This window comes from Camelus dromedarius, chromosome 34 (assembly GCF_036321535.1).
Source record: "Camelus dromedarius isolate mCamDro1 chromosome 34, mCamDro1.pat, whole genome shotgun sequence".
Taxonomy (NCBI): domain Eukaryota; kingdom Metazoa; phylum Chordata; class Mammalia; order Artiodactyla; family Camelidae; genus Camelus; species Camelus dromedarius.
The window spans coordinates 6,243,867-6,388,045 of NC_087469.1; the positions used below are offsets into that span (position 1 = coordinate 6,243,867).

General features: G+C 40.9%; 2 protein-coding genes and 1 non-coding gene across 7 annotated transcripts; 2 read left to right on the forward strand and 1 right to left on the reverse strand.

The window, feature by feature from the left end:
• Positions 1–6,701: 6,701 nt before the first annotated feature.
• NXPE4 (neurexophilin and PC-esterase domain family member 4) lies at positions 6,702–86,224 on the reverse strand. 5 transcript variants are annotated; one of them, XM_031443654.2, is made up of 7 exons: positions 86,065–86,218; positions 73,765–73,865; positions 22,788–22,892; positions 14,835–15,565; positions 14,053–14,114; positions 12,463–12,672; positions 6,702–10,740 (listed from the first exon to the last, which is right to left on the reverse strand). In XM_031443654.2, exons 3-7 carry the CDS (start codon positions 22,815–22,817, stop codon positions 10,205–10,207), a joined length of 1,569 nt encoding a protein of 522 aa, XP_031299514.1. In that variant the 5' UTR covers positions 22,818–22,892; positions 73,765–73,865; positions 86,065–86,218; the 3' UTR covers positions 6,702–10,204. The 5 variants fall into 5 exon arrangements, with proteins under 5 accessions (XP_031299514.1, XP_031299504.1, XP_010981617.1 ...); XM_031443644.2 differs by lacking the exons at positions 22,788–22,892; positions 73,765–73,865; positions 86,065–86,218 and adding exons at positions 21,657–21,762; positions 21,939–22,022; XM_010983315.3 differs by lacking the exons at positions 22,788–22,892; positions 73,765–73,865 and having other exon boundaries at positions 86,065–86,224.
• Positions 27,443–27,549, forward strand: LOC116150263 (U6 spliceosomal RNA). Its single transcript, XR_004133979.1, has one exon. It is a non-coding gene; the product is annotated as a U6 spliceosomal RNA (small nuclear RNA).
• On the forward strand, positions 47,785–63,219 carry LOC105091734 (NXPE family member 2). Its single transcript, XM_064482069.1, has 5 exons — positions 47,785–48,475; positions 51,768–52,501; positions 58,067–58,128; positions 59,830–60,045; positions 60,442–63,219. Exons 1-5 carry the CDS (start codon positions 48,317–48,319, stop codon positions 60,975–60,977), a joined length of 1,707 nt encoding a protein of 568 aa, XP_064338139.1. The 5' UTR covers positions 47,785–48,316; the 3' UTR covers positions 60,978–63,219.
• Positions 86,225–144,179: the final 57,955 nt, after the last annotated feature.

A 144,179-nucleotide genomic window follows, 5' to 3' on the forward strand; every position in this document is an offset into this window, starting at 1 on the left:
CCTGGATGCCTAAACCGTGTGCCAATTTCTAAGATGTGGTTTCAAAGATCACAAGTGACACGTATTCAGCAAACAGCCCTGGTGCAAAGCCTCTCAAACTTGTTTGTGGTGAAAGACTATTTATTTATTTATTTCCAAACCATCACCCACCATGACTTTGGAAAACATAATGAAAATCTGCATGAATGTCATGGCAACGTGAACCTGTCTAGAAAGTTTCAAACGCTTACTCTCAACTTCCGTGCGTTATCTTGATGAGGACCAGTAGCAAGCAGTCCATGAACTGGCACATGGACTGTACGTAAGTGTCTGTGGACCATTCCTTGAGAAGCACGGCTGCTGAGGAAGGGCTGTGTAAGAAAAGAGGGTGGTAGAAATACACTTCAGGATGGAGATTACAGTGAAAGGCAGGAAGCATGGGAAAGTGGGGAGCACGAGAAGCCAGAGCAGGACTTTTCCGGGTATTCTGATATCTTTACATTCCCTTTGCCCATCACAAGCCTTGGGCGTGGAGTACAGCAGTATTTGCCATATTGATGAATTTGATAATGATAATCAAGAGTTAAGTCATTACACTGCACTATGTGCATATATTAATTCACTCATTTATTCATCCAACATGTACTTAGTACCTATGATGTTTAGGTACTAGTGAATCAAACATGGATAAGTAAACATTCTTGCTCTTAAGAATCTCATAGTCTTGTGATCCCAAGGTTGTAATCTTTACGGCATTAATGAGCTGGTCCGAGGACATCTCATTTTACCTAGAGCTTCACCTGCCTCCCAGGTGCTGTATTCTTTTTTTTTTCTTTCATTTTTTTAAAAATTGAAGTATAGTCAGTTTACAATGTTGTGTCAATTTCTGATATACAGCATCATGTTTCAGTCATACACGTACATACATACATTCCTTTTCATATTCTTTTTCATGATAGGTTACTACACGATATTGAATATAGTTCCCTGTGCTATACGGTATAAACTTTTTGTTTGTCTATTTTATATATAATAGTTAGTATCTGCAAATCTCAAACTCCCAATTTATCCCTTCCCACCTCCTTTACCCCCTGGTAACCATAAATTTGTTTTCTGTCTGTGAATCTGCTCCTATTTTGTAAATAAGTTCACTTGTCTTTTTTTTTAGGTTCCCCATATAAATGATATAATATAGTATCTTTCTTTCTCTTTCGGCTTATTTCACTTAGAATGACATTCTCCAGGTCCATCCATGTTGCTGCAAATGGCATTATTTTATTCTTTTATGGCTGTGTAATATTCCATTGTATAAATATACTACCATTTCTTTATCTAGTCATCTGTCGATAGGCATTTAGGTTGCTTCCATGTCTTGGCTATAGTAAATAGTGCTGCTGTGAACACTGGGGTGCATGTATATTTTCAAATTAGTGTTTTCTCTGGATATATGCCCAGGAGTGGGATTGCTGGATCATATGGTAAGTCTATTTTTAGTTTTTTGAGGAATCTCCATACTGTTTTCCATAGTGGCTGCACCAAACTACATTCCCACCAGCAGTGTAGGAGGGTTCCCTTTTCTCCACACCCTCTCCAGCATTTATTGTTTGTGGACTCTTGAATGATGGCCATTCTGACTGGTATGAGGTGATACCTCACTGTAGTTTTGATTTGCATTTCTCTGATAATTGGTGATACTGAACGTTTTTTCATGCCAGGCACTGTATTCCTGGATTCTTGTGTCTAGATATTTCCTGAGGACAATATACCCTTCTGGTGACTCACCTTTCAGGTGCCAGATCCAGAGTGGAAATGTCCCAGTCTTGATTCTTGATCCAGGACTATGATCTGAGTAGAAGAATTTGTTAGAGGATAGCAAGATTAATTAGTCATTATGCTCTCCCAAGATTGTTTTATGTTAAAATAGACATTTCAGCATCCCATTTATTTATGTTTACTATTTTCCCATTCCTTGGCTTTCAACCTTTTTGTGTCATTATGTTTTAGATATATTCTTTGAACAACTTAAAGAAGCATTTTACTTTTTTAATTCTAATTTATAAATCACTGACATTTAGCATGAGAATTTAGACCATTTAAAGTTTGAATTGATTTCCACCATCTTCTTTTTCTTCATATTTACCATACTCGTTTTCTCCCCTCTTTTCTGTCCTCCTACTGGAATGATTACTTTTAAAAACAGACTTTATTTTTTAGACCAGTTTTACATTCACAAAACTGAGCACAAAGTACAGAGAATTTCCATATGCCTAATACCCCCACACATGCATGACTTCCCCTACTATCAACATCATGTTCCAGAGTGGTACATCTTATATCTGTAGACTTTTCCTTTTATAATTTTGATCTCATTTTTGTTTCATTCTGTATTCTAGAGGAATTCTTGAATTATTATTTCATCTCACCAGTTTATTGTTTTCATTTTGATTTTTAGTGTGTCCCTCAAGTTTTCCTTTATTTCATCTATCACGTTTAGTTTAATGGACATCTAGTTAACTCTATGGCTGCAACATCTCATGTCACTGTAGAAATTAATTATGTTTATTTTAAATTTCTATACAACTTGCTCTGTTTGTAAATTTCTTCTGATTGTTGTGCTTATGATTGTTTAATTTTGATTATGTGTCCATCTTTGACTTTGAGATTCCCTACTAGCCTCCCTGTAAGTTTTAATCTGTTTCTTACAGTTTGTTTCTGGGATAATTTGTTTCTGGTGCTGTGTGCCAACACCTAATCTTTCAAGAATCCAGGCTGCCCTTTTTTCCTAGATGTTGTGTATCATGCTGCTTTGTTTTACCAACTCAAGCACATACCTTCAATGCTTTCATGTGAAGTGTAGAGGGGTCATACCTCCTGGCTTCTTTGTCAATCATCCCAAGGCTCCCTCCTGATCCTGGTGTATGAAATTTCTGTGGCAGTAGGGTCCTGGATTCATCTTGGACTGTAGTTGCATATTTTAATCTCTTCAGATTTTAGTCTTTTAGGATTTTCTTACATTATTGAAGGGAATTCTTTTCTACCATCACAATGAAATTTTTATAAATCTCCTTCCAGACATTTCTGTGGACTTATTTGAGAGGGAAGGTTGCAGCATATGCCAACTCCACCATTTTGAATAAATTCCACAGTTTTTTCTGTTTATCCTCAGCTTCCTACTTTATACGGTTAATCTCTTGTTATCTCTTTGCACTGTTAATCACTTGCTTATCAGAGCCTGTTTAATATTGGTACCCAATAGCTGATAAACAAAGGTTCTCAATAGACTGGCTGTGGAATCTTGGACAAATTCTTAACTTTCTAAGGCAGAACTTACTCATCCATAAAGGAGGGTATTTTAACAATACTAACTTCTTAGGGTTTGTGAGGATTAAGTGTAAAAACATAAGTGGGTGCTTAGTAGCTCCTTGAATCTGTTTCTTTCACTCTTTGTTTCAAAAGAAATCTGCAAGACAAAATCACTCAGCCTCCTTTTGAACTTTGTGTCCACCTTTATTCACCTCAGGAAGATTCATAGCAAAAGATAGAAATACTCTCATCTCAGTTACTTCCCACATGTAGAAAGTTCTCTTTGGTATCAAACATAAATCCTGGCACTGTTTAATTCTGCTAATGTCCTGTGGTTATAATGACTTTTACAACTGCATCTGCGATGTCTCATATTTATTACTATCCAGAGGCAAGTTGACTTCACAGAGATGTGTTATCCAGGACTCTTCCTGTTGTAGTTTCCAGTTCATGCTAGTAGTTTCCATGCCAACTAAAGGAAGAAAAACATTTAATGACTCATCTAGGGGTTCAAATAAGGATAATCAAGCTCTCTAAGCCTCTGGGCTCTACTGTTCTCTTTTCTTGGCTCTATTCTCAGGCTGCTCCTTTTCAAATTCTAGTTCCAAGAAGCTTAAGCCATACAAGGTCTTCAGTGTTCAAGATCTCACAGTGAGAGAGGCCCATATCTCTTCAGAATTTATATTAAGTCACAGAAAAAACAAACAAACAAAACTCCAACAATTCCAATAGATTCTGCTAGGACCAATCACTTATGCAGGGAGTAGAGTCTTTTGATGGATGGGTAGGAACCAAATGGCGGCAGAATCACACGGTTGACAGCTCCACTAATATGATCTAAAGTGGGGAAGGTGCAGTTCTCCAAGAAAAGAGGAGCTCTGTTGGGAGAAGTAGGAGTGTTGTCTAGGACAGAAACAATATATGTTCAATACAAGAGGCAGATCAGAGAGGGAGTCGTATTTTCTACCATTAATCTGTTGTCTCTCTATCTCAAAGGAAGCTTGATCTGAAAATTTGCTTTCTCTCCATATGCGTCTAATAGGGTGCTTAGTTATTAACTCATTTTTCAGTTTATTTAGTCCCAGTCATTTATTGCATGCCTGTAGTTGCAAACTTGCAAATAACTGGGAATCCATGTATAGTCTCTGAGCTTGGAAGGTCTGGAGTTGTTTGTAAGTGAGAAAGATATATTCCCTGCCTGCATGAAATATACACTTTAGTTTTAGTGTTGTCTATGTTATCCGACACCTACAGAATTATTTCTAACACAAAAGAACATGTGTTCTATGTGCTATGAGTGTACAGATGGGGAAGTGGTTGAGTGTAACTGTGGATCTGGGACTTGAAGGATGACTGAAATCTCTTTAACTGGAGAAAGCTATGAAGGATGTTCCTTCCACTAAAGAGGAGCAGTTTGCATGATGGATTGAAGGCAGGAATTTACAGTCAGTATGCTCCTTACCTAGCTCTGGAAGTAGGAAATCCATTAAAAAGGGCCAATTTTAGAGCCTAATTTAGTCTGAGATATGGCAATGTAGCTTATGCGGCAGACCTTGGTTTCATTTGTAAGTTATTTCTGTGCAAGTTTGTCTCTTGAGCTGGATTATGAGTACTTTCTGGGCAGGGATCAAATCTTAGTCCTTCTTGTTTTTTTAGTGTGTCTTTTCCAGGAACCACTTGTATCAGTATCATAGTTTATGTTCCAAAGGAGCAAATCTTTTCTGGCAACACAAAGAGCACAACTCATGTATCCATGTTCTCTTTTGCCTTTTAAAGCTGCAGTCATCCATAAAGACGAAAAATACAATCTCTGTCCCTAAATTCTTCATTTCTCAGTCACAACATCAAAATATTTTGTGATAACACATCTCATGGGCTTTTGCAGATCTGATAAATCTTGGAGGCACTCTGTCATATCATGGATATAGTGCCCTAAATCTCTTTATTTCATTATTACATGCTATGTCATTTTATACATAAACATCTTCTTAATTCTAGATAGGTGGTTATTAGCTATCGCATCCAGCTTCCTCCCTGGCAAATGTAAAAAGAATCTTCATTTTATTGAGCACATACAGACTGAACTAGTAATATATTCTAGGCATTGTTCTAGATGCTATGGGCAAAGCATCTAGTGAACAACACAAAGCCCTGACAGTTAGCTCCGAATCTAGCATTGAGTAGAATAGGAAAAATAACATACACAACCGAACTTAATGACAGCACTTTGGCTGGTGATACAGATTCGTGTGCAGAGAAGGCATAGTCAAGTAATTAACAAATGGAGATACAGGGAGACCTATTTCTAGGTTGTGTAGTCAGGAAGAACTGTCTCCCAGGAGAGAGTTGACCTGAGACTGGATTAACAAGAAAGACAGGCTTGTGAGTCATTGGAAGGGAATTGAGAAGCCACTGAAAGCCACCTAAAGATATGAAATAATTTGATTTATGTTTTACAAGATCAACGTGGAGAATGACTTGTAGAAGTTTCAAGATTATAAGCAGAAAGACCTGTCAACCTGTCATTGCCTAAGTCCAGGAAGGAGGTGGTATAGCTTGGGTGACTATGGTAGCAATGGGAGTAGAGAAGAGACAGATTTTCTAGATATATTTGAAGAAAATATGGCAGGGGCTTTGGAATGACTGGGAGAAATAGATGAATCAAGGACAGCTTCTGATTACTGTATGGATCTTGCTAACATTTTTTTGAATTGGAGAAGACTGAGAACAAATGTGTTTCAGAATATAAATCATTGCATTTTGGTCATGTTGGGTTTGAGATGCCTCCTAGGTAGGTAAATAGAGAGTTAAGTAGGTAATGGGATAGGTAAGTCCTAAACTCAGTGGAGAGATCAGAGCTGGAGACAGATATTTAGGAGTCATTGAATAGAGGTGAGATTTAAACCAGAGAGCGGATGTCACCCATAACGAGACCACAGATAGAACAGAGCAGGTGGTAGGACTGAACCCCAGCGTATCCCAGATTTAGAGCCCAGAGGTGGAACTGGCAAAAGGGAGTGGAAGGAGTCTCCAGGGAGGCAGAGGGAAAGCACAGAGTCAGGTCCCACAGACAAAGGAAAGTGAGGGTTTGAATAAAGAGTGTGTAATCAGTTTGGTTAAAAGCTACTGAGAGGCTGCATTGGATGAAGATAGGTAAGTGGCCACCGGGATGGACAATACGAAGGTGACCTTACCTGGGGCAGCGTGGAACACAAGTCCAACTGGAGCATGTTGTAACAGAGATGTGGAGGTAGTGAGGGCATTTTCAAGAAGGTTTTTGGCAAAGGGGAGAAGCTGTGTGACAGTATCTGAAGAGAAGGGTAGTATATGTATATAAAACTTTTTTTAAAGATGCAAATTATTACTGAAGCATGATCTTATTTTTTTCCAAAGGAAATGACACAGTAAATAGGAGTGGGTTGAGACATACAAATTTATTGCCTCTCAGCTCTGAATTCACCCTTCAATATATTCTCTGCTGTAAAGCACAGAATTCTTTTAAGCATCTCTCCTTATAGGCAGCATGTTGTTGAGCTTTGTCAGTAGAGGACTTTAGAGGAACATTACAGGAGGAAGGAGCTGGAAACACCCCATGGAGCTCTTCCTTATCTTGTCCGCAGAACCGGATAATTCCTTGGTGACCTTGCATTCTTGTCCTGGCCTAGCAATAATTTTCCCTGGCCTTTGCTACACAGAAAACAGTGCCTCAAGGCTTCGCACTTGCAGGAGCACAGATTTCCTCTGCAGGTCCCCTGGGCAGCTTGCCTGTCCTGGCCCCAACCTGCTCTGCATGTGCACACCCCTTTTGCTGATCACCTGCACCCGCCTTGCCCTACGAACTTTCTGAAGGCCACCTGTGGCCTGGGCAGACCAGCAAACTTCTCTGCTACCCAGTGCGCTGAACTACACCTTCTCCAGTAAGGTCTGAACCCCAGCCTTGGGGAGGGCCCCCTTCCAGGTGGCCTCTTCCTTGGATAACTTCCTTTTTTCTCCTTCAGGTACCGTATAGAGTTTCTTTATATCTTACAGTCACTTGTTTATCAGAGTGTAATACTTTTTTATATCAGACTTCTTCTGTTTAGCCCACTGTGTGGTTTCCACCTCCTAACTGGATCCAGACCATACAATGATGAGAGAGACTAAAACTGCAGGAATTCAGCACCAACTGGTATTTAGAATATACCACTTTTTGAAACAATCTGCTTGGAAATTTACATGTAATTCTTAATCTCAGTTTCCTCTCAGTATACTCTTTAACATCCTTGCCTCGGGATAATCATTTCCCTTGGAAGTATTACCTCTCTGTTTCCTTTAGGAGTATTTATCCATCTTGTCTAAGAATCCATTCTGTCCAAAAGGCTGTGTCCCACTTTTACTTTTGGAAGTAAACTTGGTATTTGCTATATACATACTGGGTTACCACCTCAGACAGGAAATGGCCCATCAAACATCAAGCAGACATGGTAACAGTCACCTCTGCGTTTATAACTGTTCATTTTTGGAAGAATTGATAACTCTTCATGGATTCCCCTAGAAAGTACTAAGTTCTGAGGGCTATCATTCAGAATATATTTTCCAGTCTGAGCTTACACTCCCTCTTTGGGTTCACACATTACAAACAAGCATTTCTTTCTTCTTTTCTTTAAAAAGAAAATCTCTGGGTCACATTCTAATTTTAGTCCCTGTTCTAAAATTATAGTCCTCTTGTGTTCTTTATAAAAAACAAAACAAAAAACAAACAAAACAAAACACCAACTGCCCCTTTAGCAAGAACTTCCATGCCCCTTATCCATCCTTACCCAGTTGGAGAGTGGTAATGGAAAGTCACTTTACTTTATTAATAGAAAGAAACAGATGCTGTTCCAAGGTTCCATGGTTTCACAAGTCTTGTTCCTTCTGACCTTAATAACTCTAGCAGCTTATGGTGATGACTGAGTTATGGCTACCAGTAATTCCCTGCGTCCCTTCTAAACTCTTTCTCTCTCCCTCTCTCCCTCCCTACTCTTTTCCTTCCTTTCTTTTCTTCCTTCTCTTTCTTTTTTCCTTTTCTTCCTTCCTCCTTCTCTCTTTCCCATCCTCGATCTTATTTTCCTTCCTTCCTTTTCTCCCTCCCTCAGCTGCCTTCCCATTATCTTTGGGACAGGATCCAAACTCCTTGCGATGGGCAACAAAGGCCGGATGTGACCTGGCCCCTGCCTTTCTCTCCAACTTCGTCTCCCTCCATATTTCTTGCACTGACAATTCTCCAGGCATAATGGGCTCCTGTTCTTGAAATAAACCAAGCACCATCCTGTCTCAGGGGGTTTGCACTTGTCATTCTTTATTTAGGATCTTTGTCTCCGCTTTTTTCATGGACACCTCCTTTCCATTATTTTTTTCTCACTTGAAATGCCTTCTCCTCTGAGATGCCTTTTCTAACTGCTCTAACTAGCCACCTCCATGCCGTCACTCTCCATCATGTTACCCTGTTACGTACTTTGTTCATTCTACTTTAGTAGTGGGGGATTGCTTTATATCATTTTTGTTATTTATCTTTTTCCTTTATTACAATATGAAGTGTTCAATGGCAGAGGATTCATGTGCCCTTTTGACCATCAAATCCCTAAAGACTAGAAAAGTTCCTGGAACATGCTAGGGGATTTAATAAATACTTTTGACCATCTGAGTGTTTACCGGGCCCTGAACTGTGAATTTTGGTGCATGAGCAAATACATAGAAAAATGATTATCCCCTGCCTGGAGGAAACTGGAGAAATAGATTTAAGATGTTCCTACTATAATTGTTTTTACCTCGATGCAGCAAGGGTAGGTGAGGGGCCCAGTGATATCTGGGGTATGGTTTAGAGGGAAAAATTAAGGAAGAATATGATACCAAGTTGCTTTATAATGGTTATATCACTCTATTCAACTGAAATTCTCATATCTTTCGTTTTGGGAAGGCCTATTAAAGCGCAAGTGGGAGCGATGAAAATATTAACTAATCTGTATGTGTAGATTAGAAAAACCAGTTGTTGATTATCTACGTAATGGTTTTCAAACATGTTTTAAGCAGTGGAACTTTTTTCAGCTCAAAAGCCCACCCAGAAGCCCAATACACACACAGGTAAAAACGGCTGACATCCTGGCTGCGGTGGTGTGGCCGGACTTGGACCCCGCCCACCAGGCACTTCTCCGACCTCCTGTCCCTCCAGTCGGTACCTGAAGTACCGCCTAGAGCACCCAGAGCTGCATAGAGCAAGGTCCGGAAGTCACACATCTCAGAATAACCCCTTCATTTGAGAAACTGGGGCCCAGAGAGTTGAAGGGGCTCACCCAAAGTTATGCAATTACTGTCAACCAAAAGACTGAAGCCGAGCTTCCCGAATCCTAGAGCACTGTGCTGTCAACTTTTTTATCCTTTGTCCCTGGAGGATAAATTCTATAGAATAAATGAGCTTCGAGGACTGAGAGTCCCTCTAGAGAGAGAAAAGTCAGAGGTTTTCAATATCTAGCAGTTCTTGCTTCAAATTCTGCTGCTCCTCCAGGACTGTGGACATGGAGAGTTGCATCATAAGACTTTTCTTTTCACTTGGAAATCATCTTGAGCTTCTCTTAGAAATAAGGAGATGGGACTGCTTTCTCCAAATATGTATTTTATAATGATTTAATTGCTCTGAATTTCCACGCATCAGAGAGAACTTTCAACTGTTAGGTGTCTTGACTTCCTGTTTGTGAAAAGTGGCATGACTCTGACCAAGAAGGGTAGCTCTTTTTATGTTTATTTTTAAGCCCAAATTAGAAATAACTGACTTGGCTGAATTGCTAGTTAATAGATCAGCCATGGTATAGATTTTCCATTGCTAATTGAGGGATCAGAGCCAAAAACATTTGGCATGATAGCAAACACATCTATTAAATGAATTCATTTCAGAGATATGTGCTATCTAGCAAATAAAGTTTAACATTATATTAATCTGATTTTTAACTACAGATTGAGGCGGGTGGACATCATTTGTACCATATGCAATTGTTATGTCCCAGGCATCAATAATGCCCACGTTGAGATCCTGGAAGATGTCCTTGATGGCAAGATACTGGATGTAACCATGGAAGTCACTAAACCTTTCTGCATCATTGTGCATCTCCCTGATGTTTTCTGCCTTGATGATAACCATAGTGTCTGGGCTTCTCAGAAGAAGACGCTGAACTGCATCATGGACGTTGAGGGCCCTTTGGATAAAAACATCAATGGGAAAGGGTCTAAAATGCTGGCCCAGAGAAATAACAATGATAGTATTCTTTTCTCCTCCAATTCTGTCAATGACCCGGGCGAGGTACTCAATCTCTTTGACTGAAAAGTTCAGTGATCCAACCAAGGGGTAACCATGTTTTTGCCACTGGATTTTGATATTCTTATCCAAGTCCACACCAAATTGGTGTTGAAACTTTCCAGTTTCATGTAGATCCACTGACTTCAGTGCTGACGACAAGCAGGCAATCCCAAAATGAAAGGAGAATAAAGTTACAAAGATCATAAAAATAGAAGAAAAGATTTGGTGTTTATGATGAAAAAGTTAATCATGGCTAATTTACAATAGGTTTAAATGAAAGAATAGTTTGCAAATTACTGAGCAACCAGAAGTGCTATACAGAGAAGAAATTATATATGCCCCCTTGTAGAACCATGTAGAACCAAGTGGACTGGGTGGTAGGCAATGGGGTAACTTCATTAGATGATGACGTAGTCACTTTTGTAGGTATTATTTTATACATTTTGTTAGCTATAGAAAAGAAAACCAAGAGCTGAAATGAAATGCTCAAGATTACACAGCTAGTAAGTAACAGAACCTGTGCTTAAACTTGAAGTTCCTCCCAATTCTTGTGGGAGGTCTGCCCAATCTTAAAACTTTTGAAAATGAATTTAATGTAAATAGAATAAAATGAAGTCCCTCTATTTTTCATCATATTAATTAGACCTTTATCAGACGATCAAGGTCAGCTGCTTTGTAGCTAGAACTTCCAAGGAAAATTATGTAGAAAAGGATTATTAATGCTTTGTAATATAAGCCATCTTAGAAGTAAAAGGCTACATTTAAAGCATTAACCCAGTGAGGGTTGAAAATGGAGATGCTGGAGGGTTGGTTGGAGGAAAATGGCAGCATTTTTTTCTTCATTCTGTTTCTAACATGTTTCAATCTCCTTTTCCAAAGCACACTATGGCTGTACACTTTGACTTTGAACAAAATGCGCAACAGATGTTTTGCTACCACCACTTAAAAGGTCAGTCAAGAGGGTTGGTAATTCAATAATTCAGTGCTTTCTGTAAACTAAGAGACCCACTGTTACAGAACGTGATGCTAAGTTATCATCAGACCCTTAGCTTTATAGATGAGGAAACTGAGGTCTGGAGGAGTTTAGTCATTTACCAGAGGTCACAATTTAAAACTCTCCCCTTCTGTTGGGGGCGGGGGGCCGGTGCTACTGACTTGCCGTTTTCACTGGGAAAGTCAGCTTACTCTCTGAGTTGGAGATCACAGGAACGGTATCATGGCAGGAAGGCCAGAGGAGAGCCACACCAGCTGCACCGTCCCAGATAAGAGCCAGGGCCCACGACACAGAGGGCAGGAAGTGACAGCTGTCCAGGTAAGAGTGCTAAGATCTGCTAGTGGATTCTGAGCTATCGCTGATGAATTCTTGGTTTAGTGAAAGGAACAAGTGGGACTAGGATTCTAGCAGTTGGATTCCAGCCCCAACTCTGACATCAACTAATGATAATAATTGCAATAGCTTTTGTTTACAAGGCACTTTCTAAGTGCCCGTGTGCCTTGCAGTGAGTGTGTTAAATATTTTATAACCATCACCTCATTTAATCCCCATAATGACCAGATACTGTTATTATTTCTAGTTCATCGATGAGGAAAAGGAAGGAAGAAAAAATAAGTACTATGAAGAAGAGGGGGAAGGGATAGCTCCGCGGCAGAGTATGTGCCTAACATGCACAGGGTCCTGGGGTCAATCCCCAGTACTTCCATTAAAAGATAAATAAATTAATAAAAACCTAATTACCCCCCCCCAAATAAAAACAATTAAAAAAAAAAAGAAATATGAAGAAGAAGAGGCATTTCCCGTATTCCTTTCTCCCCTGGAAATGAAAAAGAAGTTTCTGAACGGGGAAGGAATGACAGCTTAGACAGAGGCATACTGTTGATACTGCTTTTGAAGTATTCCATCCACTGGCGGATCGTGGAATCGCCCAAGAGGTACACGAATTTTCCTTTCAGGCATTCTTTCATTTCAATCGGAGCCAAACTGCAAGAGACGGGATTCCAGGTGTCTTTCCAGACATGTCCACTGGGGACTGTCGATGTCATTCCAAACTTGCATTTCTTTGGCACTGGAGCTGTCTTTTCTGCTAAAGAATCAACAGGGTAAGACCTTCTGAAATATCATTTTACCCATCAGTATTTAAGAACCTACCATCTTTTCTAAGTATCCTTTTAACAGGGCATGAGGGTGGTGGAAAAGTCTTCTTGAAGCATCATCATCTTAATGGGATAGTTATTTTTCAGTAAAATTTTTCTCTGATATGAATTTTCTAAATGACACCCATTAATGTACATTAGAGAGAACATATTTTCTTCCAAGAAAAAAAAAGGCCTTCTCGGTAACATTTAAGTATTTGTTTGCCTTCTTATGAAAGGAAGATCATCAAGTCTTGCTTAGTAATAAAAACTGAATTATGTTGTCATTTTATCCCACTTTACTCTCGTTTGTCACACACTGTCATAGTGTTTTAAATGCCACCATCAAACCATAAATCCTTTAAGTGCAGGGTGATATAAAAAAATTAGCAACTAATTTGGTTTGGGACTTGGACAGTCCACGAAGATATGGCTGTAGGCTGGAGCAGAGTCCTGTGGGTCTACGGCTGGACAGGTATTAACCTGTTAATCACTGGTTTGTGAAGAGTCTGGGAGTCTGAGGGACTGAAGTATCTAACCTTGGTGGGCGTGGGGCAGTGATTATTCACCAAAGGAGGTAGTTTAGTATTTTAATAACCAGTATGAGCATGCTTGTATATCCTGGGTGAAAATGCCATTTCTACCTCTAGGTACCTATGTACACTTCTGTGTAAACGAGTTTAGCAGCAGTTAGCAAGCTCTTAATGCTGAACTTAAAGAGACAGAAATGTTCTTGCCTTAAATCGTTTTAGGTAGGATTTCCTAGGACGTTTTGAGCCAAAGGAATTGAAGAGCAAGTAATAAATATAAGTGTGGGAATACAATTTTTTATGTTAAAATGGTTTGAAAAGTGGCAGAGACAAAGAGGGGGAAATTGTAATGAATTGATTTATAGATGGCAGGTTAGAAACTTCTAGATGGTGATTCTTGGGCTCTTAGTATGTGAGAAGTGCTAATGGTGGTGGTTTGGGGAGATAAAGACCTAAGTATAAATTGGGAGAGGGTTTTTTTTTTTTTTTTTAAAGTAACATTTTATTATAGTTTAGTCCCAGGGAGGGAGTTTTGACATTTGAAGATTGTTGTGGCTGATGGGCAGGTAATCTGTTGCCTAATAAGTAGGTAGATGATGAAAGTTACAGTGATTTGTTAAAACTGGTTTATGATCCCAATCATTTATGCACTTAGGGGTCTGGTATTTTGGCCCACCATAGACAAGCCTGATGAGCAGTGTAACAATAGGACTGGTAACAGTGAACAAGTCCCTTGAAAGAAGAAACCCTTTAAATGGGACTAGGACCAAGGACCACCCATCAAACACGGGGAGAACTTACTGTTGCAGTTGGAGACAGTAATGGCGTCAAACTTTTCCATAATCTCTACACCCACATTTGACCTTAAAGAAACAAATTTAGAAATTAATCTGCAAGTGGCCCCAAGATCAGGAAACGCAAGAAGCCATAGTACCTGATGCTTTAGTTATTTCTCGTGATAATAATTGTCTACTGTGCTCACGGTTTCAGGCCATTTATATGAATTTCCATTTCTTTGCATATTAGTCCAGGGAATACAGATCCCCAGAAAGTGTACAAGGTAATTTACTGAGACGCAGAAGGAATATATTACATCCCATACATATTCACATGTGTATATTTCTCATCCTCTTTTAATTTTTATTCTGTTTGTATTTTTCATTTCAATGATGTGTTAAAATTCCAAAATATTTAGGGACTACTGGTGAGTGGGCACTGTCCCCAATGAATTCACAGATCTTTTCTAAAATGGCTCTTCACAGAGTCCCAAAGTTGTTTTTTTTTAAATTGAAGTATGATTGATTTACAATGCTGTGTTAGTTTCAGGTGCACAGCAAATTAATTCAGTTATATATACATATATCTCTATATATACATGTCCGTATGTATATCTATTCTTTTTCAGATTCTTTTCCATTATAGGTTATTACAAGATATTGAATATATTTCCCTGTGCTGTACAGTAGGTCCTTGTTTACGTACAGTCCCAAAGTTGATATACTCACAGCAGTTTCCTTTGGATCAACATATACGGCAAATCATTAGTATATTCGCCCAGCTAGTCTCCAGAAGTAATAATTTACCTTTCAAAGAGGCTCCTTTCTTGTTTGCTAAGGTAAGAAACATTCTTGTTCTTGGAACGCATGTGGGTGAGTGCAGCACAGGGTACGTGTTGAGGCTTCACACAGTAGAAGGCTTCTTGGTCTCGAGTATCCAGGTACTCGCAGAGTTCAGTACTTGAATTTAAAAACAGGGCACAATCACTATTGACCTGGGAGGTGCCATTGGCAAACTGGCCTGTGAAGATCACCCTGTCGTAGCCTTGTTTCCTTGCCCTCCAGAGAGCCGACACCCCTTCACTGGGGTGGATGAGCAGGAGAGACAGAGAGACCTTGCCCGCCCAGAACAGAGTGAAGCTGACCAGGTAGGTGCCATTGTTGAAGTCTGTCACCTTTCCTGAAGCGCCTGCCTTCAGGGCTGGGGAGGACATCCTGGCCCTCAGGAAATCCCCGCCATATTGTTTCCTGCGTCCCAAGTGGTCCTTCACTTCCAGCAGGACATCTAGCTGGTCCCCCCTGCAGTATGTGTCTTGAGGGTTGAGGATGGTGGCTCTGCTCTGTTTGGCGCTGGTTGTGGAGGTCACGTGGGTGAAGGGTCTGTTGGGGATCAGCTGGTCTAGTTTCTCCATGATTTTCTTTATTCTCAGCTCAGTCTTTCTTGGTGAAACTACTGGATTCAGTGGTGCTTCAGGACATGATTTCATGAAGAAATTCCAGTGAGGGAGGGAGATGGGCAACTTGAATGCAGTCCATAACTGAAATGACAAGGAATACAATGGAGAACATAGAAAATGTACGTATTTAATGTAATAATTTTGGTAGGTTAGCCAACTCCTATCTTTTATAAAATCATGGGAGGTACAAAAATGAAAATGCTATTGATATTTCATCATCATATATGTTTCATAGGAAAAGTGATTTTCCTTAGATCTGGTGGTGGGACTCCAGTTCTCACCAGCTAATCTATTTTGAATGAGCCACTCAAACCCAAAGAGCCCTGGGATCTTCTTCCTTAACGTGGTGATCACAGAATATACTTTTAAATGGAAAAGAATCTGAAAAAAAATAATGTATGTATATGTATAACTGAATTGCTTTGCTGTACACCTGAAACTAACATTGTAAGCTGACTACACTTCAATAAAAAATAAGAATAAAAAATATATACTTTTACTGGACATATGTGAAAACTAAATGAGAAAAAATTTTTTTAACTATATAGCAGAAAACAAATGTTTATTATTATATTATTTTTTGTCTTAAAACTAGAATTCAGTCATTTAAATAAATCCTTAAGAAAATGTTTAAGATGAATGATGCTTTTATGAAAATTATAATTATCTATTTTTTTAATTTCTTTTTTTACAACTTTGTTTAAAAATTCTACAATATTTATTGATATTTTTCAGCTTGTTTTAGCTAACAGGACATAAGAAACATAGGCTTATAAAAATCTATATTTTCTAATCATAAAATAACATTGATTTGTTATTTAAAGTTAAAAAAAGCCAAAACTCTCTAGGAAATAAGATCAGTCACAATCATGACAACCAGTGACAACTGCTGTTAACATTTTGGAGATTTTTCTCTCATCATCTGTATACATTTCATATGATTGTGAACAAGTTGAATATTTACCAGCGAATTTTGATTTTTTTAAAAAAATAGTGTCATTAAAAACTTTTCCACCTTATGTCAAAGGCCCACATAATATTCCAGCCTGTGAATATAGCTTAATGTTTTACCTATTCCTATCTTTTTAGATATTTATTCAATTCAGCTTTTCTCAAAATATTACTTATAATTTTGAAAAGAACCCTTTTTAGTATAAATCTTTCATAGTAATATCCCCAAATTTCCAATAAAGGCAGAGGAGCTCGTATGGACTAGGTTACTATGATTAACATTATTACTGTTTTATTATTTGACATGTTGAGCTTTTTTAAAAATAAAAACTTTTTTATTTATCAAATTATAGAGATAGAATAGAAAACACTTAGTATTTGCCTGGTGCCATTCTAAATGCTTTTCATATGTTAAAACATTCTAAATATTTTCATATGTTTCATATGTTAGCCCATTAATCCTCACAATAACACATAAGGTGTTAATTTTTATGAGCCAATTTTTAGATAATGAAACTGGTTCACAGAGAAGTTAAGTAACTTACTTAAAAAAGCTTGCATAGCTGGTCAGCAACAGAGTTAGGTTTTAATCCCAGGCAAATGTCTCTAAAAATGAGCTACCCAGTGTTGTGAGCATGAAGTTAATGGCTAGAATTCTCTTTTACTGCTGGTTCAGGTGCAAACTGACACCAAGTCTCTGGAAAACAATTCTGTAGCATGTACTAACACCTTTGACAGTGGTCACTATCTTTGACCAGTAATTCTATTTACTGAGAGCTTGGTGAATCATAGCAATATCTCTGAACAATAAAGTTGGAGTAGCTTGTATTAGACTACAGGAGAGCTCCTATAAGTAATAGCAAAAAGCTGCAGATCAAAAAGAAACTTCTCTGGAGAGCACTGGAGAGCGACCACAAGCAGACAGACACTGGAGGAGAGTTGAAACTTGGAAGAAGGGACAACACTGGACTTACATTATAAAAAGTGCTAATTAAAGTTCTCCAAGCTAAAGTCAGATTACCCCAAAAAGAAACACAGATCTTCAGGAAGAAATGAACAATCACCAGAAATGGTAAGTATATGGATGAATATAAAATACTATGTGTTTATCTCCCAATTTCTTTAAAATGCATGTAATTATTTAAAAACTGTAATTTTATAATAATATGACAATGATAGCATAAAGAATGGGGTGGGGAATAAATGGAAATAAATGATTGAAAGGTTATTACAGATTAAGTGAATTAGCACAATATTAACTCTAAAAGTTAAGAATATGCATTGTAATCTCTAGAAAGATCACTTCAAAAAACAACTTAGAACTATAAAAATTATTGAGAAACTAAAAGGAAATAGTAAAAACAAAGCAAAACAAAACAAAATAAACCCTCAACCCCAAATAAGGCAGGAAAGGGGGAACAGAGGAATAAAACCAGAATGGCAAAACAGAAAACAAATGGCAAAATGATGGTCCTAAATCCACTTATATCAATAATTCCATTAAAAGTAAATAAACTAAATACTCCATCAAAAGGCAGAGATAAAACTCTTCCTAGGATTACATTAATGTTACCAAATGCAAAAGAAAATACTATTTTGAAAGAGTAGAGTTTGCATATTTTTAAGGATAGTATGTATAAATAAAATAATGTTTTACTATCAATGCATTCACTGGCATATCTTAATATTTTTGAAATAGTTAAAATATTTTGATATTAAAAGTTATGGTTTGGCATTAAAACTTACAGTTTTATCAAATTTTGGAAGAATTTTACTAAGTGAGTTTTCAATCAATGAATATTTGAGATAATTCATTTATAAAAAGGCAAAGCTGTTATATTTCCAGCTATGTAATACAGTCTAGGAAAAAAGTGTTTTATTAGAATGATATCTAATAAATGGATTTTTTAAAATTGAAGTATAGTCAGTTACAATGTGTCAGTTTCTGGGATACAGCCTCATGTCCCAATTATGCATATATATATATATATTCATTTTCATATTCTTTTTCATTAAGGTTATTACAAGATATTGAATATAGTTCCCTGCATTATACAGAAGAAATCTGTTTTTTAAATGGAGTGTTAAACAAAACTTTTTAAAAAGGCAGAGATAAAACAGCAAGAACCAACTATTTGCTATCTACAAGGAACGTAGTTTAAGTATAAAGATACTTGTAGGTTGAAAGTACATGGATAGAGAGCTGTGTACCACGTAAGAATAAAAAAGCTAATATTAATGTTAAAGTAGACTTCAAGCCAAAGAGTATCACCAGACATAAAGATGGACATTCCACAGAGATAAAAGGGTCAGTTTGTCTGAAGACATAGCAACCTTAACTGTATGTGCCTACACATACATCTATTTATATGTGAAACAAAAATTGACAGAACTAAAGGGAGAAACAGAAAAACCCACAATCATAATTAGAAACTGAAATCTCTCAGTAGTTGCTACAGGAACTAAATTAAAAAAATGAGGAAGGGCCTAGAGGATCTGAAAAATATTATCTCAGGAACATCTTTTAATCATTACAGTATGTTGTCAGATATTTTTATTGACTGATAGAAGAGGTACTAGGGATTCAGATATTTTTAAATTGCTACAACTTCACCTGAAAATTGTAAGTGACTTTCAGTATGGTAGAATATTATTCTGTGCACAGAATTTTTTGGTAGAAAAAAAACTGGAACATTCTGATTCAAGAAGGAGGACTAGGTATATTTTAGCTTTGCTTTCCCACCATAATAAAATCCTATAAAAGAAAGAAAAGAACTTTAAAAAATTTTTCTAATTATTCTGGGAAATAGGAAGAGATGCTTAAAGTAGACCAGGACTTATAAGCAATCTCCTGAAAAATGAAAGGCAGGTGAGATTAGATCAAGCAAGGAAATCATAGCTCTAAATGCATGTAGATGAGGATTCTGCAATCTATGGAAATCTCTCGAAGGACATCACCAATGTGGAGGGGGTTGATGAGAGGTGGTGAAGGGGAGCCCACGGGAGGACAAACCAGGAAGGTTGACACCTTCCCATTTCCCATCTGTGCCTGGGCCAGGCAGGAACCAGGACTTTTTACTCTGGTGTGAGTAAAAACTATGTATATTTAAGTGAGAGAGGTCAATAGGCCCTTTGTTCCTGGCAATGCCTAGACAAATAGGGAACATATATTGCCCCGCATCTTTTTGCATCTCTGCCACGAATGTGCTGGAGAAAACAGGCAATGGTGCTCCAGACTGGCCACCACAGAATCTCAAGTATAAGAGTGTACACAAAACCAAGAACTAGCAAATGTTTTCACGAAAGCCAACTCATGAGAGAGATGCATCAAGTTCAATAAAGAGAAGACACCGAAGGGAACAGAATTACTAGAAAAATCAAAACAGAATTTTAGAACCAGTATACTTTCTGTCCTCAGAAAGATGCTAGATGAGATTGTATCTATGAACTAATGAATCTTCAGAGATCTTGGAAAGTAAACTCTTACTGTTCAATATGTAAAAGTCAGCTACATTAACATGGATAGACCTAGAGATCATTATATTAAGTGAAGTTAAGTCAGACAGAGAAAGACAAATGTCATATGATGTCACTTATATGTGGAATCTCAAAAAAAAAAGATACAAATTTTATTTACAAACCAGAAATAGACTCACAGACATAGAAGACAAACTGTGGTTACCAGGGAGGAATGGCAGGGAGTGAGGGGAGGGAGAGGGGTAGATTAGGAGTTTGAGATTAATCGATACACATTACTATATATAAAATAGATAAACAACAAGGACCTACCATATAGCACAGGGAACTAGATTCAATTTCTTGTAATGAGCTGTAATGGAAAAGAATCTGAACTATATATATCATATAAATAACGTATAACTTATGTATAACCAAATATGTTTTATATATATACATATGTATACATATATATGTATAACCAAATCACATTGCTATATACCTGAAACTAACATTGTAAATAGACCATGCTTCAATAAAAAATAAGAATTATAAAAAAGTCAATTGCATTCCTCTATGCTGCAGTAAGCAATTAGGAAATTTATTTAAAAGGACACTATTTACAGTAGCAATCAAAAAATTATAAAGTACCTGGGTATCAATCTACCAAAAGATGTATAAGACCTGAATGCAAAAATTATACAATTTAGTGAAGCGTCTTGAAGAAGACCTATAAATGGACAGCTATTACATGTTGATAGACAGCAAAATAATACTATAAACATCAGTTTTCCTGATTCGATCTATATGGCTAATATAGATCTATATGGCATATAATTTAAGTAGAACTTTTCGTTACATTTGACAGGCTGAGTCTAAAACATGTAAGATAGTGAAGGTCCAAGATGGCTGAAAACCTGCTGAAGTAGATTAAGTAAGGGTAACTTGACCTACAAGTTTTCAAGACTAATTATGAAGCTCTGTTAATTATAGCCATGGGGCATTGATACAGGGAAGACAAATTGATCAATGGAATAGAACAAAGAGCCCAGGAAGGGACCTGTACTTATTAGAAGTTTTGATACACAACCAAAATGACATGATAATCAGCTTGGAAAGAAAGGGCTATAAAATAAAAAGAGCTGAGGAAGGTAGGGTATAGCTCAGTGGTAGAGCACGTGCCTAGCATGCATGAGGTCCTGGGTTCAATCCCCAGTAGCTCCATTAAATAAGTAAATAAATAAGTAAACCTAATTACCTTCCACCACCACCACCAAAAAGTAAAATAAAATAAAATAAAAGCTGAAAAAGTGGTTATCCATCTGGAAATAGAAGAAAGAGAGAGCAACAAAAATCCAGGTGTATCTCAGGGTGAAATGTCTAAAGCAACCTTTGAAACTTTAAGTAGAATATTTAGATAAATAATTGGATGTTGGAGTAGACAAGGGTTTATTAGTACTCAAAAAGCATTAACAGTAAAAAAAAAAATACACAGGTAAACATTATTACATAAACGTGAAAATATTCTGTTGTTCAGAAGTTCCTTATACAAAAGAAGAATGTATGTGTTCACACACACACACACAATATTATCCCCTCCCATGTTGCACAATGATGGCTATCAATTATGTTGGCTCTCAAAGTTTGCATAAGCTGTAGAAACTCTCCTAGCACAATCTATAGGTCTGTTTGGAATTTGCTAGAACAGGTAAAGGGTCAAATAAAAATAGACTTGTGTAAAACATAGGGAGCAAGCAATTCCTACCTCTGTGGAGTTTCGGAAAACTGTAAAAGTGATCCAGGAGGCTAATATAAGCAACAGTACCAACAGTGACTTATGATTTGTCATTCTCATTGTCATGATTAGGATCCTATAAGAGACAACACAAAAACAAGCACAAACACAAAACAAAACCAGAAAAGGAACGCAGAAATACTTGAAAAGTTTATCCTTCCTGATTCTTTTTGCCCTTAGATGAGTTACTCTGATAAACATTTGCCCATCCCTCCTCTTGTCTCCCCGCTGCCTTTGGTTATCAGCTCGTACCTTCAAGAGAAGCACTGTTTCCAGACACGCAGCCTTCCGTGGACTCTTAAATTGAGCAGCTAAGGGCCTGAAGGATGCAAGGTTGCTCCTGCTTTGTTGAAATTTCCAGGTTATATGCCAACTAACAGGTTTCCTGTTTTCTTTCCTTAAACACAAAGAGCTGTCGATACTGATCCTGATAAGCACATTATTCCGGGATCCTTTTGGGTTTTTTTTTCAGAGTTATCTTTTTTTTTTAATTGAGTTATAGTCAGTTTACAATGTTGTGTCAAATTCCAGTGTAGAGCACAATTTTTCAGTTATACATGAACATACACATATTCATTGTCTTATTCTTTTTCGCAGTGAGCTACCACCAGATCTTGTATATATTTCCCTGTGCTGTACAGTATAATCTTGTTTATCTATTCTACATATGCCTGTCAGTATCTACAAATTCCGAGACCCTTTTAATGTGACTTGATTTTACCAATTTCCTTTTTACTAATCTGTTCAAATGTCCCCCTTCCTTGTCTTACCAGCCTTCCTCGTACCTGTCAAGCTTGAAAAGATTTATTTTAAAATTCAGATTTCTTTCTTTCTTTAAACAATCTTTTTGGCTTTATCAGTGTTTTTCTTTGGTTACATTTTAATTTCTGTCTTGGTCCTGGAATTTCAAGGTTACCTTTTAACATCAGATTGCTTAAACGCTACCCTTCTAAAATTTTCCATCTCTCAAAATTTACTCTCCCTTAGAAGTACTTCCTACTCTAGATTCCCAGTTTACTCATGGACATTAGCAGTTTCTGCACCCAAGAATAAATGTTACCCTTTTCCCTGAGATGCCCAATTTTGTAGATATGTTCATACCTTTAGTGTATAGACATTGTTCAATCCCATACACAGGAACTACGGTGAGCTGGATGTTAAGGCTTTGCTCTGAAGCCACCAGTGTATTGCTGGAGTGTGTCTCCTCTGTGTCAAAACAAGCCACAAGTGTAAGTGTAAGTTACAGTCTGCACGCTTAAAGCTTAGATCCCCAACCTGCTTGTTTCAGGTAAGGTGAGTGTCAGGCCTGCTGGCTCCACCTTAGGGAGGTGCCTGGATTACAGGCAAAGTTGTCATTTCATGCAGCGGTGGAGAGGAGAAAATAAGTTCTTAGTGGATTAGATAATTTTAATGTTCTGAGACTTTTTAGTCTAATTTTAGTAAGTGTGCATTAAATACCTGACAAGACAAAGAGTGGATGAAGCTGGAAGTTTGAGTGAATAGCCACCCATAGGAAACTGAGCCGCCTAGTTTCCATCTGAGCCTTGTCATTAAGACCTAATTGCCAGGATTCAACTGCATATTCTATCGCATGTACTAAGCACTCAATAAAATTCGCTGAGTGAAACTGAAAGAACCTCAAATACCATGTAGGCAAGACAGCGCTACTGATTCGCTCTCAGACCAACAGAGTGACAGCTTGCAGTCATGGGTTGGAATCCAGCTGGGATTTGTATTCTTGACATGATAGAAATGATGCCAGAAAGAACAGGTCCCCAGGATGAAGGCACCGGCACCGACAGGAAGCGGTATCTGCCTACACTGTGGGTCCTGCCACGTTTCCACTTGTGTCGTCCAACCCAGGAAGTTGAATATCCTCAGACGTCACCTTCAATCCTTCCATTCATATGTATAAGCAAGAATGAAGACCTGTTTCACAAGGGTCTTTGTGTATTTTGATAATCCTTCCAATATCCCCGGTCATGCCCCAACTGGCCTTAACAATACTTCTTTATGTCTTTCCAACATGACTGTTGGAAAAGCTGCTGGAGGTGTGGTTTGGCTCCTCCTTGGACACTGGTACCAGCAACCATCCAAGTTCACAGCCGACTCTGAGACACATAGATTGATGGATTTTAATTTCCTTTGGTTATATCAGTATTGATATTTAATGTTACCCTTGGGTAGGCATAATAGATGTGCTTGACTTAAAGAACTGGGATTACAGAGGAGAGTTTAAATGATTTTTCCCGGTCATCTAATGAGCTCTGAAACAGAGCTGAGACCAGGGTGCTTGCTCAGAATCCTGGTGTGAGCACATATATGTGCTGTCTTTGCAGTTACTGTGCGCTTTCCTTATCATCTTGGCCTGAGTAGTTAGTTTCCTCTCCCCTACATTTATGGGTCTAAATGAGGGATCGGAACATGAGAGCTCAGTCAGAGGTGGGAGCATGGAGCCATGAGTTTACACAATAAAGTATAACTAAAGTATAACCCAGGAGATCATCAGTTCTTTGTGGGAGTTGCTGAGGGGCGGTGAGTAGAGTAAAAGCGTCTTACCTTGGCCCATGTCTAAACGAGCCCAAGCGAAACGGGCAGACTGTCAGCATGAGGCAAAGCAAAGCGGTTACCCAGGGAGCGCACAGTGGGGACTGAGCCACAAGCTCGGGAAATGGCGGCCGTGGCCTCAGGGATCAAACAAGAAGCACCCCATTGCCGAGAAGGCGGCACTGCGCGGTAGGAAGTCTTGTGTCCACGGGCTCTGAGTACAAGGAGAGGGTCCTTGTGCCTGCAAGGATGGGGGAAGAGGCAATAGCAAAAAGTCTCAAGGTTCCAGCAGTGGGAACTTGGCATGAGACCCTATGTCACTAATATAACGAAGACGGACACTGGCCGTTGCAGCTCAGCCATGCTGATGGAGGAAGAAGGTCAAGGCTGAGGCAGGCACATGGGTAGACGGCTCACCATGGGCTCAGATTGACGAGTAACAGCCTCTGTGCCATTTTCAGGTATACTATGGGGAAGCACATGAAGTTTACAATGACTGCCATGTCTACAGCCCTCTTTGGAAAAGGTGGTGAAACTGGTATAAAGCTGCTTCGGGTGGGGCAGGGGTGTAGCTCAGAATGGTAGAGTGCGTGCTTAGCATGCACGAGGTCCTGGGTTCAATCCCTAGTACCTCCATTAAAAAATAAAATAACAATAATAAATAATAATAAATAAATAAGTAGACCTAATGACTCCCCCCCACCACCAAAAAAGTTGCTTCATCATGTCTAAGTCATTTTTAACAGGGATGGGCACCTCTTTCAAAGGCAATAGGTTGGGAACCTGACAGGAGAACACTGCCAAATATGGGTGCTCCCTTTCAATGGTGACTGGCTACCACTCAGATCTCCTATTTGTTGGAGTTTGAAAGAGATGCATGCACGTGGAGAGGTGAGGGACCCCCAGATCGAATAACAACGGCTAATATTTATTGAGGACTTGTTATAGGCCAGGTGCTGTCCCTGTGTGTTTACGCACTCAACCCCACTGAACCCTCCGAACTACACTGTGAGGTCGTCACCATTTTCAGATGAGGATGACGAGGCACCAGACATTTAAATATAAACTGAGTTCACAAAATCAGTACATAGAAGAGGCAGGCCAGAAGCCACATTTCCAGAGGCACAGTTTTATCCACTCCAAGGTACTGCCAGCAGGCTTGAGACAGGAGAGGACAGGCAGTGGCTGGAGCCCAAAGCAGAGAGTCAGAGGGTAGAGACAGCAGAAGTAGGAGGAGCAGAGACAGAAGGTCACTCACTGGTGGTGCACAGCCAAAACCCAGCCTGCCGCGGAGGTGGGACCAAGCCCACTCCCAGGGCCGCATCCTGTTCTAAAGGCCCCTCCAGTTAAGTTCTCAGCAACGCTTTCAGTCCCTGTGAGGCACTGGGGCCCGTTGGGGGTCTGGGAGGAAGACTTTTATCTCACCCTTAAAATTCTTAGGCAGGATTCGATTACTAAAATGTGAGAAAAATGTTAAAATTACATGAAACAAGCTACACATACTGCAAACACAAGTCATTCCCATTTTATTCACTGGCGGCAGAAAACAGCACGTTTTCCATAATGAAAAATAAAACACAGGAAAGCCGTGAGCTTCTTTCTCAAAAGCCCTTGACTTTGATACTTCAGTGTCCAGGGATCGTCGGGCTTAAGTAAATGAACATGTTTGTTTCCAACAGTTACGTGTTTCGTTTCCTGAACAATTTTGTTGGATTTGCACAGCCCGAACAGGAGACAGTGCACATCTGCCATCTAGTCAATTTTTGACCAAATGTTGAGTAACAGGTTTGCCTGGCTAAGACTTTACTTCCCAGATAGGTGAGGAGAAACTTACGTTAAAAATCTGCAATCAGTCTTGCCCTTCAGGGGTGGCCGGAACTCTTCCACTACCCATGACCCTTTTAGTTATATGATTGTAAAGCAAGTGTATGCCTAGTTTTTTCTTATTAAAAAAAATGTGAAGGAAGTGGAGCAGCTTAAATACAGACATCTCAGATTCCATTTCTTAATATAAATAGACCCACTGTCAAGGTACATCACTTCTCTGCATTACAACACTGCAGGAATAATTGTAATACTCAAGATCTGCTGGTGAATCCCAAAATCCCTGGGTGAAAGTTTGAGGAGGAACCAGGATATCCTTCCACCAATACGTTTGTTCATTTCAAAGTGAAAAATAGTAACTTTACAGTGGAGAAAATCAGCAGGCACCAGCTTACCCATGTGGTCAAGGTTATTATCAGCAGCAATAAGATACATCTCTTTTCGTGATGTTGTGCTGAGGAGGGCATGCACTTCCGTGGTATTCTTGACAAAAATGCACGACCCTAATCTAATTATAAGAAAAGATTGCATAGGACAAGATTAGTGAGGACAATAACTCACTAATATTCGTCAAAAGTAGCATGATCATGAAAATGCACGACTAAAGCAGCTCTCAGAGACTGGATGAGATGAAGGAGACGTGATGGCTAAAGGCGATGTGGGGTCCTTAAACTGGGTTCTGGAACAGAAAAGGGCATTTGTGGAAATGCTGATTAAACTCAAACTCTGTAGTTTGGTTACAAGCCCCTAATATACCAATGCTAACTTCCTGCATTGTGAGCATTGTACAGTGGTTACAGCAGGTATTATCATCCAGTGAAGCTGGCTGAAAGGTATATGAGAACTCTTTGTGCTATTTCTGAAACTTTTCTGTAGCCCTAAAATTATTTCAAAATAAAAAGTTAAAAGCCTTTCTCAAGTGGAGAAAATAACCTCTCTCTCCACGAGAGGATTCATTTTCCCCCATATTATTTACTATATAAATTACCAAATAGTCCATCATGTTACGTGTTAGATGGCTGCTGGCACTTCTGTCATTTCATGTTGCCATCAATACCTGGTATATTTCTGGGCTCTTCATCCTCATTGGTCTATTTTTTATCTTTAAGTGTTACACTTTTTTTTGGTTTTATTTTCCTTTTTTAAACACAGCTTTGTATATCTACTTAACTGCTGGTGTAAATTTCCTTTGGTTGCTCTGATTTTTCAAAATTAGCTTTCCATGTCCCCCTTTCCCCCATATATTGTCAATAATCAGTGTTCCCATGAGGTGGCAAGATAGGATACTAACAGGGGATGCTGATTCCCTCACTTGAGCCAATCCTGGAGGCGCCACAGGAGTGAGAAGAGGTGGAGTCGTTCAAGTATTAATAAAAACTGTGAGAGTGCTCACTTGGGCAGCACAGATACTAAAATTGGAATGATACAGAGAAGATTAGCACGGCCCCTGCGCAAGGATGACACACAAATTTGTGAAGGATTCTTTATTTTTTGTGAACTGACTATACTTCAATAAAAAATATATATGAAAATTAAATTACATTTAAAAACTGTGAGAAATCCCTAGGAAGTCCAAGATGATTGGGTTCTGATATGCCTGATGGAGGTGAGGGTTTAGGAAGAGGGAGCCAACCTAGGGCAGGAAGCCATGGACAGGATAAAGACTGAAACAAGCATTCTGAGTCCTGTCAATCTCCTTACAATGCCCTGGTTAGAACCCTAGTTGCCCCCTTGCTACTGTAGGGTGGGGAAATAGGAGCATCTTCCAGCTCCTAACTGCAGGCACTATGGTAGCATCTGACACCACTAGAAGACCCTGGCGGTAGAGAGGAGAAACCTACTTGTGCAAATAAATAACCAAGTCCTAAACTTTAGCCTCTCCCCTATCATTGCCCCTAGGGGCACTGCTGTCATTTTGTTTGGGACATTACTTCATCATGTGGGATTTTTCTATGCTTTATAGCATGCTTGTTGTCCCCAGCCCCTTGCCCTGAGTGCCCTGAGTGTCATTAGAGCAACCCCCAAATTTCCCTCATGTATTTCCAAATCCCTCCTCTGGTTGAGCACCTCTGGTTCAGATGACTAGATCACAAGAGGTTGACAGCTCTGGGGGAAGCTGTGCTTGGGTGGAGGTACAGAAAAGTCACTCAGAAATAGGTATATGAGTAACAGAATAGGCTGTTGAGGACACATCAAAACAGGCTCTTAGCACTAAAGAACCCGTCTAAGAATCTCTGTAAATTCACTACCAAGGGCACAAGCTGGCTTGGAATTTGGCCTATTCTCCTAGGAAGACATTGCCATTGATAGCTGGTAACCCCAGGACATATGACCTCACATGAAAAATTAATGGGACCCTGAAGAATTGCAGTCACTATATAAAAAAGGAAAAAAGGAATGGGCCACATAGAGCAAGAATTAGAATTAAGCATAATAAATACCATTAGAGAGAGAAAGAAGAGATACTGATTGCCTGATTGTAAGGCAGAAACGAGCGGTCAAAAGGGAGAACTAGTTGAAGATTCTTGGCCTAAAATATATAATAACTGAAATAAATGATAGTTGAGTGCAAGAGTAGAATGTATACAAAAACCAGATTAGTAAACTGAACGATCAGATTGAGGAACTCTCCAGAAATCATCAAGAAGGAGTTGGAATAACGTGGAAGATAAGTTAAAAGATTTGGAGGGAAGAAATTAAATGTCAGTATCTACATTTAACAAGAATCCCAGAAAAATAGGGTAGAAACCAAGGGAACAAGCAGAGATACTACATTATTTTCAAATATGTGTGAATGTGAAAAACAGATCATATACTGGGTCACAAGGGGAAATCTCAACAACTTTTAATTCATCACCTAGATGTAAAACGCAGAATATCTATTTAAGATTAGTTCAAAAATGTTTTCTCATCAGTTATGTGATAAATAATTTGAAATGCTGATATTTTTCCTCCAACAAGCTCTCTGACAGAATGTTATGGTTGTACGCTCATCACGTCTTGATGGTCTGTTCACAAAAAAGGGAATGGCCTGAACTTGTTCAAAGTTTAAAAATTTTATGGGGCAGAGTAATGATGTTTATCTTATCGGTAGTCATACTTAACTGGGGATTTTATCAGTACTTAATATATCAATTCTAAAAATAAAGGGGTTTGTAAGTCTGAAGATTCAAAGCATGGAAAGACACATGTACATTTTAAAGTGTTTTGTCAACTTCTCTGAAGCCCACATACTTAACATCGAGTGTTAGGAGGATAGGACATGGAGAACCAGAACTGATTGATATGAGTCAGGGTAGGTGGGAAGTTGTTTGGCATGTTAGAAAGAATTTATAATTCTGCGTGTGTAGGTGGCAAAGTCAAAGTTAGGATCCAGGGACTCAGGAGGGCTGAATATCAAATTTAGAAGCTCCTCCTTGGAATGTCTCCTCCTAACTAAAGCTACCATTTACTGGACATGGACAATGCACTAGGACCTTTACTTGCACCAAAACATATATCTTCATGACAAACCTCTGTGAGGTTATTATTATTCTCATTTTACAGGAAAAGGGACTAAGATAGTGGCAGAGGCAGGAATTGAATTTACATCTTTCTGATTCCAGTGTTGCTAGTCTGTTCCACACTATCCTGCATCTTGTGAGTAACTGCTCAGTGTTCAGTCTTTTTAGCCTTACTGCACAGTCCCTGAAGATTCTTTCCACAGCTTTGAACAACGATGCTGTTCTTTGCACTGGCCCTATCTCTTTTCTTTGTGATTTGTGCTATCTTCTAGACATCAGAGAGGACTGGCTCTCTCTCTAAAACCTGTCTGACAAGTTCTTTGCTTTTTTGAAAGGTATACACTTTTCTCCCCTGTAGTTGATTCATTCCTCTTTACAAGATCATCTCCCTGATACACATCACCATTTTTAGTTTTAAAACATTTTTTGCTGGCCTAAAGCTGATGTCAGGGTCTTCTTCTGTACATTGAAAACCCCATGTTTCCATAATTATCCTTAATTGGGGGATGAGGACTTTTCTCCCTAAAAAAAAAATTTGATTATTATTATCAAGATTTAAAAGGTGTATCCCCAGATCAGTTCTGATTTGTTTTAAAATGTATTCTATGGACTCTCAAACAAAAATAGTATTTTTTTCCCAGAAATGGTAATATGCTGTAAGTGAAATTCGCTGGACTGGAGTTTAAAAGATCTGTTCTATCCAAAGTCCATCGCTTAAACAACTATATAGCCTTCAGTAAATCATATAACTTTCATTTCTTCATCTGAAGAATCAGAGACAGTTTGGCCAAATGGCTTCTAAAGAGGTCTTCAAGACCCAAGTCTCACTCTAGATTGGGACAGAATGAATGCATATGAGAAATTTTCATTAGCCACAATGCCAACTTGTCTTGGAATGCTTTCTTAATGTATCTGTGGTTTTTTTGTATTTACAGCCTTTGTTTGAACTGAACTTGTGTTCAGTCATGATGAACAAAATTATCAAAGGAAAAACAAACACCACCCCCCATTTACAATATACCTCCCTCTATAAAAAATATATAAAACACATACTATCACACATATCACACCCACCCTGTAATGTAAATCCTGCCAATTTTTTTTTCTTTCTGATAACGCAAGTTCCTGATTTAAGTTTTGATCCCCAGGGTAACCACTTCAAAGATGGCTATCTCGAATAAACACATCGCTAGCCACAGGGCTAGACAAAGAACCAGGTGGCTTCCCCCTACAGAGGCACCTTTGTTTTTGAGATCTTGGGTGATTTTGATTACTGACTATTTGGGTCACTTGTTTTTTTTCTCTTTTTGTGCTTCAAATTCCTGCTCTTACGTTTTAAATTTACCAATAATGCAGCCACTATGGAGAACACTATGGAGGTTTCTTAAAAAACTAAAAAAAGAGCTACCATATGATCTAGCAATCCACTCCTGGGCATATATCTGGAGAAAACTCCAATTTGAAAAGATTCATGCACCCCAAATGTTCACAGCAGCACTATTTACAATAGCCAAGACATGGAAGCAACCTAAGTGTCTGTTGACAGATGAGTGGATAAAGAAGATGCAGTATATACATATAATGGGATACTACTCAGCCATAAAAACAGATGAAATAATGTTATTTGCAGCAACATGGATGGACCTAGAATGATCATACTAAGTGAAGTAAATCAGACAAAGAAACACAAATATCATACGATATCACTTTTATGTGGAATCTTAAACAAAATGACACAAATGAACTTATTTACGAAATAGAAAGAGACTCACAGACATAGAAAACAAACTTACAGTTATTAGGGGGGGAAGGGGGAGGGAGGGATAAATTGGGAGTTTGGGATTGGCAGATACAAACTACTATGTACAGGATAGATAAACATCAAGGTCCTACTGTATAGCACAGGGAACTGTATTCAATGGCTCTCAGTAACCTATAATAAAAAAGAATATATATATAAAACTGAATCACTGTGCTGTACACCAGAAACTAATGCAATCACCTGTATATCAATTAAAAAATGGGGAAAATTTTACTTATAAAGGGTGGACCTATGAAGCACTAGGCCCACACCCTCAACCTCAATAAAAGCAGAAACTCAGCCCTCCCTACTCCTCCTGTGACCTCATGGCCCTAGGTTTGCCATATAATTTCCAGGTCCTACAAGGTATTAACCTTTATTTTTTCAAAGTTTCCTGGTGTTTATTGCTGAAGGGTGTCTTGCAATTATAATAAGAACCACTAGGGCCCGTCCACAACGTTGGCTGTTGATAGGCTGAGACAGACACAAAAGACACCCATATGTACATCCCTCAGACGCACAAATGCAGTGTTGGACATTAAAGAACATCTGAGCTCCCCACCGCTAAAGTCTGTACATGTTTGTCTTAGTCCACTTGAGTTGCTATAACAAATCACCATGGACTGGGCAGCTTATAAAGAACATATTTTAATTCTACATTTCTGGAGTCTGGAAATCTAATATCGAGGTGCCAGCATGGTTGGGTTCTGATGGGCTGCAGACTGCTGACTCTGGCTGAGTCCTCACATGGCAGAAAGAGGGCAAGACAGCTCTCTGGGGTCCCTTTCATGAGGGCACTAATCTCATCATGAGGGTTCCACTTTCACGACCTAATCTCCTTTCAAAGGCCCCATCTCTTAATATATTCACACTGAGGGTTAGAACTTCAACATATGGATTTAGGAGGGGAGACACACATTCAGTCCATAACAAGAGTCATTCTTTCATTAATTCAACAAAATTTTATTGAGAATCTACTATATGCTGGGTGCTGTTCGACCTGTGCTTTGAGAACCCTATGGTCCATTGAGTCATCTAAGTACCCACAGCTATTTTCATGAAGGTCCAGATTCTAACATTTTTTTTTTAATGGAGATACTGGGGATTGAACCCAGGACCTCATGCATGCTAAGCATGTGTTCTACCACTGAGCTATTACCCACCCCCTCAGATTCTGATTGACAGAGAGTAATGGAACTAGTTTTGCTCTTCTAAAACCTGAAAAAAAATCTTTCTGAATTTTTCTAATTTCATTCTATTCACTTTACAAGTCAGAAGACCTAGAAACAGAGCAGCAGAGTGAAGGTAAAAGGAGAAAGTGTTTTTTAATTAACCTAATTATAATTAATAACTAGACAAGCTTCTCCTAAAACATTGATTTGAAGCATCACTTTGAAGTGACAGATTTTTAAGTATTTATTCAGTTGGAAGCCATTCATTCATTAATTAAAACAAGCTACATCTCACTCACTATGCTGGATTTAAAGTACTGTCTATAAATTCTTTGATATGCTTCTCTTCGAGAAGTGGAGACTACCTGATTCTCCACCTCTTGAGTGGGGCTGAACTTGACTTCTTTGTAACAAATATAACTTGGTGGAAGTGATAGTATGATTAGATCATACAAAACATCATGGTTTCCACCTTGCTTTCTCTCTTGGATTCCTTGCTTTGTGGGGAGCCAGCTGCCATGTCATGAGGACACTCAAGCAGTTTCACATGGTGAGGACCCAAGGCCTCTTGCTAACAGAAAGTGAAGAATTGAGGCCTCCTGACAGGAGCCATATGAATAAACCATCTTAGGAGTAGATCTAACCCCAGTCAAGCCTTCAGATGATGATTGCATCTCCAGCTGCCATCTTGACAGCAACCTCACAAGAGACCTTGAGCTAGAACCACTCTAAGTCACTCCTGAATTCTTAACCGCACAAACCAAGATAATAAACGTTTATGGATTTAAGCCACTAAATTACACAGCAATGGATAACTAAAGCACAGAGGCCATGGGAATGAAAGACACAGTTCCTGACTTTAGGTCATAAACAAAAAGAGGTAAATGCACACATTGTGATAAGTTCTATGACAGAAGTGAGATTGATGTCCTATGGGGACACAAAGAATGGGCTCCAGCCTTGACTAGGGAGAAGGGTATCCAGGAAGTCTTCTTAGAAATGACATTTGAGGTAAATTTAGGCAGATGGACAGTGTGCCTGTTACTACACTATTGTCCCCAACTCCAAACCAACTTTCTATATTCTGCTTTGTGATGCTAGGGCTGGGACTTCGCAAACCCCAGTGGGGTGGGTCCCTGCTAGGACACTAGAGAGAGACTTCAAGACTGAAAGAAGACAGGGACTGTTCCTTCCTGTCTGCTTCCTGTTCCTGCCAGTGAAGACCCATAAACTGCCTTTCATTCTGGCAATGGTATTTAGTTTCTTTTGGCTCTTCAAGAGTTATTCTTTACTGTCCTCTCCTCAGACTTTCAACATCCACTGGGGTAGTACCCACTTCTTAGTTTCTCTTACTTCCCTGAGCCCCTCCTTAAAGCTTGTGGGTTTTGATAACCCCACCTCCTCCTTCTGCTCCCCCTGCCCTGGGGTGGTGGCTGCTTCTGGCGGTTACTGTCTCACGTAGCTCACTGTTCTTCCCCTCTGGCTCTTTGAAATATCTGTTTAACTTATTCTCCAATGTAACTTCTCTCTGTTGAAATATCTAGTGTATGGTTTCTGTTTTCTTGAGTGGACCCTGATTGATATAGGTAGGAATTAAGCAAGTGAAAGAGAGTGAAGGGTACCCCAGAGGGAAGAATGAGGAAGGGCACAGCCATGAAGGCATGAATGAACACGAGGTAATTTAGAGCCTGGTCAGACACAGAAGACAAGTGGGGAAAGGAGCAAGTTAGAAAGATAACGGGTGTGGATAGGGACTGTGACTATATATTTTTCTTTATAAAATATCCATAAGTACTTTGTTAATCTTTAATGGAAATAACAAGGTCCTACTGTATAGAACAGGATACCTTGTAATATCCTAGAGTGAAAAAGAATATGAAAAGGACTATATACATTTATAACTGAATCACTGTGCTGTACACCAGAAACTAACACAACATTGTAAATCAACAATACTTCAGTTAAAAAAATAAAACTGCTATTAACATCTATGTGAAAAAAATCCTTTAATGGACACTGTAAGTATAAAAACAGACTACTAGTGCATGACTTGTGGAATGGGAGAATTTGAACCTTGGCAAATCCTTCCGCCTAAAACCAACTGAACTAAATTATCCAAAACAACCATTTCAGAACTCTGGAAGTTAACCAAATGCATACAACAAATAGAAAAGAATTTGTCTGAGAAAAACTTCTGAACCTTGATAAGAAGAGTGGCATCTCTGACGTTTTAGCTCATCCGATTCCCAGCTCCACGAAGCAGCAGCTGGAAGGGCTGGGCTCGTTTAAAGCTGCACAGAAAAGCTCAGGGCTGACTTTGAAAACAGTAATAATCCAGAGACAAGTTTCAGAACAGTGGTTTGAGGAGCAACATGGTCCCTCTTTCCAGTGAAACAACCAGAACTGGTGAAAATTCTAAAATAAACAAAGATTTAAAGTCTCCAGACATTATACTAACTTATCCTAAGAGCATACAGCAAATTAACAAACATGTTTAAAAGAAAATCTACTAGCTCTCAGTAAGAACAGCAATAGTTCATAGCATTTGAGACATGAAGTGCTTCCTTCCTGCACCTACCCTCCCCACTCCCCCCACTGAGAATGACAGAAACTCCATGCTGGTGGGTGTGACCAAGGACACAGGGCATCCCCTTTCCCTAGCTTCCAGTGGAGGGTATCTCTCCAAAAGGGCCAAGCCACCAGCATTTCTCACCTCTCCAGCTCCTTGCTGCAGAAGCTCTAGTCCAGGCAAGAATGGTTGAGAAATCAGGGACTCTCTTCCTCCTTCTAGTCTCTGCTTATAGGGAAGAAACTCTATTCCAGATGTGGTAGGCTAATAATACTGGGCCCTAATCACCCCCCACTCCAGCTTACTTGCTGGAAGAGACAAGCTGAGAAGATCTGTGTACAAAGCTAGTGTGTCCCTCTGAAGACAGTGGGCTACTGTCCCAGTCCTCAGGTCTGGAGCAATAGCAGAGGTTTTAGAAAGGCAGGATACAGAACAGAATACTCCAAAGATCTCCCCAATCGAATCGACTTTATCTGGGAAGTTCAAGCCTTAGGACACTCTCAAAAGCAGTACAGATACTGCTGGTAGGCAATTAAGATGAGGCTGGTAGTTACTTGAGAGCAATAAGCTAAACCATAGACTGACTAGTTTATCAGAGAGAGCCATGGAAAGAGGCAGCTAAGAGCCCTCTGGAGTTGAAACAAACCTCAACTTCTAATTTCAAAGATTGCCCTTGCAGAGGGGCCCACATTTAATCAGATTGGTCAAAAATAATGGAGCCATCAATCCGCAATTACTGGAGCCTAACAGCTGGGTGTTATACCAACAGATGCAGACAGCTTAACAGAGAGCACAGAATAAGAGATAGTCAAAGAGAGCCTGATAAAACCACTGTTACCTCGGGGATTGTGTGCATTCCCAGGGTTACACCTTCTAAGGAGCAACGTCAGAGACTACATACTCCAGCTTCTGCAAACAGACTTTACTAAAACAGTCCAGCCAAGTCACTAAACAAATTAACAACAATAAATAAGCAAACAACAGCAATACCCTGCTCCAGAGGGGGAGAGCAGTGTAGAGAGTTACTTCAATACGTTATTTGAAATGTTTAGTTTTCAACAAAAAATATGAGACATGCAAAGAAACAGGAAAGATTGACCTCAACACAGGGGGAAGAAAAGCAAACAACAGAAACTGCCCCAGCGAGGACCAAGGTGTCAGATCTAGTAGACAAAATCTTCAAAACAACCATTATAAATGCAGGCATACCTTGGAGATATGATAGATTCAGTTCCAGACCACGAAATAAAGTATCACAATAAAGCAAGTCAAATGAGTCCTTTGGTCCCCAAGATATAAAGATTATGTTTATACCATAGTGTAACCTATTAAGTGGGCAATAGCATTATGTTTAACAGATGTACATACCTTAGTTAAAAATACGTTATTGCTAAGAAACACTATCATCTAAGTCTTCAGTGAGTAGTAATCTTTTTGCTGGTGAAGCATCTTGCCTGGATAGATATTGACTGATCAGGGTTGCTGAAGGTGGGAATGGCTGTGACAACTTCTAAAATAAGACAACAATGAAGTTTGCCACATCGATTGACTCTTCCTTTTGTGTATGGTTTCTTTGTAGTATGCGATGCTGTTTGATAGCATTTTACCCACAGTGGAATTTCTTTCAAAATTGGAGTCAATCCTCTCAAACTTTGCTGCTGCTTTTCAACTAAGTTCATGTAATATTCTAAACCCTTTGTTGCCATTTCAACAATCTTCAAGCCTATTCATCAGCAGTGGATTCCATCTCAAGAAGCCACTTTTTTTGCTCATCCATAAGAAGCAACTCTTCATGTATGAATGTTTTGCTATTAGATTACAGCAATTCAGTCACATCTTCAGGCTCCACTTCTAATTCTAGGTCTCTTGCAATTTTCACCACATTGGCAGTGACTTCCTCCACTGAAGTCTTGAACCCCTCAAAGTCATCCATGAGAATTGGAATCAATTTCTTCTAAACTCCTGTTAATGTTGATATTTTGACTTCTTCCCACGAATCATGAATGTTTTTAATGGCAGCTCGAATGGTGAATCCTTTCCAGAGATTTTTAATTTCCTTTCCCCAGATCCATTAGAGGAATCACTATCTATGGCAGCTATAGCCTTACACAATGTATTTCTTAAACAATAAGATTTGAAAATTGAGATTACTCCTTGATCCATGTGTTGCAGAATGGGTGTTATGTTAGCAGACATGAAAACATTAATCTTGTTGTTCAGTTGCATCAGAGCTCTTGGGTGACCAGGCACATTGTCAATAAGCAGTAATATTTTGAAAGGAATCTTTTTTTTTTTTTTTTCCTGAGCAGTAGGTCTCAGACAGTGAGCTTAAAATATTCGGTAAACCATGCTGTAAATAGATGAGCTATCATCCAGACTTTGTTGTGTCATTTATAAAACACAGGCAAAGCAGACATAACAAAATTCTTAAAGACCTCAGGGTTTTTGGAATGGTAAATGAGCACTGGCTTCAGCTTAAAGTCACCAGCTGCATTAGCCCCTAACAGGAAAGTCAGCCTGTCTTTTGAAGCTAGACCTTAACTTCTCCTTTCTGGCTATGAAAGTCCTGGATGGCTTCTTCCTCCAATATAAGGCCATTTTGCCTCCACCAAAAACCTTTTGTTTAGTATAGCATCCATCGTTAATTATCTTAGCTAGATCATCTGGATAACTTGCTGCTTCACCTTGTACTTTCGTGTTATGCAGATGGCTTCTTTCTTTAAACCTTATGAACCAACCTCTTCTAACTTCAAACTTTTCTTCTATAGCTTCCTTATCTCTCTTAGCATTCATAGAATTAAAGAGAGTTAGAGCTTCTCCCCGGATTAGGCTTTGGCTTAAGGCAATGTGGTGGCTATTTGATCTTCTATCCAGACAAATAAAATGCCATATGCCATATCAGCAATAAGGCTGTTTGGCTTTCTTATCATTTGTGTGTTCATTGGAGTAGCACTTTTAATTCCCTTCAAGAACTTTCCCTTTGTATTCAGTTTGACTAACTGTGGTGCAAGAAGCCAAGCTTTTTGCCTGTCTTAGCTTTTGGCATGCCTTCCTCACTAAACTTAATCATTTCCAGCTTTTGATTTAAAATGAGAGACATAAGAATCTTCCTTTCACTTAGAAGCCACTGTAGAGTTACTCATTTGCCTAATTTCAGTATTGTTGCATCTCAGGGAATAAGGAGGCCCGAGGAGAGGAGGAGAAAATGCAGTTTGGTGGAGGAGTCAGAACACACATACTTATCAATGAAGTTCACTGTCTTAAGTGAGTGTAGTTCATTGTGCCTCAAAACAATAATAATAACATCAAAGGTCAATGATCACAGATCACCATAACAAAGATAATAATAGAAATAAGAAGAAAGTTCGAAATATTGCAGTTATCAAAATGTGACACAGAGACATGAAGTGAGCAAATACTGTTGGAAAAATGGTGCCAATAAACTTGCTTGAGGGAGGGTTGCCACAAACCCTCAATTTGTAAAAAACGCAGTATCTGCAAAATGCAATAAAGCAAAGTGCAATAAACTGAGTATGCCTGTATATTCAAAGAACTAAAGGAAATTCTACTCAAAGACATTAAAGAAAGGTATTATGATGATATCTCATCAAAGAGAGATCAATAAAGAGACACTATTTAAAAAATAAAGAAACAACTAGCAAAGTGGAAATTTTAGAGTTGAAAAGTAACTGAAAAGGAACGTTCAATAGTAGATCTGAATTGGTAAATTACTATGTTTGAAGATAAATTGATAGAGATTTATATTATGAGCAATAGAATGATAATGAGACAAATAAATAGATCCCCATAGATAATGTGGCACAACTTTAAGCACACCAACATATGCATAATGGGAGAAACACAGAAGAGGAGAGCAAAAAAAGAGTAGAAAAAATATTTGAAGAAATAGTTGTTGAAAACTTCTCAAATTCAATTAAAAAACACTAATCTACATATCCATGAAGCTCAACCAGATTCAACTAGGGTAGTATAAAGAGATCCACATTTAGATACATCAGTGAAAATGTTGAAAAACAAAGTGAAAACATGTAAATCAGAAAGATAAAAATGAAAAGAAAAAAGTGAAGGCAATTAAGAGGTACAAAACTTCAGCTGCAAAATAAACAAATCACAGGTATGCAATGTATGGTGTTGAGAATATAGTCAATAACTATCCAATATCATATGTTGACATATCATGACTAGACTTACTGCGGTGATCATTTTGAAATCTATAGAAATAAGAACTATCAAATCACTATGTTGTGCAATGGAAACTGGGTGGTAGCATCTGTCCTGACCCAGAAGCATAAATATAACTATAAGACATAGCTATCATGAATAATGATAATCTACTGTATACAACAAGTGCTAGAAGAACCATTAAAAATTCTAAAAGTAGTCAAAATATAATTAAAGGAATTAAGAACTACACTAGAAAATATTCATTTAATACAAAGAAAAGAGTAAAGAAGAAATAGAGGAACAAAAAGACATGGGACATATTGAAAACACAAAATAAAGCAACTATCTCAATGATAACATTAAATGTGAATGGATTAAACAGTCCAATCAAAAGGCAGAGATTACCAGATTGGTTAATAAGACAAGATCCAGCTATGCACTGACAAAGGAGATACACTACACTTAATGATATAAACAGACTGAAAGTAAAATGATGACAAAAGACATGTTATTCATATAGTGATCATAAGGAAGCTGGGATAGCTATACTAATATCAGACCAAATAGATTTTAAAACAAATAATGTTAAAAGAAATAAAGGGGAATATTTTCTAATGATAAAAGGGTTAATTTGTCATGGGTATATAGTAATTAGAAAAATATGTGTCTAACAATAGAGCTCCAAAACACATGAAGCAAAAACTGACAGAATTAAAGGGAGAAATAGACAATTCAACAATAATGGAAACATTTTGCAATGCATGTAAATGTCACTCACTATGCAGTACAACTAAAACTAGCGTAATATTATATGTCAATTATATTTCGATTAAAATGTATAATAAACAAAAAAACCTAATAATGGGGACTTCAATATCCCATTTCCAACAAGGTTAGAACAGCTAGGTAGAAGATTAACAAGGAAATAGAAGACTTCAACATTATAAACCAACTATGAAAGGGTAGGAAGTGAGCTAGCTTTCCTTATGCTAAAACTGTCTCCTGATTCTTTCTAAGAAATCCTGCAATTTGGTTTCTCTTCTTTACTGCTTTTATGCTAAACAATGCCCCTCCTTGCCAGCTTTTCATTTACATTCAATAGCTTTAACCAGAAAGGAGGTAATGGACTGATAATCTCAGAAGAATGAACAGACCCTCTGAAGTTCCTCTGTGATGGCAGGGAGGTTAAAAGGAATGTAGCATCCTGTAAAATGCCCTTACTGCTATCGCCTTTTTTGTTCTGTCCAGTTTTTCTATAAAAGCTCAACACCCCAACCCTGAGATGGATTCACAGTCTCTAAAGCATTAACCCGATGTGACTCCCCTTTGCCTGGCAAAGCAATAAGGCTGTTCTTTTCGGATTCTCCCAAAACTCTGCCTCCGAGTCTCAATATGTCTTTTGGGATATAGAGGCTGGTTTTGTGGCAACAACTAGACCTCACAGACATCTATAGAACGCTTCATCCAAAAACACCAGACTACGCATTCTTATCAAGTGCATGAGGAATATTTTCCAGGATAGAACACATTCTATGCCATAAAACAAACATATGTAATATATAATTATATGTATATGTAATGCAAAGTTTGTTCTCTGACCATATAGAAAGAAATCAGGAGTTGGTAATGGCAACAAACTTGGAAAGTTCACAAATATGTAAAAATTAAATAAAACACTACTGAATAATCGGTGTGTCAAAGAAGAAACCTTGAAGAAAGTTAGGAAATACTTTGAGAGGAGTGAAAATGAAGGCACAACATACCAAAACTTACAGCATGCAGCTAAAGTAGAGTTTTGAGGGATATTTATAACTTTACACACCTATATTTAAAAAGAATAAAGATCTCAATAAATAATCTTCCATCATGAGACAACGGAAGAAGAAGAGCAAAGTAAACCTAAAGCAGGAAAAAGGAAGGAATTACAAAGATCAGAAAAGAAATTAATAAAATAGGGACTAGAACGGCAATAGAGAAAATCAATGAAACCGAAAGGGGATTTCTTTGAAAAGATCAACAAAATTGACAAAGCTCTAACTGGACTAGTCAAGAAGAAAAGGGAAGTCTCAAATTACTAAAATCAGGCATCCAAGGGGAAATCACTAACGGTACTGCAGAAATTTAAAAAAAAAAAAGGAATATAAGCGAATGTTAAGAACAATTGTAAGCCAACAAATTCAATACACATGAAATAGGTACATTCCTAGAAAGACATAAACTACCAAAACTGACTAAAGAAGAAACAGAAAATCTTAATGACCTATATAACAAGTAAAGAGACTGAATTCATAATTTTTAAACTTCTTATAAAAAGAAGCCCAAACCCCCATGATTTTATTGCTGAATTCTAACATTTAAAAAAGAATTAATACCAGTTACTTACAAGCTCTTTCAAAAATGGAAGAGGGATCACTTCCCAACTCATTCTGTGAAGCCTTTATTACCCCGACACCCAAACAAGATAAAGACAGTACAAGAAGACTACAGATAAACTCTTATGAATAGAGACGCAAAAATCCTCAATAAAATATTAGCAAACCAAATCCATTAACTCATAAAAAGGATTACACAACATGACTAAGTAAGCTTTATCCCAGAAATGCAAGGTGAGTTTATTTAGCATGTGAAAATCAATGCAACTTATCGATAGAACAGAGAACAAAATCCACAAGATTATCTTGATACCAAAAAAGCATTTGACAAAATTTAACACCCTTTCATGACTGAAACAGCAACACACTAGTAGGGAACTTCTCCAATCTGATAAAGGGCATCTATTAAAAACCCACAGCTAACATCATACAGTTGGCCATGGGTTCATATACAGAGACATGGAAGGCTGCCTGTAAGGGACTTGAGTATCCATGGATTTTAGTATCTGCAGGGGTTTGGGGGAGGATCCTGAAACCAATCCCCTATGGATACTGGAGGATGACTATACTTAATTGTTTAAGACTGAAGGCTTCCCCTAAATCAGGAAAAAGTCAAGGATGCCTGCTTTCACCACAGCTATTCAGCATCTCGGTGTCTTCTGCTAACACCCATCATCACCCTCATTTTTTTGCCACCTATCAATCTTTCCCTTATAGAAGAGTTTACTATTGAGTTCATGACCCTCTTCCCCACCCCAAATCCCACTCTCGTTCTGTGTGTTTTTAACAGTCATGTGGGTGGCATCTCTGATACCTAAATCCTCATAGTTTTCTTGTCTCTCCTCAATCCAGTGACTTTCCTCTTTACATCACGTTAGAAAATCAGACTGACGGGTGTACGTTACACCTTGTCATTAGCCATCATTCCTCTGCTGCTCCACTCGGAAAACCTTTCCTTCCTGCAGCCCACTCACTTTTCCACTCTTGCTAATCTAATAAGTTATTAGATTGCTTATACCAGGGGTCATAGGCAAACTTTTCCTGTCGAGGGCCAGATGATAAATATTTCAGGCTGTTGGGTCATATGATCTTTGTCACAGAGACTCAGCTCTGCTGTTTTAGAGAAAAAGCAGTCCTAGACAATTTGTAAGCAAATGAGCATGGCTGTCTTCCAAGAAAAACTTCATTTACAAAAACAGGCCACGGATCAGATTTTGGTCCAGGGCTTTCTAAAGGGGTTCTGACACAATCTGCTTTCTTGTAGGCTGAGTTCTGAATGAGCTGAGAAATTAGAAAAGAAGAAGCCAATGGAGAGCTACCCCCCAACACCCCCCATCTCAAATTCACAGTTACTTATAAGAAAGCTGTAGTTGGAGAAGGTAGTTTATATCTGTAGGCAAGTCGCCTTTCTAATACTGAACTCCCAAATCAGAGACGCTTACTTATCCTGTCCAGTCAGCACCAGACCAAGCGAGGCCTTCTCGAACAGGAAAAAGCCGAGGAGACTGGGTACCTTCTTATGAAAACTCACTAAGGTCCATCCAAATGCATGGGAATGTCAGCAGTGGGTTCTTAATGTTCTGCCTAGAGCAAATATTCACCCCCTTCCCCCACTGTTCCCAGACTGGGTGCTAGTGTTCATAAGGTCAGGGACACCTTTCCTACAGGGCTGCTAGCAACACACATTTCCTCATGTTTCTCGAGCGTGTGCCGGGGGGAGGGGGTGTTTTCCTGGGTTAGCTCACACTTCTCTGTGAACGCATTCCAAAAGCAGGCAGGAATGGAGTTTAAACCTCAGGAGCCTTTGGATATTGCAAAAAAAAAAAAAAAAAAAAAAGATCCTGCTAAGGGGGAAAGATCCTTTGGCAGTCTTTTATCTTAAAAATGTGTACTAATGTTGCATTTGCCCAAGGGTATGTTGAAGTTTAAATTGGCAAAGTTGTCTACTTATTTCCCGATTCAATAGCTTTAATTCCACCCCCCATCACTGATAAAATTAACACTATATATATATATATACTTTATATATAGATATTTATTTATATATATATGTTTTCCTTCTTCTCCCTCCTCCATTCCTTTTTTTAATTTATGTATTTATTTTACAATACCATATTTTTAAATTGAAGTATAGTTGATGTACAATATTGTATGTTACAGGTATATAATATAGTGATTCACAATTTTTAAAGGTTATACTCCATTTATAGTTATTATAAAATATTGGCTGTATTCCCCGTGTTGTATAATACATCCTTGTAGCTTATTTTATACCTGAGAGTTTGTAACTCTTAATCGTCCATCTCCATCTTGCCCCTCCCTCTTCCCTCTCCCCACTGGTAACCACTAGCTCCTTCTCTACACCTGTGAGTCTGTTTCTTTTCTGTTATATTCACTAGTTTCTTCTATTTTTTTAGATTCCACATGTAAATAATATCTTACAGTATTTGTCTGTCTCTGACTTATTTCACTCAGCATAATGCTCTCTAAGACCATCCATGCTGTACACCAGAGAAATTAATACAACATTTTAAATAAACTGTAGTTCAATTAAAAAGCAAACAAACAGCCCATTTAAAATATGTGCAGAAGAACTGAACAGACATTCTTCCAAAAGAGGAAATGCAGATGGCCCACAGGAACACAAAAAGCTGCTCAAAAATTAACACTATAGAAAAGTGTACTGTTTACAACCTGGGACCCCCCTCCCCCGCACATGTGGCCTCCTACTCCCCACACCACTGGCTAAAATAATTTTAATTTGAGAAGCAAAAGTCAAGACTGTGTCACTTCAACCAAAAACCAGCTCCTCTTCGTGACATTGATTTCCTCTCAAATCAGTCTCAAAGCTGGGGAGCCACAACCCTGAGCCCACCTGGCCCATTCCTGGGGGCTGCAGGCCCACACAAGTCAAGGGCCGGGAGCTCTGGCCTCCGCCCAGCCCCTGACGACATCATGGCCTCAGGCCAGCTTTGTGGCCCCTCTCTGTGCCCCGGGCTCTTGGTTACATGGGGGTGGTAGCAGCGGTCCCGACTGACTCAGCAACTCTTATGAAAACAAAGTGTGTTAATTATACGTTTTGGGGGAACAAAGCATTTGTTTACTGGGCTGTTGTCTACACGGCTGTGGTAATTATGCTGTGGCTCAGACACACATCAATCAGCAAGGATTTAGGGAGCCAAGTGTCTTCATTTAGTTCCACGCAAGAGAGGAGCCTTTCAGGGTTTAGTTGAAGAATCCTGGACCCACTAGCATAACTGTCACAATCCCGTAGTACAAGGCAGTAGAGAAGAATGTGCCTTCTAAAGGGCGGGGAAGGCTCGGTGGGAGCGACGTCTCTTTTCTTTCAATACATTCTTTTAGTTATTATAGTTATTACCTACTAAATCTCTGCACCAATTCCTGCATGCTGTGACTACAGCCCTGATAGCCATACAGTTATACAGCTATGTGCCTGGGCAGATTGGTACAGATACAAGCAAATGCTACATGTACACGCATATATCATGTACATGAAATACACACGTGTGTATCTATATACGTATCTCTGTGGATGTCTCCGTGCAGAGCAATGCAAATTTGAGTATGGCTGGTGGTGACAGGCCACCTGCTGGGTAGTTGCACCGCGATCCTTTAACCACCTTTATTTATTTTATTCTTTTTTGTTATTGAGTTATAGTCAGTTTACAATGTTGTGTCAATTTCCAGTGTAGAGCACAATTTTTCAGTCATACATGAACATACATATATTCATTGTTGCCTTCTTTTTCACTGTGAGCTACCACAAGATCTTGTACCTTTAAGTGATGGTGTGACCCCCACGTCCACATAGTTTGGACTCTCTCTTACCCTGCTATGGGCGCATGTTGCAGCAGGATTCAGACCGATGGGTCCTCCTCTTATGACCTGAGATTTAATTTAAAATATCTTTGTTGGAGCGCTTAATGGATGCTGCTGGGTAGACCAAGGGAAAGAGTTGTCAAAGAAGGCACGCCAAATATTGAGAGGAACGAGTCAAATAGAATCTCAGTCATTGAGGAACTGTGGACAAGGGCTTCTGACAAGGCTCTCCTTCCTTCCAGTTTTCGAGATCCTTCTCCGGTTACAGTGGACGTGACTAATCCCACATGACAGCGACATGAGGGCATGAGTAAGGGAAGTCCACTACATACATAAGTATGTTTGGCCTCAAGCAAAGGTGACCTCGGGCTGTTATTAGATGTGTCCATTCTCTGAAGTGAACTTCCTCTTGGCTTCTTTCTCTGGCTCTGTGGAGTGAGCAGTGGGCAGGTCACCACCAGGAAGGGCTGTGTTTACAACTGGCGCGCCCTGGCCACAAACGAAATTTAAGCTTTTGATCAGTGAAGCTGATAGGGAAATTCCAGCCCCAAAATAAATGCAAAGGCTGATTTGACCAAAGAAAGTCTGGACAGCTGCTATACTGGCTAGAAAACAAGGAATATGATGGAGGAGATACTTATCCAGAGGTGCGGTACCATCCAACTCTTATTTGCAGGTTTCGCGGTGGGGCAGGAGGCAGAACCACAGACTAATCAGTTCTTTTCAAATGGTGCATTGCTACCCTTTAGGGGATAGTAAAATTATTTCATCCGAGCATGAAAAATGCTTTAAAATTGAAACAGAGCAGCACAGAGAAAAACAGAATAACTAGAGAATATCATAGTACCTTGCATGCAGTAAAGGTAAGTATTGTTTTATGAAACTCGTGTGTGTTTCGTGTTTGTGTGTGTGTGCGTGTGTGTGTGCACAACCTGAAATGAGATTTGATATGATTTTCTTACGATGGGTCCTGGGCAAAAGAAGTTTGGGAAACTGCCATAATTTAGCTCTTTGCCACATACTTTTGGGATTCTGGGTTTGCAAAACTAAAACAAAAATTCTGGCCACTCAACAATGACCTTCTTTAAAAAATACACCCTTGTGCTTGACGGCAATGTTTCTCAACTACTTTAGCATGAGGCGATTAAAAACCTGAGGTGGAGAGCAGGGATATGTCCACATCCTGGGTGGACCCCCAATTTTAAAAACAATACTCAGCACAAATCAGACTCTCCTTTAAATATGTGTTAAAATAATAAGTAATACATATGAATTCTTACTCATAAAATTGTCATTTTCTCACTATCAACTAAATAATATCTAATTTCTCCAGAAATACGGACACGTGCTAACACATTTAAGTAGTTTATCTGTTTTCATTCCCACAGCAATGACCATTCCCATGTGTAATTTTAGAGCTGTTTTTATCAAAGGTCTGTAGCACGCCATTCCCAAGGGGCTTCTAGTAATTTAGTACGTCATGTTTTTCTCAAAAACCGGTATTAACCACAGGAAATCTTTAACTATATTCTTCAAACCTAAACTAGATTTAGGATTTAATCCACATGAAATTACTTTAAAATTTTTCAGGCTGCATCTGAACGCTAAAATAATGTGAAATCTCAGCCCCGCTCCCTAAACTCCCTACCCATCCTCAGGAAGCCAGTGTTTGACACCAAATGCTTTGTACCTAGAAGTCACCCAAAACCAATTTCAAAATGTTAAAACTGGAAAAACAAAGTTTCAAATAGCCAGGAAATTCGCAGCATTCCTAGAACCACCTGGAAAACCTGGAGAAGGCCGACAGTAGTGTAAAACACATGAACAAAATAAGTCTTTCTTTGCACAAATGAACTTATTTACAAAACACTGGATGGACCTGGAGATTGTCATTCTAAGTGAAGTAAGTCAGAAAGAGAAAGAAAAATACCATACTATGTCACTTATATGTGGAATCTAAAGAAAGAAAGAAAGAAAGAAAGAAAGAAAGAAAGAAAGAAAGAAAGAAAGAAAGAAAGGGAGAAAAAAGAAAGACACTAATGAACTTATCCACAAAACAGAAACAGACTCACAGACATAGAAAAAAAACTTTGGGTACCAGGTGGGTAAAGGGGTGGGAAGGGATAAATTGGGAGTTCGAGATTTGCAGAAACTAACTACTATATATAAAATAGGTGTACAACAAGTTTTTTCTGTATAGCGCAGAGAACTATATTCAAGATCTTGTAGTAACCTATAATGAAAAAATATGAAAACAAATATAGCATGTATGTGTATGACCGAGACATGACGCTGTACACCAGAAACTGACACAACATTGGAAACTGACCAGACTTCAATTAAAAAGAAACCTGAGGTGGGAACAGGCTGCCTAAGAAAACAAAAGGGAGCCTTCGAAGGCAGCTACCGGGGCAGGTGAGACCAGGGAAAGAGGACACCAGGTAACACATGTGTGTGTGTGCATGTGTGTGAGTCTGCGTGAGTGTGTGTGTGTATGTGTGTGTTCGGGAGAGATTTAGAGACCAGGATTCATTAGAGGACACCAGAAAAAAAAAGATGTTTTTGAGGGTAAACAGTTGCTAAGAAAAGTCTCCGAGCCCCAATGTGACTGCAAACAGAAGAGTTTATCTGAGAGTCAGGACCCAGGAGCTCTTATCTGCTTTACCCAGTTCAGCTCCCTGCTTCTGGGAGGACAGCTGTTTCTGATTCCTCATAGCACATATAAAGGAACGTCCTGAGCAACCAGCAGATAGCAGCTGTAGAGAACGTAACCGTCTTCTGGAAAAGTACTGAGGAGGAACCTAGACGTGCAGGGCAATGTCACGGTTATTTGTCTTAAAGTGTGATGATCCCTCCTGTTTCTCTCTTAGGACCCTCGCTTTGTTTCCAAATGCCCGAGCTCGTAGATTACTATTGATGCTGACGTCTGTCTTAGCTTTCTGGGTCATTTACTTCTCTGCGAAGGACCACACAAAGGTAGGAATTGTCTTCTTTTTCAAAATTTCAGAAAAGGTCACAGTAACTTCGAATGCTCACCTTGACCAATGTGAGGATTAAAAGTTAACAGTGCCTTATCTTAGCAACAGATGCGGATGAGAGACTCCTTTGTTCAGCGTTAATTCCTTTGACATTATATACTCTATGGTCTTTTTGTTTTTGTTTTTGTTTTTATTTTTAGCAGCAGGTAGATTTGCAGCCATCTCTGTAGCATTTGGCATAGCTAACCATCCTACCTAAACATTCTTTTCGACGTTAGCCTCTGAGACTCCAATCCAATTAAATCTCAGATTCAGTTCTCTACCGTCCTCACAGGAGTTTTCTTATTCTTTGCATAGTTCAGTTAGCGTTTTTTGATTTTTCCCTTTCTGCAGTCTTTTTTTTTTTAAGAACAGATCTTCTTTAACTTTCTCCTCTTCTTGACCATTTAGTACAAAACTAATCTTTCAGAAATTCTGCTTTCATCATCTTCTTGTCCTGATCAAAAACTTTCACCAACGGCTTTTTACAGATGGCAGCCCAGATCATCTCCTTGGTTAGCCATTCAAGCTTCTCATCTTGGTCTGATATAAACTCCCAGCTCCAAACAAGAAGGACCACAAGTCTAGGATGTTCAGACTATGCTGTGAACTGATAAATGGTAGTACTCTCAAACCACAGCTCAGAAGGTTTCTCTCTGTGAGTCCTCTCCATAAATATACATTCTCTAGATTTCTTCCTTCCATCCTCTTGTTCGTGCATGTGTGCTTTAATTCATATGCTCAGGTCCCATCCACCACTGATATTTCTGTTTCTTACAGTGAGGTCTGGACACTCTATGCCCCAGAACACCCATGTTTATGCATGTATAAAATGCAGGTTCCCGGACCTGACTCCAGAGTTACTAAAATAGAAATCTCTGGGCTTGAGCCTGAAGTGATGAAGGAGTAACAAGCGCCCCAGCTGATTCTTACGTCCACTCAGGTTTGAGAATGTCTGCTTACTTACTCCCAGAGCCAAGACCCTATTCTGTGTCCCCTCTTGAATGTGCCCTGTTTATGAGTTAACTCTGCCTCCGTTCCACCAGTTTTATCAACAAAAGAAAAGCACACTGAGTTCTTCCTCTTCCTCAGCATCCTCTGTGGCAAAAACAAAACAAAATCATGTAGAAACAAATTCCCTGTCTTCCTCCTGTCTCTCCTGCATGGTGGTTGTGGCATCACCCACAAGTCAGCCAAGCCAGAACGCTCTGCACAAGCAGTCGGCCACTAAGTCTCATCAGTTCTACCTCCTAAATGCCTCTCAGATCTCTCCTTTTATCTCCATCCCTGTAGTCTTGCTTTAGTCTAGTTCTTTGTCATTTCTCATCTACCATGTTGAAACAGTTTTCTAATTAATTTCCCTGCCTCCAGTCTCAGCCTGCTCTCATTCATTCTGCTAAACGTTTGTTGGCTACAGATTGTGGGGCTGAACTCAGGTATAGGACATCATCTTTGTGCTCAAGAGTGTGAGATTATATTTCTAAAATAAAAATGTGGGTATGTCCCTTGTCAGTGGCAGCATGGCAGGGCCCAGACTCCCTGGCACGGTGTCTCGGTCAGGCTCATTTACTAGAGGGCACAGAAACCCTGGCCCACGGCATTCTTGCACTGGCCCTTCCCTCTGCCTGTTGTTCCTCAAGGTTTTCACATGGCGAATACTCTTCTTCAGGTCTTTGCCCAGATGTCATCTTCTTGATTTAACACTAGAAACAGCTCCATCCCTGCCTCTTAGCATTTCCCTTAGTCTGTTTAACTTTTGTTTTTTTTAAGGAGGTACTGGGGATTGAACACAGGACCTTGTGTATGCTAAGCAGACGCTCTACCACTGAGCTGTTTCCCTTCCCTCGACTTTTTAAAAATAATACTAGTTTTCACTTTCTAAAATATTATACAATTTACTTATTATGTTCCTTTAGTATTGTCTATCTTGACCTGCTACAAGGTGACTTTCATAAGAGCAAGGATTTTTATCTATATTTATTTGTTGGTATATCCTAAGTTGAATATACAACTTTGAAGCTGAGAAAGACTTGGTTTAGAAAAATGGTTTTAGGAAACGTCAGAATATAAATGGCAGCTCATAATCACTGGTGTCTGTGACAGTTCCTTGGGTGAGCTATATATAGAGTGAGAAGAAAAAGTTACTAATGATACTGCCCCAAGGAACAATGAAAGCGCTGGTCTGAGAAGTGAGTGGTAGAAAAGAAAGTGATTGAAGAGAACTCTCGGGAAACTCAGCTGGGTAGGACTAGGGAATAAGCAAAAGTTAAGACAGCAGTTTTTTTTGTTTTGTTTTTAATATCGAGATACTTGAATACATCTAAATTCTTATGGAAACAAGTTAACAGAAGCAAATAGGAAGTAGGAAAAAAGGTGTGATTACAATTGAGTGACAGAAAGTTGAATTGCCATCTGACTGATTTTTTAGGTCTCCAAAGCTGAGAAGGTTAAGGAACAAAGAAACTTAGGTATTGGAGGAGTTGCCTCCTGGACATTGAGGTCTGCTAGGAGGATATAAGGATTTTAATGATGAAGAAGACTAGAAGCCAAGTTCTCCAAAATCTTCAGTCAATGAGTAGAAGGTACCAATGACTACAAAATTATTGAAAAGAGGAGGATTATGTAGTAATTAGTGATATTTGGTCAGATGTATCACAGAGAACAGAAAATCTTAGAATTTACTGAAAAATACTGTATATGTTTTTAGTATGATTACAGCTCGATAAAATATATGCATGGAAGGAAAAAGAAAGAGTGAATGTAATAATTTAAAAATACCATTAAGACAGCAAAGCTTAGGTAGGATCACACTAAAAACAATATGTTGTTTTCCATATTGCCTATAACATGGCTATTTGATTTTTAGAAAGAAAAAAATAAGTCAAGTGAGGAGATGGTAAAGGGAAACACTTAAAAATCCAATCATTTGCTAATCCCGAACTCCCAAATTTATTCTCGAACTCCCAAATTTATCCTTCCCATCCCCTTACTATATTTCAATAAAAAATCCAATCATTAAATAATATGTAATTATTGTATATGATTAATTTTTAAGCCCAAAGACTTCTAAAAGAAATCAGCAGCTGTTAACAGAGGCCATCACATCTCATGGGAATCAATTCTGTGATTCCAAAACTGGAAATTAGTTAGAATCCATTTCTGTTATGTGATTACATGAACTAAAGTGTGTGTAAACTAAAGCAAGCCATAGTATCTGCTGATAATATATCCCTTTTCCTTCAATACTTCAGTTCATATTCAGCTTGAGAAACCCTCTCTATCTGAATCATTGGAATATCTTCAGAAAGTCCTTCTTCCCAGAAACTCTACTGGATCTAGAAGCTTCACCAACAGAGACTGAGCTGAGAATAAAAGGAATCATGGAGAAACTAGACCAGTTGATGCCACCCAGACCCTTCACCAACATCACCACCACCACCAGTGCCAAACAGAGCAGAGCCACCATCCTCAGCCCTCAAGACACATACTGCAGGGGGGACCAGCTAGACGTCCTGCTGGAAGTGAGGGACCACTTGGGACGCAGGAAGCAATATGGCGGGGATTTCCTGAGGGCCAGGATGTCCTCCCCAGCCCTGAAGGCAGGCGCTTCAGGGAAGGTGACAGACTTCAACAATGGCACCTACCTGGTCAGCTTCACTCTGTTCTGGGCGGGCAAGGTCTCTCTGTCTCTCCTGCTCATCCACCCCAGTGAAGGGGTGTCGGCTCTCTGGAGGGCAAGGAACCAAGGCTATGACAAGGTGATCTTCACAGGCCAGTTTGCCAATGGCACCTCCCAGGTCTTCTCTCAGTGCGGCCTGACCCCACACTCCAATGCTGAGCTGTGTGAGTACCTGGACTATCGTGACCAGGAAGCCTTCTACTGCGTGAGGCCTCCACATGTTCCCTGTGAGGCACTGACCCACATGACCACCAGGAATGCAAACATTTCCTATCTTAGCAAGAAAGAATGGAGCCTTTTCCACAGGTAAACAGACCTTCAAACACAAGCACTGATACAAAGAGGGAGACTTGGGTTTGAACCAACTCTGCCTGATAACTTTTCTTAATCAAGCTCCCTTATCACGTCAGTGAATATTGATTAGATTATAATCAGACCTGTCACTCGGAGTCAGTGCAGATGGTAGCGTATTAACAGGGCCCCATACAGATTACCTCTACAACTGTGGTTTTATTCATAGTTGCTACACTTGTTGCTAAAAGAAGTATAACCAGTGAAGGAATCCATGGTCTGTAATGCTTCCAGATTCAGTCATTTCTTTAGAGGTCAGTATTTTCAAGAGTGTACTCCATGGAATACCAGTCCTACAGAGTGCTAATAGATGCTAGGCAAAACAACACAAACAAACAAGCAAACAAAAAACCCAAGGAAGGGGAGGTGAATATCATTACTGAGTCTACTTCACCCTTCATAACAAATGAGTCACCAAACCCTGTGAATTTTACCTCCCAAATATCTTCTGAACCCAGCCATTTCACCCTATTTCTGTTGCCTCTATCCTTGTATAAATTATCATCATACCTCAGGTAGGTTATTGCAACAATCTCCGGAGATGGTTTCCTTGCTCACAGCCTCGTTTCCTTCAATCTGCTCTCCACACTGCACCCGGACTAAAGTTTGTGAAATGTAGATGACTTTTACTTTTCCTTGCTGAAAACCTATTGCTCTAAGGAGGGAATCCAAGCTCTTCAGTATGTTTACAAGGGCTTGCCTAGCAGGGAAGCCTTATTTCACCTTTATGCTGCCTTGCTCTCTGTCCGTTGAACTGAACTTCTATCTCACAAACATCATGCTCTCTCTCTACTCTGGCATTTCACAAGGCTTCACGTAAACATCATTCCCCCTATGTTTAGGTAAAATGCTAGTCTCATATTCTTCTATCGCATTCTAGTCTTCCCCAATCATAACATTTATTACACTATTAATTTTCAAATATGTATATTGTATCCCTTGCTAAATTGGAAGCTCTCTGAGATAGTAACTAACCATTCTTCATCATTCATTCATTCAATTTATAAGTAGTTAGCCCTTTCTGTATTCCAGGTACAGCTCTAGGTGTTAAGAATTCAGTAGTCTAGTAGGGTAGAAAGACAACAAACAAATAAACAAATAGATTTGTAGCAGAAAGTCATCAGAATAAGAGATTTGACTGTGAAGGTGGATGCTCTTTTAAAAGAGTGGTCAGGTAAGGCCTGTCTTGAGCACCAACCTGAGGGTGGGTCGTTTGAACAGCCACATAAATGAAGCAAGGAAGTGAGCCTCTTGAGTTTTGGGGGGATATCATTTCTAGGAAAGGGAATAGGACCTGAAGCAAGAGCATTCTGGAATGTTCCAGGAACCATGAGGGGGACCAATGAGGCTGGAATGCAATGAGTGAGGGAGAAAGAAGGGCAGTGGGTAAGTAGAGCCTGAGAGGCCATCTATGTATGATAGGAAGCCATTGAGGGCCACCATTTTGTCTCACAAGACTAGCACAATGGCTAACATGTAGAAGGTTCTTAGCTGTTGAAGAATAAGTGTTATACAATCTGGGGAAATAATTGAGTAGGTTTCTTTGCACCAAACCTTCTCATTAACTTTAATATTTCTTCTTTCAAGAGGGATAGAGCACAAAACATCCCCCCAAATTATTTAACGATGGAACATTATTTAATGGATCATGTTAAGAGATTTTGGTTCCATAATTTGGTAAATGCTGCTGTAGATGGGCCTTAGTTTTCCAATGTGGGTTCAGAAGGGCAAGCTGGATAGCATAATATCCTGGAACTCAAGTTCAAATCCAATTCAAACATTATGATGACACAAGGGCAGGAGGCAGGATACAATGGACCCTACTTGGCTACAAGATTTCCCTTCCACTCCTTTGTCACCTTTATGTCTTGTTTTCCTGATCAAGGTATAAAAAAAAATCAATTTATCCTATGGCTCAGCCAAAGGAAGCTGGACTTTTTCAAATGATATTTTACTGATAACTAAAAGAGACATAATCATAGAGACAGAGACCTTCCCATCTTGAAGGTCTCAGAACCACATCTTAATGCTATGGGCAATGACTACCTGTTCGGAGTCCATATTCCCTGTTGGCCACACTGGCTCCCTCTTGAGATGGTTCTCATTGCAGCATGGGTTGGAGGAGCTCTCTTGCACACTCTCCTGATTGCTCTCAAGAAATGCTAAGTCCCTGGTCTGGCAGAGCTGCAGATCTGTATTTTGGGTCTAAATTGTGCTTCTCAAGTGGACTATATTCACGACAATAATCTACCTAACCCTGTTTTACTTCCTAAATGACACATTTACTTCCTGGATGCTCTGCTCTATTCAAACTGTCTGTTTTTACCCCCACTGCATGGAAGTAGAGATCTGAATCTTCTCAAGGGTGATTTAGTGCATACACAAGGAATAGTTGACTTAGTAAGTGATTCAAGATCCAAGAACTCTCACAGATCATTTTATCACTGAGTTCTAGGGCCCCTTCTTAGGCCCAGGCCAGGTTCTGTGACATCTGTTTTTCCCACAAGTCCAGGGACTAAGCCTGTTTCTCTTTCATTTGTAATGTAGTAAACCAGAGTTCTCTCTCCCAGCCTTGGCTGCAGAATCAGATGCTACCTCCTCAGATACTTCTTCAAAGTTAAAATCTTTTTCTTTTTTAATTTAAGAGTTTTATTGATAATCACAATGGGAAAATAAACAAGGAATTATCACATGACAAGACATCATGCGGGCAACACAGTTGTTGACAATTTTTTTTCTGTTTCTGTTAAGTTTCTAATCTTCTGAAATGTAATAACACAGACACACTCAATACTAAGACACACTGAAATGAATGCCTTTAAACCATGAGCATATGTTTTTAATCCTAATTTTAATGTCCTATCACAGTTTGGCTTTGGTAACCAAATTTACCAGGTAGCCAGGTATTGGTCTCTTTTGTCATCTTCAACCTTACCTGGAATAAATATGGGAGAATAAATGTTTCAAGTTTCAAAAGTTCAAATTTTCTACTGAGACAAATTTTAATTTGTACCAAAGAGGATCCTCAGTAAGATACTCTGGAGTGACTATTACCCTGCCCATTTTACTTTTGTGGAATTTAAGCATAGACATATTAAATAGCTTGGCCAATGTAGGGTGCATCTAGTAAGCTGCAGAGTCAGAATTGGAATCCCAACATACCTTCATCTAAAGCCAGTGGGCTATAGCACTGTCTTCCATGATCCCAACACTCTATGCAGCCATCACTGTCCAGACACCCTAGCCTCCACCCCTCTGGTGCCCTTGATAAAGGAAATATTATTCTCTTGACCTAAAAGAAGTGCTTTCCAGAGATTCAGGCAATCCTTCTCAATTTTGGAAAATACATTTCTTTGTCCCTCTTAGACGTCTCTATGACTATGGCCCTGGAAGTCCTTCCTTCCCCCAGATGGACTTCATTCTGAGGGAATGAATTGGATTGAGCAGTAAAGTGACCATCTTCATTGGTAAGATCTATACCTTCAGGTGGAGCTCATTTTGATAGGCCCTTGAAACACTGTAGTGAATTAAGATTGACCTAAGTTTTACTCTCAAGGAGGTAACAGGGTACAAAAAATAGACCCCTCGGGGATCTGGGAAGGAAGAGAGTGCATGGAGATGAGGCTCGGGGAGCAGACACTTACAGGTTTTATGCCAGTTAAGGAGCTTGGTCCTTATCCTGTAGGTTGGCAATGGGAAGTCATGGAAAGATTTTGTGTAAGGGAATAAAACAGGCAGAACGGAGGATGTATTTAGGTGGGATAAACCAAAGGGGCAGCAATATAACATTATAACAAACTAGGATATGATTCTTGAATTAATGCCCTTGGATCAGCAGCCTCAGCATCACCTGAGAGTTTGTTAGAAATCCAAATTTGTGGACCCCATCCCAGAACTAATTTTTTCCAGCTTGAGGTATGATTGACAAATAAAAACTGTATATATTTAAGGTGCATAAGATGATATTCTGATACACATACATGCTATAAAATGATTATGATAATCAAGCTGATCAACATAGCGACCACCTCACATAGTTTGCATTTTTGTGTGTGTGGTGAGGACACTTAATATCTATTTTCTTAGCAAATTTCAAGTATACAGTACATTATTAACTCTACTCACCATGCTGAACATTAGCTCCCCAGAACTTAGCCATGTTCTAACTGAAGGTTTGAACCCTTTAACCAATGTCTCTCCATTTCCCCAAGCCCCAACTCTTGGCAACCACCATTCTTTTTCTATGAGTTCAACTTTTTTAGATTCTACATAAAATGGAGATCATGCAGTATGTGTCTTTCTGTATCAGGTTTATTTCAGTTAGTAAAACATCCTCCAGTTCCATCCACGTTGTCACAAATAGCAATATTTTCTGTTTCTTAAGGTTGAATAATAGTCTACTGTGTGTATAAACCACATTTTTCTTTATCCATGTATCCATCAATGAGCACTTAGGTTGTTTCTATATCATGGCTAGTATGAATAATGCTGCTATGAACGTGAAAGTACAGATATCTCTTTAAGTTCCCCATGTTGCAGCAAAGTGTGTTACAGCTCAGTATTACAGTTCAGTGTTACAGCTCAGTTGTGACATCAACCTGGATCCGGGCGAGAGACCAAGCAGCACTTAGAGAGTTGGAGAACTCAGGTTTATTATGCCAGTGGGCCCAGAGGAGTTAACACTCCAAGCTCTTGACCCCGTCTGTAGGTTTACACAGGCTTTTATAGACTGCCAGTCTAGACTTTGCAACATCATATGCAAATCAGATGTAACAAAAGTTGACTAATTAGGAATGAGCTTTGTAGAAATGGACCAATCAGGGGTGGTAGAAATGGACCAATCAGGAGTGGTAGAAATGGACCAATCAGGAGTGATAGAAATGGACCAATCAGGAGTTAGCTCAGGGAACCAATAGAATCTTAGGGGTAAGTTCTGCTTTCCTAGAAGCAAGCCCTTTCAGAGTTAAAAAGTGAGATAATGCTGCTAGCCCAGGGAAACAAATGGTGTTGGCAGGAGAGTAGTGGCCCTGCCTGGGGGTCCTGCAGTCTTTTTTATGGGCCTTCCCACCTCACCCAGAACTATTGAATCAGAAGCTCTGGAAACGAAGCCCAGCATTCTGAGTTGTAACACACACGCCAAATAATTCTGATGCATGTTTAAGTTAGAAAAGTACTGGCTAGGAAAATACTGATGAAGGCCTGGATTACTGTGAGTGGTAAAGGTGAAGAAGATGGCTTGTAGTAGAAAATCACTCAGAAGGTAAAATCAAAGATATATATTTGATTAATTGCACAGGGAGGGTGAGTGACTCCCTCTGGATCCCTGTCAATAGTAGGGGAACAGTTTCCTAGAATCCTGGCCCATTAACATCCCTAGAATATCTAAAATATATCAAAATAAAGGGGGAAAAAGCATTTGAAGAGTTAGGAGTGGTTAATTCCTTCCAAGTCCCCTGTGATTCATTCTTACTTTAATGTCTAGACAGATATCAGGCTAATTCATTTTCCTATTTCTTGAAGGTCCAACATGGGGGTTGAAATAATGAAGAACTTTAACCCCATCGAGGTCTTACGATGTAACAGTAAGTCTGTCATGTTCACAGTTGATCCATTTAAAGGACATTCTTACTTTAAGAGATATTTCTTTAATATTAACCATTTCAGTTTTTCATTTCCTGGGACAAATAGTATTAATCATCTTGGGTTTTGCAGATGGGGTTTTATTCTTGGAAATTATTTTCATATCAATTTAAACCAATTTTCATCTTGAGTCAGATATGAAAGGCTAGGTAACCCTTCATTTCAGCTGCCTGTTCTCAAAATGTACAGGTTATTTGGACTTCCACTTGAGATTTATTCCTGAAAGGCCAATAATTAGGTACTGGTGAAAATGTCTCAGTTAAACTACAGAGCTAGGAAATTTCTTTGGTGGTTTCTAATCGTTTTCAGCCAAATCATCTCAGTTAAACTTCTATGCACTAGACATTTCTGTGGATTTTTTTTTTTCAGTTTTATCACACAAACTTCAGTGGTCAATACAAAGCCATCTCACTCATATAAGTGATGTTTTGTCTAGAATGGAATTAAAGTGAATTTCAGAAAAGCAAATTACTTCTGTTTTAATGGAATACATTTATGGGGTATATGGTTACCCGTTGCCATTTTTCTTGCATTCAGCCAATATTTATGGAGGATCTACTGTAGGCAAAGAACTTTGCTAAACCCTATGGGGAACCCTATGGGGATCTAAATCATAAGCCCAGACCTAAAACTCAGAGTCTATGGGAAAGACAGAACCCTTCTCTGCCAAGGCAGTCACCTTCCACACCCAACTTTTACATCAAAGAAAGTTCTTTGACTCTTGAGGCAACTTCCTCTTAACACCTCTGTGGTCTCCCTCTTTCCTGGACAGTAATTTCTAGCAAAGTCAGGCAGTTTCTCAGAAGATAGTGCCAGACTTATCTTTGGGAGCCATTTATAAACCTGATATAATTCGATATGGATAAACCTAAGTCCTGAAGCACATACCCCAAGTCCCAACAATATCAGTAGATGACAAAAAGATGTGTTTTTTAAGTGGAAAAAAGTACAAAAATGGCCCGAGTCACATAAGAAGGAAAGCTTGATATGAGTCAGTGAGTACAGCTTAGACCACTTTCAAAGTGGAGTATTCGGAATACTCAGGTAACGGTCCTCCCTTTTTCTGCGATAATCAGACCACCCAGAATATTACATTCAGGTCTGGGCACAACAAAGAAACACTAAAGAGTTTTTCCTATCAACTTGAGACCATGATTCTGGTACATACAAAATACACAATGTGTCTAACACTTGTTTCATAAACGTGTTCTAGCTTTCTTCATGGATAAATAGTTTGAGGAAGAGATTTACAGTTCTGCCCGGCCAGAGTCATGGGTATGATTTTTAGCTGGACTATCGAGTCCTGCCCTTTCTCTGCCACATATCTCCTCCTGATTTGGCTAGCTGTCTCACAACTGAGTGGCCTTAAGGACAAGGTGAAGTCCAGGGAAAACACTGCAAATGCACAAGGAAATACCCATCCCGACTTCGGGAAAAAAACATTCATTAGTGAGATTATTTGAAAATGAGAACTTTTCACTCATCCCTTCAACATGATCTTATTACATAGACACCTGTGGACGAGAGGAGGGCAGAAGTAGAGAAGGGTGGAGGGAAAAAAAAGGAAAAGGATGAAGAAAATGAAGAAAATGTTCCTGAAATAATGTGACAAAATTGCTTACTGTGGGAATTTTTATTGCCAGAGAGTGAGAACATAGAAACAAAATGTCAGCTTGGAATGAAGACTCCGTTCCCCAGTGGTTATACTGTGGAAAGAAGGTGGATTACAGTATTTTGCAAACAGATGGAGTTAAATGAAAGAAAAAATACAAATGACTGCTTAAAGAGGAAACTTATTTACCTCATGGGAGATTCAACATTGCGTCAGTGGATTTACTACTTACAAAATGCGGTGAAAAGTATGCATTTTATACTTTATTTTAAAACTGTAGTTGCCTTCAGAGGTTTTTTTTTTTTTTTAATGATAATTAGAATTCTTTGCTTTCCTTTTCTGATACCTGTTTTATTATTTTTAAAAATTTGCCAAATATTTGGATTTGGGCTTTTAATAAAAAGTTAAATTTTATTTTTTCATTCACAAATATTAATGTTTCTTCCTCTTTCTATCTGCTGATAAGAAGTTCAGAATTTTGTTAAGATTTTTAATGCACCTGGCAATGTTCTTTTCCTCCCATAGGCAGCAATTCCCTTATAGTTAGAAGTGATCTTGGTTAGAGTTTTACAAATGTGTGTATTTAAAAATTGTATCATTATTTTTCTTTTGTTAAAAGGTTTATTGATTTGTTTTGTTTCAGCCTTAAAAGTTTTTGATCATCATGGAGTTGGGGTCTTTAAAACACATGTGCTTCTGGATGCTGAAAGACATACTTTGATTCAGTGGAAAAAGCATAGTCATCCATTTGTTACCCAACAGCTATTCTCAGTGAAAGATGAAAGTTATATCCCACGGGAAATCGACCAGATAGCAGGAGACGATGGCACAGTCATTGTCATTACCCTCGGTCAGCATTTCAGACCCTTTCCCATCAAAATTTTTATCCGTAGGGCCATCAATATTCAAAAGGCCATTGAACGTCTGTTCTTGCGAAGCCCAAAGACCAAGGTAATCCTTAAAACTGAAAACACCAGGGAGATGTATCTAAATGCAGAGCTGTTCAGTGACTTTCATGGTCATATTCAGAATCTTATCATGAGGGGTATTTTTGAGGGTCTCAATGTGGGTGTTATTGATGCCTGGGACATGACTATTGCATATGACACTAGAAATGTCCATCCACCTGATTACGTGATTGGGAATCAGATTAACATGTTCTTAAACTACATTTGCTAGAGGATAAATACAGAAAAGCGGTACCAGCCATTCTCTCTAAATGACCTCACTTATACTACAAGGATAGTTTAATGCAGTCCAAAGTAGGAGGAAACAAAAAAATTTTTAAATTGTTGTTAAAATATACATAATAAGATTTACCATTTAAACCACTTTTAAGTGTACAATTCAGTAGTCCAGTTAACTACATTCACAACATTATGCAACTACCAACATGATCTATCCCTATAATTTTTCATCACCCCAAACAGAAACATTGTACCCATTAAACAATAATTCTCCATTTCCCTTACCCCTAGCCCCTGGCAACCATCATTCTACTTTCTGTCTCTATGAATTAGACCATTCCAGGTAATTCATATAAGTGGGATTATGTAGTGTGTGTCTTTTGTACTGGCTTATTTCACTATTTCTTTATTTCATCACATAATGTCTTTAAGGTTCATTCATGTTGTAGCATATGTCAGAATTTCCTTCCTTTTTAAAAGGCTGAATAATATTCCGTTGTATGTATATATCACATTTTGTTATCCATTCATCTGTTGATGGGTACTTGGGTTTTTTCCATCTTTTGGATATTGTGAGTAATGCTGCTATGAAGAGGAAATCAAATTTAAAGAGAATAAAGGGAATTATGGAGAAACTAGACCAGCTGATCCCTAACAGACCCTTCACCCATGTGACCTCCACCACCAGCACCAAACAGAGCAGAGCCACCATCCTCAACCCTCAAGACACATACTGCAGGGGGGACCAGTTAGACGTCCTGCTAGAGGTGAGGGACCACTTGGGACGCAGGAAGCAATATGGCGGGGATTTCCTGAGGGCCAGGATGTCCTCCCCAGCCCTGAAGGCAGGCGCTTCGGGAAAGGTGAGTATGATGACAGTACAGGAAAACATCATCATTCATAGTTTAATTTTAAGAAATGTATGTCCTGGAAAGGAGGAATCTAAATGATTCAAGTATAGAGAAAATGGGAAGTGTAGGAGAAAACCTAGCGGAATCATAATAGCAAACTTTTTTGCTTAAGGGAATTCTTTGGAATGTGGAAACCAGTTGTTCTCTCGACTGCAGTAAGAAGCAGGGATCACAGCCCCACATCCACAAACTCATTGAGAGAAACAAGCTAAACATTCTGTCAAGTTCCAGGTCCTATAACCTCAGTTCTTGCTGACCCTAGGAGTATGAGGTGAGGTCCCCTCCAGAGGAACTCAAATGACTTTATATGCTTTGTCTCTAAATTGTCCTCTCAGAATAAAAGTACCCTCCCTTTGCATTAATATAGTTGAGGTCCCAAGAGTGGAAATATGGTTGATTAAGGATGATTTCTTTGTTTGGAATATGTTTCTTAGGGAGAGGAAGTGAGGTACAGAGCTCAAGGCACACAGCTTAAGACCAGGCTCTTCTAAATAAAGGAACACACATTAGAAATCTTTTCCTTTTATGAAGCTACAAATTGGTTCTAATTCTTTGCATAGCAATCTTTCAAAATAAATCTCATTATTCTTTCAATCATTGCACTCTTAAATGCTCACATGAGTTATCATTTTCCCACCAAAGTTAACTTAGTTTCCTTTAACCTAATTCTAAGATGATAAAGTTTCTAGTTTTCTTACCATTACTCTTCTCTGATTGCACTGAAGTGTGTCTGTATCATTCTGCAGCATGACTTCTACCCCAACTCTCACCTCAACAAATTGAATGTCCTAATTTAAATGTGATCAATCAGCATAGAAAAATGAAGTTCTATTACATCTCTTGTTCTAAGGCTGCATATGTACAATATTATAGCCATTAGTCACATGTGGCTGTTTAAATTAAAATTAAATTAAAATCAGTTCCTTGGTTATACTAATCACATTTCAAGCATTCAGTAGCCACATGTGGCTAGTGGCACTGTACTGACGGTACAATATTTGCTTTCATTTGCTTCTGGAGAGTATTTTTTAAAAATGTTTTGTTGTAATATTTTAATGTTTTTAAAAATAAGTCTAATGATATTTTATAATTTTTATGGTAAGTAAAAAAAAATCGTTGAATGTTGCTAAGTGTCAGACTCGACTTTTAAGCCATTTTCTATTGGTCAGTCTTTTAAAGAAATCCTGGTATCTCTATATTTAATAACGTCCTGGTCTTCATGTGATAGCCTCAGGTTACTGCAGATACTGATTATGTTGCTAATATATAAGACTTGAACAAGCCATTTGAAACGGTAAAGATGCTCTTTACTGGTATTATCAAGCCTCTTTCAAAAATCTTTGTGTGCACAGTGGAATGAAACTAGCAATCAGTAACAAAAGGAAAACCAGAAAGTTTACAAATATGTGGAAATTAAACAATTAGTCTTAAACAATCAATGGATCAAAGAAGAAGTCACAACAGAATTTAGAAAATATTTGGAGGCAAATGAAAATGAAAATAACATATCGAAACTTATGAGACAGAACAGAGCAGTGCTAAAGGGAAGTGGAAAATGCTTACGCTAAAACAGAAGAAAGTTCTTAAATCAGCAAACTAAATCCAAAGTCAAACTAAAGAACAACTAAATCCAAAGTCAGTAGAAGAAAGAAAAGCATAAAGATTAGAGCAAAGATAAATGAAAGAGGAAAAGGAAAACAATAGAAAAAAATCAACAAAAGCAAGAGTTGATTTTTTCGAAAAGGTAAAAAAATTGACAAATACTTAGCTAGACTAACTAAGGAAGAAAAGAATAAAATAGGAGAATTAGAAAGGAAGGAGGAAACATTACAACTGATGTCACAGAAATAAATAGAATTATAAGAGACTGCTATGAAACATTATTCACCAACAAGTTGGACAACCTAGAGGAAGTGAATAAAGTCCAAGAAACATGCAACCTACCAAGACTGAATCATGAGGAAATAATAAATCTGAATAGAGCTATAACTATACTGAATACAAAGAGACTCTGAAAGTAGTAATCAAAAAACCTCCCAGCAAAGAAAAGCCTAGGATGAGATGGCTTTAGTAGAGAATTCTACCAGACATTTAAAGAAAAATTAATACCAATCCTTCTCAGATTGTTCCAAAGAATAGAAGAGGATGGAACTTCCCTGAGTGTTCTATGAAGCTAGCATTACCAGATACCAAAACCAGACAAAGACACAAGAAAGAAAAATCTACAGATCAATATCCCTGATGTATATGATGCAAAAATCCTAAACATAATAGCAGCAAAACAAATTCAACAGCACATTGAAAAGATTATACATCATGATCATACATCATTTATATCTGGAAACAAGAATAGTTCAACATACAAAAATCAATCAATGTAATGCAGCACACATAAAATGAAGGACAGAAACCACATTATTATCTCAATTAATGCAGAAAAACATTTAACATAATTCAACACCATTCATGATAAAAAAAACATCCAACAAACTAAGAATGGAAGGAAACTATTTCAACATAATAAAAGCCACATTTGAAAAGCCCACAGCTAACATTATATTCAATATGGAAAGGTTGAAAGTGTTTCCTGTAGTATCAGGACCAAGGCAAGGATTCAACACAGTATTGGACATTCTAGCCAGAGCAATTAGATAAGAAATAGAAATAAAAGGCGTACAAATTGGAAAAGAAATAAAAATTTCCTCATTTCCAGATGACATGATCTTATTTTTAGAAAACACTAAAGTTTCTACAAAAGTACCTGTTAAGAACGAATAAACAAATTCAGCAAAGTTGCAGAATACAAAATCAATACTCAAAAATCAGTTGTATTTTAAAATCAAAACCACAATGAGGTATTACCTCACACTGGTCAGAATAGCTGTCATAAAAAGTCTACAAATACTAAATGCTCTAGAAGTTGTGGAGAAAAGGGAACCTTTGTATAGTCTTGGTGGGAATGTAAATTGGTGCAACTACTATGGAAAACAGCATGGAGGTTCTCTGAAAAACTAAAAATATCATATGATCCAGCAATTCCACTCTTGGGTATATACCTAGAAAAAATGAAAACTCTAATTCAAAAAGATACATACACCGAAATGTTCATAACAGCACTATTTATAATAGCCAAGACATGGAAACAACCCAAGTATTCATCAACAGATGATTGAGAGGACAGAGAAGTTCAGAGATGTTGCTCCCAGATGCTTATGTTTCTCTGTTGGTTTCATTTTCAGGCAGGATTTTTACATGTGACAGCTGAGTTCCCATGATCCTTTGTGACTTGTGATCCCAGAGGAATAGAACCCCCTCCTAGTGCCTGTACATAGATAAAAAACATAGAGAAGACTTTGGTTGTCTCAGTTTGGATCACATGTCCACGATGGATCCAAGGACAGTGGCCTGGGGTATAAATGATTTTGATTATCAAGCCTAGACTATCTGCTTACTCCTGTAGCCAGATTCTATTGCTAGAAGTAAATGAAAGAAAATAGACACAAAATATTTTTCTTCTACTGCAGATGATTTGACAAAGTCTCACAAAAATAATACCCAAGGGGCAAACAGATGACTGATTCCATAAAATTTAATTATCAAAGATTTGTGGTTGTATATCTCTTTTATACTTTCTCTTTTACCTAATTGCATAAAAGCACCACATTCAGATATTTGAAAAGAAGCTCTTCACTTTAGGTCTAAAATTATTTTGAGTTGAAATTATTTTTCACTAATTTTACCACTACATTTAATTTTAATAATTCACTCTTAAGCCTTCGAGTTCCTTGTTTTTGTAGTGAGAATATAAAATTGTATAAAAGAACCAGTAAAGTGTAAATTTAACATAAACAAACAAAACCCTGAAATGATACAAAAAAAAATGTTTAGGAAGACCAAACTGCTGCTTGTTAACTGAACACTAGTCAAGATTAACTGACCAAACAGAACTTAGGATTCATGCACCACCTTTGAGTAAGCAGTTTTTATTAAGGACATGGAGAGATTTGGGGGAAAATCATAACATTGCCTGATAATTGTATCAAGTCTTTCGTGACTTTAGTCCTCTGTATTAGACAAGATTTTTTTTTTATGCATGATAGAAATCCACCTCAAATTAGCCTAAGGATTGTGGGATGGAATGTATTTCATTCCAAATTTATAAAATAGAAGTAAACAAAATATTTAAGTGGGTTTTTTTTTTTTTTTTTGAGAACTACCAAAACACTTCCTGATGCCTTGATAAACTGCCACAGGCCACACTCAGAATTGGTACTTTTCCCTACATGGGTATTTTCAAAATCAGCTCCCCCGTGAGCCTGGACTCCACAGCTCCCTGGGAAGCTTTTAAAATACATTGACTGACAGACCTAACTTCTGACCAACCTAATAAGGTTTTTCCTGAAGGATGCTCAGGAAATCTGTCTTTTTTTTTTTTAATATATAGTCTTCCAATATGATTCTAACACATCCATCCTGGCATCTGGCAATGGGATCAATTTAGGAATCACACCCTCAAGTATCCTCTCTCCATTCAGTAAGTACCTCAAGGTCAAACAGCTGGCCCTTGCCCATTTGTCCAGTCCATGTCTCTCCTCAGTTCTCAGCTAAACATATCACCCAGCTGAGTCCTCACCACAGGATGCTCTGGGAAGCACCCTTTTGGTGGAAGGGTACACGTAAATGTCAAAATGTAGCTTAAAAACAACTGCATCAAAATTTCATCTACATGGTAAAAACAGTCCTGAGGTTGTGTTTGCTTTTCATTTGCTTATATCTAAGACTTGTCCATCCCTGCAGCATCTGATATTTCTTAACAGTTTTTTTTTTTTTCCCTAGTCCCCTACCTTCCATATTCACATACTTTTCTTTTTACATTGGAAGGTAATTCTGGGTTCACTTCTCTCCCGATTTTTTTCAGGCTCTAGCAGCTGTGGATAAAGTTTCACATGTGATGCTTAACTCTTTTTATAAATAGAAATTGTGGAATAAAAGCTGAGGTCTCCTTCCACTTAGGGGTCTGAAAAGGAACTCTCACTAGTCAAATACGGGGCAGTTTGAACACCAAAAAGAATGATCGCAATTGTTTGAAACATTGAATATATAAGTCTTTAAGCTTATGGGAGCGCGAGGGAATGAGAGAGAGAGAAGAAATCTCATTTATCATGATTGGAGGTAGGAAGTGCAAAAACACTTTATACTAAACGTTGATAATTAAAGCTAAAGAGTTAGCATCCAATTTGCTTTTCCTGTGTGAATTATATTCAGGGAAACCAAAGAGCTCCAACTGATGAAAAGTTCTTAACAGAATTATTCCAGGGAATAAAAGTGGAAAGCATCAGAAAATGAACAGTTTTTAAACTCCTAATGAATTCGTCTATCTAGATAATAATCATTAATAGACGCTAAAGTAATTACAGATATTCACAAGGTGCCCAAACATCGCCCCAAAGATTACTTCCTGGCTATTAAGAGGAAAGTGCTTCTACACAATGAGGAAGTCAGCCTGCCACCACCCAAGCCCACTCAGCATCACTATACGCGGGACAGTTGACCACTGTACCTTCTGACATGATGCAGCGTGAAGCGTTTTTGTCCAAAATCTTGAACTAGAATCTGATTGAGTTTCAGATCTATTTCTAGTTTATAGGAAACCTAGAGGCATAAAGGAACAAATTAGATGGCACCTTGAGGAAGGAATAAGAAAATCCAGAAGAAGATATTCTGCAGAACAGCTGCCTCATTTCTCAACAAGTCAATGTTAAGAAAATAGAGAGTTGTGAGATGACTCTTCTAGTCTAAAAGAGATTTAAGAAGTGAATGGTGGTTGCCAGGGGCCAGGGGTTGTTTGTGGGTACAAAGTTTCTGCTATACTACATGAATAAATTCTAGAGAACTTCTGTACTATAATGTGCAATTAAAAATTGTCAAGAGAATAGATCTCACATTGAGTGTTTGTAACACACACACACAACCCAAACAAAAATAACCAAGTTGCACAAGGAAACTTTTAGAGGTGATGGATATGCTTATTACCCTGATTGTGCTGGCTTCATGGATGTCACACATATGTCCAAGCTGACCAAACTGTACACATTAAATATGTACGGTTTTTTTGGTATATCAATTACACCTTAATAAAGCTGTTTAAAAAGAGAGTGACGTAAGAACTATATCGTTCAATTATTAAAATGTATGACCATTTATTGAATCCTGGTTTGAACCCATAAAAGATGTTTTGGAGACAACTGGGGAATTTTAATATGAACAGGATATTTGATGAAATTAAGATGTTACTGGAAATTTTGCTAAGAATGAAAACAGCACTGTTCTTAAGTAAGAAATGTCATGACCCATTTGGAGATAAAGTGTCATTTGTCTGACATTTACTTTAAAATCCTTCTGCCAACACAAAACAAAATGGAAAAAATACAGTAAAGCATGAGTCATTGTTAAAACCAGATGATAGGGATCTGAGGATTAATTAGTCCATTCTCCCTACCTACATAAATGTTTGAAAACGCTCAATAAGTGAAAAAGATGTGAGGGTCCAGAATTCCTGCATTACAAGGAAATGAATGAAGTCATGTCCATCATTGCTACTTTTTGCATAGTCAGTTGAAGTCCACAATAAGGGTAGTAAATCTGGTAGAATTTCCAGTGAAACCGCTGTGATTAAAGGTACCTATGATCATTAGTGTAACTGATAAGTTCAAGCTTCCTTTATCTGTGATAAAAATCAAATGTCACAAACCCTATTTTAAAAAAAATTTTAAATAAAAATAATATACACACAAGTTAAAAGCAAGGCCAAGTACAATAGAATGGTATTACGTGGAATACCACTCCCTCCAAAGAGTTAAAGATTTCTGTTTTAGGTTGGCAGGTGGTACACCATAACTTAAAGTTCATGCTTCTATTTGTTGATTTTACTGACATGAGATGGAATTCATTGAGTCATCACTGGGAAAGATGAGGAACCTAGATCACTTCCGGCTTCTCTCCACCACTGTGAGATTTGTTTCTTACATTACCGCTTTTAGTACTTCTGTTGATTGTCTTTTTATGACTGTAGACAATATAGTCAAGCCTCTATTTCATATTAGATCACCTGTAGTCAATATGTCTTCACTGCCAGCACGTACAATAAAAAACAGTACTCTTCCATTTCTTCCTCCTTCCTTTTACCTCCCTCCCAACCAGCCAAGGAAATGGCAGAAATAATGAATAAATTAACAACAATGTTAGGAAACAAGGAACAGTACCAACAGCAGATGAAACATATTGAGAGTCAGAAAACCATGTCGATCCTTGGGGGTATGGGAAGCAGTAGCTGAGTGCAGTAGAAGGTGGGTGCCATGGACCCCTGGGGGTGGGAGATCTTTGCTCTCCTCCACGTTGCTCTGGGTGGACTGTTGCCCATCCGCTTGTCACTATGGGCCCCTGGTATGAATCAGAGGTGGCAGCGACCATCAGAACCATTGAATCCATTTGGTCAGGGAGAGTGTTTAGAACAGTTACACACACCCTCAGCTTCCCCAGGCCTGGTGGAGGGACTGCAGAAGCAACTGTGGCAGCCTCACGCCCCCATTTGACCCAGGGGCTCTGGTGGCTGTGGTTGCTGTGGGTCCTGGGCCACAGTGTTAAGTGTCACGTGTCTCCCGTCAAGCAGTTTCCTGGCCTCTTTCCTCTGCTGGGAACCTTTCAAGGCAAGTAAGCTGTGGCCCCTGCCCTCTCCTGTGCCATCCCCCTTCCTGGGTTCTGCTGGTAGTGCTGTACCCCTCACTGGTACCTGAGTGGCTGTCCCCTAATGAAGGGGACACATTGGGAGACAGCCTGGCTGTGACAGCTGTGAGTGAGCCGTGTCCGGTGTCTGACCCCTCATAGCTTTGCACCACTCCTTGCAATGGAGGAGGCCTGCAAGGTCCAGTGGGCACCCAGGATGCTGAGGGTGAATTCAGGCTATAGGTGGCCAGCGCCTGCTCTCCCATTTCCCTCCTCCTGTCAACCTACCTGTGTCTTCTTAGAGGTTCCTTCCTTTCTTGAAAACCTCAAATGTCCCCCATTCCTGAGCATGTCAGGTACTTTGGTGTTCAGAGCCCTGCAGACCCGGTCATGATTCCCCTCACTCACTGTTACACCTCCCACCTCCTCATACTTGCTTGGTCCCAGGCGCATGCTCCTCCCTCCTTAAAACCCAGTTCATGCATGTTCTGTCTCCTGCCTGGGCTCTAAGGTCCCTGGCTGTGTGTGTCTCAGCCTGCAGGGGAATGTGGGGTGTGTCAGTCCTACAGGCCAGGGCATGGTTGGGGTCATCACCTAGCTCCACAAAGATCCGTTTCCAGTCCTTTCCCTACCTACCAGCAGAATTGGAGAGTTGGACACTCTCTCCTCCTTAAAATCCCTTAACTAACTTGTCTTCTGTGGAGGCTCCCTCTCTGGGTGTTCTGCTTTTAAAAACCCCTCCCAGGAAATGGGGCTGGAGCAGAGCAAGTAAAATAAATGGTTTCTTGCAAAGAGACTCCCCAGCTCCCTCAATCCACAGGACACCGAGCGGATGGATCCCTGAGTGCATGGACCCTGCTGCGGGGCTCCATGTAAAGAGCGGAGAGACTCAGCTGGGAAAAGACCTACTGGGGGAGTCTGAGCCACGTCTCCTGCCACCCTTCTGCATCTGTTGATGAAGGCCTATTTATCCATAGAACAAACGCTTTTCTCTGAAATCAAGATGCTTTGCTGTTTCTGCTCTTCATATGGGTCAGGGAATCTGTCACATTTCATGCAGAAGACATTGTAGGTTTCTTGAACTGTAAGTTTCTTGAAACCTATGGTGTCCAATTCTGTAGCCACCAGCCACATGTGGCTCTGAAGCCCTTGAAATGTGGTGGGTCCAAATGGAGGTGTGCTGTCAGTATAAACGTGCTCCAGATTGCAAAGTCTATACTAAAACAAACAAACAAAACCCAGTATGTAACATATTTCAATTTTTACATTGATTCCATGTTAAAATAAGATGTTGTTAAATACAATATATTATTATAATTAATTTCATCCACTTCTTCTGACTTTAATACAGCTACTAGAAAAATTGAAATTATAGAGATGGCTCACATATTCCTATTTTTCATGCACCCAGTTAAACTTGTTATTTTGTACTGAAACCACACTCAGGATTTGGGGAGGATGTGGCAAAGGGTTTCTTGTCCTCTAGGGAGAAGACACCCCTTCCTTTCTCTGGGGTGGTGATGGAACCCTCTCTGAGCCAGGTGAGCTGGACAAGGGTGGGCCTACTGGGGAAGTTGGTCACCCTTCCTGAAGCACCTGCCCTCAGGTCCTGGCCTGAAAAAGAATCCCCATCATGCTTTGTCCTTTTCCCAAGTGTTCTCTCACCCCTAGAAGGAGGTTGGATGACTCCTCTGAGGCCCATCCTGAGGCTGAGGATTGTGTGACCACTGAGAGCTGAGTCGGCAATTGTGGGCTCGTGAGATCGTCTGGTTTAGCTTACTTTTAAACATTGTCAAATTAGTCATCGCTGTTCTGTGGGCTTCAGGGCACAATAAGTGATTCTTCAGAGCAGAACCATAATGGAACAATGAGGGACATGCTTGAGTGCTTTGTGCAAGTCACAGAGCTTTTCTCTGCGGTATTATCTCTGTTGGCGGGCTTGGAACTCTGCTTCTATAATCTGCTGCTGTCTCCTGTCTGGATTCTGTCCCATGTCTAGATCCCCATTGTTGGAGAAAGATAGCATGGGACACATGCAGTAGACTTCAGGGGAGTCAGGGGAAGTGAGGTGAATAAAAACAAGTGAAAATTAACTGACAAAATTAACTGACAAGAAGAGAATGGAAAATGCAGAGTCAAAAGATGATGATGATATTTAATAGCTTTGGGGATTTGACTATGTTTTCACCATATATGAAAGGTTTTTAATATTTATATTATTTCTCTTGCTCCCCATAATAACCCCTGAGGAAGGTGCTAAAAGCATCCCATTTCACAGATGAGAAAACTGACACAGAGGGAGGTTAAATAATCTTCCAAAATCACCCCAGTGGTCAGCAGCTGGACCAGAATATGAACCCAGGGCTGACTCTACAGTGTTAGCCTTTTAAGACTGAGGTTTCTTGTCCCTGAGTAGAATTAGGAGAGGAAACTGAGTAGCAAAGAGGAAAGCACGTCAAAGGCAAAAGAAAACAGAGGGAACAAAATTAAGGCACCCTAGAAATGTGAGCAGCATGGAAGAAGAGAGACGTGGAAAAGTTTGACTAGAAGGAGATGGTTTTAAAAAGAGGGTAGGAAGGAAGTGGAAAGAAAAATATTCATTTCAACCCTTGTTTGTACACCTGGAAGATCTTTGTTCTCACGTTTACCAGCCAAAGTTCTATTTAAGCTTAATTGCCCTATATAGCTTAAGGAGTTCTGTTTATGAGACAATTTGTGTGGGAGCCACTTTTCCCAGTGCAGAACCTTGTGAAGAGGGAGACTTTGTCAGACGGGACAACACAGATGTTACAATGAGGTATTCTGGGGAAGTGGGGAAGATACCTTTTGAGAGTATGAGGGTTTTTCCCATGGAGACAGTGGACACAGCCTGCATAAAGACAAAAGTAGCTTTGAGGTTAACTGCAAGCCAGGGGCCTTAGATGCTATCTTGCATTTCTTGCCTAGGGTTCCTCACAGATCCTTGAGAGGGGACATAACCTCTGAGATACTATGAGCAGAGATGCATGTAAGCATGGCTGGACCACTCCCTGTTCTCAGCTTGGGACCACATTTATGTCAGTCCAGGGGAAAACAGGAAAGCAAAACCAATGCAGTACCTCACATAAAGATACATGTAACCTAATTTAACAAAGGATTTTGAGATTATTTCTAATTTGGAGCACTTAAGTGTTACCCTTATCAAACCAAAAATTGAAAATTATGTCTCAAAAGCAAAATGTTGAGAAAAAAAGTTGCAAGATGTAAGTCATATGAAATGATACATATAAAGTTTTAAAACCCACAAAACAGTACCCTATATATGTATGGTTATATTCACATGTGGTAAAATTCTAACATCATGCATGTGAATGATAAACACCAAGTTCAGGGTAGTGGATGCCTCTGGAAGTGTGAGAGAAGAGGAGATGGATTGGGGATGGTCTACAGGGACCTTTATTTTAATTTCATTTCTTAAACTGGGCAGGGAGTACCTGGGTATTCAACACAGATTCCTTAACTTTACAGGAAATTTGCAATGTGTTAAAAAAAAAAAACTGCAAGGGGGAAAGGGAGGAAGAGAGAAGTTAGAAAAGAAAGAGAGGGAGGAAGAGAGAAAGTAGAGGAAGGACAACAGGGAAGGAAGGGGAGAGGGAGGGAAGGATTATGAATTTTTGAAATGCCAAGCATAGTTAGAAAAGTGTTGTCAAAAACACAGTAACAAGTGATCCCATTTGGGCGGGAAGAGGGAGAAAAACTCAAGGTTATGTCATATGGCCGGGATTCCTGGGGACTTTGGAAGGAAAGACCCTTATGATAGGCTTTGTATTTGTGTGCAGTTATGAATTCCTCTAGGCAGGCACCAGCTGTGTCCCCAAATCTGAGTTACCTTCAAAAGGAGACAGATTTACTTTGACCTGCCCAGAGAGACAGATTTTTATGAAATCACTCCCTTATCTAATGTAGTGAGTGAGCAAATATTTCCTAGTTTTACAGTCTTCTGGGGAGTGGCAGGGTGGGGGCCATAAAAATGATCCAGGCAACTAGTGCAAACGTTGCTGTGGAAAATAATGTATGTTTTTCCTTCCAGTATAAAATACATGGTATGAATCCTATTATAGGTAAATATGAAAGAAATTTCACGCACAATCACAAGCAACATGGTACCTTTGGCGCTAACACTGCTTTTCTCCACTAGGTCTCTTGTGCTCAGAATTCTCTCCCAACTGAGGTTCCAAGCTCTTTCCAGAATTTATCAACAATGCTTCCTACAGATGGGGAAAATCAGAAAAGAACTTTCCTAAACTTCCTGTAGAAAAAAGATTGTCAAACTGATTGGAAAGAACAAAAGACAATCATAAGGGTGAGAGATCATTATTATCTCCATCTGACAGATGAGGAACCTGGAATTCAAAGGGGATAAATAAAATATTCAAGGTCATGTGAAGGGGAAACCTATAATCTGAGATTTAATGCCAGATATGTACAATTCCTAACCCAGGTCCTAACCACAAAGCCATACTGTGTCTCATGCCATCATGGCAGCCCACCGCCCGATTAGATTCTCATCTCTCAGTCCTGGGTGAACTGCAGAGTAGAAGGATTTTTGCCCTTTTCCCACCAGAGTGAGTGACGCCACAGAGTTTCAACATGTTGACATTGAATGTATTACATTCACTTCTGCTCATAATGTTACAGCCAACAGCTAGCGTCTCAGCCTTTGCATTCTTTTTCCACCATCTTTTTTTTCTACACTTGACCAATCCTTTGCCATATATAGATCTTTGAAATCCAAATATTACCTGGCCATGCCAAATAAAGACTTTTGCATACTCTGTTGCCGTAATTTAAGTGCCTCTGATCCTCCTAGCAGCCCAAGCAGGAACTTCACGATCCTCCATTGCACTCCCTCTGAGCCCAAAGTCTTCCCAGCTGTTTTTCTGCATCCTCAGATGGGTGTCTCATATGTGCCTATGAACTGTCTGCTGACCTTACTGTGTTTGCTTCTTCTACCCCTCTCTGCTTTGGTGCATGCCTACTGACAAGCAAAGCTTGCAAAGCTGCTTGAGGTATCACTGTGACTTCTATGGCTTTATTTTACACTCTAGGTAATGTTACCTTCAGAAACTGCCTACTCCTAATGCTAATAAAGCTAGTGATCCCTGTAGTGCCACGATAGTGATTTCAGGTAGAGGTCAGGAGACTACTCGCTCTAAAACTCCATGCTACACTTTTGCACTGGAGTCTTGTAGTAGCATTGTTTGTGCCATAGTTCACTAAAGTATATTGCCCAAACTAACAACATCTGAGGTCTAGTTCAGCCAGCCAAAAACTCCTTACTGCATGTTATTAAATCATGCAATCATGGGACTTAGAGTTAAAGGGGATGGTGAAGATCTATGTTAACCTCGTATGTGGTGCCAAATTCTCATTTAAATCCATGGTTTTCACAGTTGATGATAAAAAAAAAGAATGAAATAATGCCATTTGCAGCAACATGCATGGACATAGATTATCATACTTAGTGAAGTAAGTCAAAGGCAAACATCATATTGATATTCCTTATATGTGGAATCTAAAAAAATAGTACAAGTGAACTTATTTACAAGACAGAAACAGACTCACAGACATGGAAAACAAACTTACGGTTACCAAGGGGGAATTGGGTGGGGAGAAGGATAAATTAGGAGTTTGGGATTAGCAGATACAAACTACTATACATAAAATAGATAAACAACAAGGTCCTACTGTATAGCACAGGGAACTATATTCAATATCTCGTAATAACGTATAATGAAAAAGAATATGTATGTATGTATAACTGAATCACTATGCTGTACAGCAGAAACTAACACAACATTGTAAATCAACTAGACTTCAATAATAATTAATAAATCAGTGGTTTTTCAAACTGAACATGTTTCAGAATCACCTGGAAGGCTTGTTGAGTCACAGGTGTTTCTTGTAGTGTGTATCATTGACAAAAAATTTTTCTTAGCCTATTTTATCCAAATATGCTCTATTTTACCTTCATTCCTGAAGGGTATTTTTTGCTGGATATAGAATTCCATGTTGAGAGTTGTTTTTCATAAGCATTTTAAAGATGCCATCCCTCTGTTTATTGTCTTCTATTATTTCCAGTGTTATTATTTCCAATAAGAAGTCAGCTGTCATTTAAGTCATTGTTCACTTTTTATGTATTGTGTCAGTTTCCTCTACTTTCAAGATGTTCTCTTTAATTTTCAGCAATTTGACTATAATGTGCTTAGGAGTAGTTCTCTTAAAATCTATCCTGCCTGTGGCTCTAGGAAATATTTGAATCTGTAAATTTATTTCTTCTCCAAGCTTAGGACATTTTGGGCTGTGATTTTTTAAATCCTTATTTCCCCCTTCATTCTCTTTCTCCTCTCCTTCTGGAATTTGTTAAAATCAAAATCAAATAAAGACCAGCCTTGAAAACTCCCTGAACAGACAAAACTAGTGTAGTCACATAAGCAGAGCTTAATCTAGCTTACTTTGCAAGATTAATTTGACCTGGATCATTTCTTGTTTGTTTCTCTGGAAATCATAAGCAAAACTTAAACTGTTGATATGAGGTAACCACTGACCAATTTCCTATCATTTAAATTCTAATAGTATAACTAATCACTGTGAAGAATAAATAATCACTGTCTCTTCACCCCGGAGCCTCATTCCATGTTTGATTTGAGTGCTGCAGATTTACAAACTGACTTTTTGGTGTGTACCTAATCAACTTTTACTAATTACTACTTTCATGACTCATTGGTTTTACTTTGGCTATTTCTGAACTTTTGACAGATTCATTTGCATGTATGTTAAACTTTTTTATGTTGTCCCTGAGTCTTGGTTTATCTAAAACATTTTTTTAATGTATTGGATAATTTCTATTGATTTATTCTTCAGTTTACTGACTCTCCTATATTATCTTTGTTCTGCTGTTGAGCACATCCAGTGACTTTAAACAAATCTTAGTTATAAAATTTACATTAAAAATATTAGTATCTATTTCTCAGCTGGTATTTCCTATATTTTTGTGTATTGCAAGCACATTTTCCTTTATGTTATTGAGAATAGTTTAAAACATGCTAATTCCAACATCTGAGTCATCTTGGAGTTAGTCTCTATTGAATGCTTTTTCTCTGGAAAATGGGTCACATTTTCCTGTTATTTCATAAATAGAAAATTTGGGATTGAATTCTAGATATTGTAAATGTTATGGTGCAAAGGCTATGGATTCTGTTATATTCCTCTGATAAGGATTGTTTAAGCACTCAGTTTCCTCGATTGGACTCAAACTGCAAGCCTTGTTCCTTGGGAAGCAGTTCAAATCTCAGTTCAGTTCTTTAGCCTTTGCTAACCAGCTTGAAATCTGCCTTGCATATGCATGGTCTGGGGACAGCCAGAGATTTGATTAAAGATTGTATATAGCATTTGGGAATACCTAGCTTTATCTCTCATTTCTAGGATTCTCCTCCCACTCTCCAGTAACTTTCTACTGGCTATCTTTTCTGGCTTTTCAAGTCAGAAAAATGGAAGATTTGCTATATTAATTTTAGATACCCTGCATAGCACAATCTAAGGATTTTCCTTAGGCTCAAACTGTGAAAACAGGAAACACATCACTACTATTCTCTTTTTCCAAATGTTAACTCCTCTCCAGAATCTGCCTACTTTTGGTTTTGCTCCTTCCCACCCCAGATTTTATGAGTTTTTTTGCGGAAAGATTTGCTCCATAGAAGCTTATTTAGCATACTAGAAGCAGAACCTCCTCTAGTGATTTGAAAGATATACATTCTATTCCTTGTTTTAGTAGTAACCATAAAAATGTTAATAGATACCTTTAATTTTTATTTAGGCATTAATACCTAGAGTTAATTAGTATCCATAGCTTACCAAAGCCCAAACATCAGGAATCTTAGCAGGACTTATTTCTCTTATTTCCTTCACCATTATCTATGTTGAGATCATCTGGGATTCTAGTTTCAAGGTATTAACTCTTTTACATTTAGGCTTCTTTAGTTTCTTTGCTTGCCCTTGCTTCTTATGACCTGTTTCTTCTCTGAATTCATTTATTTCTCCTTTTGAAGTATATTCTCTAATAATTCTTTCAGAGTATGAAGTTGGTAACCTTTTTGATTTAGTTTTAATTTTTAATTAAAATTATATATGCACATACATAGATTAATGGCATATTTTCTGACAAAGCTTGTAATGAATAAGAGCAATCCTCTAATCCTTACTCTATAAATTCTGCTTTTTAGATCTATTAGCTATTTTTTGTTATGTTCATTGGCTTATTATTCAGGAGATAACTGTTCATTTCCCTTACCCTACTCTCCAACCATATGTACACACACACACACACACACACATCTTTTTCCTTCTCTTCCTCTCAAAAGATAACTTTGATTTAACTACTCAGGATTTTATATTACTGGTGTATTACTTTCCTATTACTGTTGTTAACAGAATACCACAAACTACTGGTTTAAATGAACATAAATTTATTACCTTACATTCTGTAGGTCAGAAGTAAAAAATAATCAGTCTCATTGGAGTAAAGTCAAGGTGTTAGCAGGGCTGGTTCCTTCCTGAGGCTATAGGAGAGAATCTGTTTCCTTGTGTTTTCCAGCTTCTCAAGACCACCTGCATTCCTTAGCTAATGGCCCCTTCCTCCATTTTCCAAACCATCAGCATAACATCTTTAAATCGCTCTGACTCTTTGACCTTTTATTTTAGTTGCCTATCTCTTTCTCTCAGGCCAACCCTCCTACCTCTCCTATAAGGATCTTTTTGATTACATTGGGCTCACTTGGAAAATCTTCCATTTTAAGAGCCTTAACTTAATCACATCTACAAATACCTGTGCCATGGAGGTTAATGTATTCGCAGGTTCTGGAGATTAAGATGTGAAATCTGGGGGAGGGGCTTGGCACCATTCTGCCTATCACACTAGGACTATATAAATATTTCTCATAGATGAGGCAAATGGTATACTATGATTAAATTTTCATTATAAATCAATAGTTTCTGTTAAAGCAGATTGCCCTTCATCATGTGGGTGGGCCTCATGCAGATATTTGAAGGCCTTAATAGGAAAAGACTGACCTTCCCTCAAGAAGTGGGAATTCTCCCCGCAGACTGCCTTTGAGCTTGAACTGCAACTCTTCCCTGGGTCTCCAGCCTGACAGCCTACCCTGCAGATATTGGGTGTTCCAAGCCTCCACAATCTCATGAGCCAATAAACTTCTCCCTCTCTCTTTCTCTCTGTCTCTCTGTCTCTCTCTGGCTATATACACATCCTGTTGGTTCTGTTTCTTGGAGAACCCTGACTAATACAGATTTTGGTACTGAGACTGGCTCTGGGGGAAAAGAGTTTTAAGGATGAGTTTTCTGAATTGGTTCTGGGGTTTCTGGAATATCAGTTCTTTGGTTTGATTAAAGACACTAATGACTCTATGTCCAGTCATAAAGAATGGTGTCTTTATAAGAGGAGTCTAGGACACAGGTATGCATGCAGGTAAAACCATCTGAAGAGTCAGAGAGGATATGACCAACCACAAGCCAAGCAGAGAGGACTCAGAGGAAACCAACTCTGCCAACATTTTGACCTTGGACTTCTGGCCTCTAGAAGTTTGAGAAAATAAATGTCTGCTATTTAGGTTACCCATCAATAGGTCTTTACAGCAATTCTATAATATAATTTCTTAGTTCCTCATTTTTAAGCATGTTCTTATTTAATTGATATAATATTCTATCTTATCCCTCTGAAGATATGACTTGACTCAAAAAAAAAAGAAAAAGATTCTGTGTTGTTCCTTTAATTACATTCTTGAGTACTGTACACTATGCTGTACACCAGAAACTAATACAACATTGTAAATCAAGTATACTTCAATAAAAATAAATAAATTTAAAAAAGAAACTCTCTGGACCTGAATTAGTGGCAGAGTTCTGACTACCTGTAACAATTCTTCTATGAATATTAGACTTTGCAGGTTTTCTTTATCTTGGTCCATTTTGATCATCTGTGTTTTGCTTAAAAACCTATTTTTTTTTACATAGATCTTTTAATCTGATACAAATTTGATGCAGTAGATTCTTATAATTTTAAAACTCTTCTGTGTATCTACAAATATGAGTTCCAGATAATGCTTATTTTGTGTAATGGGCAACTCTTAGGGAAAAGCTAATTCATCTTGTTTTCTCCACAGTGTGTGAGCACAGTACTTTATATATTTGTTTAGTTTTCTTTTTAATCCTTTTCAAAGTGCTCATTGTACTGACATTGGTCATGGTTCAGGGGACCAAGCCTTTTGCCAGCACCAGGTGTGTGGCTAATAATTCACTTTTCTATATATACACTGTTCATCTTTAAAGCTATGGCTATCACTAGGAAGTAATGAAAGTTAACATGACCTTCAATTTACTTTGCTTCACGATCACATCATCTCTTAAACATGTTATTTGTACACCCTTGTAGGGTTGGTAAGCTTGGTAGACTCTCCATCTTCTCCTGGATACACGCTCTGGGAAAAATAAACAAGTGCCCCTATGTGATTCAGTGGTCACTTCTCTGAATTACAGCAGGGGGTCATTAATAACCTTTGCATGTCCCTTCCTCCTGCAGGGTTTGGGAACTTTTCTTGTTTTCTTGGCATTTCTGAAAGCATGCTATAGTTTTACTTTTTTATTTTTTTAAAAAAGCATATTCAGAATAATCTTCTACAAAAGAGCCTCAACTCTAATCTATATTGCTGAGGGCATAAAAGTTTTTTCTCTTCTTTACCTCTGCTGTTGGGATCTTTCAAAAGCCACTTCGAACACAGGCAAACCCACCTAATTTCTCTGAACAGTTTCCTTGTTAGAAAAATGGAGGAGTTAAAATTATTTCCCATCTCGTAGGGTTGGTGTGAAGATGAGATGAGATAATGAATGCACATTGCTTAGCTTGGCACACAGGACTCAATTAACATTAGACAGCGTTGTCAGTCATCACCTAGTCACCATCGTTGACAGCATTTATGTGCCAATTTCTTTCCTCTGATATCATGCAAAAACTGCAGCTTAAACTTGCAGGAGGTATTTGGGGTGATCACTCACAACAGGAAAATAACCGTGGCACCCTGCCCTATAGGTCTTTGTTACAGATATCTGTCTCTCTATATTTGATCTTTAGCTAGTCAGTCCAATGGGTGCACCATCTATATCTGTTTGTAGTGTTCCTGGAAAGCGTGCTTCTAAAACCTGCTTCTTCCCTTCTCTCTCTAGAAGTGATAACCCACCAACCTCTGAGAGCTACCAATTTGCAAAGTATTGATTTACCTGACTCTTGCACTCCCTCCTAGAACACACACTGCATGCGTGCACGCATGCACACACACACAGTAAAACTTGTTTCTTCCATTATACAATTGGATTTCTTTTATTTTCTATGTTCTGACAATAGTCTGACTTCGATCTTTGCCCCAGAATTTTAGTGCTGTGTTTTCCTTTTAAACCAGTTCTTTCACCACTGATCAGCTAATGCCTCAAACTCTTCTCTCTCTGCTGATATCAGTAATACCCCAATCCCACTGCCACCGACATCTGTTAATGCTCATATCTATCTTCACCAATAACAGCTAATGCCTCAATTTCCTCTCCACATAGATAGGATGGAGATGGGCTTGGGGCATTAGCCATTACCAGTGCTGAACAAACATATTTAAAAGGAAACAGAGCAATAGATTTCTGCAGCAAAGATCAAAATTACGATAATAAAGTATGAAAATGAATTTAAAATGTTAAATTATAAATATAATAGGCAAAATTTCTTGAGTACTTAAAATGTGCCAGTCACTCAGCTAAACCCTTTTCTTGGGTTATAACCTGTCATCCTGCCAAATAATCTTTGGGGTAGTTTCTGCTATTATCCCCATTTTATGGATGAGAAAACAGAGATGTGGATGGATTAAATCACTAACTCGTGATCACACACATCTGTTGAGCAATGAATCCTGGACACAAGTCTGGGGTTTGAGGGACTGTAATAAATTATACTTCTATGCTACCCTCTTAAATTCTAAACTGACTGAGAGAAACAAAATAGTCAGAAGGCTGGAGATCAAAAGATTGGCTCTTTTACTGATATAAGTTGTACTGGAGGGCATGGCTTACACAGCAAAAATTGGCCTCCCAATTCTCAGTGTCCCTCAAGCAAGATCATGGGGAAGTCTGATTCCGCAGGGCAGACACCCCTAACCAGCTTACTGCCTTATATCACTCTAGGATGGAGATGGAAAAAATAGAGATCATCTTTATCACTAAAGTTTGATCTTGTCAGTAAATTATGTGTCTTATGATGTTTCCTACCTACATAATCCTAGCTCTATGCCTCAGTTTCCTTATCTGGAAAATGGGAATGATGGTAATATTTTCTAATATTTTTCTTTTTAATATATTTTTATTGAAGTATGGTCAGCTTACAATGTTGTGTCAATTTCTGGTGTACAACACTTCAGTCATATAGGAACATACATATATTCGTTTTCATATTTTTTTTCACCATAAGTTACCATAAGATATTGAATATGGTTCCCTATGTAATATAGTATAAACTTTTTGTTTATCTATTTTATATACATTAGTTAGTATCTGCAAATCTCAAATTCACAATTTATCCCTTCACACTCCCTTCCCCTTGGTAACCATAAGTTTATTTTCTGTCTATGAGTCTGTTTCTGTTTTATAAATAAGTTTGTCTTTCTTTTTTTTAAGATTCCACATATAAGTGATATATGATATATTTCTTTCTCTTTCTGGCTTACTTCACTTAGAATGACATTCTCCAGTTTCATCCATGTTGTTGCAAATAGCATTATTTTATTATTTTTTTATGGCTGAGTAGTATTTCATTGTATAAATATACAGCTTCTTTCTCCCGTCATCTGTCAATGGACATTTAGTTTGCTCTCATGTCTTGGCTATTGTATACAGTGCTGCTATGAACATTGGGTGCATGGGTCTTTTTGAATTAAGGTTCCCTCTGGATATATGCCCAGGAGTGGATTGCTGGATCATATGGTAACTATATTTTTAGTTTTTTGAGTAATCTCCATACTGTTTTCCATTACGGCTGTACCAAACTACATTCCCACCAACAGTACAGGAGGGTTCCTTTTTCTCTACACCCTCACCAGCATTTTTAATGATGGCCACTCTGACTTGTCCATTTCTTCTAAGTTGTCTAATTTATTGCCATATAGTTGTTTACAGTATTCTCTTATGATTTTGTTTCATTTCTGTTGTGTTGTTGTAATCACTCCATTTTCATTACTTATTTTATTTGTGTGCTCTCTCTTTTCTTCTTGGTGAGCCTGGCCAGAGATTTGTCAATTTTGTTTACTCTTTCAAAAATCAGCTCTTGATTTGATTGATTTTTTTCTATGATCTTTAAAAATCTCTATTTATTTATTTCCTCCTTGATCTTTGTTTCTTTATTTCTTTCCTTCTCTGACTTTGAGTTTTGTTTGTTCTTCTTGTTCTAATTCTTTTAGGTGGTAGTTTAGGTTGTTTATTTGAGATTGTTCTTCTTTTTTGAGGAAGGCCTATATTGCTATGAACATCCCTCTTAGGACTGCTTATGCTAAATCCCATAGATTTTGTGTGATTGTGTTTTCATTGTCATTTGTCTCAAGGTGTTTTAAAATTCCTTTGATTTCATCACCGACCCATTGGTTTTTCAGTAGCATGTTGTTTAGCCTCCATGCTGTCATTTTTTTCTCATTTGTTTTTCTGTGTTTGATTCCTAGTTTCATGTCATTGTGGTCGGAGAAGATGTGTGGAATAATTTCTATCCTCTTAAATTTGTTTAGGCTTCTTTTGTGACTGAGTATGTGGTCTATCCTAGAGAATGTTCCATGAGCACTTGAAAAGAACGTATATTCTGTTTTGGGGGGGTGTAGTGTCCTAAAAATATCAACAAAGTCCAGGTGTTCTATTGTGTCATTTAGTATTTCTGTTGCCTAATTGATTTTCTGTCTGATTATGTTAGTGGGGTGTCAAAGTCTCCTACTACTGTTGTATTCTCATAAATTTCTCCCTTTATGTCTGTTAGTATTTGTTTTATATATTTAGGTGCTCCTATATTGGATACATATATGTTAAGGAATGTAATATCTTCATCTCATATTGCTCCTTTGATCATTATAAAGTGTCCTTCTTTATCTCTCTTTATGGACTTTGTTTTAAAGTCTATTTTGTCCGATATTAGTATTGCTACTCCTGTTTTCTTGTCATTTCCACTTACATGAAATATTTTTTCCATCCTCTCACTTTTAATCTATGTGTGTCTTTCACTCTAAAGTGGGTCTCTTGTAGGCAGCATATTGTAGGCTTTTGTTTTATTATCCAATGTCTTTCAATTGGAGCATTTAGTCCATTGACATTTATAGTAATTATTGATAGATGTATATTTATAGCCATTTTTAACTTTGTTTTTCATTTGATTTGGTATTTCTTCTTCTTTCTTTTCCTTTTTGTTTTTCTTTTTGTGGCTTGATAATTTTCTTTTGTATTAGCTTGGCTTCTTTTTGTTTTTTTGTGACTCTATTATATGCTTTTGATTTGTGGTTACCTTGTTTTTCAAGTATGTTAACCCCTTACTATATCTGTTTGCTTTAGACTGATGGCCATGTAGGCTCAGACACATCCTAAAAAGAATGAAAAAAAAAAATAGAGAGAGAAAAAGATCTATATTTTCTTGCTCCCCTCTCTGACCTTTTATGATTTTGAAATACTTTATTTATTTATTTTTACATCTTCATGTTTATTCTCTTGCAATTCACTGTAGTTATTGCATTTCCAATTATGGTTTTCTCATTTCTATAGCTTACTGTTTCTTTTCTATTTAGAGTAGACCTTTCAATATTTCTTTTAGCATAGGTTTATTATTGCTGAATTCTTTTAGTTTTTGCTTGTGTTTGAAATTCTATATCTCTCTTTCTACTCTAAAGGATAGTCTTGCTGGATAGAGTATCCTAGGTTGCAGCTTTTTCTCATTCAGGACTTTGAATATATCTTATCACTCCCTTCTGGCAAGCAGTGTTTGTTTAGAGAAATCAGCTGAAAGCCTTATGGGGGTTCCCTTGTAATTAACTCTGTTTTTCTCTTGCTGTCTTTAGAATTCTTCTTTTCTTTAACTTTGGCCATCTCATTTATAATATGTCTTGGTATAGATCTGTTTGGGTTCTTCTTGTTTGGGACTTTCTGTGCCTCCTGTATTTGGATATCTATTTCCTTCTTTAGGTTTGGAAAGTTTTCAGCCATGATTTCTTCAAATACTTTTTCAATCCCCTTTTCTTCTTTCTTCTCCTTCTGGGACCCCTATTATGTGTAGGTTGGCACACTTTATATTATTTCATAGGTCCCTTATGTTGCTTTCATTGGTTTTTATTTGCTTTTCTGTCTGCTGTTCTGATTGGGTGACTTCTGTTATCTAGCCTGCTTTTGACTGCCTTTAGCTCAGCTCTTATCTCAGCCATTGAGTTTTCTGTTTTTAATTGGCTCTTCTTTATAGTTTCAATTTCCTTTTTAAAGTATTCTCTGTCTCTCTTGATAGTCTCTTTTAGTTCCTTCATTGTATTGATCATTCCCTTTTTGAAGTCATGATCTGGTAGACTATCGAGGTCTATCTCTAGCATTATGGATTTAGGAGTATCATTTATCTACTATGGTCTTGAAGGCCTGTTTGTGGTGTTGTCTGTCATTTGTTATGCGGGCTTACAAAGTATTCTTTGTTGATGCTTCCTTTGTCCCAGCCTTAGCTGCAGGAATGTCAGCCACCTACTCTGGTGTCCCCCAGGCTCTGAGCCCCAGGAACCACCAGTGCAGATCTGCCAATGTCATTTGCTAGGACCCACCATAGCAAGCATGCAGTCACACATCTGAATCTGTGGTGTGCCACAGGGTTGGTGCAGACCCCAGGCCAGCCTCCACATACAGTATGGTATGCAGGCCTGTTGTAAATACCTGTACTCGCCCTCACTGTGAGCCCAAACTCTGCTCACTGCCTGTTTGTTCCACAGGCACAGATCCACAAAGGGTCCAGAGAGAGCAAATCCGCCCTCTCTGCTGGGGCTGTAAATAAATCTCAGTCCCTCCCCAAGAAATTGCAGGGCTGCAGGGTATGGATTCAGCCTTCAGTCCTGCCTCAGCACAGCAGTGATGGCTATGATGGAGCCCCACCTCTCTTCTCACGAGAACACATCAACAATGGAGACAAGCAGAGAAAGCAGCTATGGCACCCACCCCTCCCACCTATACCAACAGTGGTTTTTTTTCATAGAGGGTCCTAGGCTGCTCTGTTCCACACACACTCCCAGCCAGAGCTCACACTGCCCTCCAGTCCCCTGAGGCTGCCTCTGTGCAGTGGGCCCCTGCCCTCTGCTTGGGCTCCTCACTTACCACCAGCAGCTTGTCCCAGCTTGTCCCTGCTGGCTTGCATCTAGGGCTGGGGATTGCAGGGACCCTCTGTGGCATCCTTCCTTAGTTCTATCTGTCAAGTGGTTGTCACTTTCTCCTCTGAGCCTCGGAAGCTCCCCTTATGTCCCTGCTGACCTGCCGGATGGAGAGGGGGTGGCCCAGCCTTTCTTCCTATGCTACTTCCTCTCTGCAGGACCAATCCTGCACCAGTTTTTTATTTTTCCTTTTTTTCTTACTGGATTTTGTGAGAATCCTCCTGTATTTTGAAATGAGAGACACTCTGCCAGAGTTCAGTAGTGTTCTGCACAATTCAGTGGGTTTGTAGATGTAACTCCTGGTGTATTTGTGGGAGAGGGCAAGATGTGAGTCTCTCTACTCTGCCATCTTGGCCCTGCCCCTAATATTTTTTTATAATGTAACCTGTGCGCATGATCAAAATAGTACCAATCAAACTGGAGACGTGAGAGAGTAAGCAGAATAGAATAAAATTTCTTAGTGAAGAGCTTACTCGGAAGTTTAAAATCCACTTATTTTATGTAGAGCTTTAGAATTCTGACTAAAAATGTCAGGAGCCAACAGTTTTTCACAATCTTTCAAAAACACAGAAAGCTTCTTGCCATTTGATTCCAGTCATCTTCATGGACTAGAAACCACACCCATATTCATAATTCTATTTTTGGCTTATTATTTTGAAACAATCTCAAACACATTAGAAAAGCTGCAAGTGTGGCAAAAAGAACTTCCCTTTCTCTGAGCCATCTGGTAGCAAGTTGCTGATCTGATGCCTCATTGTCCCCTTGTGTGTGCATTTCCCACTAACAAGGATGTTCTGCATAACCAAACTATGATCATCAAAGTCAGGAAATCAATATCGATATGTTACTATCATTTAATCCTTAGATATGTTCAAATTTTTCCTAATATTTTAAAAATGTCTCTTATAGCAAAAGAATTCAGAAGCATGAGTTATTTCTATTTTCATATCTTTTTTGTGTCCCTCACAGTGGCCCAGTTTCTCAGTCTTCCCTTCTCTTTCATTACCTTGACACCATCCAAGATTATAGACCAGTTACCTTGCACTGTGTCCCTCGATTTGCATTTGTTTTATGTCTCCTCATTATCAGACTCCAAGTGTACATTTTGTCAGGACTATTGCAGAGATGATGCTGTGTTCATGCCATTGGGTGACAGAGTTTGATTTTTTTTCACTTTGATCACTTGAATGAGATGATGTCTTCCATGCTTCTCCACTGTAAAGTTATTCTTTTTTGCATTTGTAACTCATAACTATTGTGGGAGGATACTTAGGAACTATGTGTAAATCCCATTTGTCATCAAACTTTCAATTATTCATTTATTAATTTGTATTTAGAATACATATGTTTTCCATTTTATTTAACCAGTTATAGTCCATTCTCATCACTATTTATTTTGATAATCAAATTATCCTAGATTTGATCAGCAGGTGCCCCTTCAAGTAGGCATCTATATCCTTTAACATGTCTTTATCATTCTTTGAGCTATTCTTTGTCTTCTAGGAAAAGAAGATATTCCAAGCTTATTTTATACTTTTCTTGCCCTAGCTCTGGAATCAGCCATTTCTCCAGGGAGCTCTGGTTCCTTTCAGTAGAGAAGGGGTATATAGAAGGTATGATCTAGTCACTGGTGTGCCCATTGTTATTTGCGTGTCATTTTCCCTAGGGTCTCTTAGAGGATAGAGTTATTATATCAGTGTATGTATGTATATACATACACACATATATATAAATATACACGTTTATAGCTACCTATCTACCTACCTACCTATCTTATATAACACACACACACACAAATATATATGAGTTCATATGATACATCACAGGACTCATTTTAATTTTCTCCATTTTTGTATTTGAAGTGCCCTTCTCTGACAATGAGACACCCATCTTCCATTATCCTTATTTCATCAATCCCTTGGCAATCCTCCACAGCTGCTGCTGCCCACTTCTCTGCACAAATGCCCTCCTTCCTGTGCTCAGGCTCTGACAGCCTGTCCCAATCTGCTCTTCTGGTGTGAATGGCCCCTCAACCTACTCAAGATCTGATACCCATGCTAGGTTTCTACCCAACAAAGACCCATTTTCACCCTGCTGGGTCTCTAATTCCCATAAGTGGAATACCCTTTCACTCTGGCTCTGAAACCCCATGACAAGCCACCCTCCAAGTGAACGTCTTCTTCACCCAGCTCTGGCTTTGCCACCATATGCCTGATGTGCCAACCCTCCCCTCCCATCACTATGGATGGTTTCCTCAGCTCACATGGGGCTCTGACTCTCCATGCCAGTGTGAGCTTCTCACGTGGATGCCCTCTGACATCCAATACCAGGGCACTCCTCCATCAAGACTCTTTCTTCAGCCTCCCAAGACTCTGACACTCCTTGCCAGGATTCTCCCCTCCACAGGGATGCCCTCCTCACCCTTCTGAGGTGTTGACCCCTACACTCCCTCCTCCAGATGGACACCTTCTTTGCCCCAGTCAGGCTCAGAACTGGGCATCTGACCTATGCAGATGTCCTCCTTATTCAGCTCAGACTCCAGGACCCCTCTCTGAGTTGCTGGGGCTGCCCGCACCCCTGCACCAGGTATGGAGGTTCACCTTCCTCTGCCCACCTAATGGCTTTAGGGCTAAATTCTTTAAAAATAAAAGGAAGAGAAGAGAAAGATTCTATAATTCACTGGGGACAGATTTCTCATATCTGATATGTTTCTTTGCATTTTCACTCCCAAAGCTTTCTTTCCCTATCTCACTTCTGTGGGCAAGTATTACCCTTAATATTTGACATGAGTAATTTTATACAGTTGAAAAAGATTTACTGAGCAATATACCCTTAATCTGATCCTTGCCCTTAGGTAATATAATCTGCTGAAAGATTTTATTAGCATCTCCCTTAAAATTGCTTTCTGACTCGTATATTTTACTATCTGGAATCTAGGAGAATTTGGGGCTTTTTTTTCTTTAACCCTGCAAAGGCCCAGTTCCTAAATCTCTCAGTTTCCTTTCATTTTTGCTTTCAAATTAGGCAACTTTCTCCTGGGCTTACGTCTTATAATACCTAGCCAAATACAACAAGTATCACTAAACAAACATTCTAACGTATTTTCCCCTGGAGCTGCACTTTTACTCAGATCATGATCTATTTCTTGTGTTACATGAATGACAGTTCTACTGAATATTTGGTCACTACAAAACATGGATCAGAGCCTTTCTAGCCTCTGTTATCAGTTTCCTTGCCAATGACATCTGTCAAGCCAGTGCCACATATTTTGGGTTATTTTTCACAAGGGCACCAAATTTCTGGTAGGAAATTCTGTATTCATCAGCATGGATTAAGTTATGTTTTGATAACCAACAATCCAAGGTTTCAGCGTCTTAATACAACAACAGTTGATTTCTTAATCACATTGTATGTCCTATTCTGGTTGGTAGAGATAAAAGGAAGGCTCTGTTTTGCATAGCCACCCAGAAACCCAGGCTGTCAGAGGGTCTGCCATCTGTAGCTACATCATCTGAAATAACTAGCTCCCTAGCTGCCTCTGCAGGGGAACAGGAGCTGGTGAAGAGTGCATGGACTTTCCATTGCCTTACATCAGAGATGACATGCATCACTTATGGTCACATTCCAATGGCCAGAATTAGTCACATGGTCCCAGCCAGTTGCAAAGAAGCTGAAAGTGGTCTTCCATGTGCCAACAAGGGCAGAACTAGGTATTCAGCAAACACTATCTTCTGTATGTACATTTTATCAACAGATTCCAGTGGTGAGTCTCGTTCCAACATGAGTTATTATTTAGGAAGTGTCTTTCACACTCATTCTGCAGACATTTATTGAGTGCCTGTTACATTCTAGGCACTCCTCTAGCACAGGTAATATAACAGTGAACAGAAGAGACAAAGCCCACCTACTCTCATCCTAGATATAAAAAAATTAAGGTTTTCTTTCGGGGTGGGGGTGGGGGGAAGGTAACTAGGTTTATTTTATTTAAAAATTATTTCTTCTTGATGGAGGTACTGGGGATTGAACCCAGGACCTCGTGCATGCTAAGCATGCACTCTACCACTGAGCTTTACCCTGTCGCCCTGACAAGTTTTAGATATACAGTGTGTCAGGTGCTGATAAGAGCTGTGAAGAAAAATTAAGCAGGAAAAAAATCTAGAGCTTTGTGGTGGGGGAAATGAGATCTGTAAGCTTAAAAATTTCAGTTGAAGGAAGTCTAGTAAGATCACAGTGGTTGGCTGAATAATAGCACCCAAAGGTGTCTACGACCTAATCCCCAGAACCTGTGAATAGGTTACCTTTTATAGCAAAAGGGACTTTGCAGAGGTGATTAAGTTAAGGATCATGAGATGGAGGGATTATCCAGGATTAAGTTGGTTGGACCAAAGATCACAAAGGTCTTTACAAGAGCATGGTAGGAGGGTCACAGTCAGAAAAGGCAACGTGACAATGGAAGCAGAGGTCAGAGGAAGGGAGATTTGAAGATGCTATGCAGCTGGCTTTGAAGGAGCCAGGAGCCAAGGAGTGCAGGTACAGTCTAAGGTTTGACGATCAGAGAGATGAAGAATAATCAACAAAGAAAATGGAGAACTTTCCATGGTGAGCTAGAAGGAAAACAAGACTATGTTACATTTAAGTCAATTGGAAACATGTTTTAAGAAGGGAGTGTCAAATGTTAGTGAAATATGACATGATGCTCAAAATCTTTAACAATCAGCTTGATAACACAAATTGATGCAAAAAGTGTATATATTAACAACCAAAAGGAAATCCCCCTTTATCCTTGAAAAAGCTAAGCTAAATATAATTCCATCACATGACATTGCCATAGTATAAATTGTTCATCAAATCATTGTGATAAATTCCAAATCATTTGTTAATGTTTAGAAATTGTCAGTGTGACCTTTCATTTGAAGAGACTGTCACTAGCTAAATGATGCCCTGCCTATGATAAAGGAGACTGCATCAAACACATAAAAACTTCTCTGCTAAATTAATTATCATTGGTGACTTAGGGTGTCAAATTAACATCAATAATATAGATCATGATGCCAGATGCTCTCAGCTTCTATTGAAAAGCAATTATATTAAAAATGTTCTACCTTCTCAAGAGTTTTATCTCTTATATTACTGAGATTTTGTGAATTAAAAATCTTTATTATCAACTAAATCAAGGAAGTCATTTTAGAATGTCATATTTAATTGGGAAGAGTATCATCCTTCGGGCCAAACAAGAGGCAAAGTACAGTAGCAGCTAAGATCATTGGCTGTGTGCCAGACTAAGTTTGAATCTTAGTTCTACCATTTAAGTTTTAAATAACCTCTCTGTGTCTCAGTTATCTTATCTGGGAAAAAGGAGATGATATAAGCATTAAATACTTAAATGAGTTGATATTTACAAGACAGCAAATACTGTAAGTGATTGCTCTCATTTTTTATTAATAAAATTATTTCTGCTAATTCTTGTGATAGATGAGTGTTTGGTGGGTTTTAATGGGCTGATTCAATTAGATGGAGGTGAAATTCAATAGTGATCCACACTCTGGGTATCCTTGACCTCAAGCTGTCCCAAGTGTCCCATCCATTTCTTCCTGCCCACCTGTTATCCTTGCATATCCCAGATCCTTCCTTAGGCAAAGTCCTGTGGAGGCTACAGTCCCATGTGGCCATGTGAAAGTGACACCAGGATGAGTACCAGCAGCACCAGGCCACGGTTTGGGGGGCCAGATGGATCTTGGGCATTAGCTCGCATGAATACTGTGCCACCAGGGACACTTCCTACTAATGTCTGGGCCTCCTAGAGTCAGGATCTAAGGTTGGCTCATGGGAGCCATGGTGGGTGGGCTGGCATTCTGGAAGCCTCCCAAGCATTGTCACTCACAGATCCTCAGGGATGTGCGCAGTGTGGGCAAGGCGTGGTCTACTTTGCTGGGGGATGGGGGAAATGGCCATGCCAAGGACCCTTGGGAAATATAACTGGCCCTTCCACTATTGATCAATGGGAAAAGAATCTGGCCTTAGTGCTGGAGCAGGGACCTGGATCAACCCTTTAATTTCTGGATTTTGAGAAGGTAAAGAATGGGTTACAGGGAGTAGCAACGGTTGGCAGGGCCAATCAGAGGGCTTAGAAATGTGGCTATTCATCAAGGGTGTGGGAATATTTTAGTATTTTAACAACGAGAATGGCTATAGCTGTGTATATAGTTGGATGTTTGCTTTGCTGTTCATTCAAGTAAGCTGAAAACTATTGGATTTTTACAACATGGAGGTCATTGATATTTTGGTGAATCAATAAAGGTGTGAGTTAGACTGAGTAGGTATCAGGGGAAATGGAAGGAAAACTGGTGACTCTTAAGGGGCTCTGCTATAAAGAAGAGTAGAGAAATGGGGTTGGAGATGGAGGGGCTCAAAAGAGGGTTTTCTTAAAATGGGAGAATTAATAGTATGTTTGGATGCTGATGAGAAAGCTTTTGCAGAGACACGATGCCTCCCTTTGTTTATTGCCCAGGAGCTGTGTGTGGGATGTACTAAGGCTACACATTTTTTTTTTTCAGCATTACTTTCAGCTTTTCTTCCCATTATTTCCATTATGAAATATCAGGCATCTCTCTCACTTTTATTTTTTCTTCTCTTGTTGTAGATGCTGCCCTGATTCATTTATCGGAATTTTTCTTTCTCTGCCTCTGTTTTTAGGGTAAAGTCAGCTTGATAAATCAATAAGCACCCAGGTAGCCTGCATATACTGGATGTGTGCTCTTTTCTCTGCCAAGAGACCAACATTTCAGTTTCTTAAACCACAGCCCAGAAAACCAAAACCAAATGTCATCCTGTAATACTAGCTTTGCCAACAGGTAGCTTGCATCTATTTACCTACCTACCTACCCGTCTGTCTGTCTGTCTACCTATCTGTCTGTCTGTCTGTCTATCTATCTATCTATCTATCTAATCTGTCTGTCTGTCTGTCTATCTATCTAATCTATCTGTCTGCCTGTTTATCTATCTATCTATCTATCTATCTATCTATCTATCTATCTATCTATCTAATCTGTCTGTCTGTCTGTCTGTCTGTCTGTCTATCTATCTATCTATCTATCTATCTATCTATCTATCTATCTATTATCTGCCATTTACCTATCTACTATCTATCATCTATCCATCATCTATCATCTAGTTCTAGAAAGAAATTAAACCATTTGGCTATCTGTTGAACTGATTTCTCTCCCCAAGCACCAATCTTAGTCAAAATGAAAAATAGGACCTACTTGAAACCCAAGTTTTATAGTTTACTGATAAGACATATTTCTCTAGAGTGTTTCCCCATTCCCCGCATCTCCATCCCTCCAGGAATGAGTTGAAATGGTTGGGGATGAAAAGAGTGATAACATTCTGTCTAGTGTCCATCACATCCTGGATTCTTCTGCTCCAGAGACAGCCAGCCCCCCTTGTGACTTCTCACATCTACCATTTAGTGTTTCTCCATCTTCTCCAGTTGATGATTTCCTTTTTCCTGGCCTCAGTAAGTGGGTTTCTCATACTTTGTAGCACTTGTGAATTCTCTTTATTATTCTACAGACGAAGAGATGCTGCCTCTTTTCCAAAGGTCACAGAAGGAGGCAATAACAGGGGAGTTAAGAGCCCAAACCATTGAATAAGACAAGCCTGCATACAAACCCCAGGCCTGTGCTGAGTAGCTCTTTGCAGCATGCTCTTTGTAAAAGGGGATGAAATCATAATGCGTTATTAAGGTTGTGGACCAAATGAGGAAAAAAAGTAAAGTTCTTAGCCTTAAAACAAGTCCTTGTTTCTATCTATAGTAAAAGATTTCTACTTCACTATGAGTAGCACACTGAGTTTTGAGTTTCTAAAATGTGATTTCTTCCCATATTTCTAAATCCTTTAGTATAATTCTCTCAACAGCCAATAATTTTTCTCCATAAAGAAAGCCTTCTTTATGGCTATAATGGATGTCAACAGAAAAACATAACATTCTGCCATCTTTCTTTTGTAGTGACCCTCTCACTACACCCTCTGTTTTATTTTATATGACAAAATGACCCTATTTGCAGAAAGATGTGTTTAAAAACCTGGACCTTAAATATATAATAAGTAAATCACTTCTCCTATGTTTAGTTTCCTTATTCATAAAATGAGAAGTGAGATGCAGGGGATTTCTAAGATCTCTTTTAAATATATGCAACCAACAATATCAGTTTCACATTTCCATGAGGAAGGAGATTTAAGGGTTGAATAAAATAAAAGGTGGGGCCTTGGTGAATGTTTACTACCCACACTTCTCATCCTCATAACAGTATTGGGTGGACTAATGAAAACACCAGTGCAGGGTTAACAGGTACTTGGGAGTTGTGGCATTCCTTTTTTCTCTCTATGATAGACCTAGACCTTGGTAATGTGTCACAGCTCTTCCCAGCTCTGTTGATGAGCTCTCAGAATCCTTCTCAACACAGTGCTGCAGCAAGCTGTTACCCATCCCTTGGCATTGGCTTGCACATGGAAACCAGGTTTTCCATTTGTCCCAGAGAATGTCTTCACAATATACAGGAAGCACTCAGTAGAGTTTAATTTTCTTTTTCCTTCCAAGACGATATCAACTACAGTGAAAACCACCATCTCCCTCTGGAGCAGATTCTTCCTGTACCAACTGTGCAACCCTTCCTCCCACATTCCTGCCGTCCTCCACCGAGGGTGGGCAAGATGTGTTTAACACCAGCCATGTGATGACATTTTGGTTTTAGTCACTGGAGTGAAAACTCTGTTTTGGTAACATTTCTATTGGTGACAAACTTTTTCTCTCAGTAACCTCTCATTCCTGAAGTTTCCAGGACTCCCATGCCCTTTCTCTTCTCAGACCCCAGAATACTAATGAAAAATGAAAAAAAAATTGTTACCCTTCTAAAGAAGGGACTTGGAAAGGGCTATGCTTAGTCGACAACAATAATTTTCTTTGATAGGATTTCAGACAGTAAGACCAAATAGGAGATATATCAGAAAGGGCGGTTTTCCTGATGGACCTCAGATTTGTACAATTTGGTTTTTATGACAAAAAGGGACAAATGGGGTACACAGTGGGAAACTCGTGTCCTTTGAGAAAGAGTTGGAGTTCTTAGATTAGGGCTCTATGGAAGGTGTCAGAGATAAGATAAAAGCAAATATTCACACTCAGGAGCAGTGGCATTTAATAAAGTGATTAAGCAGTGACATTCAATGAGTTCTCAGGCCATTTTGATGTGATTAATGTGGGTGGATGGAGGCCAGGATTCACTGGGGAGGGAATACAGGGATGTTTTCCTTGATTAAAAATTGCAAGCAATGGTGGTCGAAATCTCATGGGAAGTTTTGTTTGATTGTCCTTGGCATTAAATGACATTGCTTATTAAAAAGCCTTCTCCTCTTCTCTGTCACAGTGGGGAGAGGGTAAGCCTATGGAGGAATGGAAACACTAGTGAGCAGATTCTGGGCTGGTGTTGGAGTTGTTTGCAGACACTTTTGGTTCATCTCCATCCCATTAACCTCTCCCATTTCCTAGGTGAATTTCACTGACCCAAGAGTATTGTTGCCATTTGCTAGAAGGGCACTGCTTCCATGATTGCATAGTGGTTAACTACCTACCTTTAGGGTCATTGAGGGTGATTCGATGAGATACATTGTGTAAAGTGAACAAGGTATATGGCCAGTTTCAAAAATGTAAGATGCTACATCTGTTATCATTACTATGTTCTATCTTTGCCACCAGCCCTGATGGAAGGAGTCCTGTAGAGTCTTTATCCAACACCTTATACCCACAGGGCTCTGTCTCTATGATCCATCCTCATGGTAAAGTCTTAGAAGCACACTTGAGTTCACCATCAACCATACTCATCTTATTCACTATTATATCAAGTATATGATAGATACCTATTGAATGAATCTGATGTGTACAGACTTTACAAGTGAATGAAAATTAGATGTACGAATTCCACTCAGGCAGAATCCTTGCTGCTGGAGAAGGTAGAGGAAAGTGGAATGACTCTGTTGGAAGACAATACGGGATTATTTGGTCCAGCTTCCTACTTAAGCAGGAATCACAGTCTTTCAAATGTTCATCTGCTTCTCCAGTAACATGGGATTGGGAGTTATGGTTCAATGTTCAAATGTTCTTGAGCGAGAGGCAGGATATGTTCTTGGATGAGTAGGAGTGAACTTACTGAGGTACATTGACGTACTAGTTGGATCAAAGTGGAAGTCTGGGATATATAGTTATTTAAACAGGGCAGAGAGCACATGTATTTGAGTCATTCCTTAATTCTGGTTCTGACTCTCTCACTGAAGAGGCAGTAGTGTGGTCAAGAGGGCTTTAGAGACAAACCTGGGCTGGAATCAGAGGAGAAAACTTAAGTCCTTCATTTCAGTGGGCTTCTTCCAAGGCCCTGGGAACAGCCCTAGAAATATTTTAGTAAAAAAAAATTCTTTATATTATGTATGTATTTATATATTTACATATATAAATAAACATACATAGGCATAAACATATGTTTTATAAAAATATATTTTTATTATTTATATATATAAATAAAACTGCAATTACTTAAGACTAAGGGCTCTTTCCACCCCTATTTTATCTGAAGAGGCAATCAAAGAGTAAATAAGCACTAAAATAATAAACATTGATTAAGTGGTTATTATATATTTTAAATTTTTATTGAAGTATGGTTAACACACAATATTATGTTAGTTTCAGGTGTACAACATAGTGACCCAACAATCAAATATGTTACATTACAAAATGTTCACCACAAGTCCAGTGACCGTCTGTGACCATACAAAATTAATTACAGTACAATTGACTGTAATCCTTATGCTATGTATTACATCCCTGTGACTTATTTATTAGCGGAAATTTGTATCTCTTAATTCTCTTCACCCATTTTGCCCAAACCCCAGCCCTCCTCCCCTCTGGCAGCTACCAGTTTGCTCTCTGTATCTGTAAGTCTACTGCTGTTTTGTTTCTTCCTTTGTTTTGTTTTCTAGACTCTTACATATAAGTGAGACCACTATTTTATAATTTTATTGGAAATACTTTGAAATGTACAGCAAAAGGAGGTAGAAAAAATACAAATATAGTGAGAGAACTCAGCACCCCTCTCTCAGAAATTGTTACAACATGGAGACAGATAATCAGTGTTACTATAAAGCAGTTAACACTATCAACCAACTAGACACATTTGACATTTGTTAAACATCTAACCAACACCAGCAGAGAACATGACACCTCTTTGTTATGTATCAACTGGAATAGGCTGAAATATACCTCCCAGAATGTTCACCCTTGTATATTTCTGACTATTCTGACAGGGAGACTCTTGTGGAAGATCTGCAAGGTGGCAGTGAAGCAGCAGCCTTTTTGTAGCACATGCATGTTGTTGATCTGCAGAGTCAGCCTGATGTCTGAGGCAGGCGGACCGCCATCACTCCACTGTCCCCTGGATCTGCCAGCTTCCACAACCCCTGGGGGCAGGTATGCATAATAGACCCCAAGATGAAAAAGCTTAATTCTGCCAGACCTCCAGGACACTCTGTCAGGGGAGACAAGAATGAACATGATTTTCTGCCCATCTCGAGGGATTTCAACTCCTGATATTGGCTCCAGTTTCTCCTGGATCCTCTCTTTATATCCATAGTCCCTTCCCAACTGCCTCCCCAGTGGCCTGGAATTTCCAGCAGATGTGAAGAATGAACCTTACAAAACACTTAGTCAGCTCTCAAAAATGTGTAACATCAAATTCCTGTTAGAGGTTCATATATACGTGTTGTTCTTCTTTGAATGAACCCTCTTGGGTACAATTAAACACACACAAAGTAAAACTCCAAAGATAAAGAGTGAATAACCAAAAAAAAAAAAAAAAAAAAGAGGAAGGAAAAGACAGAGATGTGTCAGAGTTAATTAATACAAATAAGTTATTTTTCTGAATTTTGTAATGTTTGGTAGGTATCAGCTTTTAAAAATGTGTAAATTTGTTAGGATTTCTTTTCTTGTTGTAAGTAAGTCTTTACTTTGACACCTAATATTGTCTTTTTTATTTATTTTTTATTCTTTTTCTTCCAGACAGTGCTGGCAGATTCAGACCCCAAGGAATTCATATCCATCTCTGATTGGAATCCTAGCACCATTCACCAGCTCTGTGACCCTGGGCAGCTCACCCCTCTGAGTCCCAGTTCAATCTGTAAGACAGCACTAATCAGTGTAATAATCTTATAAAACTACTTTGGTTATTGTGAGGACTAAAACTGATGGATGTGAAAGTGCTAACAAATATTAGCTATTACAATTATTAATAATAATATTCTATGTTCCTGCAGATTTCCCCATCTTAAAATGGATGTAATAAAATATACTGTCATTTGCAAGAGGTTTTGAAGACTCAACTGAGATAACATTTACATTGCTATGAAGATGTAGTTTTTCTTTTAGTCACCCTAAGAACGTGATTACACACACTCTCATACACACACACACACACACACACTCACTCCTCTTTCTAATTCCAACCTAGGATTCACACTGAATGGGGGGCTTCACCCACACATGTTGTTTCACTTTCAGCCAGGTGACCCCCAGGGATGCTCTAAGCCTCCTCCAGACGGCCTGGGTTTGAATTCTGGCTCCACCAAGCCCTGCTGTAAGACTTGGGCAAGTTACTTAATGTCTCTACTTCTCTTTCTTCTCTGTGAAATGATGGTAAAAATAGTAGTCACTTCTAGGGGATGTTGTAAAGATGAAATGAATTAATACGTGTAAAAATCCATGTAAAACAAATCACGGTAAGTTTTATTACTTCCGTTTTACCAACACCTAGTGGGTGCTCATGGAGGGTCAGCGCGGGCTCGTCTGTGCATCACGTCAGTTTCCGCTGCTGTTATCAGAGACTGCGTTTATGCTAAGCCTTCTCCTGGTCATGTGGGTATTTGGTTGGTCAGAAAGTAAGCTACAAAATGAGGAAAATTAGGGCAAAGAGTAAGTTTTTCACAAAGCAAGTTGTGTTACATTTAATTTCCTTTAATCATTTTGATTGTGTTCTTCCTAACCTTTCTATGTTACGTAATTTTGTTAGTGGTGAATGGTAATTTATTTGTTATGGCTTTGTTTGGCGATACAAAGAATTGATGTTCCTTTTTGTTAAAAAAAATTTTTACTGGCCCATGAAATCCAAAATATTTGCTGGTTCACAAAATCCCAAATCCTGAGAATCACTGGTCTCCTATTAATTATGAAGTTCGGTGATGTTAGTACTTTTCTAAGAGTCGCTGCTTTCAAAAATGTATCAGAGTCGATGCTTAACAAAACTTCTATCCATCTGTCTTTGTCTGCCTTGATTTTTTTTTCACGGCGCTCCTAAACCATAGAGAGAATGAAAACTCAGGCCTCTTTTCCCCACTCCCACCGGCATGGGGTTACAGACAGGGACTCAAATGCGAAGCTTCAGTGATTCTCAGGACTGTCCATCCACTGGTAGTGAAAAGGAAGATACAGGAATTTAGAAGCTCCTAATTGAGCCAAGACGAGGAAATGTCAGTGGATACTGAAGAGTCCAAAATGCCTGCAAACCACAAAGTGTCTGATTCCAACAAAGGACTCTTGGCACCGGCACCTTCCTTCTGTCTCTCACACGAAACTCCTCCCTCCCACTCACTCTACTGCTGTGAAGACAGAGCTGTTTAATAGTCAAGACCATCTTAAGGCCAAGGTCAACCAATTAATAACAACACTTCCCTGAAATTTCCCCCCCTCCAAAAAACACACCCTTTTGAATCTTTTAATCAAAAGAACAGCCCTCCACATCCCACCCCTAATAGATTCTGGCCTCTGTGCCCCCACATTAATCACCCCAAAATGGCCTGAGAACTTATTTAATGTCACCGACTAATCACTTTATTAAATGTCATTGCTCCTGGCTGTGAAGACTTGTTTTGTTTCTCGTCCCCTAGACACCTCTTCTCTTGAAAGGTGGAATTAGAGACCCTACTGTGCGCTGCTTCTCTGCACACCCCGCCAAGATCTCAGACATTTTGAAATGCGATGCTTTTCTGCAGAGGTGCCGTACCGTCAATGGAAGTCCTCAGAAAGCAGGGAAATTCAGCTCCTGGCTCCTAGTGCTTCTCCCACTTTCCTTGGCAGAAGTCAGAACTATGGAAACTGAGCTATTTTCAAGCTGACATTTTGGGGAAGCACCCAATTTTGTGATCTTTGTTAGGAGAGCAGTGTGTTCAGCTATGGCTTGAGGGAGAAATCAGAGCTCAGCTACTTTTCCCAATTACCATGATAACCAACATCTACCATGATCTTCTATCATTTGTCCCATCAAGCCTAAATTTCTCTGCCTGACATCCAGAGCACCCCACAAGGCAGTCTCATGCGGCCTCCTCAGTGTCATGTCCCACTAAGTCTCTGGAAGGACCTCAGCCCAAGCCAGGACCCTCTTGTGATTTCCCTTTACGTCAAAGGACTTCGTTGTTTGTATATATCCTTGCCTTCTCCCTTGTCCCTCCAGATACAGTAACTAATAGTCTTCAGACTTAATCATTCACTTATCTAGCCCAAAACGGATTTTTTTTCTTTTTTTTTTGACAAAGTGAACAGCCACTTTATTGCTCAGAAGGGGAAATGGAAGGAAAGTGCTCGAGCAGAAAGAAGGAAGGAAAGGCGCTCATGCTGGGAGCAGTCAGCCAAGATGGGCAGTAGAGAGACCTCTGGCTCAGGAGGGGCTGCGGGGTCTTTGGTTAGAAGGCTCTGCCATCAGTGTCTTCATTCTGGTGGTGGTGGTAATTATTTTCTGTCCTAGTCTCCTTCCTCCCTCAGAACTCCGCCCTCTTAAGGAGCTGTTCCACTGATGCTAGGAGAATCTTGCTCTTTGTGGTTGAGCCGGTCTTTCTGCCCGTGGAGGGGGTTTGGTCGATGCCTAACGTAGATACACAGGGCACAGTGGAGGGAGAGAGGAGCCCAAAGGGCAGAAAATAAATCCTTATGTTTACATTGTTCTTGTCTTGCCATAAAATCTGAATTTTATTTCGCACTAAATTTACAAAAAGCACAGTAAGTTCAAGTAATCTCTATCACAAAATTAGTAAGAAAAATAGCTTGAGATGATGGCTGACTTTATCCAGTCACATGACGTAGCCTGACATGGGTGACACGGGTAGCCGGACATAATTGTTAAGAGCAAGTCAATTAAACAGATGTTAAGTAGGATAAGTGGTTTTTAGGTGAAAGTTTCAAGCAGTTTCTGTTGGGGGACAAGGTGGGCCGGCGTCATGGGCATTAAACGAGTTTACCAAAGGCAAAGGATGAGAATAGAAAAGGGGTTTATTAGGGTATGCTGCCATAGGCACCAGCAGCCCACAGAGGAGAGGTGCCCGTGTGAGCCCCCAGACTGATTTATAAAGCTTTTCCGTGTGCCAAGCACTGGGGGCTGGTAACCCAGAGAGTAAGGCCTTCGCCTTCAGGGTATGTAAGATCTTATAGCTAAAGACTGACTTGTAAACAAAGAAGTAGATGAAAGTTCCCCAGGTGAAAAATGTCTGCTCGGGGAACATGGCGGCCTAAAGAATGGAGTAGCCAGATCTCTTTGTGGGGGCAGGATGGGGGCTTCTCAGAGCCAAGGTGGCTCTCCAGGTGGATTTGGGGAGAGGACTGGGCGCTCTCCAGGTGGCCGGGCAGGGGTTATGTTATGCACCTCTGGGAGCTGTGCCCGGGGTGGGGCTGGGCTGGGGGGCTCCATCGGGGGCGCCCGTCGTGCTGTCCCAGAGCGAGTCTGTGTCATGTGAGTGTGATGTACATTCCTGGCCTGACGTCTAGGAGCCTCGGTGCATGTATCCAAGGCAGGATGTGAGGCAACGAGGCTTACTTAACATTCACTGGGGGAAAAACAAGAGAAAATTAAAAGAGCAATTTTAGGAGGGAATAATTGTTTTCCATACACCATAATTACAGCTGCTTGTAAATGCTGCTATCATAAACGAATCTGCCTTTTAGAGTTCTCTTAAATTCTCTTGGTAATGAACAGACGCTAAAGGAAGGGGACTAATGGCTCCACAGAGAAGCTGGGGTTGCACTGCCCCCTGGTGTCTGCCTTGAGCAGAGGCCTCCCACTGCTGGCGCAGAACTAGGTTCCGGGCCTTGGACAGACTCAACAACCCCTTTAGGACCGGAAGTGAATCTTAGAATCTCAGCCTTCCGAGGTCTTCTGAGGTCATTTCCTAATGTTTATCTTCAACTGTATTTCCCCTCTTGTGCTCTTTCCCGACAACATCCAAAACTGCCATTTAGAATCTGAGTGTCATTTTTAAATATATATTTTTACTGAAGTACAGTCGGTTTCAATGTTGTGTCAATTTCTGGAGTAAATACAGCACAATACTTCAGTCGTGTAGGAACATACGTATATTCGTTTTCATATTCTTTTTCATCATAGGTTACTACAAGATATTGAATATGATTTCCTGTGCTATACAATATAAACTTGTTGTTTATTTTATGTATATTAGTCAGTATCTGCAAATCTAGAACGTCTAGAACATTCTAGATTCACAGATACTGAATGTCATTTTTGATGCCTCCCTTCCTACCCCCACCACGCTCAAGTTCCCAAGCATTGAGTGACCCAGTCACGGAGACTGATTGCCTGTCCCTCTACCTAATGCCCCAGTCCATCCACTGCTGGGAATCAGGACGCCGTCACCCTGCTTGGCTTGCTACCAGCAGCGTCCTGACTGGCTTTCTTGCTCGAGACTTTGTCACCAGGGATATCTCACTTTGAGCTCACTAAATTTATTCTTCAACTAACCTTTGATATGCTAGAAGGATGGCTGTTAATTGCTTTCTGGTAAATAACTGCAAGGACCTGGGTATGCCACTTGGGCAATCTCATCATCTATAAAGTGCGGGTTTGGGGCAGGAATAGTGTTTTTCTCTCTTTTCCCTCTGAGGACTTAACACTGGTAGTTCCCGCATTACCCTGCCCTTTTCCCTTGTTTCAAAAAGAAATCTCTTCTACCTGAATAAACTCATTGACTAAAGAAAGTTTATTTGTTATCCATTTCTTTTCATCCATCAAAGACGTCTTTAACTACTGTGGGAGCACCTGGGAAGCAGAAGGTAACGGATGTTACTGGAAAGAGTTAATGTAATTCCAGGCAAAGCTAAAACAAAAAATGAGAATAAAACTCTGATTTTTTATCTAGATGGTGCAGCCTTATCCCAGGTAAATCCAGTATTTCTGTTCATCGTCTTGTAATACTGAGAGCAGCACACAGCCTTGCGTTATGGCCATTATAGACCCCTATGATATAAACGGATCTATTGAAATAAATAACCACAAAGGGCACACCAGCTCTGACTGTCTTGGTTTCTCAGTCTCTTTTATCTTAAGTTCCTCTTAGCTTTCCCACCAGTGACCATCGCCCATTCCTCTTTAATTGCACCTGGTCCATAAATATTCCGTCGCCAACGCCAACTCTAATTAATTAAAGTTGGGAGGAGATGCTACTTGCAGATTGAGCATATATGTGGCGAGAACTTAGAACAAATTAATTTCACGAAGATTTAATGATTTATTATTTAATGCATGGTAATTAAACACTTTTGGTGGAGTATAGTCTAATTAATATTCATTTTTACATTGCCAAATCATCTTTCAATTTTTTTCTTTGTTGGTCCTTTAATATCTAAAAAATGTCATTTTCCTTTGATGCTATGCACCATTCATCTTCCTTTTCCTCCTCATCTTCTCATCAGCACCACCACTACCATGACACATTTACAGATAACCTCAGCCAAGTCTCGTGTTCTCCAACTAAGCAGATCTCCTTCTGTGCTACAACTATTTCCCCATAGGGCAGATATGGCTCATTAAAGGGTCAGGCTATCCAAATTCTGCATAGGCAACCTTACGGCTTTTGATTACATACATATATATATGTACCAAATGCAGTGTGTGATCCTTGATGAGGTCATAAATGGGGTGGGGGCAACAGATGTCTGCAACTTTAAAATGTTGGCTTTTTTTTTTAATAAAAAAAGAAAGGATGTGTGTGTGTGTATTTATATACATATGCAGAGAGAGAAAGCAAATGGGGCAAAATGTTAGCAGCTGGTAAATCTGGGGGAAGGGCCTATGAGTGGTCATGTTTCTACCTTCTGAACTTTTCTGTAGGCTTGACATTTTGGAAACATGTGTTGGGAAAAAGAATCCTTTTGAATCATTTGGATACTAGTGCAGTTGTAATTTCATACCCTTTACCCCTCTCTTAAAACCCAAATTCCCCCTGCTGTTCTAATCTCAGGAGGCAACTTTCTCCCTGTGTTCAGCCAGGATGGGCTGGGTTATGCTGCAGTAACAACTTGAAGATCTCAGTAACTTAAACCATCAAAGATTTCCTCCTCACTTGTGCTCTGTGGCCATTTCAGATTGGTGGGAGATTAAAGGCATCGCTAGGGACAACTTCTCTACTCATTCTCACAACATAAAAGCTCTGTCTCTGAAGTGGGCTTTCCCCCTTGACTCGCATAGGAAAAAGTTTCTTTCCTCTTATTTAAAGAGAACTGCTTCCTGTGAACTCTGGGGCCGTGTCTCCTCTGGAATTCTTCTTCCACGAGAAATCGCTGGTTCCTCCATCTGCCACAGCTTCAGCCTCTTTCTCTCCACCTGCTGCAGTCTCCATCGCTCAGAAAGACTTATGTTTGATCCCATCTTACCTTCTCATTTCCCTTCTTCCTTTTTCCTGGTAAACTCTCCAAGCTGATGGTCTTTGCAGACGTCTTCACCTCCTGATATCCCAGTCTTGGTTTTCATACTGGCTGGCATTTACTCTCAGTTATACTGAAATGCCTTCTTGCAGAACAAGTCCTTTGGCCCATTATTCCTGATCTCTGCAGAGTGGCACTACAGACAGTTCCCTTATTCGTGATGTTCTCTCCTACTTTGATCTTGGTATATCAGATTTTGGGGGTTCTGCTCCCATCCTCTGGGATCGCTTCTCATCTGTCTTCTTTAATGTTTCATTTTTATCCCACCTTCCTAAATTTGAGGCTTCTCTGTGGACCTTCCTTTAGCCCTTCTCCCTTTGTCCCTCTAACCACTTCTTCCAAGAGCTTGCTGAATTTCACCTTCAGCAGGTCTCTCCTGTGTACACGAACAGCCCTGATCGCACTGCAGCCGTTTCAATCTCACTATCCCAATCGCTTATATGATTTTCCTAGTGGAGTGACTTTCCCATCATGTCACACTGACACATTCTAACTTAAAGTCATTACATTTCCTCTTTTCCAAATACTTAATTTCTCCCCCAGAGGCACCATTTTTCTTCTGGTCTACCAGCCTAGTAGACTCTTGGCAAGATTCTTTGACTTTTTCGTCTTCTCCATTTCTCACTTTTATTTCTGATACTTCAAGCCAGATCATTTCCCCTCAGATCTGCCCTTTCCTTTTTGTTCTTACAGATGCAGCCTCATTAATGAAGCAGAAATCAGAGAATCTCTAGTTTGGGTTTTCTTCTTCTTGTTCTTGGTTCCCCCCAAGCGACACCTCAAATCAACCAAAACGTCTTACTTAACGACAATCCCTGTTACGAATTGGCTAAAGGGTCAGTTTGGCAAAAGCATCAACTCCAGACTTTTCAGCTCAGAATATAATTTGGTTTCATCCAACCTGTTCTGCTGTCACTGACTCTGTTTCAACAGCCTTCTAGCCACGCCCTTCCAGCTCCATCCCTGCCTCTCTGCAGATGCTCTAATTCTGTTTTTGAGCACTTCTCTCTCTTTACTCCTCTTTCCTTCCCTTATTTCTCTCCGATGTTTTCTACTTCTCCCCTTTCCTCCTCTCCCCTTCAGTCTTTTCCTCCTTCATTTTTACCCCCCTGTCTGCTTTTCCCAAATCTTAGCTTTTCAAGATTTAATTCAGTTCTCACCTCTCCCATGAAAGCATCTTTCATTGCTTGTGCCTACGCTTAATTTTTCCTTCTCCCACAGTGACCAGAGTTAGTTGAAGTTTGGTAGTTAATTACTTAATACATGTTTTTTTTCTTTCCAACTAACTCATTAGCTCTTTGAAGTTCTACATGGAAATTACCACAGTGCTGGGCACATGGCTGTGGTCAGTAGATACTGGTGGTCTGATTGATTGATCTCTCTGAGCTCTAATGGGAATACTGATTATGTTCTTTATTGTCCTACTCAAGGGAGAATTACCCCTGCCAATTTCTGAAAATATTTCTTCTCTTCAATCCCAAATGGAGACATTTGATCCCAGAAAGTGTGGCTGGTCATGTCAAAGTTCCAAGGATTTCAACTCATATCCTTGGAGAACCCACACCTGTTTTATTATACTGCTACTAATCCTGAATTATAGAAATAGTTACATTGCTTTTATGTCTTTTGATACTTAACTTTCCCATATTTTCTATCTTTGTCATTATCATAATGAATAATAGTTCTTTCATTTACATTAGCTGAGTATATCCTCTCTTTAACTTTTTAAGGTTTGGTAATATCATTAGACTGGTATTTTTGTAATCCAACAACAACAATGAAATAAAAAGGATTTGAGTTGGCTTAAGATCACAATAACAGAACTCAAATTCAGTTTCTTTCTTTTTTTCTTAAATTCACAGGCTTTTGGTCCTGCCATCACTTTAAGTTCATTCTGGTCTAGATGTCCCTCCTCTGAGCTTGCATAATTTCCACCCACCAAAGCATGTAATGGCAGTGCAATCATTAATTTACAAGTTAGCCTCCCCTACCATTAGACTGTGCGCTTCCTGAATGTAGAGACCCAATGTTATTTAATTCCATTTTTCTAGTGAATAGAACAAGCATGTTGGTTCAATGTCTGAATTAAGGCATGAATGAATGAATGACTGGGAGAGGATTGTGACTTGTCCAGTCTCTGCTTCTTAGAGAACCTGGCCCAAGATGCCACATGACTGTGTATATGGTGTGTTGTACATGATTGTGAAAAAATTTGCAATTTCTGTTTCTTAAATCTCCTTACCTAGCTATCCTTTTCACCGCAGCAGTCCAAGGTCCTCAGAAACACACATTTCGCTGAAGTCTGTGGTCTTATGTCATTAAGACCCACACAATCTTGGATTTACACCTTTCTTCTGCTAGCTATTATTAGCTAGTTGAATGTCTGTGGACAAGTTATTAGTCTCTCCTAAGTTTCCATTTTCTCATCTGTAAAATGGGCATAATGGTAAAGATTCATAGAGTCCATGTGAGAAGTCAATGGGATAATTTATTTGAAGCCCTTGGTACCCATCCTGGCACATGATACCTTGTCTGGGGAAAGCTAACAGTAATTCTAGGGAAGGGTGACCACTGTATTTCAGGGACCACTGGGCTATAGCAAGGGGCTCACAGACTGGCTTGTTTTCAGCTTCAAAACCACAGAGGTCCTTTCTTGGCCAAACTAAAGCAGAGGAGGTAGACAATTCAAATAATTCAGGCCCTAAACTCTACTTTCATTTGAATAATTCTGAGAAGTAAAGGGATAAGATAACCCTGGTAGGTCCTTTTTAGCATCCTGAGACTCTGACAGAGTTGGAACAAGAGGTTGTTTGCCATTTATACTTGTAAGTGGAACCTTCCTGCCAGAGTCCTCCCCATCTATCCCCTGTTGTTACTGTGTTCCCAGAGTGGTTACTCTGTGTGTGTGTGTGTGTGTGTGTGTGTGTGTGTGTGTGTGTGTGTGTGTATTATGCTTCCTTAATGATCTGAGCTGCTGCTACCAGGTGTCCAGAGGCACTGAAATAAAGCATCACTTTGAGGTACTGGTGAAATATGTTTAGCACATATGTAAATCCATCTCCTGGGGCAGGGAGCCATATACACAGAGTTATCACATTAGCGCTGTTTATCACCAAGTGTGGGGTTTGGATTTAGAGAAAAGGTGGCCTGCATCTCCATACAGGTTATCTCAGTTTTACTACATCTCTGGGAAAAAACAAAAAACAAAAAACAAAAAAAAAAAACAGCGGTCACTTCCTTCATCACAAAGCACTGCCCCAGCCAGTCCATTTTATAGGCGAGCAAACTGAAGATGAATGAGACCAGGCTACACACAAGCCAGATTTGCAGAGGCTCCGGTTTGGAGAGAGCCCAGAGTGGGCTGTGACCAATGTCTCGTACTCATGTCGAACTGGAAAGAGAGTGATCTTTGGCGTCAGGAAGAAAGATCTAGGCTCAGATCCTAGCTCCACTGGTGAATGAACTTCTGCAAATTGTTCATTTTCCCTAAACCTTGGTTTTCACTTCTGTTCAATAAGGACCGTAATACCTCTCAGTTTAATTCAATTATTTATCCTTTTTACTTATGCTTACTGAGGACATATTATGCACCTGGCTTTGACAGTATAAGAGAGAAGTGATATTACAGATGTGAACATCTGATTAAATGCTGGCCTTATGGTGAATATCCAACAAAAGTTCTCTCTCCATCTCTCCAGCTTCATGGCTTCAACTGATCTTTCTCCAGGGAAGAATGTGTCCACCCCCATTTGAGAATGAATCAGGTCTGGGGTATTTGCAGACTGACTTCAATCCCTGTCTCCGCTGCCCTGCCCCACTCCACACCCCCCCTCAGCCTCCAGAACTTTTCACTCGGGGCTCCTGGGACTAGAATACCCGACTCGCTGTGACAGATGATCTTCTAAGGGAGAGAAGTCTAGCGTTCCTGGCTCTAAGTGACAGCACACAGATATTCAAAACGACCCGGCTAAGACTAGATACAGGTGACTTGTCAAAGCGGGACAGGTAGCGTTAGTGCCAGAACATGGGAATGCTGACAAGGGAAGAGTTTTCCCCATTCTAGGGCCAAGCCGAGACTCTCCTCAAGGGTGAGGAAGATGCCAGGGTCATAGGGCGATAGAAAGCCTGAGAAATAGGTCAAGTGGAAGGCGGGATCGCGTAAGAGTGAGAATGACTCAGGCAGTGTAATCACAGATTCATCCTCTTGAGGGCTCTCTCCCGCCTGGCCTTTGCTCTGAGTGCCTTCTCCACCCTGGTTCAAGGATGACCTTCTTCCCCCACCAGCAGCATCCTCATCTGACTCCTGTTAGTGCCCTGCTTCTTTTCCCATCGTGGCCTCAGCCACTGCAATGAGTACAGGGGAAATATAACAACATAGTCCCCTTCACACCATTCAGTCCCCAAAGGTCCTTACTCAGAATTCTCCATTTATCTGGTCATTAGATCTAATTAAATCCCTCCAACTTAGAGCACTGATGAGTGGCACTACTTTCTCTCTCCAATTAAGAGAGAGGAGATTAAAGAATGCCCTCGACACTCTGTCCTTGTGAGGGTGGTGGCAGGGGAAGAGGCAGGGGAGGAACGCAGGAGACTGCCCTTTATCTCTGAAGACAGTGTTGATGTAATGTGTGTTCCTGCCAAAAAAATGTATCCTTTGCGTGGCTCACCCAGCTGTGGCCATGAATGTGCATTAAGTAGTCTGTTGCCTCTTATAGAAATATCTACCTCTTTCCAAAGATGGTTTGAGCAACTTAAACAACAGACATCTGCAATAATAATTAGAAATCAAAGAGGGAAACCAAGATTGAAGAGAGGTGTTAACAAACATAGTAATCCAACGGATTACTTTATTGAAATTAACACAAAATCTAATTGGAGCTTCCTGGTAGCTAAGGCAAAAAGGGAAACATAACAAATTATCATAGCTCTCATCATTGAAAAGAGGGAAGTGCATTTCCCCACTACCCCTAATCTTAGGGTATAAGATATGTCCTGGTTCTAAATTCTGAAAAGAAGTTCTAATGTGGGGCATCATTTAGGAGAATTAGATGATAGACCAAGTTTCCAGTGGTATTACTTAACATTCATTGTCTCGTATTTGACAGGCAAGGTTCTGAGTGTCCAGGGCTTTGGCTTTTCTTCCTTAAAGGGTTGAGTTGCCCACATAGGGCTCCAATATTGACCTTAGCTTTATTAGGACAATATTCTATTAGAACACATCATCTCAGTTCATAGATTCACACAGGGAGAGAAAGGCTGCTGACTCCTGTCATGTTCCGCTCCCTGACAAGGTCTTTCTGAAAATGGACCTTGACTCTTTGCCCCTATAAAACAGACCTACCTTCTCTGCCCAACCCCACTGACATGTTTGCTTATGAAGATAATCATCAGACAGAAACAGGGGCTCCTCACTTTGAGGAATAGAGGTCAGGCTCCAGCTTCACCCTCTGTAGATCCGTGTAATCTTCTGTCTCTCTTCATCACAGCATTATGGAACCAGAGCATGCTTTTCTTCCTCTTCTCCTGACTTTCCAGGGTGTTAGCTGGAAAGGACATGCATGGAAATCTCTTTCGAGTCCTCTCTAGTATTCACAGTAGAATTGATTCTGGTGTGGTTGAAAGGATTGGAAGGCAGTCGGGCATAGAGGCAGAAGAATGAATAAGGTGATCTCAGGCTCACTAACCCTGAGATTTGCTCCCTGCCATGAAGAAATAGGGGAGCCAGGCTTCCACTAAAGAACAGGTACCTGGAGAAGCATATTTTTGCCAAAGAGATGCCTTAGTGCACAACTTCCTCTGTTCTCACCCCAAACTCCTTCGAAAGAGACTCCAAAAGAGAGCCTTGGGTTTGGGGTCAAACTCACGCCCTGAGTACCCTACTCCCACCCCACAGCATCCTGAGCACTCACAGATCTTCCTCTGGCTCTCTGCATTCCCAGACCCACTCAGAGTGCTGTGTCTTTAATATGCTTTCTGATAAGAGCTCCTTCTTTGCCCTTGACTCAACAAAGATCTCCCTTCTGGGGAACTGCCCTTTGCTCTCTTCTCATACTCCTATCTCCAGTATGGGCCACCCGCTGGCTCCCGACTTGGCCCCTCCCCCTAGGATCCTGGACTTCTCCCTGCACTTTGGACAAGCTCCCTGCTCCTCTTTGTGTGATCATCAGACAATACTTCTACAGTCCTTGCAACCACCTCCTGGCTGCCCATCCAAAAGTCTGGCCTTTTCTCTCCTTACTGACCAAACCCTGCTGAGGCCAAGCCCTATGTGCCAGAGCAGGTTTCTGATCCCAAGTCTGGGGCTCTTTTCATGCCCTGGCACCTGCCACCTGTTCAAGATCACTGAGAACGGAGAGGAAGCAAAGTAAGATGAAACCACGGGGAGGAGGGACATGTGTGAAACCAGCTCTTGACTATTGCTACTTCAAGTGCACTCTCCACTTCCAGCCAAAGCCCCCTGAAACTTCTTGTGTCAGTCCCTTGAACGCAGGTGTCTCTTCTCATTGTGGTTTCAGTGAAGAATTTGAATAGCCTTTGTGGAGAGGGATGAGAAGGGAGCAGCTGCCTCTCACAGTTTTCTCGAACCAAAGAGCATGGATTTGGTTATCCCAGGGACCGGTGCCCTGACAGCCACTCCTCCTATGCCCTTTGGAGGCTCCATGTCTTCGTTACTAACCTGAGCCTGGGATCTCATCTTGTGTGTGAGCTTTTAATGAAATTACTTATAAGTGTCTTGCATGGTGCTGACCACACAAGAACAGAACGAACATGTACCCCCGGTGCCCCCTGGAGGTCAGTTCCCTGTCCGCCTTTTCCCTGCTCCCTTCTTCCCTGTCCCTGACCTTTCTCTGTGCCTTCCCAGAGCTCAAAAGTGTGCAGAGAAGGCTGCCAAGCCAATTGTAGTAGGAACTTCATTTCCAAAGGGGGCGCTCTAAGATCAGGAAAAAGGCCTTTGGGGACCTTGAACATGTGTCTGTGAGGACTGCATGCTGGTACCTATGGCTGGACATTAAAAAAATGACTTTTATGAAATCTTTGCCTTGATATGCTATCAATTTTTCCAGATGCCTTTTCAATATCTGTCTACAGAACTGTATGAAATTATAGTAAGTCTTACAGCTGGGGGGATGGCGATACGGCAGCTGGAGACAGGCATCTCTGACTCTGATGAAACGAGGTAGATTCTCCCGGTAGCAGGTCCGTTCTGGGGGGCTGCTGAGCTACAGGTCTCCTGAATGCAGCCCTCTGGGGCCACTGAATGGGGAGCTGCTGACAGTTGCTGCCCCGTCTGTCTCTCCCTTCCTCCCTATGTCCCTCTAGGTCTGTGCCTCCCAGGCGGGAAACAGATCCAGGCTTCAGACTTTGGGGCGTTGCACGGTGAGAGGCTGGCCTGAGCTTGCCTCCCTCTGCTGGACTCAAGACCTTCAGGTGGGGAGGAGAGAATGGAGGTCTAAATAGCCCTCTCGAAGCCCTCCTGGACTGGAGAAGGGAGAATGTTTTTAAGGAGGCTAAGCAGACAGCTCCATGGGCTCCCCGCCACTCACCTGACTCCATTTATTACCTTTCAGGTTTGCAGGACACCATGAGAAGCCACTGAGACTCTGCAGATGCAGTGACCCACACAGCTGGGCTAGGATGTCACTAAGCTCCTGGGAAAGAGGAGGTGAGAAAGATGAATAGTGCCTGACACTGGCTGTCACCCAGGTGGGAATGGATGAGTGGACACCATCTGAAATAAACCCAACGCTTCCCCTCTTGTGGGTCTTTGTCTCCCTATCTGGGAGGACCTAGGCTTTGAAGAAGACCCACTAGGAGACAGCCTTGGAGGGCCGGGAAGGACCCGCCGTCTGTTGCCTCTGTTCTGGCGGAGGATCGGGGACGCACAGCAACCTCAAAAATCGGGAGGCACACGGTTGCTCCTCTGGCGGCAGGGCCACGCGCGCGGCGCGGGGAACCCAAGGGGAGGAAGGTCCTAAGCGCGTGTTGCAACAACCCGCGAGCTGCAGTTTAACAGCGCTTGCCGTCTTGTCCGTTTCGTCCACCTGCCAAGCCTGTATCCACTGAGCACGCCGGAGTGGGAGGCGGCCGAGCTCCCATCGGCGCTGATAACAGACGGCCTTGCGCGAAGCGCAGGAAGTTAAGAGGCTTTTCTTTGCTGTTGTGGAGAGACCTCTGGCTCAGGCAGTGCTCTCGGAGGGCAGCGGAGATACTGTCAATTACAAACCTGTCCTTCAAGCCTCAGGCCGTGTGGCAGTGAGGTCTGTCGGCCAAGGGGTACGGCCAAGTCCAGGGAGGAGCCCGGAGCTGGGAGCAGGTGGGCATGGCTCCCAGTCGGCCTGCTTCTTCCCTTCCCTCTTAACTCTCTGTCAGGTCCTGTAATCTGTCAAGATGCCGTCATCCTGGAGGACAGTTACATCCTATCCGAGGTGGTCCTATTCAAGGGGAGTGATCTTTCCCCCTCTGCCATATTTGGATGTTAATCTCAACATGAATCCTTTAGACCCGCCTACCCCAGGGATCCCCATGCTTTCTTTGGTTCACACGTCTTTGCTCTCAGCAGTTTTCCAGGGTGCTTGGTGGCCAAAAGAACTAACAGTTCCATTTTTTTTTTAAGTAGCTAGGGTCAAACAATGTAATAAGTATTAATGTCCTAACAACTTAATAGCTATTTGAAAAAAATATAAAGAGAGGGGGAAGACATTTTTATTTCATGCTTAAATAATCATAATTACTTACTAATGGGGCGTTTGTACCTGTTGAACAACTTCTCAAACCTTGTACATCACTGCCTTTATTTTTTCTTCCACATTGATTTTTGTGCAATACTTTCTTTTTATCACAGCAACCACAGAAAATCCACCTTCATAATGATATGACCCAGTTGAAAGGAAATCATGGGATCTAATGTCAAAACTATCAACTTCTTTGAGTTAGTAATTTGCTCAGCGTCTGGCAGGTGTTGAGTATCTCTCTGTTACTGTCCCCCAATTAAAATATCCTGCAGGGCTGTGTGAGTTCACTGCTCACTGTGTGACCCAGGACACCTTGGTGCATGGTTTGGGAACTTTGGCCTTACTCTATATATTTATCACTTCTCCTCATGTTGGAGGAAGTGGGTGGGCTAGCAGTTAGCATGAGGGCGAAGAATGGGGAGAGAAAAACTGCTGAGACTAACCCATATTTTAACATTCTTGGGACACATCCACAGATTATGCTCAGTCTATAAAGAGGCATTTCTAGGGAAAATCATGAGGCTGGGCTCTTTCCTGGGAATGTTAAAGGCATATTGTGTGAAGTAGGAATGGGTACCTCTGTGCGTTGAGGACTGGGTCCACAGGATTCTGCCTGGTACCACTGGTTATGTCTCCTACTATTCCTGGGACAATTATTCCTTCCTTCCTTCCTTCTACCCTCCCTCTCTTTCTCTCCTTCCCTCCTTCCTTGCTTTCCACAAATGATTATCCTCCCCCTGTGTAAGCACAGCACAGTGATATAAAGCAGGACCCAGGAGCCAGACTACCCCCCCCCATCTCCTTTATATGTGACTTTGGGTAACATCTAACCTCAGTGCTTCATATTCTACTTCTGTAATTTGGGTTTAATAAAATGATGTACTTGATCAGTTTGTTATGAGATTGAAAGACCCTGTTGGAGATCAGGGGCTGCTATGATCACATGCAGGCAGCTTAGCAAAGAGCTAGGACAAGATGGACTTGGTGTCTGCCTCTCCCCGGCTTGCAGTCCAGGGGACAAGATAAATATCAAACCCTGTTTGCCCAAACAGTTAGTAGATTACAATTTCGATGTGTGTTACAAAGAAGAGCAGTATTCCATGTGAGCATGTAACATGGGGATTTAACTTAGATGTGTGGGTATATGGAGGGGAGTGTTGAGTATCTTGGAATTCTTCCCAGAGTAAATAACATTGAAGTTGTGACTCAAAAGATGTATAAGAGTGAGTTAAGCCAAGGTCCAGTGGGTGGAAGAGGTGTGGAAGATGTTCCAAACAGAAGGAATACTATGACCAAGACCCTGAGATTCTAGTTAGGGTGAAAACAAGGGTGAGTGTTAGGCAGAGGCAAAAATCATGTGGCGCTTTGTGGTCTTTGGTAAGGAAACTTAAAAACTGAAAATAGACTTACCCTATGACCCAGCAGTCCCACTCCTGGGCATATATCCTGAGGAAACTCTAATTCAGAAAGATACATGCACCTCTGTGTTCATAGCAGCACTATTTACAATAACTAACATATGAAAACAACCTAAATGTCCATCAACAGATGACTGGATAATGAAGTTGTGGTGTGTATATACACACACACACACACACACACACACACAAATACGCATGTATGTATGTGTGTGTGTATATATATATATATATATACACACACATACACAAACAATGGAATACTACTCAGCCATAAAAAAGAAAAAATAATGCCATTTACAGCAACATGGGTGGATCATAATACTAAGTGAAAGAAGTCAGAAAGAGAAAGAAAAATATGATGACTTATATGTGGAATTTTAAAAAAGGATAAAAATGAACTTATTTACAAAACAGAAACAGACTCACAGACATAGAAAACAAACTTATGATTACCAGGGGAGAAACGGGGTAGAGGGAGGATAAACTGAGAGTCTGAGATTTGCGGACACTAACTACTACATATAAAATAGGTAAACAATAAGGTCCTACTGTGTAGCACAGGGAACGGTATTCCATACCTTGTAATGGCCTAGAATGGAAAAGAATATGAAATGGAACATATATATTTATGTATATAGCTGAATCACTATGCTGTACACCAGAAATTAACACAACATTGTAAATCGACTATACTTCAATTGAAAAAAAAAAGAGTGATGGGAAGGCATTAAAAACTTTTGAGCACAGGAATGGCATGATTTAGGTCTTGTCAAAGATCTCTCTGGCTGCTGGTGGAGAATAGACTCCAGTGGACCAGATGGGAAACAGAGAGACCAGCTAGGAGCCTGCTTGGAAATCCTCCGGGGGAGGTGGGAGGCGGCCCTGCCTTTGGTGGCGACAGAGCAGAGGACAGACTTGAGAGTTAAGGAGGTGGCAGAATGGATATGATAGGTTGATGGTGGAAAGAGAGGAGAACCAGGCAAATGCCCAGGAGTCTTCCCAGAAGGACTGGGTGGAAAGAAGGTGGGACGTGATGACAGGGCCAGGGAGCTCTGGAGGAGGGACAGTGCCTGTTAAGGGCTCCAGGGAGGGTGTGAAGGAGACCGGTGACCCCGCTCTCCAAAACCACTCTCTGCAAATACTTCTCAGATCACTGAAATAAAACAGATTTTCTGTGTTTCCCTTCTGAGATGTCCAGATAACTATCTCAGGTCTCCGCTTTATTTAGGGTTCGGATGAAGGACGAAAACCTCATTGGTGGCAGAGGCCAGCTCTGGCTTTCACGTTCTTAACCAACCTCAGCCATCCGCGGAGTAATTAAACACCAAGTTTATTGTTATGCTGTCCATGAACCTGCCTGCCCAGATTTGCCATCAGTTCCTCTCTCCCTCTCTGTGTAGCCATCTTTCTTTCTTGTGTTTAAAGGGGGAAAATGTTTTTGATATTAATTAAGTTACATGGCAATTTCCTCCCCCTAATTAAAGTGGAACCTTTTCACAGGACACTTTGAAGTGCGGCTCTGTGGATATAAGAAACTTTTCATCCTCCGCCAGGGCTCTGTAGTGTCTCTACATATTGTTCACTTCAGTCAGAATAAAACTCTTTCTGCTAATGAGGGGAAGAGCATTTCACTTTTCCCGGCTATCACACAGTCAAGTCGGCCTGGAGTGGGGTGCTGGGGAGCGTGCTGGAGCCGTGGCCCCAGGCAGTGTCGGGGGCTGGAGGCGACAACTCCGGTGCATCTGGGAAGGGAGGCATTCGTGGGGTGGGTGGCAGGGCTGGGACGCAGGTGAGGGAGGCAGAAATAGGAACAGGATGGGTGCTGGCAGCCACTCCTCTTGGGGTGACTGGGAGAGTGAGTGACAGCGCTCTGCTCCTGGGAGATTGCTCAGCTCCATCAACAGACTTTTCAGATAAGCTTTGAGATCCTCCCTGAAAGGCGTAGTGATTGGATTGTGGGTTCTTCTGGTCTAGTTTCCAGGGGACAGTTCCTGTGCTTTGTTTGGGTCCAGATGACCCCCTGCGATTCCCAGAGATGGAACAGCGACCAATGATGTAAGGAAAAAGGGAGAAAAGAAAGTGAGAAAATACGGTGCGGGCAGCAGCAGCAGCGGAGACAGAAGAGAATCACGAAAGGCAGGAGGAATCTGGTCCCTCACCCTGAAAAAACTCCCTGGGCCAGGGAGACATTTTTGACTTTCCAACCCTGCTGATTCCTTTGATTTACTCTTTCCCTCCCTCCAAGTCTTCCTCTTTCAAGCCTCTCTGAATGCCACGGAGGTTGGGAAAGAAAAGGAAGGCATCTCATCCCCTCCCTGCCCAGAAACCAATTTCTCCTGAAAACACCTCAGGGAGGAAGCAGAGGCCACTGGTTTTTATCTGCGAATCTTACTGCTGGTGTTTTCCCTGTAGGCATCGACAGCCAGGAAAACATATCACAGACTGAACCAGAAACAGCCCCTTATGTCCACCTCCTCCCAACCAAGATGCCACCAGCCCAGAGTGTCAGACGCTCTAATTGGATTATTGCTGTTTCTCCAGCTGTCTCAAGGTGTCTCTCAAATAGCTCCAAAGCCACGGACAAAAGCAAATGGAAGAGGCACACGAGGAAGTGCGGCAGGATTGTAGGTTCCCTTCCCTTGATCCTCCTTCGGCAGCTGCCCCCTCCTGTCTCAGGCCAAGGGGGCAGGAGCTGGTCCCCAACAGGAGGCCTCAGCTTCCTGCCCAGGCTGCAGACCCATGAGGACACGGGGCCCTGCCTGCAGGAAATGGGGAGGGGACAGGGATGGGAAGGATGGGGTGGCGCAGCAGAGCTGCCAAGGTGGCGCAGTTTTTCCTGATGTCCTGCAGCTTAATTAAATAACTTTGGTGAGATGTGGTGACTCCTCCTGGATGCCAAGGCATCAGGCTGGGTGGAGGGAAGAATGACAGAGTCCCTGAATGCCACTGGTTCCCAGCCCAGCGGGAGGTGGCCATGCGTCCTTGCGGGTAGGAGGTGGTGGTGAGTAAATGCATCCAGGAGCATCGGGAAGGCAGACTTACTTCCAGCTTGGGGAGGTCTGATAAAAGCTTCATGGACGTGCGATTTCAGCTGCCTGGATGACACTCGGGAGGATGGAAAGACGGCAAGAGGAATTCCAGACAGAGAGACAACAACAGGTGGAAGGTGCTGAGGAGGGCCATGCCTGGTGTAGCAGCATGGAGTTTGGGGTACTTTAACCTGGAAGGTATTGGTGGGGCCGAGGGGGGCTGAGGGGAGGGGGTGGGTACTGCAGAGGGGCCGAGGCCACGTCTACCAGGCTGAGGAGCTGACCCCCCTTTTTTCCTAATGTTCCCTTAGGTTCTTTCTTTCTTTCTTTTTTAATCGAAATATAGTGAATTTACAAGGTTGTGTTAGTTTCTGGTGTACAGCACTTTGATTCAGTTACATACATATTCTTTTTCATAATCTTTATCCTTATAGGTTATTACAAGATACTGAATATAGTTCCCTGTGCTAAACAGTTAGACCTTGTTGTTTTTCTGTTTTATGTGCAGTAGTGTGTATCTGCAAACCCCAGACTCCTAATTTATCCCTCCCTCCACCTTTCCCCTCCAGCCTTTCTTTTTTCTGTGTCTTTTTTTGTGTTGTGGGGAGTCATACAAGAAGTGGAGTGATGAGATTAGAATGAAAATTTAGAGGAAGAATTCTGTTCTCTTTTGGCACATGCTCCCTAAACCCTTATCTCTCCCACGTGGCTGGCCATCAAAAAAGCAAGGAACACATTTTAATGTGTGACTTTGGAGAAACCCAGAGGCCTGGTGTGAGCTTCCCTGCCTTGTGCACCTGGCCCTGTGGACGATTTCAGCAAAGCTCCAACGAGCTGGGCATATGACAGAATGGCTTTTCCCGAGGACCCTTGATCAAGCATCACCTTCCGATCCCCAACCCAGCCGTGCTGACTTTCAATAGGCGGGTATGATACACAATCAAATATACAAACACCAAGGGAACTTGCATGTGCAGGGTGATAAGGACAAGAGAGGGATCTGGTTAACTGGAACGGCTTCCCAAAACCGTGGCCTTGTGATCCAGAGATCATAGGTAAATGGCTTGGCAGGAAGGCAAGGGAGAGGCAATGTGGCAAGAAGACTCACCAAAGCCAAGGACAGCAGCTGTGACCAGTGGGGAGCACACGATGTGCAGGGAGGAGGGAGAGATGGGTAGGTCGCAACAGGACTTGAAGGTGGAGATGCCAGTCAACGGGGTATGAATTCCGGGTGATGGATGGATGATCCCAGAGTGGCTTGTCAATAATGGGCCACGTCAACCCATTCTCCAGAGCTCTTCCTCCTCTGCCTCCATGCAGAGTGCAAGCAACCTCTCTTTACTTTGTTCCCTTGGGACACAGCCTTGCAGATGAATGAGAGTAGACCTCCAACTCGTGGCTGTGGCTCGATTAGTCATTGCATCTCCCTGAGGTTAGCGAGGGCAGGAAAGGTGTTCTAACCGGGACAAGCATCCCTGCTGAGCTAAGTGATAGAGATGATACATGTATATTAATCCTGCAGTTAGGCAGTTAGACCCAAGAGATGTGTGATAGCCTGTGCTCTCTGTGTTTTGACAATGAACTTATGCCGGCCGGCTGGGAGCCAGGATTGGGTTTTAGAAGTGCCCTGAATACTTGGGAACTTCTTTCTGCAGCATGGCTTCATGGAAAGTATTTTCTTTGATGAAGTCAGCAAATTCCACTTGTGTGAACAGCTAGGTAAGAAAGTTAGCTTAACAATTATTTTGTGTTTTACTATTAAAGAAAAAGCCATTCATGTACCATTAACATTCACGTTAAATCTCTTGACGATTTCAGGATAGATACTATTATACCCATTTTACAGATGAGGAAACTAAAGCTCAAATAGGTTAAATAATTTCCCTGAAATCCCACAGCTCCTAATTGCAGAGCAAAGATAATTCCTGGGCTTCTGAGGCTAAATCTAATGTATTTTCTGACACAGACACAGTCCTGATGGATAACAATTCCTCCCCATCTGGATGCAGAACAGTTTGTGAATGTTAAGATCCAACACCTGACTCTTATTGCAGGGCTTCCTAAGGGCTGGGTCTTCAGTGCTGATGAAAGCCAGATTCCAGCCGTCAGCCGTAGGAGAAATCTGCAGGCGTTCCAGCCAACCCAGAGACCTAGAAAGAAAACCCAAGCGTTCTTAACCTTTAAAAAGATCTTAGCCTGTGGACAGATAAATTAACTCCAGGGCTCTGGGGAGATTAAACCTTATTTTATGGTTTGCTTGTTAAAAACGCATAACTCCAAATCTCACCAGAGATTGCAATTAAGATAGCACAGGGCTCAAGCTATATGAGAAGTATTATTTACTCCTGGCTCCCCGCAAAGTCCAAAACGACAATGGGCTTTTCCATTTTGTAACCTGCAGTTGATCTGAAGCCACCTGCCTTTGCACGTAAAGTGCTTTAGGACACACGCTTCTCCTCCGAGCATAGCTGCCGTTATCGTTCTGTTATCCTTTGTGGTTGCCCAAAGTAACCATAAAAACCCAAGTTAAAACAAAGTTTCCAGGGCGTTAATGTTCAAGAGACACCAAGAACACTTTTTGCCATCTGCTCCTCTACTGCTCCCACCTGAGGGGCTCTTTTTCTGCATTCCCCTCTGAATGCTTGAATTGTACAAGCCCCAGATAACTCCCTGATTTCTAGCGAAGTCCAAGGAAAAGCTAGGTCACCCTGAAGCAGACTGATCTCACTAAAACGTGCCCAAGAGGGAACCTTCAGGCATCTTTTCAACCATCGCTGTTGGAGACCTTGTGTGACAGGGGCACACAGATTTTCTCTCCTGAAGTTCATTTGTTTATAAAAAGACACCACCAAGAACTGTTTAGGTTACTCCTCCCGGGATCCTTGTTACCTCTCAAGATTAATAGTTCATTTTTTTCCCATTGTCTGTCTGGGTAGAAGAGATATAGAAGGAATGAGAGCCTTTCTTGGAGAAATTCCATCTTGGATACTGTCGTGCAGTGAAGGTCTTTCTTGAGTTTGTCTTGTGCATCGTAAGTCTCACCCAGGACAAATTCCAGACGCCACTCAAGAGTTACTCAACCAGGTGATTAAAATTATTTTTTGTGCAATTATTTTTTGGGGGGGATAATTAGATTTATTTGGTTTTTTAATGTATTTTAATGGAGGTATGGGGACTGAACCCAGGACCTTGTGCATGCTAAGTGTGTGCTCTACCACTGAGCTATACCCTCCCCCAGGTTACTGTCATAATCAGGTAAATTTGGAGACAATGGTGTAGTGGAAAGATCACTGCCTAGGGATTTAGAAGGACTGGGCTTTAGATCAGTCTTTACTACCTACTAGCTGTTTAAGCTTCACCTAGTCATAATATCTTGCTGGTTGTTAAATTCATCCTTGTAAAAAAAGAAAAAGGGGGGGACTACTATGATTAAATGTGTTAAGCATGATCTGATTGCCTTGTAAGCATCAACTCTATACAGTAGCCCCAGATCACACAGCTCATCAGGGGCTGGGCCAAGATTCAAACTGAGGTCCGCTGGCCTCGTGAGCCCAGACTTCTAACCACTGCGATGCTGCCTCTCTAGGCAAGTCACCCAGCTCTACTCTCTTATGAGAGTTTCTTGCAGGCAAAGAAAAGATCCCACACATTATAAGGGAAGTAGCCCTTCCCTCCCAACTTGCTCCCTTTCCGTCCACAGGGTGTGTCCCCCCAGCCCGCAAACGCCACAAACACTCTGGGCCAGCCCTGCGTTCATTTCCCCTTCTCTGGTGATGATCCGATTTGGCCAAACTTCTAAGTCTGTTGCCTGGCAAGTCCCAGCACATCTGGAGGCCTGCTGTTGTCTCAACTGCACACTGTCTGCAGCAGAGATGCAGTCCTCAGAAAGCCGCTGCCCAGTGAAAATGCAGAGAACAATCTTTCTGCGGATCAGCTCTTTATCCCCTTGTGTGGGTTTCACTTCTCACTCACAAAGACAACGGGGCGAGTCAGCAGAGTTCACACTGAGATGTGAGTGGCTTTATAACCAGCATGAGGAAGATTTCCACAGAAAAACCTCTTCTCTCCTGGTGACAAACCTGAATTTTTGCTAAGGGGGTAAAAAAAAGCCTCTCTCTCCAAGAGCATTTGTATGGACCCAAGGGCTTTGAAATGGAAAAAAGCTAGAAGATTTCTCTGAGGCAAAGAGAGACCACCAAATAGCGCAGGCCCCAAATTTAGGTTTTGTAGACACGCACAGTAAAAGTTTCCAAAAGCTTAAGGAGGCAGAGCCAATTTGAAGCCTTTTTTTTTTTTTTAAATGCAATAGGATAGAGGACATTGTTTGAGGGGTGGGGAAGATTAAAACCTGCAGTGAAAGGAAATGAAAAACCAAAATCTCAGCTGGAGGTGTGGATAAAAACCAGAAAATAAGAAGAAAAAAAAAAAAAGAAAGAAAGAAAGCAAAATTGACCAGTCTGATTTAGCTCCCCAAGGAGAGAAGTGCTGGCGAAAAGAAGAAGGTGGCAACAGTCTAGCCCTGTTATCGCTCTTCCTATTAATCAAGCCTCTCCATCAGCAGGCGCTGTCCCACACAAAGGCCACTGATGTTCAAAATGGCCACCACAGGCCTGGCAGGACCTCCACGTGCCTTCTGCATCAAAAGGACCAATGAAATCGTACTCAGTATCAGACCTCAGGATGTCAAAACGGGATAGGACCTTAGAGGTCTTCTGGTCCAACCCCCTCATTTTGAGTTGAGTTGAGGAAACTGAGGCTCAGAGATCACAAGGCTGGTTGATCGGAACTGGGTCATGGCCCCAGACCTCTGATTCTGACCGCTGTTTCCTGTTACAGCTCACTGACAACCCAGACTCTGTTGTGTTGTAACTATTTGAACATGGGTAAACTTCAGAGAGTAATGGGGTTACTTTGTTAACCCTATTATTTGATTAAGTAGAGCTCATCAATGGTTTTTTTTTTGTTTTTTTTTTTCATTTCCAATCCTGAAAGCCACCCATGCTTTCAGGATCCATTTTTTATTATTGTTATTATTATTATTGTTATTATTATTATTATTATTATTTTAATTGAAGTATAGTTGATTTATAATGATGTGTTAGTTTCTGGAGTACAGCATACTGATTCAATTATACATATAAATATCCTTTTTCATTATAGGTTATTATAATCTATTGAATATAGTTCCCTGTGCTATACAGTAAGATCTTGTTTATCTATTTTATATATAGTAGTTTATCAATGACTTTTAATGTATTAATTATATTAGCCATTTCATCCCTGTGTGTTGAGTGTGTATATTTAGTTACATTGTGCTTCCAAAATGCACTCCTCTTTATGTGAAGGCCAAAGGGTGAGCCAGTGAGCTGGGATGAGAATTTCATCCCTGGCTGGGTTTTGTCAATGACCTAATTTATTCATTTTACCTCCCTCCCAGTTTAGAAACCTGGACATGGCTAGAACACCTCACGTTAGCTGTCAGTGTTGTCACTCACACTCATATCAATAATCCTGAGCCCTGACAACTTCCCTTATTTTTAGACCTGAATCCTATCTTGTAATATAAATATCACACTCTAGGCAGGGAGGACACCATAGAGCAATTACGGCATTTCCCACGTGAGGCGAATTTCTTGGCCTCAGCTCTTCAAAGCAGCACCTAAGATGTGTTCTAATCACTCGGGGGCACAGGGGCCAAAGTTTATTCTACTACTAAATGAATAGTACAGGAAAAGGCGGACCCCTATTCCTTTGGCAGATCGCCAGATTTCTCCCTCCAGAGAGAAAAAGGGAAGGTGGGTGGGCTGTAAGGGCAACGGGAGGGTTAGTGGAGGGTGCTGTCGGAACCCACAACAAGGGGGCTCCATCCCAGCAGAGGAGATGGGACTGTCTTCCTGAATTTGTACGGTGCTTGCAACTGACAAGCATCTTTCCTTTGCATTGTTGCACTGATCCCCATGACAGTATTCAGCATAGAAGTGAGAATATTGGATAATGTCCTCTGTGATGAATTTTTTCAGGTCTCCCATTGGACAGATGAGGAAACTGAGGACTAAAGGGGAAAGACAGAGCTAGTGTTCAAATTCAGATCTTTCTTCGCCGCCCCATTACCCACTTAATGTGGATTTTCCCCACACCCTAGCAAATTAGGAGGGACAAAAGTGAGGCTCTTAATTTCATTTACTGATTCAACATGTGTTTGATTCGTATCAGCAGAATGCCGTGACCTAAAGCATGTGAAAAGCTCAGAAATATGGCCATCACTGGCTTGCTTACCCTCTACACTCAGAGGAGAATTTTTAGTCTAAACGTCCATGATTATGAGTGATTATGGATTCTAGGTGGGTATCTGAGAAGATATTTCAGGGAGAATTTAATAGAAGCATTCCAGAAAACACTCATCATAGTTCCCAGTTTGCTTTATCGAGAGAGGTCTACTGCTCTTTTCCCCTCAGCCTCCTTCCTGCCCTTATGCCCAGCTACTCCCACGCAGCCGCACATGGCTCGTGTCGCACATGTCCCATGCCCGGCGTCACACACAGTGTCAGACACAGGTGCGCGCAAGCAGCCTCGCACGCTTTTTGGCTGGCGCTGTCCATCCACATGTCCCTTAGCTCCCATCACATTTTGGTCCCTGAAGCCCCCTTTCCCTCCTCCTGGGTCCTGGTCTGCTAAGGGTGTGCCACGGGAGTGGTGTGCATTGCCCTCCAGCCCGAGAACACCCCAGAATAGCTGCCTACCCCCAGGCTAGTGTCCCGGTGCCTCCCACAGCTCCCCAGCCCCTTCTCCCTGCATACTCAGCAATCACTCCAACCTCCGTGTCACACTTTCCCGGAGCTCCCTCTGACAAGTTTATCAAGTTGAGAGATGACACTGTCAATGGGCATATGGGGGAAAAAAAAAAAAAAGGAAAAAGAAGAGGAGAGAAGGGAAAAAGCCCGGAGCTTCTCTTGGTACTGCAAGGAGAGTCCTGCACTCCCAAGGTCACGGGGGTGGGCTAGGAGAGGCAGCCTCGCTCTTTACCATCCCTTAATTCTTAAGTGAGCCTCCCCCCGTGGGTGCCTCGTGCAGCTCCCTCCGGCCGCCTTCGCTTGGGGTGGGGGCGGAGGAGCCGTGAGCTTCGGTAAGAGATTGCTTGGTAAGTAAGACAATGGCTGAGCTCATAATGCCAGTAAAGTCATGACACCAGGGACCTCTTACAATTTTAAGATCCAATCAACTTTAAAATATTACCATCTAAGGCAGATCTGAGCAGGGGCTCTAGCAAACAATTGATCCTGGTATATTTACTGAGAGCACGGGTGCCCTGCTGAAATATTAATCCAGGACGGGGGTGTTGGGGGAGGAAAGGGGCTGAAAAGCCTTAGACGGCCAGAGATCTTCCTAACAGTCCTTTGACAAAATAAGTTTAATTAGAGAAATAGAGATGCTATTTTGTATATATGTATTTATTATATTCTTTATGAAAATTCCAAGTGTTGGCAGTCCAGGAGGGAATTATAAAAGAACCTGCCTCTTTTTTGGGGTCTTTCCCCAACTCTGCCCCTCACCCAGGTACTGCACACTCTCCAGGAGTTTCCTGGGACCTCTCTTCCCTGGGACTTGGGCCGCTTCCCCCAACCTCCCAACTTTCTATGTTTCTCCCCACATCAGTGCCTTTCCAGCCACCCTCCGGAGGTTCTGCAACCTCCTCCCAGCTGGAGAAATGTAGTGAGGCCACAGGACTTTCAGAATGAGGGCTGGACTGTCAGGCAATAATGAAGAACTTGGGGGTGCGAGGTGAGATGGGGGGAGGACAGAAGTCACTACAACACAGAGCAATGTATCCAGCACGTGTCTGACCGAACACCACCAGCCCCCAGGCTCCCCCGAAATCCGCCATACCCCCACCGTGCCCCCTCCCCTGGACCTCTGCAATGGAAGCATCAATAAGACAGAGCTGCTATCCTGAGCCTGGGCTTGCCGTGTGGCCATGAGAAGAAGAAGGACAAAGAAACTTCCTCTTTCCTGGTGGAGCAGAGCTTACTGCTTGCAGGTAATGAGAGGGTGGAGGGGGAGGCCAGCCTCAGGGAAACTCCAGTCACCCACAGCCTGGACCTCCAGGGCGCTCTGCCTTGGGGAAGAGCACATGCCTCGCCCAACAATCACCCCTTTGATTTTGGAGTTGGGGAGTGGTGACCCTGTTCATCTTCCTGGCTAATCCAAATTTCCCAAAATGTCTGGAATTCAACATGCTTGTCTGGGCTCCCCGGTGGCCAGGGCAGCACCCAGGGCCAGAAGTGTGCACAGGAGTCTTCCCTGGTTTTGATCCCCTGCCCTCAACCTTTGGGACAAGTCAGAAAGACATTTTAGCAGTCTTGGTCCCTCACCCACCAAGCCCAGTCTGGTGCCAGATCTTGGAGCCTTTCAGTCATCATTCAGTGAGGAGTCAATCATTGGGGTTGACTTATGGAGACAGGCAGGGACCTCTGCCAGCAGAATCCGTGCTACTGTCTCTGTCTTGATTTCTTGCTCCTCCTTGTCCCCAGGGAGCCTCCACTGGCATCGAAGATCATCTTGACTCTTAGGAGCTCACAGATTCATTGTAGCTTTAACCTCTTGACCCCCTGGATTATGTGAGTTTTTTTCTTTTCCTTCTCAATCTTTAAGGAGGCGTATCTCCAAGGGGAAGGCAAAGTTTCACAAGAAGGAGCTGGAGGTGGCAGAGAGAATGAACTGGCACATGCTAAGAGCTCTCTTCCACGATTTGAATGACAGTGAAGACACATCGTGTCAAATTAGTGCTTCAGTCAAACAGGCTAACCCTCACCAACGCTGACAACGGAATGATTTCCCTTCAAAAAAAAAAAAAAAAAAAAAAAAAAAAAGCGAGAGAAGGCGGGAATAAACTTTGGGCTATTAGCGGGGTTCGCACTTCACTGAGCTGATACCATGTGGTCTCCTGTACGCTCCTAAATATGTTGCTGTTTGCAGCTGTGGGACAGAAAGGTCCAGGCTGCGCGTGTGTCCAGGGCACTCTTCCAGCTGAAATGAGGCCCCTCTGGGGAGCAGCCTGGGGGATCTCAGCCACCCAAGAACCATAGTTGGAAGTGATGCTCCACCACCTCTCTCTTCGACTTCCCAGCTGAGGCTGCCCCTCCCCCCGTCACGGGGCAGGCACAGAGCTCCCTGTGCCCCAGGACCGGTAGGTGTAACTCAGGCAGAGTGGCAGGTGTCATGCCTTTTCAAGATGTCAGTGCAGCTGTGGGAGCAGAGAACCAAAAATCAGAGGCTAAGTCAAGGTCAGATGCTAGGGAAAGAAAGCAGGTTACCAAACCAAGTACGAATGAAGGAATGAACGGGGTAGGGGTGAAGGTAGAACTGAGACCAGGACTGAAATGGCAGATGAGTTGCTATTAAAGATGAGCTGGAGAAGGGTGCTGGGAGAGGAAGCCCACAGTGGGCGCTAGCAACCTCCCTATGTAGGAACAGTGCTGAGACATGATGGCTTTTTTGAAGTCCCATGGGTCCCATCCACATGGGCATGCCTTCACTAGATTTAAAGAGAGTGCCCAGAGCCCTGTGCCACCGAAGGAATATGTCACTGGCTCCTGGGTGAAACAGCCCTTGCTCATAATGAAGTTTTTATCACATCCTTGCTGACTCCACCCACCCCATCTGCCTAGCTTTGACATTGGACCTCCTATAAATGTTTATTTCTAGATGCTGTTAAATCCGGGTCTCACCAGTCTGGATTCTGACGCCCTATTCCTGATGCTAGGTTTCTGTCTTGGTCATCTTGATTTCTGATTTCTTTCCTGTATCTCTATTTTAATAACTCCGCTCTTAGCTCCTAAGCAGGTCTTCTAGATCCAGTGTATTTCTGGTGATTCCTGCCTTACTGCTACTCTGGACCCCAAATGATCATTGTAATTCACTGGGGAGGTAGAAGCTATGTGAGACCAGCCTTCATGGAAGATATGCCATCTCTGTGAATCCATATTCACCAGAAAAATACTCATTTTTCTTATGATCATAGACATTTGGGTTTGGGAGAGACGTCAACGGTATCTAATTTGAAGGCCTCCCCATTTGTTGTGCAGATTTCCTTATTATATCAATTATTTCAAAATAATAAGAGCTACCTTTAATGGACTCTGCTAAACACTTTACATATATTATCCCATTTAACCCTGACATCAATTCTGTGAGGAAAAAAAATTGTCACCCTCATTGTATGGTTTAGGAAAAAAAGCCCATGCTCTTAACTACCAGCCCACATTGATACCCCCTCCTATTGGTCCCGAAGCTTCAGCTTGGGCGTCTCCAGCAGAGAGGGACTCACAACGTCTTGGGACATCCTGCTCCATCTTTGACAGCTCTGACCTTGAGAAAGCTCCTTCTTTTGTTGAGCTGAAATCTCTCTGCCTGTAATGTTTTCCCATTGCTCAGGTGTTCCCTTAGTAAGACAGAACAAGCCTAACTCCCTCCACCGCGTGCCAGCTCTCTAAATACCACACCGCATGTGTTTCTCCTGAAATGCGCAGAACATCTCCAAGTATGTCTATTTCTTATACAACCTTTTGACGATGCTTGTTTTCTCTAATTTGCCTTCAGTTGTGGTACCCTGTCTAGGGCTCCAATAATTGCACTGAGGATACTAATGCTCTTTTCTACTGTATTTTTTTGATGGGGGGAGGTTACTACTGTTTTTTCTCTCTCGTGCTAAATTTACAGACTAAGCAAAAGATGCATAAGATGAAGTCCTTGCCCTCAAGCTAAAATTTTATTGTTTTCTTGGATAAGAAGCAATAAGGCAGTATATCTGGTAAACTCTTTATTGTGTGGCTCTGACTACAGACAGGACAGAAAATCCAGTAAGAGGGAGAGGAGGAGGCAGGAGCCATCGGGGAAGGCTGCCTGAAACATATGTGGCTTAACCTGCATGTCAGTGGTGGGAGCTATAGGAACAGCAGAACAGAGGGGATTCCAGGTGGTAAACTGCGAGGCGGAATCACAGTCTGCACAGTGAAGGAAAGAGGAGAGTGGCTCCGCAGGGAGAATCGGGGAAGTGAGGATGGGGAAGACTGAAAGTTTAGGTGGAAATGAGGATGGGGATGGGGGAACCTTGACTATTAAATGACAGGATTTATACGTATGTGAACATGGAATCAGTGAGAGAGAAGAAGGTTGTTTTCAGGGCATTTTGTTCGGTCCAGCCTTTCATATGTCTCACGTCTGCAAGCCCCCCCCCCGCCCCGTATTTCTCTGCGGGGCACCTATGCTAATTTCTATCACCATTCAATTTACCCCCAGCTGGCTTCTCTGTCCCTGCCGATTTCAATCAGAGCCGGTTCCTTTTCCTTTACCTTTGCCACTTCACCTGCAAAGTGCGGTCTCCCTGCAGTTAGACTCCTCCTGTCCTGCCGGAATTGCTGCTCTGAGATACCTGCCCGCCTCCTGCCTCTGCTCCTTCCAGTGCTCGCTCCCTCCACACAACTGGTGGCTAGGACGCAAACCTAATTTAGCACTTCCTGCTTAGGCTCTCCTGTTGGCTCTCAGTGGGTTCATGCCTCCTGCCCACTTTTCCAGCCTCATTTCCAACCACTCCCCCCATGAACCCCATGCTCAGGAATGCCCCAAACCTTTTAACTGCTTCATCACACCGTATTTCTCTCATTCTCTTGCACGTGTTGCTCATTCTTCATGGGACACCCTTCCCCTCTTATTCGCCTCGTAATGATACCCTTCAAACTTGGTGTGGCCTCTGGAGACACCTCCTTGGCCCATCTGAGCTGAACTGGCATCTTGCGGCATCTTCCTGAGCACCCAGGACACTGGGCATGACTGTGTACTGACTGCACTGGACGAGAAGCAATAGAAGTCAACTACACTATCCCTTTTTCATGGAAAAGCTAACAGAGACTCACAGAGCCAACCTGGGGAACCAGGCTGGAGAAATAAGTAGGAACCCAGTGAAACCCAGCAGCTTGACTGCAGGAACCACAGAAAAGGTCACACGCTAGACACCATCTGTCCTTTGTGTAGCCCATACTGCAGGGACAGACTTGACCTCCAGATGTTCCCACCATGACACCATAGCGGGGATATTAGAAGTTCCTGTTCATGATGCAACTTGGAATGAGGAGATCCCCATCTCCCATTCTTCTGCAGTCTCCTGCTTTCTTAATTTATACTGATGTAATTAAAGCCTGCTTCGAGGCCAGAGTGTGAAAGCAGGGATTCTCCTGAATTCCAAGGGGGGTAACTCCATCTCAGCTCTGAACCCTGCAGACTCAGGGAGCCAATGAGATGGCTCTGGAACCGTCCCCCTGGTTCACGGAGCTGTTGAGAGAGAGCTCAATAAGAAGCTGTCGGCATGAAAAAACGAGATGCCGCTGTCTGATAAACAATTTCCAGCATTTCGTAGCTGATAATAATTGCTCACTTTAGCCTCCTGAAGCTTTAATTTGGTAGGCTGTAATCAATGGCAGTCTTCTCCCTGAGATAGGGGAAGGCTGAGTGACAGAAAGAAGTGGAAGTTTCTGTGTGCTGCCAATTTCTGGAGCTCGAGGAAGGGGGAGAAATCCTCCCTGGCTTGCAGGCGGATGGAAATGGAAAGAGGAGGAAAGCTGGATCTCAGCTGCGCAGGGGAGCAGAGGAAGAGACTCTGGGGATTTTAGAGATGGGGTTCATTTAGCAGTGGAGATGGCTACCTTCCTTCTGTAGTCAGCTTCTTAACCCCTCAACTGGTTTCCCAGTCAGCAGAGCTGAGGCTCCAGTCAGAGCAGACCCAGTTCAGGCTCATGAGATTTAAACTTTCCAGAAGAATCCTAGCACAACAGAATCCTGCCTGTACAACTTCATTTGGTCCTTGCCTGCCTCCTTGACAGTTTCCCTTCATTCACTGGCCCGAGTCTCTTAGATTCCAGTATGCCTCTTACATTCAAATCATATTCTGTTTCCAACCTTGGATTAACTCTTTATCCATCTCTCCCCATCTCTTCAAGCCCCAATGCCCAACTTAGCTTGGGCACCCCCATGACAGCTTGAATATTCTGGAGGGACCCCATCCTGCCAGGACATGAGTTCACATCCACCATCAATTGGCATCGAATACAGCCCTTGAGTGAAACCACTCTTTTCTAGTTAGGGTGGTGCCCTCACATGTAAATTGTATTATCTCTGGCCACCATGTGCCTGTGTGTGACTTGCACTCATCTTAGGGTATAAGACTTCAGTGCAAGGCCCAGCACCCACTCAACCAGCTTAGCACCAAACCCAGATTGGAGTTCACTAAGGGGTTTTCAAGAGCGAGTCATTGCCATATCTTCTCCCCAGGGACCGCTTCATGGTAGGCAGAGGAGGAAGTCATTTACACGATGTGATTTGGGTGGTACCAGGCAGACTTATGCCATCCCCAGATAGCTCTCTCACACGTCTGTTCAGGGCCCAGAGTTCCTTCATCAGCCGGAGGAGGTCATGGTGTTGCGGAAGAAAAGGTGTAGAATATGGAGGATCCACCTGTCTTTGATTCCTGGCTCTGTCCTTTCTGTCTTGGTGACCTTGGACAGCCCATTATGCTTTCTGAGCCTCAGTTTAACTGTAGGAAACAAATAAACGTAATTTGGACTCTTTTTGAAAAATTCTAAAGCTCTGTGCACATATTAATTATGATTGCTTTTCATTAATTCAGCCCCTGAAGACTTTTTACCTTTCAGAACCAAGTTTTAATTTCCAAATATCCAGGGGGCAGGTAAAATTTTATGTATATTAGTTATCACCTTATGGCTTAGAAACTGAAAAGCAGTATCAGGGAATGACTTAGAGGGAGCTTAGAAAAGTTCAGAGACTACAGGGATGAAGAAGTGGTCAACTCTTTCCTCCAACATTCAAATAAATCTGTGTCCCTTTTCCGTGTCCAGTATCCAACAATAGTAACCTGAAGACATAGTGAACCACTGACTTGTATACAATTCTTATTTATGTACTCATCTAACAGATATCTTCTAGGAGGCTAATTTATGCCAGGCTTTGCACTACTTGCTGGGGATGCAATGATGAACAAGAATTCTGGGTCCTGGCCCTCGCAGAGCACATAGTCTGTAGGCAGAAACTGACAGATGATAAACCAGTGATGATGCCACATGGGAAGAGCTCCATGTGATATGGGGACCTACAAGATAGTGCATCACCCACAAAAGTGAAGTCCAAGAAGATTTGCCGGAGGAAAGCTGCCTAAGGTCCTGGGAGCAGAGCAGGCAGGGCATGGCAGAGGGGAGAGGAGATAAGAATTTTTGAGATGGAGAAGGAAGTATGGCGAGAGCCTGGAGGTGATTGAAATATGATTTGTTTGAGAAATTGAAAGTCGCTCAGTGCAGATGAAGCACAGAGTTCAGGGAGAGAAAGGTGGAGAGGTCAATGGAATCCGTGTTAACAGGGACCTGTGTGCCAGAGTGGAAATTTGCCCTTTAGGCAAATTTCTCAAATGACTCATAGTGTATTAAAATAACTCGTAACTTGACTGATCTCCCTGCCCACCCCAATGAGGCTGTGAATTCCATGGGAACTGGATAAGGTCACACCCATCACTGTGTCCCAAGTGCTTGGCATAGAGAGGTCACTACACTGAAGTTCACAGAAATGAATGAAACATACCATCCCTTCCTCTTTCCCTTCTGTAACTGGAACGAAATAAGATGAAATAAGAGATCAGTGGCAACTGGGAGGTGGTTTCCCTTGGTCCTCCTGGCTAGTTTCACACACTCTTCTATTTTCTCTCCTTCTGGGGCTACAGAAGATAGGACGGCCTTACACTTCTCAAGCTGGTACTTAAATAAGGGTTAGTGAAGAAGTTCCTGCCAGGCCACGAGGCCCTCAGTTATTTCACAGCAAGCACCTCGCCATCCCCATCACCCCTCCATCCCCATACTCATGGGACGTGGAGCTAGTCGGGCTCTGCATCCTTTCCCTCCAAGTAGACACTTGTTCTCAACACATCCCTTCTCAGCAATGCTCCTTGGCACCTTCGCCAGAGTTTGCTCTTGAGATGAGATCCACTTGCCATTCCAGAGATAGGTTCTATGAACCTTTCAAGTGGGCCGTAAGATGGAGAAGATATTTTACTCCAGCAACTTTATTTGATAGTGTCCATGAACTTTGGTATAGATAACAATCATACGGTAATACTGTGATTAAAGGTTGTAATATTAAAACAATCACATTTCGTGTGGGGTTCTAAGGCCCTCAGAACTAGACAGCTCACTTCCAGGCTAAGTTCTAGATCCGTTCTTCAGTGTCTGAAAAAAGTCAATTTGGGGTCTAACTAACTATTCAGAAACCATAGTGAAACAGAGGAATAATCAAACTAAAATTAAACTGGCTATAACATCTCACTTGTGTCTAGAGCATTCAATTTCTTTAAGTCTTCTGTTTATCTTCTTCTTATTTACCTCCAAAAGAGAACATTGGTCCCATACACATTCCTATTTGAATAAAAAGCTATTGCAGTAGAAAGATAGTGAGAACTACTTGAATTTTTGTGTATTTATCACAGACTCCTAATGAGAGACGGCAACATATAACCCCCCAAATTGCCTTTAACGCCAGGTGACAATGACCCAAATTGCAGCCACCGTCCCCAGGAAATTGTGACCAATTTTTAATGAACTTTTCTTGGAATCTTCATCCCTTTCTCTTTCTAGCTCTCTCGCTTTTCCTGTCCTTCCCGACTTTGCGTCTCTTTCTTCCCTCTCCATTTGTCTCTGTCTCTGTCCATAAGTCTCTGTGTGTTGCCCCATCCCTTTCTGACATTTTGTTCCATGCCTTGATCTTCTGCCTTCCCTTTATCCGTCTCTCTAAGGCTGAGCCTTCCCACGTCTGTTCCCCACCTCCTGGTTGCCCCTGCCTCAAGGTGGGAAACCATTAAAGCAGCTCCACACGCTGGCTTCACACTGCTGCATTGCTAACACGGACTCCTTGCCGCTCTCACTAGAAATAGCTTTTGCCTTTTGTTGCCAAATCAGAATCTTCTCAGCAGTGAAAATGTGGCTTATGAAAGCAAGTGACTTGTAATTAAATAAATGGGTAATTTCAGTGTTTTTATTTTTATTTTTCTACCCAGGGATTTTCTTAGTAACAGGAAGGAACGGATAGCCGTGCTTTCATTCCTTTTGATAGAGAAGAGAAAATAAGTTAGCCTATGTTTAGGTTTTATTTGGGTATTTGTGATAATTAATAAGAAGAGAAGGAAACATCTGTCCTAGAAATGGAGAAGATGAGAGGGAATCGGGCAAAAAATTGGCTGCATCAGTTAAGACTGCTGGGAGAAGATAAGGTTGGCAAAAATCCTGGCTGAGTTAATAGTTTGGAGAAGAGTTAAGGAAAATAAGAGTTTCATCAAATATATCAGAGGATAGAGTGATCCTGAGGAGGCAGGCCGTGGATAAATGAGGCGGTGATGAAGTGTGACCATTATAAACTAATGGACACCTTGAGGGGAGAGAGGACTGCGGAGAAAACGTTGCGATTCCAAATCAGGACGGAGCTGCGGTCCAATGATGGTCTCCCCGGGTGGGGAGGACATTAGCCAGTGTATTGTGCATGCTGCTTACGATCATTCTCCCAGACCTCTGAGGCAGAAGGGGGATTGGAGAGGCTGCACCCAAGTAAACAGCAATGAGAAAATGTGAGGCAAGGCTGAGAGTCCCGGAGCTGGAACAAAGGGATCGGCAACCAGAGGGAGCATCTCTAAACACTGAGAGGACAGAAGGATCTGCAATGGTAAACCCAGAGGGTTTATCTCATGCCAGACAAGGCTGATAGCTCTTTTCTTCTTCTTCTCCTTTTCTCCCTCCCTCCCTCCTCCTCCCCCCTCCCTTCCTCCCTCCCTCCCTCCCTTCCTTCCTTCATTCCGTCCTCTTTCTTTTTCTTTCTTCTCCTTCCCCATTCCTTCCTTCTTTTCTTTCTTTTTCTTTCTTTCCTTGCTTTTTCTCCTCTCTTTCTCTCTCCCTCTCTCTGTCACTCTTTCTTTCTCAATAGTATTTCTAAAGAACAATGACAGATTCCCTTTGGTAAATGGCATCTTTACCCTCCAAATTGCAAACTCCTCAGATGGGCAGACATTTGTGCCTGGATTAAGGTGTTAGCCAACCTAAAAGTGGTTAAACGTCACATGTGCGCAGTAGTTTTTCTTCCTCAAAATACTTTCACAGTAAGTTTCACAGTATCTCAACATCACTGTGAGATGCTTGGGTAGATATTATTTTACCTCTTCTAAAGCTAACCCTACCCTACATTAAAATGGGAGACAGAACTTTGGATTTTTGACATTCTTTGATTGTTCAAACTGTTGTTAGACTAATTTTCTTAGGTTCCCCCATGAAGGGCTTTTTGTCTCGTATTTTATTTTATGATTTTCGACAGTGAAGTTAAGTGAGATACCTAAAAACCTCATACCTGGTAAGAAGTGAGGAGTTGACTTTATTAAATATTTATCTTTTGTACTCTTTTATTACATTTACTTTAGAGAGCAGAGTAAAGAGTGTTACTAAGGAGAGATTATTTAGATTTAGGGGACAAAGAAGGCTTCTCCGAGGCATTCAAGTGATGAAAAAGAACCAGTCATGCAGACATTCTCTGCAGAAAGGAGCACATGCAAGGGCCCTGAGGCAGAGAACAAATTTGACAGTTTCAAGGAAAGAAGATGTAATTAAGAAGATGAGTTGGAGGGATGGAAAGGGGCCAGATCACAGAGTTCTGTGGACCATGATAAGAAGTTTGGGTTTATTAGTTACTGTGGAAGTAACTCAAGGAAATTAAGCGCAAGAGTGATGTAATCATTCAAATTCTCAAAAGAGTACTCTATGTGCCACGCAGAGATGGAGGATGTATTATCGGTGGTCAACAGTAAAAGCAAGGAAACTAGCTAGGAGCTGGTTGTGGTAGACAGGCTGGGAAAAGGGGGATAGAAAAAAAGCTGACAGATGGAAAATTTATTTTAGAAGTAAAACCAGCAGGATTTAGTGATGGATTAGATGTCAGAGGTGCAAGATAAGGAGGAATCAAGGATGATGCTAAGTTTTCTGACCTGAAAAACTGAAAAATTCAATTGGTGGTGCCATTAGCGGGATGGGGAAAACTGGGTAAGGGGTAGGGGAGGGGCAGGGTGCTGTGTTGGACATGTGTGGTCAAAAGGACTACCAGGCAACCAGCAAGCATTGTTGAACAGGCAGCTTGACTATATGAGTGTAGAGATCAGGGCAAGAATTATAAATGGCAACATGAGCATAAATGGTACTCAAAGCCATGGGGCCAGATGAGGTCACCAACAGAGTGAGCATAGGTAAAGATGGAAAATGGTTTGGGACTGAACCTTGGGGATGCCAAGACTTAGAAGTCAATTAGAAGAGGAAGATCCAGGAATTTATTAGTTTGATAATCAAGCAGGTTTGGGAAGAGAGTAGGTCAACAGGACCCAAGGTCTATAAAGCCATTAGGGCTCTGTCTTTCTTCACCTCACTGGGTTCCCTCTCCCTCTCCCTCCTTCAATCTTTCAACTCAGCCCATTTTCATCTGTAACTTTATCATCTTCATTAAGAAATTTGTCAGTTTGAAGGAGATCTAGCCACAGACAGATCTGAATTCCATCTTCATGGTGCAAGAGGAGAAGAAAGATCTTCCTCCCAACTTCATTTGAAATATCCTTAGGAAGGTCACTGATTGGCCTGGCATGGGTCACAAGCCCACCCTTTGAACCAATCCCAGGCCAGGAGAGCAGAGTAACATAGTTGACTGGTCCAGCCTGGTTTTGTGCCTCCTGGAATCCTCGAAAAAAGTATGGACATTTTTTTAAGAAGATAATATAGCACATTTGTGGTCACTGATGAGATGACCGAGCTGGGTAGACTTTTTTTTTAATTATACAAATGAATTTATCTACAAAACATAAATAGACTCACAGACACAGAAAACAAACTTAGGGCTACCAAAGGGGAGGGGGGGATAAATTAAGAGTTTGGGATTAACATATGTAAAATAGATAACCAACAAGGGCCTACTGTATAGCACAGGGGATTATATTCAATATCTTGTAATAACCTATAATAGAAAAGAACCCAAAAAGAATAGATTTATGTATATATGTGTAACTGAATCAGTTTGCTGTACCCCTGAAACTGACACAACATTATAAATCAACTATACTTTAATTAAAAAATAAAAAAATAAAAAAAGAATGAAAAAAAAGAATACAAAAAATGAAAAGAATAAAATAAAAATAGGTTCCCACCATTATTCTTTCTTTCAGGGCTTGTTCTTTTTGTTCAGAAAAGTTAACCACAATTTATAATTCTGTTCACTTGTTTTTGTCTGTCTGTCTCTCTCTCTCTTTTTTTTTTAATAGACTTTATTCTCTTAGAGCAGTTTCAGGTTCACAACAGAACTGAGCAGAAAATACAGAGTTCCCACTAGCCCCCTCCATATATACTCCCCTACCCTCAACATCCCTCATCAGTGCGGCATATCTGGTACAATCGATGAAACAACATGGGCACATTATTATCAACCAAAGTCCATAGTTTTACATTAAGGCTCACTCTTGATGTTGTATATTCTGTGGGTTTTGACAAATCATGACATGTAGCCACCACTATAGTACCGTACAGAATAATTTCATTGCCCTAAAAATCCCCTGTGCTCCATCTATTCATTCCTCCCTCCCTCCCTCTCCCCAAACCCCTGGAAACCACGATCGTTTTATTGTTTCTGTAGCTCTGCCTTTTCCAGAATGTCATTTGGTTGGAATCATACAGTTTGTAGCCTTTTCAGCCTGGCTTCTCTCATTTAGTAATATGTCTTTTAAGTTTCTTCTATTTCTTTCATGGCTTGATAGATTTTTTTTTTCTTTTTCTTTTTTTTACAGCTAGGCAGACTTTTCAATTTGGATCTGCTTCCTAACTGTAAATTTGATGTGTCTGTCTATATCTCCAAATATAGTATGACATGATGGCCTGGGTTTTAATTCTTCCTCTTGTTTGATAGCTGTAATCAAGTTTAAATAAATAAACTTGCTCTTATCTAAAGTCGAGATTGATGTACTCATGATTTGTACTGGAAAGCAAAATGGATCATGAAACAAAGAAAGGGAAAGAAACCAGAGGTTTAGGAACCGTCTTCAGACGCTGAACCACCTGATTCTAGGGATGGTGTATTCGCAGAGAGGGCCTGGTGAAGCTGGGCCTCCTGGTCCAGAGGCTCTTCCTTGTAGACCAGCATCTCCCATGGAAGATCAAAGGACCACTTCGGCACCACCCTGCCTACCCAGGGTCCTCCCTGCTGTAATAGCCTGAGTTATGGCCAGAGGCAGGGCCCAGCTGGCCCTTGCCAATTATTCTGGATTGGCTACCTTGCAACACACTGAGAAATTATTTTTTCTGACTCTAGACTGAGCCTCTACCCAATTTTATTTTGAGTCGCTGTGCAGGAAGAAAAAAACGGAAGAATTTATTCCTAAGCCCACACACTTCAGGGGACTAAGAAAAAGTGACAACCCAAATTTGCTAACCAAATAATGATGATCTGAATAGCGTATCCCAGAACTGTGACTTAGTTGGCCTATTTAAGATGCACATTTCAGTCCCTCTTGATGGCTACTCTGCGAGAGGGCAATTTCAAGGGTATCGGAAAAAGGCTATCCAAGCTATGTACCTGACTGCAGTCTCCAATCTCTCAGAACTCTCAGGCAGGTTGTTAAAAGGGGACCCCCCACATGACCCCAAATATATCACCAAAGAAACTTATTAAGAGTCAGGGAAGATTTCTGACCACCCCCATTCCTTATGCTCCACGTGATCTGGTCTGGAGAGTCTGGCCTCAAGGTTAAGAGATTTGTTCTGGGTTTTGCCAAGGTCTATAGTTTTGACCCTTTATAACCTTCATTCAGCTGTATTATCAGCTCCAGCAAGATCCTAGGGTCAGGAGCCCTGTCTTAAAAGAACGTAAGACCGAGTCCTTCCCTACTAAGAAGCTAAAGAGGACAGCAGTAATAGGGACAATCACCTTGCCACTCCCTACGGCTGGCTGTTCATCATAACACAACCATGTTTGGGATGAGCCTGGAGGCTGTTTTTGGGCTTTTGTTTGTTTGTTTGGTGTTTTGATGTTCTTTCTTTTCTTTTTCTTTCAGTTAGAACATTTAGGTTGTCACTTTTCATTTGCCCCTTAAAACATGTGAGCTTAGAAAGAAGTCTTCGTTTTTGTCTACAGAGTAGAATCAAGATGAAGAGGAGGAATCAGCTCAGATTGGGGTCAGCAAGGCAATTACTGAGTGTGTTGCTATGTGGCTCTCCCTCTTCCCATCACAAAGAGCTTGATATTGTTGTGTCCTTGTAGGAAAATGCTCTGGACCCTGGGACGTGGCACATACCTTGGCAACCCTTCATCCTTTAGAGCACCTGACAGATGAGGTCCATGGATGCCAAAGGAATTTGAAAATACGACCTCCTCTAAGAAACTCTCAAGGGATATTTTCTCTCCAGAATAAATCTCTACTTCTCCTTCCTCTTTGGGATGGGGCGGGGGGGAGCAAGTGACCCGTCTCTCTCCTGTACTGAAGAGATAGGGATTAGGTGCCATCAGAGCTGTCCCCTGGGGTGTGAGATGAGATAAGGCTTCCTCGATATTAGTCCCAATATGACTTCTCGATCTTCTCCCATGGGCCAAGTAAATCCTTAGGTTACTTTTTGGGACCACCAAGAATTTTTTTTTAAAAAAAGGAGAGGGGAGGAGAAACCACTTCTCCAAAAGCCTCACCATTGTGATGAAGAAGAGAAGAGATACGCATACCCAATGGCACAACCAGGCTCGGGGAGAGAGGGTGGTGAGAAAAATTCCCAGCGTGCCAGGGGGATGGGATGCAGCAAGCAGACAGGCCATGCGGGGACGTCTCCAAGAGATGGCCGGGCTCTCCCCCGCTGCTCGGATTCAGGGCACTGGGGACTAACAAGCATGCGCCCTCTACTGAGAGTTGCCGAGAGGGACACAAGCCATTGGCAAGCACCAAGAAAGGCCAGGCTGGAAGGCATCACATTAGAATGGCTTAACCACAAGGCTGCCGAGTGAAGCCTGCCTGGGTTGCACTCTCAGCCCGTTTACTCATCACCTCCATGGCCTTGGGAAAGTGACTCTACCTCCCTGAGCTTCAGTTGTTCCATCGTACACTATTTCAATACCATCGCTGAGGGTAATAGTATTGAAATACTGACTTTATGGGGCCCTCCTGGATACAAATCCTTTCTGTGTCCCCCTGTTTCTTATTTATAGGAAATTGGCTTCATTCATCCTCCTTGACTTTTCCTAAATTCCGAAAGGCAGATTCAAACAGGTGCTTATCTGGGAAGGGAGGGAATGGAGAAACAAAGGAGGTAAAGTCAGGAAACAATAGTGCAGCCATGGGGCAGAGCGCTGCTTCCTCCTCAAGGAATACACGTAACAGTACCTTTGAGTTCTTCTGTAGGAACTAAGGCCTCCCCCTCGGTGGAGGATGGTAACTTCAGGCTGAGCACAAGATTCCTGGAACACGGCCCTGATACCTTGCCAAAAGTCAATCAGAAGGAAGTCTGCACAAAGTGCAGATAACAAAGACTCTGATCCCCTCCCCATATGATTCTACTTTTAAACACTTTCACGGCCAAGCAGAATCTTTGGCGTTGGTATTTGGACATGGGTTTGCCTTCTTCCCAGATTGCTGGCCCCCTGAATGAAGTGGCCTTTCCTTTCCAACCAGCACTCATCTCCCCAGTGTTGGCTTTTGAGTGGAGAGCAGTTGAACCTGAGTTCAGTAACAATATCAACCTTGGAGAATCGCTGGTAGGATTAAATAAACTATAGCATGCTTAGCACATAGCAAACACTCAGAAAATGATAGCCATTATTATCACAAAAAATTAGAAGAAGCCAGTTTAGTCAGACAAAGGGCACAATTCAAGAACCACATCATCCAGATTAGCATTGAAAGAAAATTGATTTTTAATCCCACACAGTTAGGTTTGAACTTCTTAAATCCCTCTTGCCCAAGGCCAAGATTAGTCCCAGCACCCCAGGGTAGCACTGGGGCCAGAGGTGGGGGTCAAGTGGCCCCAGCTGGGGACCAAGGAGGATGGCAGAGGCCGGCAGCCAGGCCAAGCCTGCCGGTAGCTTAGCTGTCTTTGAGGAGGTAATAGGCTGTCATGTAGAAAAGGGAGAAAACATATTCTCATTTTTTTCCTAAGAGCATATCTCAAGAGACAAATTATAGCTCAAAATAAGAACTTTTTGGCAATTAGAATTCTTTTAAATACCAGGAGGTGCCATGGGAAGCCGTGAGCTCGTCTTTTCAGAAGTCGTCAAGGAAAAGATGGACAGACATGTTCTAACGGGAGAAACCCAGGTTAGAAGTTGGACAACTTGACCTCCAACGTGCTGTCAAAGGTGAAGTTGCGAAGGTACCATGTTCTGTTGGAATTATGCTGGCTTTTGAACACAAGAAGCTAAGAAACTGCCAAAAAAGTTTCAGGAATTAAATCCAGTCTGGTATATTTTGGCCCCCCTTGAGAGAATCACCTTTTCCAGGGGTTAATGGAGATGCTGGCACTTCTGCAGGGCTGTTGGCTTCCCAATAACACTTTGCTGCTTCTGATCTTTGCAAAAAATGGGGGTAGTGGTGGTGCTGGGATTGGGGGAGGGGACAGGTGGCATGGCAATAGAAAATGGGGGAAAAAACAGATGCACCATGAAACCAGCAATTAGTCTGTACTGTGCTATTTCCATAAAGCAGACTTCACACTTGAGATCTGAAAGGTAATCATCTGGGATACCAGGGTCTGACTATAAATAGCCAAGCTCTGGACTCATGGCTGCACCCTGGGGAGAGGGGCCAGCAGGGAGCTATCCTGCTGGGGGCCTAGGGGCTGTGGCCACCCTCCCTCAACTCACCCTATTAATGCCAGCTCTCAGGACCACAGGAGCATCTGGAGAGGCATTTATGCCCCCACCTCAACGCTAATTGCTGCACTCATCACAGGAAAGCCTGCTGCGGGAAGAAAAACTACACTAGACAAAGCTGCTGTATCTAACCAGTGGTTAGAATCAAAAAGGTGTAATCACGGTTCTGCCCAGGAGCTGCCGGGAGACCTGCCCTCTGGCATCTCCCTCCATCTCCAGCTGTTCGCCTGAGTTGCTCTCCAGGTAACTGCTCCCAGCCTCCTCCCAGCAAATCAGACAGCGCATCTCTCTGCCACTTTCCCCCGGGGACCTGAGGAGGGACCAGGCCAGCCTGGGTTTGCACACAGACACTTGAGAATCTCCAAACACACACCCCTTGGAACAGACTCATCATCTGGTGGCATCTGCGAGCCGAATCTCAAGCCAAGTCTCAGTGCTCTGGGCCTCTCTGTATTGGCTCTGTGGGCTTCTCATCTGTGCGCGTGCGCGCAGGCAGGTGCACGTGTGTTAGGCGGAGTATGTTTGGGTGAGTGAATCCCTAGGTGCTCCTAGCTCAGTCCCCAGGCTCTGCTCCTAATGTAGCTCACACATACAGGATGTACAAGTGTTTTTCAAATGTTATCAATGTTGTGATAAATGAAACAGACTTTCAAGTATGGCTTTTCTGTCATTACACGGTTTCTTGATGAACAGATAATGTAACGAAAAAACTGCTTTGATGTGGGAGATTTCAAAGTATTTTCAGCATTAAAAGGAGAAAAAACATCAGGAAACACTGCTTTACGAAACAAAAGTTCACACAAAGCCCTCATAATGGGGGCTGTTTTTATGCTGTGGACATTTCAGAAACTTGATCTAGAAATTAATCTTGCACCTTGCAAAATTAACAAACAAAATGTGCAGAGAGATCCTTATCCCGTTTCTGCATCTTGCTCCATCATTTTTGCGTTCTCTATTCCTAGCCCACAGTTCAGGACCGGGCACATAGTAGGTATTCAGTTACTGTTGCTAACTGACCCCCTCCCTGAGCCTCAGCCCATCCCAGGTCCCTGGGCCATCTCTAACTTGAGGAGTTTTCCGGTAACAACTGGATGCTATCCAGGTAAGATCAGGTGGAAATTCAGCAAGAATCAAATCTTGTCTCAAGCTCCCTCTCCTTCTGAGCATTTCAATGGTCTTTTTTTTTTTTTTAATTTTTAAAATTGAAGTATAATAGGTTTATAAGGTTGTGTTAATTTCTGGTGTACAGCATAGTGATTCAGTTACACATGTATATTCTTTTTCATGTTCTTTTTCATTATAGTCTAATAAAAGATATTGAATATAGTTCCCTGTGCTGTACAGTAGGACCTTGCTGTTTATCTATTTTGTATATAGTAGTTTGTATCTGCAAATCCTGAACTCCCAGTTTATCCTTCCACACACCCTTCCCCCTAGTAACCACAAATTTGTTTTCCAAGTCTATGAATCTGCTCCTGTTTTATAAATAAGTTCATTTGTCTCATTTTTTTAGATTCCATCTATAAGTGATATCATATGGTATTTTTCTTTCTCTTTATGGTTTCCTTCACTTAGAATGACAATCTCCAGGTCCATCTATGTTGCTGCAAATGGAATTATTTTATTCTTTTTTATGGCTGCATAGTATTCCATTGTATAAATATAGCACAACTTCTTTATCCAGTCATCTGTCAATGGACATTTAGGTTCCTTCCATGTCTTGGCTGTTGTAAATAGTGCTGCTATGAACATTGGGTGCATGTATCTTTTAATGGTTTGATGAGAGAGACAGAAGTTTCAAGGGATCTCTTCATAGGATCCATGACTCTACTCAGGGTTATATTATAAAATGCATTGGCCTTGGAGCAGAAGAATGTGCATGTCCTTCTGGACTGTGCCCATCATTAAAAACTAACCTTAGTCAACTCACTGAGCCTTTATTTACTCTGCTATAAAACACACGCACTTCAGGGCCTGACATAGTAACATAAGAATCCTTCTCCTCGATTATTTTCTTCAAATTTGATGAGTTTTTTTTGCACTCCAAAATACTGTTCAGACAGAAAACATAGTACTTACCTTAAAAAAATTTATAATGTAATTTGGCAAGTGATCCAAGAAGGTCC

Coding starts and splice junctions, on each gene's coding strand:
- LOC105091734 (XM_064482069.1), top strand. CDS start 48,317: ATGTCACGGTTATTTGTCTTAAAGTGTGATGATCCCTCCTGTTTCTCT. Junction 58,129..59,829: donor CGAGGTCTTACGATGTAACA/GTAAGTCTGTCA, acceptor TTTTATTGCCAG/AGAGTGAGAACATAGAAACA. Junction 60,046..60,441: donor CTTACAAAATGCGGTGAAAA/GTATGCATTTTA, acceptor GTTTTGTTTCAG/CCTTAAAAGTTTTTGATCAT.
- NXPE4 (XM_031443648.2), bottom strand. CDS start 21,887: ATGTTTATCAGAGTAACTCATCTAAGGGCAAAAAGAATCAGGAAGGAT. Junction 15,566..21,656: donor TTTTCCGAAACTCCACAGAG/GTAGGAATTGCT, acceptor TTGTCATTTCAG/TTATGGACTGCATTCAAGTT. Junction 14,115..14,834: donor GAAAGGAGCCTCTTTGAAAG/GTAAATTATTAC, acceptor TGTTTCTTTAAG/GTCAAATGTGGGTGTAGAGA.